The sequence below is a fragment of the Procambarus clarkii genome, chromosome 19, assembly GCF_040958095.1.
Source record: "Procambarus clarkii isolate CNS0578487 chromosome 19, FALCON_Pclarkii_2.0, whole genome shotgun sequence".
Classification (NCBI taxonomy): Eukaryota; Metazoa; Arthropoda; class Malacostraca; order Decapoda; family Cambaridae; genus Procambarus; species Procambarus clarkii.
In genome coordinates, this window is record NC_091168.1 from 25688600 (window position 1) to 25832778 (window position 144179).

The 144179-nt window shown below is 39.7% G+C and overlaps 8 protein-coding genes across 18 annotated transcripts in view; 4 read left to right on the plus strand and 4 right to left on the minus strand.

Moving 5' to 3' along the window:
* Positions 1-6290: 6290 nt before the first annotated feature.
* Positions 6291-21500, plus strand: LOC123757582 (uncharacterized). 3 transcript variants are annotated; one of them, XM_045741351.2, is made up of 5 exons: positions 6591-6718; positions 9744-9878; positions 14793-14900; positions 18179-18348; positions 19796-21500. In XM_045741351.2, the coding sequence occupies exons 2-5, from the start codon at positions 9822-9824 to the stop codon at positions 20580-20582; spliced, it is 1122 nt and encodes a 373-aa protein (XP_045597307.2). In that variant the 5' UTR covers positions 6591-6718; positions 9744-9821; the 3' UTR covers positions 20583-21500. The 3 variants fall into 3 exon arrangements, with proteins under 3 accessions (XP_045597306.2, XP_045597307.2, XP_045597308.2); XM_045741352.2 differs by having other exon boundaries at positions 9777-9878; XM_045741350.2 differs by lacking the exon at positions 9744-9878 and having other exon boundaries at positions 6291-6718.
* A 426-nt stretch (positions 21501-21926) lies between these two features.
* Positions 21927-35207, minus strand: Nubp2 (NUBP iron-sulfur cluster assembly factor 2). Of its 5 annotated transcripts, none has more exons than XM_045741354.2 (6): positions 35066-35207; positions 31051-31258; positions 27856-27968; positions 26270-26378; positions 25416-25569; positions 21927-22234 (listed from the first exon to the last, which is right to left on the minus strand). In XM_045741354.2, exons 1-6 carry the CDS (start codon positions 35079-35081, stop codon positions 22010-22012), a joined length of 825 nt encoding a protein of 274 aa, XP_045597310.1. In that variant the 5' UTR covers positions 35082-35207; the 3' UTR covers positions 21927-22009. The 5 variants fall into 5 exon arrangements, with proteins under 5 accessions (XP_045597310.1, XP_045597312.1, XP_045597313.1 ...); XM_045741356.2 differs by having other exon boundaries at positions 31051-31255; positions 35066-35203; XM_045741357.2 differs by lacking the exon at positions 35066-35207 and adding an exon at positions 34804-34903.
* An 8729-nt stretch (positions 35208-43936) lies between these two features.
* LOC123757584 (uncharacterized) lies at positions 43937-81074 on the minus strand. 3 transcript variants are annotated; one of them, XM_045741360.2, is made up of 14 exons: positions 80973-81074; positions 76716-76855; positions 75062-75219; positions 69879-70013; positions 68997-69167; positions 67365-67476; positions 66818-67050; positions 62908-63090; positions 55707-55875; positions 53487-53630; positions 53191-53294; positions 52648-52834; positions 44925-46948; positions 43937-44220 (listed from the first exon to the last, which is right to left on the minus strand). In XM_045741360.2, exons 2-14 carry the CDS (start codon positions 76843-76845, stop codon positions 44071-44073), a joined length of 3900 nt encoding a protein of 1299 aa, XP_045597316.2. In that variant the 5' UTR covers positions 76846-76855; positions 80973-81074; the 3' UTR covers positions 43937-44070. The 3 variants fall into 3 exon arrangements, with proteins under 3 accessions (XP_045597316.2, XP_045597317.2, XP_045597315.2); XM_045741361.2 differs by lacking the exon at positions 80973-81074 and adding an exon at positions 80763-80889 and having other exon boundaries at positions 46083-46948; XM_045741359.2 differs by lacking the exon at positions 80973-81074 and adding an exon at positions 80763-80884.
* Positions 81075-86490: 5416 nt separating this feature from the next.
* ATPsyndelta (ATP synthase, delta subunit) lies at positions 86491-90841 on the minus strand. Its single transcript, XM_045741362.2, has 4 exons — positions 90712-90841; positions 88414-88519; positions 87347-87539; positions 86491-87096 (listed from the first exon to the last, which is right to left on the minus strand). The coding sequence occupies exons 2-4, from the start codon at positions 88516-88518 to the stop codon at positions 86918-86920; spliced, it is 477 nt and encodes a 158-aa protein (XP_045597318.1). The 5' UTR covers position 88519; positions 90712-90841; the 3' UTR covers positions 86491-86917.
* A 2987-nt stretch (positions 90842-93828) lies between these two features.
* Prosbeta5 (Proteasome beta5 subunit) lies at positions 93829-104249 on the plus strand. The gene is made up of 6 exons (XM_045741363.2): positions 93829-94070; positions 96468-96618; positions 99171-99297; positions 101225-101339; positions 101726-101930; positions 103940-104249. Exons 1-6 carry the CDS (start codon positions 93939-93941, stop codon positions 104035-104037), a joined length of 828 nt encoding a protein of 275 aa, XP_045597319.1. The 5' UTR covers positions 93829-93938; the 3' UTR covers positions 104038-104249.
* A 3531-nt stretch (positions 104250-107780) lies between these two features.
* Positions 107781-123249, plus strand: LOC123757588 (borealin). Its single transcript, XM_045741365.2, has 7 exons — positions 107781-107905; positions 110529-110672; positions 113629-113762; positions 116957-117116; positions 118113-118213; positions 119868-120062; positions 122687-123249. Exons 2-7 carry the CDS (start codon positions 110534-110536, stop codon positions 122807-122809), a joined length of 852 nt encoding a protein of 283 aa, XP_045597321.2. The 5' UTR covers positions 107781-107905; positions 110529-110533; the 3' UTR covers positions 122810-123249.
* Positions 123250-125332: 2083 nt separating this feature from the next.
* Positions 125333-128072, minus strand: LOC123757589 (uncharacterized). 2 transcript variants are annotated; one of them, XM_045741366.2, is made up of 3 exons: positions 127966-128072; positions 126495-126665; positions 125333-126005 (listed from the first exon to the last, which is right to left on the minus strand). In XM_045741366.2, exons 2-3 carry the CDS (start codon positions 126658-126660, stop codon positions 125818-125820), a joined length of 354 nt encoding a protein of 117 aa, XP_045597322.1. In that variant the 5' UTR covers positions 126661-126665; positions 127966-128072; the 3' UTR covers positions 125333-125817. The 2 variants fall into 2 exon arrangements, with proteins under 2 accessions (XP_045597322.1, XP_045597323.1); XM_045741367.2 differs by having other exon boundaries at positions 127972-128059.
* A 4540-nt stretch (positions 128073-132612) lies between these two features.
* Positions 132613-144179, plus strand: part of LOC123757590 (trichoplein keratin filament-binding protein) — a 27050-nt gene continuing 15483 nt past the window's right edge. Inside the window, exons 1-6 of one of the 2 annotated variants that reach the window (XM_045741368.2) lie at positions 132613-132725; positions 134844-135084; positions 137015-137189; positions 137396-137515; positions 139036-139262; positions 142286-142414. In XM_045741368.2, coding sequence (XP_045597324.2) covers positions 134846-135084; positions 137015-137189; positions 137396-137515; positions 139036-139262; positions 142286-142414 — 890 coding nt within the window. In that variant the 5' untranslated portion in view covers positions 132613-132725; positions 134844-134845. Of the gene's footprint in view, positions 132726-133207; positions 133320-134843; positions 135085-137014; positions 137190-137395; positions 137516-139035; positions 139263-142285; positions 142415-144179 lie in introns of those variants that run through there. The other variant, XM_069327174.1, reaches the window with a different exon arrangement.

A 144179-nucleotide genomic window follows, 5' to 3' on the forward strand; every position in this document is an offset into this window, starting at 1 on the left:
CATGTAAATGTATAAAGTTCAAATATAAAGTAAGTAATTATATAAAGTTTATATTAAACACGGTTTATATTATAGGCTTATAACAAAGTTGATATTATTAAACTTAATATTGAACATGTAAATATATAAAGTTTCAAAATATATAATTTAAGGACTATATAACGTTTATATTAAAATATATAAAGTAAATATATAAAGTAAGAATTAACAGTAACAATTCCAAGTCCGAGGACTAGATTTAACTTAAAAGGTACACCCGTAGTAAGTATGAGACCTTAGCCTATAGTGACATGGAAACTAATTCTGCAGAAACCTAAAGGTTAACTGGTACTAGAATTAAGGCCGAGTGCAAATGTGTAGTAATTATATAACACTAGGATATAACAGGCAGGACACAAAGAATAACTAATAAGTGAGAGACCACATAACACGTAATGTACCCGGCCAAGAGGCCGTAAAAGACCTAATGGATAAGGAGAAGGGGGTGTGACTACAAGTAGGGCTTACTAGCACCTAGACTGGGCAAAGTATTAGCTGCGGACAGCGGGACACTTGGGGACCGGCGCTGCACCCCCCTTCCCACATGCAGTGGGGAGACAATCGGGACAACTGTGCAAAGCATGACGGGGGTACAAAAGCAGCCGCTTGCAAAGGGGGGGAGGGTGGGGTTTTGCGAGGGCAGCGGCGAGGGCAGGCGGAGTGAGGCAGAGCCCCATTGTGCGCCCGTATTTATACGGCCCCAAACTGCCCGCGCAACGCCGCGGGACGCGCTGCGCAATTGTTTCTTTCTCCCCCGCCAGAAAAATCCCCGCTTGCGATCAAGCAGTGACCATATTATAGACTTATAACAAAGTTGATATTATATTAAACTTAATATTGAACATGTAAATATATAAAGTTTCCAAATATAAATTAAGTAAATATATAACGTTTATATTAAAATATATAAAGTAAATATATAAAGTAAGAATTAACAGTAACAATTCCAAGTCCGAGGACTAGATTTAACTTAAAAGGTACACCCGTAGTAAGTATGAGACCTTAGCCTATAGTGACATGGAAACTAATTCTGCAGAAACCTAAAGGTTAACTGGTACTAGAATTAAGGCCGAGTGCAAATGTGTAGTAATTATATAACACTAGGATATAACAGGCAGGACACAAAGAATAACTAATAAGTGAGAGACCACATAACACGTAATGTACCCGGCCAAGAGGCCGTAAAAGACCTAATGGATAAGGAGAAGGGGGGTGACTACAAGTAGGGCTTACTAGCACCTAGACTGGGCAAAGTATTAGCTGCGGACAGCGGGACACTTGGGGACCGGCGCTGCACCCCCCTTCCCACATGCAGTGGGGAGACAATCGGGACAACTGTGCAAAGCATGACGGGGGTACAAAAGCAGCCGCTTGCAAAGGGGGGGAGGGTGGGGTTTTGCGAGGGCAGCGGCGAGGGCAGGCGGAGTGAGGCAGAGCCCCATTGTGCGCCCGTATTTATACGGCCCCAAACTGCCCGCGCAACGCCGCGGGACGCACTGCGCAATTGTTTCTTTCTCCCCCGCCAGAAAAATCCCCGCTTGCGATCAAGCAGTGACCATAGATGAAGAGTTACAAACATAATGTTTGATTTATAGATAGAGCTAGTACATACAAGACCTAAAGCCACTAATATGCATAGCGTTTCGGGCAAGGTGTGGGGAGGGGATAAAAGACACTTAAACTAAAACTTAATATTAAATGAGATTAAAGTATAAATTGTATTGAAAAAAAGGAATAAAAAAAGGGGGGGGGGACATAGCAGAAATCAGCAATTGTACAAGTTGGTCAACAAACAGCATTGTTTAAAATAGCAAGACATGGGTTGACATTTAAGGGGTAAGGTAGGTTACATGGTGCTTAGTTTTACTCTTAAACTGCTTGAGAGAAGTACAGCCTTTGACATGATTGGGGAGGTTATTCCACATTCTGGGTCCCTTGATTTGTAGAGCATTTCTAGTTTGGTTAAGTCGCACTCTTGGAATATCAAATAGGTATTTGTTTCTGGTGACTTGCCCATGGGTTCTGTTACAACCTTCTAGGAAGCTTTTAAGGTCACGATTGACATTGCAGTTCAGAGTTCTAAATATATATAGAGTACACATGAGAGGATGTGCACTGACTTAATATCTAACATATTCAAAGATTTGAGTAAGGGTACCGAGTGCTGTCTGGGGCCAGAGATTCAGATTCAGATTCAGATGTTTATTCAGGTAAGGTATATACATACAAGTGATGTTAAATTAATGGATTGATATATAGATAGAGCTAGTACATACAATGCCTAAAGCCACTATTACGCAATGCGTTTCGGGCAAGAAAAACATTAATATCTAGAACTTAATACTAATTGAGCATAAAGAATAAAAGATGTTGAGAACAAATACAAATAAAGATAAAAAAAAGGGGGAACATGACTGAAAAAGCAGCACAAGTACAATAGGTTGACAAACAGTGTTGATTAAAAAAAAGAAAAAAAAAAAATAACAGACATGGGTTGACAATAGAGGAGTGAGGTAGATTACAGGGAATTTATTAGGTAGTGTTTAGTTTTTATCTTAAACTGGTTGAGAGAGGTACAGTCTTTAACATGGTTGGGAAGGTCATTCCACATTCTGGGCCCCTTGATTTGCAGAGCATTTCTAGTTTGATTAAGACGTACTCTAGGAATATCAAAACTGTATTTATTTCTGGTGTGGTGCTCATGGGTTCTGTTACAACCTTCTATGAAGCTTTTAAGATCAGGATTGGCATTATAGTTTAGCGTTTTATATATGTATAATACACATGAGAGAATGTGCAGTGACTTAATATCTAACATATTAAGAGATTTGAGTAGGGGTACCGAGTGATGTCTGGGGCCAGAGTTGGATATTGTTCTAATAGCGGCTTTGTGTTGGGTTAGATATTTTAGAGTTAGATATTGTTCTAGTAGCAGCTTTATGTTGAATACTTAGAGGACGTAAATGATTTTGAGTAATAGAACCCCAAGCACAAATACCATAATTGAGATAAGGATATATGAGAGAGTAATAGAGCGTCACCAGGGCAGGGCGAGGTACATAATATCTGATCTTAGAAAGAATGCCGACAGTTTTAGAAACTTTTTTGCTATATTTAGAATGTGTCCCTGGAAATTCAGCTTGTTATCGATGAGAACACCAAGGAATTTGCCATCTACTTTGCTACTGATCTGGATATTGTTTATTCTTAGATTAATTTTATTTGAGGATTTATTACCAAATAAAATATAGAAAGTTTTGTCAAAATTAAATGTGAGTTTATTAGCAGTTAGCCAAAGATAGACCTTATTAAGTTCAGCATTCAATGTGGCATTTAGGGCAAGAGGGTCAGGACTGGGAAAAATGAAGGTTGTGTCATCAGCAAATAAGATTGGTTTGAGGTGTTGAGAGGCATTTGGAAGGCCATTAATGTAGATAAGAAAGAGGAGAGGGCCAAGTATGCTGTCCTGTGGACCACCAATGTTGATGGGTAGGGTGGGAAAAATAGAATTATTCACAGAAACATACTGGAGCCTGTCAGTAAGGTAAGACTGAAGGTATTGGAGGGAGAGTGAGTTCTGATGCCGTAATGATGTAATTTAAGGAAAAGGTTTTTGGTGGTTGACAGTGTCAAAAGATTTACGTAGGTTAACAAATAAACCAACAGGGAATACATTTTTACCATGAGCTGCATCTATCAAGTGAATCATACTAATAAGTGCATCGTTAGTGCTTTTTTGGGTCTGAAGCCATATTGGCAAGAGCTAAGTATATTGTGTTTGGCTAGATAAGAGTAAAGCTGCTTGTAGATTAGTTTTTCAAAAAATAAAGTCTGATCCATTAGCCTCCACTAACAGTTTAGTTTAGTTCATTTATTATGCACCCCATACCCCATCTTGTGGGCGGTAGTGGAAAGAGTTACAGAGGCACATAATGGGCTCAGGGACTGAACCCCACAATTCATTTAGCTAAGCAAGTTACAATCTTGATGAGCTAGTTACAAAATTCAATATAAGTCGTCACATCAACAATGGGTTCGAGATCCACCTCAAGTACAGGTTCTAAATTAAGCAACTGACATATGTGGAGAGCTTGCTAACTGTAGGTAGTAACTGAGTGATTGTAACCTATCCACCGCTGCCCACTGGATGGGGGGCGGTGTGCAGGACAAACATAAATTTTGACATTAGCTCTCCTCCACTAACAAAATCAGGATACAGCACAAGAATATCTTCCAATATTCCTGAGTGTAAGAAGTAATTACAGAGCTCAAAGTACCTCATACCATTTGGTCTGAAGTCACTTATCAACATTGTAACTTGCTTTGCTAGATGAATTGTGGGGTTCAGTGCCTTTTTTTTTATTATTATCAAGCTTAGATACACACGGCAATGTGCTGCTACCCTATTTTATATGAAAGATTACACGTGTAGATAAAAAACTAGCAATAAGTTCATCTAATATTCCCATCTCACAAGATGGTTAGTTATACATGGAATCAGGGAAGAAAATACCTGCCTCAATACAAAACAACAAATAAACTTTGACTAAACAACAACTTCACGGTTTTCACAAGAGCTATAAGCACTGAATCAAGAAAATCTTACATTACAATTACTCGTACCAGTTTCTACGAGACTCCTCTCAAACAATGTCTTTTCTTTTTTAAAACAAGCTTAGGTACACACAGCAATGTGCTGCTACCCTATTCTGTATGAAGGACTACACAGTGTAGATTAAAAAACTAGCTACAAGCTCATCCAACATCCACACCTCACAGGACGGCCAGTCATACATGGAATCGGGAGAGAACAAGAAATGTAAGGCTGTTCTATTAGCATCCACTAGCAAAATCTGGGTACATCACAAGAATATCTTCCAATATTCCTGAGTGTATGAAGTAATTACAGAGCTCAAAGTACCTCATACCATTTTGTATGAAGTCACTGATAACAGGGCAACCACAGATATAGTGTTGTTGTCCTGTTATCAGTGACTTCAGACCAAATGTTATGAGGTATTTTGAGCTCTGAGCCAATTATGTGCCTCTGAACAAATACCTATTTGATATTCGAAGAGTGTGACTTAACCAAAGGACAAATTCTCTGCAAATCAAGGGACCCAGAATATGGCATGACCTTCTTAATCACATCAAAGACTGTCCTTCTCTCAACCAGTTTAAGAGAAAAACCAAGTACTACTTAATAAACTCCGTGTAATCTACCTTACCCCCTAAATATCAACCTATATCTTGCTATTTTTAAACAATATTGATTATTGACCATCTTGTATAACTGCTGATATCCGCCATGGAGAGCCAAGTTGATAAGATATCAACTTGAAGAAAATTGTAGTCTGTTGATTTAGATAAAATTACTTCTGTTGTTCTTTTTCAATTTCTGCTGTTCCGTCCATCATGTAATTATTATCATTCTTTTTTCCCTTTTTCAATTCAATTTATGCATTGATCTCAATTAGTTTTAAGTATTAGTCTGTTTTTCCCACATCTTGCCCGAAATTAACGCTGTGCGTATCAATTAATAGCTTTAGGCATAGTGTTGAACTTATAGCTATTTTTTTTTTATCTACACTGTAATCTTTCATATATAATAGGGTAGCAGCACATTGCTGTGTATACCTAAGTTTGTTAATAAAAAAAATATTTTTAGTTTTTATTTATTAATCGGTTTTTAAGATTGACGTCTAAATGTCTATAGTCCCATTCGATTTCCCAGTTTAGGTTTTACGTTACTCTCGAAAATACCTGTTCAACCAGGGCATTACTGATTGGTAAACTTTATATTTTCAATGCAAACTCAGCGAGGTCAGTCAGCCAGGGGCCAGATTCACGAAGCAATTGTGGGGTTCAGTCCCTGAGCCCATTATGTGCCTCTGTAACCCTTTCCACTATGTGCCTCTACCGCCCACCGGATGGGTATGGGGTGCATAATAAATGAACTAAACTAAAACTAAAGTTACGCAAGTACTTAGGAACGTTTTTTGTTCTTACCATCTTCGTAGCATTGAGTTTCTTAACATTAATACCCCAACTTGCCTTTAAATTAGCCTAAAAAGTCGCAAGTAGCGAAATAACAAACAAAATGTCCGAAACGCTTTGCGTAATAGTGGCTTTAGGCATTGTATGTACTAGCCCTAACTATAAATCCAGCACTCTTTGTAAAATCTCTTTTATGTATGCACCTTACCTAAATAAACATTTTGATTTGAAAAAGGTGAGAGTAGCCCAATTCGCAACTTGTAGCCCAATCTGGTAACACTGTCTTGGAGCCTCAGTAGCACCTTGCACCTCTTGTTGTAACATCGCTCGTCGAGCCATGGAACACTACCCTCATATCAGGAAACCCATCAAGGAAAACATCGATATTACTGTGAACCTACGAACAAGTCTTACAGTTTCTTTATGCATGAAAATTGTGGAAGACATGTTGAAGTATATACTTTACCAGCGACGCCAAATTCCTGTTCATTTTGATGTGTTAGCTCGGGAAGCTGCCAGTGCTTCTCACCGGGACCCCAACCGGGACCCCCACTGGGACCCCCACCAGGACCCCAACCGGGACCCCAACCGGGACCCCCACCAGGACCCCCACCAGGACCCCCACACACAGCTCACTAATAAAAATTATGATCCTGGAAATCAAGGCGGCTGGATTAACCAGGTTTGTTAATTTAATTTTGTCTGACAGGCATCCTGTCTATATATCTATATCTATCTATATCTATATCTATATATCTATCTATATCTATATCTATTTATCTATATATATCTATATATATATATATATATATTAGGCAAATCGGGCCTTGTATAATAGGCCAAGTTTTCCTGAATTTATATATTTTTGTCATTTTTTCTTATGAAATGATAAAGTTATCCATTTCATTATGTATGAGTTAATTTGTTCTAATTTGCATTAAAATTAACGTAGATATAAAACCGAACCCAACCTACCCTACCTAACTTAACCTACCTTAACCTAACCGAAACTAACATAACTAAGTCAGTAATTTATGTTTATAAAATAATATAATAATAATATTTCAAATAAACCAATTGGAAATTTTTTTTGCAAATAAAGAAAATCACGGCCTATTAGGCAAATCGGGACCTGCATAGTAGGCCGAGAAGTGCGTTCTGGCTACTAGGTACGACATTATATATATATATATATATATATATATATATATATATATATATATATATATATATATATATATATATAATATACAGGTATATAATCAATAATATATTCACGTTATGCATATAATTAAATAATTCATTGTGTTGGGGTTATAGGCATCCAGTGCATATGTACACTGTAATAAAATATATACACTATACTATATTAAGTTATTAGATTAGGCTTATATCACCCCCCCCCCCCCAAGGGTCAAATTACCGACCCTCCCCAGGATGCAACCCCCTCAACAAGGGGCCACATCCTAACTAACACCTGGGTACCTATTTACTCCACTTACTAGGTGAACAGGTGCATTAGGTAATGTGAAACGTGCCCCAACCATTTTTGTCCTGCCCGGAATATGAACCCAGGATTCCTGATTGTGAGTCGAGAATGAACCCAACTGTACTACAGAGTATATACAGTATACCACAGTATGTTGTCGAGAGGTATAAAACTTGATGACGCTAATGACATCAATGGATACTGAACATCTGCAAACCATTATCATGGGTCGTGGTTTTCTCTCCTCTCCCAGAAAATGAAGTTATATTTAAATGATAATTTTTTTTAGGGAAAAGTACATACATACAAAATGAGTTACAAGCAGAATGTTGGATTTCTTGATAAGAGCAAGTATATTCTATGCCTAAAGCCTATATGCACAGCATTTTGGGCATAGCAGTGGATGAAACATTTATATAACTCGACCTAATCTAATCCAACTCAACACAGCCTAACCTAACCTTTATACTGATAAATCCTATATACTGTATTGGTTTTACAATTGGAAAACAAGCATTGTTGAAATGCCAGTTTACCATTTGACCAGGACAAGTCATCTTTTAACAATTCTGACCAAGTTCCAGTTTACAACATATACTGTATTGGGATTTGTTTAATTATATCCCTTGCCCTGCTCACCTATTTTCGGCAAAAACGTCTTGGTGCAATTGTTAAGGACATATTTTTGTTATTTTTATAAATGTTCAGGTAAAGTTAATGTCAAAGTGTTTCCAAAGTCAACTATTTCCGTTTCAAAACACACAGAGTAATGAAAACATTAAAAATCATTAAAATATAGCCTAATTAAAAAACAAAAAGCACAACTCTCAGAGCGCCTAAAGGCACTATGCGCAGAGCAGTGGATATAAAGGCTATATGTTAATTTAAAGTTTTGCCTTACCATTACTAGTTTAAATTGGCTGACTTTTCTTGCTTAGCAAGTCATATTGTACCATTTCCAGGAGTCACTATGCATCAGGACAATTTTCCTTGCTTAGTTTTCATAGATCTAAATAATTAAATTAAATTTAACTAACCGAGCTATTAAAAGTTCATGTACAATGAATTCTGTAGTGCAGTCAGATCACAACCTAAAGGTTCTGTGTTCGATTCTTATACAGGGCAGAAATATTTGGGCTCAGTTTACTTCCACTTGATTTCTCTGTTCATTTAGCAGTAATCAGGGAAGTACCTTACCTTACGATTACCTTGTGTTGGTTCCAAGGATGAAAGTCTCCCGCAACCCAGTCTCACATTGGGCCTCCTGGTTAAATAATACAAACGTATTTTTATAAGGTATATTTTCTAATCGTCAAAACTGTTTCCAGTACAGTAGCCCCCTCCATTTACAAATTTAATCTGTTCCAAGAGATGCTTTGTACACCGAAAATTTGATAACCAAAACAAATTTTCCCATAAGCAATAATGTAAATTGAATTAATATGTTCTATACACCCAAAAATATTAACTTAAAAATATTTTTTATACAAGATACTGCTCATAGGTACCTTACCTTCATTGCGAACTCTTGTTGGCTTATGGAAGATGGTGAGGAAGGGGGGGTGGAGCAGAGGTGTTAGTGTTTGGAAGAGGAGTCCCCTTCATTATAACATCAGGCACTGATGACGTTTCTCGGGTACACACACTCCCACGTTTTGCAAGCATGCCACTAGGACCTGGTTGTGGCTCACTGCTTGTTTGTGTTACTAAGAATCAGTCTATAGACACTTGTTTTTCCCTATGTTTTAGCACTTGTCTGTAGTGAGACATTACATTGTCATTAAAAAGGTTAACACAACGGCCTGCTACAGCTTTATCTGGGCGAATCTTTTCAGCAAAACTTCAGTTCTTCTGATACTGCACACATTTTCTTAATGAGGAAGGGACATCCTCTACTCACAACTATTTTATTAGGTTGAACTTTACCACTGACTTTCTTGTGACCTATGGTGTGATATGTAATATAAACTTTCATGTTCAGATACCAAAAAAACAGAAAAACAATAAAATTCTTCAAAGAATTCAAGTGCAGTCATCACTAGGCGGGATACATTGGTATACTGAGTGTGCTGATAAACATATTTTTATATTTCTGGAAAAGTTGGAGTGGCCAATGATAAGTGAAGGCCTGGAAAAAATAAGTTGATTGAGTTTGCTGGATGGGTAATTCCATTCTGGCAAAATCATATCATTTGTTGGTTAATTATTTCAATTGTAGGTGGGACCAATTGTGACCTCACAATTATTACAGTTGAGGTGTGACGTGGCCAGGTAGGAGAGTGCAAAGAGTGTGAAGATGGACTACCAAGATACAGCGTTGACATTTCCTCCATTCACAATTAAGCTTACTAAGGTCAGCTTAATTGCCGATATTTTTTCCATAGCATTTTGTGGTCATATAGTTCACATTAGTACAAGCTTAGACATTGACCTAAATAACATTTGACAAGGTGACTAAATTCACCCATGAAAATATTTATTTTGACCTTCAGATCTCTAATAGCATGATAAAAATTGACAAGTAGGCCCCTTGGGGATATAATATGCCTCAAATACTTTTCAGAATACTTTACTGGAATTTCTTGGCCTGGTATATAATTTTAGTTTGGGATCTGGAATAAACAAGTCCTGTGAGTTGGATTGAATGTTAGGTTGTATTGAATTGTATTGAGGAAGGATTGAATGTTATTCATACCGTATTCTACACGGTATGTTTCATTAATTTATAGCATTTGTTTTCATAGCGTCTATGGTCAGTGCAAGTAGAACAAGATTATTGGTATATTATTGTGTGAATATTTCCTATGTTGCAACTAATTGTTCCAATACTGTACAGTACTTATTCAGGTGACCTGCTGTACTGTAATTGTAAACCCCTCAGTGAGAATATTGAGGTGGTCATTTAGTCGGTGCTCCCTGCGGGTTCTTAGAGTAGTGATTATTTTTTCTTAACCTGTCATGAAGGTTTTATGTACTGTTACTGTACAGTACATGTACTATAGTTTTTATTCTGTAATAAACTAAATTTTCTGGGGGGAGCCCCTACGGCTCCCTGGAGCTATCCAGGCTGATATGGATATCCTTAACTTTGGCATAAGTCGATGTGGGTGTTCTAGACCTACCGGGGATCACGAGCCAGAACCTGGGCCCCCCTTTAGAGAGGCATGAGGAGCAATGGCCTATAGAAATGCACATGTGATTTTGGAGCATTCTATATCTGCCATCGACTGGGACAAGCACTCAGAAAGGTAAGCGCCCCAAAACAAACCCCAATTCTGGTTAAAAGCGATAAAAATAGATAAACAAGTGGACAGAGCTCCCCAAGGGAACACGAGCAAACAAGCATGACGTCACACGAGCCGTGCTGCATGTCTGCACAGCTCCCCCCCCCCCCTTCCCAGGAGGGGGAAGAGGTAGCCCCAGATCTTCGTGTCGGCGATCCACCCTTTAGTTCTTTGGCTGATGGGATACAGCTTGGTCGTTGTGGCTCCAGCTCCGGACTCTTGTTGTGCTGTTCTCTGTTTCAGCATTGCTCTTATGGTGGTGTGCGAGTTGGGAGTAATATTCACAGGTACTCGGGCTGCGTGTGCTTAGGGTCACCTTCCCTGAGTGTCCTGTAAGTACCACCCTAGGGGCTTGGGGTTCCCTTCCACAAGTCACCTTGGGTCTACCTCTAGGTCTTTTGCTGCTTGACGATTGACTGCCCCTAGTGTTTTGGGGGGTTCCTCCCTAGTTTTCCTTGGGGTAAGTGATAGTTTTTGCACTAGTAGGGGCATGGGGTACTGCGTAGCTGGTTTCACCTATAACAGCGGCCGGCTCTGTTCCCTTTGGGTACGATGTCCTCTTCTGAGGTTTTTCTTTTCTTTTTATTTTTGCCTGGTGGGGGGGGGGGGTCTGCCTTGGTGTTATCTTAATCTTGAGTTATCTTGAGATGATTTCGGGGCTTTTTAGTGTCCTCGCGGCCCGGTCCTCGACCAGGCCTCCACCCCCAGGAAGCAGCCCGTGACAGCTGACTAACTCCCAGGTACCTATTTACTGCTAGGTAACAGGGGCATTCAGGGTGAAAGAAACTTTGCCCATTTGTTTCTGCCTCGTGCGGGAATCGAACCCGCGCCACAGAATGTACCTCCCCCTTTATACTAGGATTGTTGTTTTTTGTGATACCCCCCTGCTTCGCTCTCGTGAGTGGACATGTCCCAGGAGTTCAGCATTAGCAGTGTTGATTGGTAGCTTGGGCACCAGTTAGCAGTACACTGCCTGGGATAATCCTTAGCAGACCCAGTCTAGGAGGCCCTGGAAAACCCAGCGGGGGCGCTCGGGTCCAATGGATGTGGTCCCTAAGTATCCTCTCGCTTTTTTGAATTTGAGGGTTGCTCTGTCCCCTACACCTAAATCTCTAAAACTGCCCGAAACGCCTTGCGTAATAGTGGCTTTAGGCATTGTATGTACTAGCTCTATCTATAAATCCATCAATCTTTGTAAAATCTCTTGTATGTATGTACCTTACCTAAATAAACATTTATTTATTTATTTTATTTGTCTCGGGGCAACGCTCATTGTTTTTGCCTCCGTCATGCTGCCTGTTGGGTCGGTGACACATTCGACCCAGAGTCCTGCAAGCTTTGTTGCTTGTTTGTGACTCGGTTCACCCAATCTGATGATGACATTTCAGGTGTAGGCGGCTCACGTGCTGCTCGATTGCAGTGCGCTAGGTTGGTTGCTTCCTCGGATGCCTCGAGGCTGCCCCGTTTTGTTTATAGGGATTTTGTTTTCTTGTGTGGCAGGGGCTTGGGAGGACAACTTGCCCCGGGGCCTGACGTGGAGGTTCCCAGGGTTGGGGAGGGGCAGGCTTGGGGTCCTTGGGCTCCGTTTGATCCCACCTGGGCGGGGCTTTTGGTTACAAGGAGTGAGGTTTTCCTTTTCCCCCTCTGAGTACAAGTTAGTTTGGGTGTTGGCCCCTCCCCAGGTTCGGTTCTGGGTCCCTTTGGGTCCATTGGTTCCGTCCTTCCTGTGGGTGATTTTACCACTTTCTCACCTTTCATTTCTAGGAGATGTATTCTTCTACATCATGTCGTAATCATGTTCTCATCATCTCGGGATCCTGCATGACCATTGGTCGCGGATACCACTAGGCCCACGTGAGCCTCTGTGCTTTTGTGCTTGCTTCTCAAGGGTCTCGAAGGTTTGGCAAGATCTTTGTTTCTTCCAATATTGTTGGAACGTCTTGTCGTCTGCCGGTGAGGTTTACATCCAGTCCTTTCTAGGACTCGTTGGTCTTCTTCCATACTACTTATCGTTTTTCGATGTTATATCGCATTATTTTATCATTATATCTTATCTCCGTACTCTGTCTCGACATTCCTAACATTCATTTAATACACCTTGTAGGCACCCTCCCCGAGGGTTGAGTGTTGCAGCTCGGTTCTCAGGCGCATGTGCCAATGGTGTTTGTTTGAGTTTATGTGCGTCCTTTCTCACGGGTTCTACGCTGCTCTTGCTCATCATCATCTCATTCACCTGCCCGAAATGCTGCGCGTACTAGTGGCTTTACAAGAATGTAATTACTATGCTATGTATCCTCACAATCCCAATGTACCTTCTTGTATATATATATATAAATAAATAAATAAATCTTTCTAGTCATAGCCCCCCTGGATACTGGGTAAGTTCTGGATTTTATATATGGGGAGAACACTTAGTTTTTTCTCTGCTTTTACTGGTGTGGGGTGGCTCAGAGTGGCACCACATCCACCTTTACTCTGCACTTCTTTGGCTCATCTTCTTTGGTTCACGCGTCTCTGAACATGATCCACTAACGTTGCTGCTGGAATGTTACATGGCTCAGCTGTGTTGTGACACCATAGTGTCTACGCTTTACAGGTGAGAGTAATGGTCTGGTGACACTGTCAGCCAGGCGCTGGTTCTCGGTTTTTGGACGAGTGTTGGGCATTTTTTGTATCGTGTTGATTGGCCACTTTGCGTGCATCTGTACGTGGCCTTCCTATGTGCTTATATCAATGCCCCTCAGCCCAAGGCTAAGGCCTGATTGTGGGGAAGGGTTCCATGGAACATCAGATGGACACTCATTCCTTGACTCGGTCGTTGCTTCTGGTCACTCCTTCCTTGCCCGTCGTCAGTGCCTGGCTGTACTCTAATATATACATTGGGGTGTGTCTGCATATTTACTTGATCATGTACATTCCGTTTTCGTTGCATTTCCTACCTCTATACTACGCATTGTTGTGTCTTAGTATGTGCTTATTGACTATACTAGTGTTGGTGCTAGGTTGGACTGTGTACATGGTCAGTTCCATGCGATTGGACTGTTCCGTTGTAGAACTGGAGCTGGTTGCACTGCTCCTTCGGGTTGCGGTGTCGCTGTTTTTCGCTTCGCGTCTCGCATGTTGGCGCGTGGTGCTCGCTTCCTCGTTGGCCTCTTCCTGGGCCCCTGGCTCTTTGGTTTTTGTCACCATTTCGTCTTTGCTGTTTGCAAAGTCTACAGTTCCGCTCTTTCGGCAAGCGGCGGCTTCTCGTTGTCATTCGTTATTAGCCTTGTTGGTCCTTTCGGGGTCCTAGGGGGAGGGGGGTGTTCCTCTGGATGGGGCGCATCTGCTCGCCCGGGTTGGTTCTTTCCTGCTCGCCGGGTTCCTGGTTCCCTGGCGGACATTCCTTCTGGTTCCTTGCCATCCTTGGTTTCGGTCACTGCTTGCTCGGTTTCCGAACCCAGGGGTTTTCCCTCAGCTCCACCTCTTCTAATGATCGGTCCAGTCCAAATCGAGGCTGGTTCAGTCTTCTCCTCGAGTCTTCCAGTCTGGTAATTTTGACTAGAGTCTCTCACCATCTTTGGTGATCAGGTGGCTTCGTTGATGGTGTCCTACCTGCTTCGTCTCGGTGCCCGTATAGTTTTGCTGGCGGTCTTCCTTTTCTTTTTGTCTTTTTCTTTTAGGTATTCTGTGGTTTTTGTTGACATGGTCTTGTCCTTCTCTCAGGAAGGGGGGGGGGGTTGGTTTGGGACTGTCAGCTTGACGCATTCTGTCACCGTGTCTCGTGCGGCGCTGGTGGAACCGCTACGGTTTGCTTTTGGTTTATTTATTTTTTTCCTGTATAATAATAATATTGGTAATTTATAACATTGGAGGAGGGGTATAATACGGTACTGTATATTGTATGTAGAAATGCATAATGGCTAAAGTTCTTGTCATTATCTTCCACAAAAGATTTGTATTGCTTAAATTTTTTTGTTTATTATAATTTTTTAATCTTTCAGGTTTACAGTAGGAAAAAGGAAGTTGCAAGACAAACACTTGAAAGGAAGAGAGAGCGGTGGTTAGTAAAGGTCAATAACTTCGTTGCAAATTTCAAGAGAGTAATGCAGGTACAGTATGTCAGTCTCTTACATTTATAATTGTTTAATAAAACTTTAAGTGATCAGCTAAATTAATTTGTCAATATTAGGAATTCATATCTTTTAACCTTATGTATAATGTTTTCAACTACAGAAAAGAAGCATAGAAAGTCACACAAACAGTGGAGGAGGAGATGAAGTCCTTTTAACACTTTAATGTTCCGGTGTCAAAACGCTTTCCCAACCATAAACGTTTCTGGCATACAGGTCCCACTCAGCGACACCTGAAATGTTTTTTTTTCTTTCTCTCTCATTATTTGTTGGGTTATAACATTGTTGGAGGTTATAATATGGTACTGTATATTATATGTAGCATTGCAGTACAAAATGCATTTTATTAATAGAATATGCAGGACACTGTTGAATATGTGAATGTTTATGAATATTTCAACATTCCTCATACATTTTTCAGTATGCCATTTTATTTTCCATCATAAATAAAAAAAAATGGAAATGTGTGTACTGTACATGTTCGGTCTACACCACTGTAAGATGGAAAACAAGCATAACGTTCATACTTTTCCAGCAGGTTCCATTTGCAAAGCATAGTGATAATACTTGCAAGCAGATTGTCAGGGTACTATTAATTGCTGCAGTGACTGCAGCTGCATGCAACAGCACCGCTTTAAATGGTGGTCACTATACTGTATATTGAGTATCGCATGACACAATCTCCTAACGATCATACAGGTGCCTCCCGTCACTGGGTCATAGCTTTGCTCCAATGTGTGGATGTATTCTAGAGCTAAAGATATTTGGGGTCTTTCACTGAATTAATATTCATTGCTAAAGACTATGGGTCATGGATACCTGGATCCTTTGCCCAGTTATTTTGGTAGTAATGAAGAAATACAATAACGGTACAGTAATTATGAAAGGGTTGACAAAATCTGATGCCTAGAAGCATTTTGCAAGACACTTCTTAAATTTTCAAAGACAATTTTACATACTCCTGTTTAATGTTCTTTTCACATATAAAAATATATTTATAGTTTATTTATATTTATATAAATATATATATATATATACACTGTATACTGTGTATATATATTTTTTTTATACAGTATTTTGTTTTATATTTTGGGGGGCAGGGGATATTTTTTCTTGACTTCATTTCAACACATATTGACCTACAACTTTGACATATTCAAGTACGAATTCCAAACAATATTTATTAAAACATACAATTAACTTAACGAATTAGAACTACCTCTATTCATTGTCGAGAACCTCGACTTCAATTATCTCTGAAACTAGAGTTTCAACTTTGAGTGGCTTCTAAAATTCCAGTTTCTGACCGATTCTCACCATTTTGACATTGTGTGCTCTGCTATCTATTCTACAATCCCTTCAGAAAGGAATTTTCATAAACCCTATATGTTTGGAGTTATAATTTATTTTTGTCTAAATTTGCTGTATATTTCAAATGCCATATTAACAATTTTTTTACAGTAAACTATGCTGAAAACCTATATTCTAAGTGGATGAAAATGAAAATCATATGTTGTTCTGAGAGCATAACAACCAACATGAACAATTGGTGATAGTTTATATTTTTTAATCTAATTTGAAAATCTGAAGTGTTCAATATTCAATTTTTAAATTATTTTTTTATTTTCTTGTTTTTCAAGTTACGTTATGATCATTTAGACAAAATTGGAGCATTTGCCTAGTTGATTATGCACAAAAAATTGGAAAGTGTTTGTGCAAGTTTAAAAAACTTTAGTTATGTCAAATCGCATGTGTATATTTTGCTCGGTTTAAGGGGTAATGAAATCGTGTTCAGATAGGGGTTTTTGTAACTTGGCCGGAGTTACGGTTCTCGCATCTTAACAGATCAAAAGCTGCCCTCAGAATGCCGGTACAAGGGCTGGAAGCTGGCTGGAAGCTGGCTGGCGGCTTCCCTCGACACACTTTTTCCCTTGTTCTTCAAAATTAGTCAATCGCACGACAGCATCTTGGAGGCCCACTGGTGCCTCCCCCAATAGCTCTTGTTCCTTAGTCATGTGACTCCAGTGACGTCACAGCCTACCAACTATGTTTACACAAACGGAGGAACCATTAGGCTTTCCTGGCCCAAAGTCCCCCCCCCCCCTCGCTCCTGGCTCTGTTTCCAAGTAACTTAAGGTTAAAACTATACTAATGGCTGTAATTCCTTTCAAAGAAAGGCTACGGCAGCCTCCGTAGTCTAACTGAACAACCAAGGGTGCCTGCTCCTCATAGACACCCAACAAAACAAGTCCGCTCCCATATTAAGAAAGCTTAGAGTGAGTGCACTCAGCTCGGCACACTCTTGTGCACTCCTAGTGTCAAGTAAAATGTTGGCGTGCACTCTTCTATCAAACTTCTGTAAGCTAGCTGGAAATCCATTTTCTCACACTGTACTGTATAATTTCTACACAGTACTGTAATTTTTTAAATTTTATACTCTTCCAAACACCTGACATTAACTTGGATAAGAGCACTTTTATCTCACTCAAACGTAACTGTTACTTATCTTGTGTATACAAATTTTCCTTCACTGTTTTATTTTATCAAGTTATACCGATGATAAACATTGACAATATAACTTTGTGTTCAGGGAGCCAATAAATATGTTTGAGATTGATGACTAATAAGTGCATCTTCTAACCTGATCCATACAGTCACTATGTATTAAACTACTGTAAATATTTTTTCACATTGCAAGCTGTTTTTTTCTTGGTCATATAGTGTGCAATATGTTTTGTCTATATCCAGAAAATTTCTCTTTAGCTGGCCTATTATTGCATTCTTCATTAAGCAGTTCATATTTGCAGCATCCATCTAGCTGTGCTGGCTAGTGCTTCAACATACTGTTGCATTTATATTTATATTGAAACCATTGTGTGTCTACTGTATGCAGATGATGAGTCACAATAATGTGGCTGAAAAATGTTCATCAAACCACACTCTTAGAAATTGAAGAAACTATGTTTTGGTCTGTCCTGGACCATTATCAAGTCGATTGATAATGGTCCAGAATGGACTGAAACGTTGTCATCTCTTCAATTTCTAGTGTCTGCTGTAATTACTTCCCTCAAAATATTCCATTATTTTATTCTTGGAAACCTACACTATATATTTTACCCCACTTTTAGTTTCCTAATCTCCATCTTATTGTCTCATTCCTGTGTCTTCTTATATCATCCTAACTTTGTACTATAATCTTACTTTTTTGCAAAGGTTATGTAAAAAAACATGTTTACTCTAAATAAGTTTTCTTGCAGGTATTACGCACAGAGTTTGAAGGCGGTGATGTACTGGCAGTCAATTTAATATTGGGCAGTTCAGTGATGTCCAGCCGAGAGGTATTCTCTATTGTTTTTCCTCCTGACTATGCCTCGGCTGAAGAAATTAAGATTTCAAATGGAAGACATACAATTGTAGAGATGCTCAGGTAAGAATGTGCCAGCATAATTTGCTTTTACTGTTAACTAATCTTGTATGTAGATGGCATTATGCCTTTAAGTGCTGTATATCAAATCTGTATCTAGTCTGTCAGACCAGACTCGGTAAAGGTAATGTAAAACATTATCTACAAATAAATTCTGCTCTTTGTGTACATCATTTTCAACATTGTGCTTTCTTCAACTAAGTATGAGAAAGTATGGTATTGGCCACTTTTTTCTTTTAATGTAACTATATTGATGAATAATTGATTAAGAAGTATATTTATAACTGTTACATTAGTTATGCTAAAAGATGCCACAGACAAGGGTATTTAGGAAACAAATATGGAACAAAATACTCGTGTGCTCACTTGAGGGATGGTAAAAAGCACCAATGCATTTAATCTGTAGTGGAAAAATAGTGAAGGAAAATGAGAGCATGATTGATGTTGGTATTGATGATGTATGAAGTACAATACAGGTACTGCATTTGATCCTGGGGTCATTTAACATTGGGATTAATTAGGACCAGAAGTCAGCTATAGCTGGTTTTCTAAAGTTTTTTTTTTTATTATTAATTTTTTTGACAAACCTATGTTCTTTCATTTGTGCTAAATGATAAAAAAATTATGTAAAAATAAAATGGACAATTGCAATCCTAATATATTTAATTTTTGTTGCCTCTTGTATTTCAAGCTCAAACCCAGATTATTGTAGCTTTTCTTCTCAAAAGAATTAGGCATCTGTATAAACAAGCAACTATAACTACTATTTTTTTTTTTTTGTATCCGGTAATTGCACATTTATCCTGATCTTAGTGGAGTCGGTCATTGTATATAGCAATAGGGTGGCACGGTGAATGATGTGCACATCACTCGGTTAACCTTCATTGGATCTGGACAAGAACTGTTGGGTGGCTGCACAGATTTTGTCCCCCAACAATGGTATACCATAATATGGAATACCATATAACAAGTGTTGAGATACTGTTGGATTGCAAAGAACATCTTTGTTGTATTATTCTGAATATGACAAGTGCATTAAAATACAGTTCAGTTGGTAAATATAATAAATTAAGAAGATGAGTAGGGCCCACAATTGCAGCGAAAGTTATAGAATGGGAGGGAACTTTGGAAATATTTCTATTTGTGATGTAGAGGCTTGTATTGTAAGGAATGATCTACATATATTACGGTTAAAATTTAACAAAATTGAAGAGGGGGGAACGAGTTATTGTCACTATTAGTTGAGAAAAATGAATGTACAGTACAACAAATAGTTTTAATCTGATTAGGTTGTGGGTTTGATTGTCAAGTACAGTATTTTAATTAAGGAATGTGAGGGCCAGATGAGATTGCATAATTATTTAATATTGTAAAGAAGACTTAACTTTAATTCATTTCAATTGTTAATAATACAATTTTATTTTTTATAATGTCAGTAAATATTTTTCAGAGCTCTAGTAGGAAATGAAGATCTTGTGAAGCTTGTAAATCGTCCTCTTAGTGTCCAGAAAGTATGGGTGATGGTTCAGAAGAGTCACTCGCCTAATCAAACCACATTGTCACCACTAGACTCGAGCTCCTGTGATCTTGTGCTTCATCTTGGGTACTCTCCAAACTTGCGAGCCAAGGTTGTACAGATTAAAGTATGTCATCCACCTGCAGTAATACCAATGGACCTCACCCCATGTGTGGGAACAGGGATTACAGAGCATACTAGTACTTCTTTAAAAAAAAATGGAACTAAAAGAGCTTTAGCCTTCGGTATACCTGGTGTGTCTAAACGTTATTCTGCTAATGATATCAGCAGCTATAATAGATCATCTATGGAGGATGAATCGTCTGTACTCTGTGAAGCAAATATACTAAAGATAACTCGTCATAAAGAAATAGCAAATTTGAGAACATTAAACCGTATGAAAGCAAATGACCTTATTGATAAAAACCTTGGTAATCAAAGAACTGCTTGTTTGAAACTTGTTTTAGAAACGCCTATGAAACCTGTCTTAGACACTCCTATAAACAAACTTTTGAGGATAGAATCTATTATAGAAACTCCAACAATCCCTTCTTTAAATTTGGAAGGCCATCCAACTCCCAGTAAAACTTTGACAACCCAGTTGGGAAAATGTACACTTGCAGACAGGTGCATGGATGCTGCTGTGTGTACTACTGATGGGCCACTCTGGTACCAAATTGATCAAGTAATTTGTGGGTTCAAAGATGTGTGTTTTTTATAGATGTATTTTGTAATAGTGATTAACAATGTAACTCTTACAGATATATTTTATCATATTTAGTATTTTTTAGTACAAGCAGTTTCACCTGTTATAGAAAGGAAGACCTGTACAGTTTAGATTTATTGTATTTGCAATTGAAGCTGTGATGATAAGTTGTATATTTTTATAAAAATAAGTGTGAATGAATGTGCTGTGAATACTTTGTTAGTTGTTTGTTGTTACATGCTATAATTACTTTTTATAGATAAATTATACAGGCAAATACCCTCATTAAATGATAGCTTATTAATAATGTTTGCTAGTTTCTCTACCATGAATTATGGTGTTGGTTACCGACAAGTTGTGCGATGTAGGCGTTTGCCATGATGTATTAAAGTAGTATGGGGTATATCAGTTTTAAATTGTATATATGACAGTACTCAACATTGTACTTTTTAATAATTCAAGATTAAAATATTGTTTGTGATTAAACTGAAGATAATGAATCTAGCCTAGTGCCAGTATTTACTATTAATAGCTGTTAATCATAAAAATAATTAAGTATAAAAATGCACTTGATCAAAATTATAATATATAGCAGGTAGATCACAATCAATTTACTTTTTGTGTTGGCATCTTGATTAATATTTAGCATCTTTTGAATATACAGTGACTTATTAAAGTCAATGCTACAGCCTTCCCAGCTTGGTGCCTTCTTTTGATAACTAGTTGCTTTTTGTGTTCATTAATATAAACATTAAGTGTCTTACCGACATTGATTTTTTCCAAACTTTGCACATTTTTTAACAGGATAAATAACTTGGCTAATAATGGTACATGTATATAAACAAGCTTTATCCAGACCACTCAGTTTAAGGCTGTCCAATACTTTTTGCTGTATTTGACATTGAGACACACTTAAAAGATGTGGTTAAATTTCCACAAGTTTCATTGGAACCGCAGATTTGTCAACGTTACTTTCACTATTAGTATAGTAATCTTTTTCTCATCTGGGCTGATATCTTGCCACTCCATAAAAGTGAGAAATATAGTAACAAATATGTTAGTGTTGTAAAAAGGCATTACACTTGGACTTCTCTCCAAGGAGTGCCGGACCAACCGGGATGTGGTGGGTATGTAGGCCTGCGGGCCGCTCCAAGCAACAGCCTAGTGGACCAAACTCTCACAAGTCAAGCCGGACTTGGGGAGTAGAACAATTCCCAGAACCCCATCAAGCAGGTTCTGTATGATGAACTTCAACTTGCAGCCTTGGCAAAACCCTATTACAGTAAAGAACTAATAATCAAACAGGATAATAATGGTTCATGTGGATTTTTTTACTGGTTTAAATTACAAACAATATAATTAAGTTTTGACCATTTATATTCATAATAAGGTTCATTAAAAATCTAATTATTTGATTGACTAATACTGCAAGTTATGATGAGTCAATTTTCAACCTCCATGTCTTCCAGTTCTTTACCAATGAGTGTATGAATAATTTTGTGATAGACCTGACTGACTGGAGAGCTGGCAAATTTATCAAGGTAACTCAATCCTTCCTCAGTACAGTGGGCAAGATTTGGGTCAATGGGCACTCGACCCAGAAAGGGAACTTTGGCCCTGACAGCCAACTGTTCACCACCTCCTGTAGCTAGGATGTTGCTGCACTCCTGAAATTCAAAGTTCCATATTAAATGTAAATATGCAACTGCTTATCTTCATGCAAATGTGTGTATACTGTATGGGTACAGTGAAATTTCCTTAAAAACTTTTCATTAAATTTAAAACCCCAAAAATGTAAGTTTTTCTTTTTATGTAGGCTCTAGTTATACTCTATCATTATTTTATTTAGTATACTAAAGATAAAATGATAGATTATAACTAAAGATAATAATAAGGGTAAGTAAATCTTCCAAGTAGCTTTATAAAATCAGGATCAAATGTGTTGGGCAGATCAGCCACTTCCTGGAATGGACTATTACCCTAAGGAATATATTTTTTAGCAGTGTTAAATTAATGAACTGGAGAAACACACACAAGCTGGTGCAGAGCAAGTATTGCAAGAATGTACTTCATGGGATGTGCAATCTAAGTTCTTGAGTAAGAACTAAAGAGTTACTGTTACTGGCCAGAGACCCAAGTCAAGCTGATCCTGTGACTTAAAAACATTTTAATTAGAGAAGTGGTAGCTTTCCAAGATTGGAGAGCAGTATTCCAGGCAAGGACAAATACAGTACTGTATTTCTTTTGTACCTGTAGAACTTCACATATGGTTATACAGCATATTTCATACATATATGGGGAACATGTCTGAACATAACGGAAATGTTTCTTCATTGTGGTTATTTTAGGGCTCAGTACTGGTAGGTGGCAGGCTAGGACTCTGCGTGACCCAGGTGGCCATCAGTTTACAACTGGTTGATACCTGGTTGATGGGGTTCTGGGAGTTCTTCTACTCCCCAAGCCCGGCCCGAGGCCAGGCTTGACTTGTGAGAGTTTGGTCCACTAGGCTGTTGCTTGGAGTGGCCCGCAGGCCCACATACCCACCACAGCCCAGTTGGTCCGGCACTCCTTGGCGGAAACTGTCTAGTTTCCTCTTGAAGATGTCCACGGTTGTTCCGGCAATATTTCTTATGCTTGCTGGGAGGGTGTTGAACAACCGTGGACCTCTGATGTTTATACAGTGTTCTCTGATTGTGCCTATGGCACCCCTGCTCTTCACTGGTTCTATTCTGCATTTTTCTTCCATATCGTTCACTCCAGTACGTTGTTATTTTACTGTGTAGATCTGGTACTTGGCCCTCCAGTATCTTCCAGGTGTATATTATTTGATACCTCTCTCGTCTTCTTTCTAGTGAGTACATTTGGAGGGCTTTGAGACGATCCCAATAATTTAGGTGCTTTATCGCGTCTATGCGTGCCGTATATGTTCTCTGTATTCCCTGGGGTGCTGTATTTGGTACAACGTATAGGGTTCTTTGCTTTCGACAATGATCACTTGCCTTGTTGTCCTTACAACCACAGGACCAAGGCAAGACTGGTGCAAAGGCATACATCCTGATGGCAGGGCAAAATACTAGTGAAAAGGTATGTTGCCTAATAGGCAAAATTACCACCAGGCAAACCAGGCTTGAGAAGCAAAACCCTAGAAACTATTTACAGGTAAAATGAGATGCTCCCAAGAGCATATACAACTTATTAGATAAATAGGTCTCATTGGCAATATCTTAGCTTATGCTTCAAGAAACCTTTATTGAATAATTTGGACAGCTTGCCAAACAAACATTTGTGGCAAATATATTTATCAATGAACATTAAGGGAATATAATGTAACTCGTTTTCATGGAGGTGAGGAAGGAAGTTGGGGGGGGAGAGAAGAGGTCTAGTTCACTGTTCTTTGGTAAATGCTTCCCTTCCATGAGAGAAGCATGAGATCTATCCACATGGGCAACCCATGATGGTGTTGCCCTGTGGATAGATCAGAGTATCCAGTCTGGGCCATGAAGGGGGTCTCAGCACTGGCACAACCAAATGTTTGGATCAATTTCTGCCCCTGTTGAAAAGGGAAAGCTCCACTAGAGCTGAGGCACCATGTTTGTATTAGCTCACACCTAATGCACTTTGCTGGGATGCTCTAGGACGCAGGTTCGAATCCTCGTCACGGCCCTTGTGGATTTGTTCATTTGATGCATCACGCAATTGTGATTTCTGTGAGTAATGAAGTGAGGGAGAACAGCCTTTTGACATAGCTCGAGTGCATTGGGGGAGTTGTGTAAAACCCTGGTTTGTGCCTCGGAGAGGCTGCAGGATCCAGTAAGTTCAGTAGAACTTCGGTTTCAACTCCTTTTGACCATGTCGTAGCTCAGTCAATTAAGGCAGCATCTGGGATGCTCTCGGACGCAGGTTCGAATCCTCGTCACGGCCCTTGTGGATTTGTTCATTAGAGGTGTTACTGTTTGGAAGGGGAGTCCCTTCCATTATAACATCAGGCAGTGAAAATTTGTCTGGAGTGCACTCTCTGGCACGTTTTGCCTGCATACCACTAGGTCCTGGTTGTGGCTCGCTGCTTGATTTTCTTACTTTTCTCACAAGGAAACATTCCATTGAAGATTGTTTTTCCCCTTCTTCGCAACACTTGTTGGTAGTGAGGCATCACATTGTCGTTAAAAAGATCAATGCAACGGCCTACTACAGCTCTTATCTGGGCGATTCTTTTCAGCAAAACTTTGCAGTCCTTCCCATACTGCACACATTTTCTTAATTACTGAGGAAGGGACATTCTCTACTGCCTCCTCTTCCTCCCCTGAAGATTTGTTGTACTGCATAGCTAGTTCAACAACACGAATACCATTTTCATGCTTGCGAATGATGTTTTTCCTCTATGGTCATTCTCACATGTGATTTCTTGCCTTGAACCTTACCACTGACTTTCTTGGGACCCATGGCGAGATATATAACAACAACTTTTATGCTCAAATGGTCAAAAATCCGACAAAAAACTGTAGATTCTTGTGAAGAATTCAGGTGGGATAGTCACTGGGCGTGAGGCACTGGTAAACTGACGCGCAATCGCCGTGCCACCACGCGCTAGGTCAGCCGTACGCGTATCAACAAACTAGGATCCCGATGCAAAGTTTGTATCCCAATTGAAATTTTCCAAACAAATCGGGCTCGTAATCTCGAAAAGTTTGTAAACAGGGACTTCGTAACTCGAGGTACCACTGTACCTCATGTTAATTGAATTTTTAAAATGTAAACATCTAGTCTTTCAGGTTCACAAACAGGCATTTGCATATAATACTATATACACTAATCTGCCAGATATAATACAAGAAAGTATAACATACTTACAGAGCAGGTAGGACAAACAAAGCCAGACATATTCTCAATGATGCCAAGTATGTTGATTCCTGTTCGTCTACAGAATGTCAATTCTCTTGCTACATCATCAACTGCTACCATCTGTGGTGTTGTAACTAAGACAGCTCCAAGTACAGATGCACTTCTGCAACAACATAAAACAGATTTATCAGTATACAGTATATTGAATGTGCGTATTAATAGAACAACCACTTGAACTGCAAATATATTTAAAAAATGTCCATAATAATTATACTGAATATGCACAATAATACAATTCAGTTTTTAATTATCAAAAAATATATATTCTCTGCATCATAAGATTCCAGTGTTGAATATAATTATAATAATTCATTGTGTTAGAGGACTGGCAGCCAGTGTGTATTCATGTACATTAGGCTTGTATCAAGGTCACTGATAACTAAGTATTAAGCACACCAGACACAATTCTTTATGTTATTTCTCATTGCTAACAATTTTCCTTGTCCACTTTGAGTAAATGATCACCAGCATGTTAGGCAAGTAAATAATAATTTGCTGAAATATCAAATTTCTTTTCTATACTGCAACACACCCACCAAAAGAAAGGTGATTATGCTCAGAATGCGTATCTAAGGAAATATGCATTCAAGGATAATGAGCTGAAAAAACAAACAAGTACAGTACAGGGAAACCAAAGAGCAGGCAGGGGAAGAGATGAGTGTATGGTGGGTTATATAAGAAGAATACATCAAAGTGTTAAACATTGTAAGACAACAATCAATTATACTGGATTTAATATAATTCTGAAAACTGGTACAAGACTTTCCTCTTATTTTATTAATTTATTATGGCAGGGTTCTTACCTTATATTTTCCATGACAGAAATATGCTCATCAGAAGTGCCAGGAGGAGTGTCAATGATCAAGTAGTCAACGTCCCACAAAATGCTTGTTAGTAACTGCTTAACCATGGCTACGAAAGTCAAAGCAAACATCATAAACAAAACAACTGATGCACATAATGTTTACCCTATACTTTGTAATCATAAGTAGATGCTCTACATCACTACGCATCAGACTAGTGAAAGGCATCAGCCCACAGAACAGGCTAAATTTTGAAAATAACATACCCAGTCATTCACTATATCTTATATGTTCAATCCCCGACAATCTAAGTGGTTGGACACCATTCCTTCCACCTGTCCCATCCAAAATCCTTATCCTGATCCTTTCCAAGTGCTATACAGTATAGTCACAATTGCTTGGCACTTTCTCCTGATAATTGCCTACCTATACCTTGTACATGAAACATCATCGTGGAAATTAAAGATAAACCCTGCAAGTAATTTGAGAAGTAAAGTTTGTCCAGAATTAAGTACCTCAGCTCATTTGAAAAGAAATGAGAGGTAATATAATAATACAGTATACTATAATATACTAATATGAAATTAGTATATTTCAGATCTTAAATAGAAATGTATGATTAGATAAATGTACTCTATTCATTTATTAATTGTACAGTATTTTTATATTTTTGGAACTTAAGCATTATATCCAGAATGTCAGGTATTCATTAACTCCTGGACTCGACCCCTCTGAATACATACAGTCTGACTGGTATTCTAAAGGAAACGGAAAACACAAACCAGATAAGATAACCCTGAAACAACATCTGGGCAAAGTAAACAGGTAAGGAAAAGCAAGCTGGGTAGTGTGAATATAATTTTAAAGCTACCCCCCAATTTATATAGAAGAGGAGACTGGTCCTTATAGGTGTAACTGCATTGTAGGTGGTACCAGGCATGTAAGTGAGGCAGGCAGGCAGACTGAAACCTTGGGTTACCTGATCTCCTACCTAGTCCCTATGCTTCCATCACCTCGGGTTACCTGATCCACTGCCCAGTCCCTATGCTTCCATCACCTCTTTGAGCATACCAGATTCTGGTCCTTGTGTTCTGTAGGACTGGTATCATTCTGGATGTCTCTGTGATACCAGAGCCAGTGCACCGGCAATGTACTGAGGGGTGAGCTCCAAAACATCGTATACAGTACAACCTTTGGTTTAGAAACAACCTTATGTTCAATAAACAAAACAGAAAAAACAAACATGTCAGAGAATGTACTGTAATTAGTATTTAACTACTGCACTATTAATCATGTCTGGCACATCTGAAGAAGCCAAAACTTTAGATGAGAATATTTAAAAGACATCCATTGCTAAACATACCTCAGGGTAGATATGATGACTCACTCATACGTTCTATTCTCTGAGCACACTCATTCTCCTCAACCATTTACTCATCTTTTACATGCCCCATTTGACGGCCAAAACAGTATATGGAATTCTTGAGCTTGAAATGTCTAATGTGATATTAAGTTGAAGCTGCCAAACATGGTTGCAAAGTTCATAAAAAAGCACTAGGTAATAAAGAAAACATTCTTATTTTTACCATTCTTCTTTGGACCCCTCCAGATGACAGCATCATTCTTGGATTCCAGAAAGAATGCAATAGATATAACACTTAATCTCTTTTCTTCATCAACAAAAACTGGAACCCATTTCCTGCAATACAGAGAAACAAAATTACTATTATTGTACTGTAAACAGTGTTTTACAAAACATGCATATCAACCACATAGTATGCATAATAAAGTGACTTCTAAACTCCAACACTAATCTTTTAGTTTATGTCATCAGTTTTACTGAAGCTAAATTCATGATGCCACATGACAACAGTATCAGGTGCAAAAATCAAACATTAAATCTAATGAAATGCCATTTTCAAATGGCCCTCTTAGTAGCTCCCCTTAGCTATAAGTACTGGAGCTGCCAAAACCTTAGGGAATTGTTCCAGGCCTCTGAGACCCATTGGGCCTACAAGGGAGCCATGACCAGAATCTGACTATCTCTATGAGGTGAGGGAGGAACTTGAGAGATCGACCCAAAACCGAGAAAAATGCAGAAAGAAAAAGCACATCAAAAGAAACAACTGCTTGAAGGCTTGCTTTGTAATAATGTATTCTGAAAGGCTGCATCTAGGACAAGTCCACAGGCAAATATTAGTGCAACTAAACTGATCTGCCACTTCTACTTTTTTAAATTTCAGAGTGGCCTTCTTTTCTATAACATACCATTTCTCTCATGTGAAAATCAAGGAATTTAAGATCATAGTATTTCCTATTGTCAATTGAAAGTTTACATAGTTCAAGGTGGAGAAATCTGCAATTTGATCCAAAATTACATACAGTACTGCCTTCTTTAGTATATTCCAGGATTTGGGGATGTGAAGCTGCATGTTGTACCTATGGTTTCATATCTGCATATTCTCTTACTTATATTTGACTTTTTTAATTTGTGGCATTTTTGATGATGTCTACTTCAGTGCTTTTTTTTCCCTAGGGATATATCTGCACGGGCCCTAAGCCTCTGGCTGGCCCACTAAGTGTTGCTTGTTTCTGTTTTACTTGGGCGGAGTATGAGCATTTATGACTCGTATGGTCGCTTCAGTAAGATTTTGCCATATGTGTTTAACAACTTCTGCTCTGTTGAATCTAAGTTGAAATCTTAATGGGTTTGTAACTGTGCACTGTGTCAGATAATGTTCCAGTGGTCTCTCGGGCATTTCTCCAACTTCAGTGCTGGTATTTGCAACCTGATCTTTGGTGCCATTTGTGCTTTCCCTGCTCCCATTGTAGCTCTCATTATTAATATTGTAATATAGCTTCTCAACATTAATGTTATTATTTACCTCAACACTCTAGCTTCCTCTACTATCATCGTCACTCTAGAAGCTGCTAGCTCCTGCAGTTTGTTTTGTATTAGGCGTTATTTGATCCCAGTCTGCATACATGCATGCATGGTAATTACATGTGCAACCACCACTATATTGCTCACCAGGTCACCTAGGGTCATCACCCACTGACCATCCATTCACAAGTGAAATGAACAGAAACCCTCCTCATGGAAATGGAATAAGATAGACATAGGAAGCTACATGTACTTAGCAGCCCACCAGAAATAATGGAAATTTCATTATATTTGTAGCAACTGCATAAGAATGCTGTAGCAGCTACAGTACTTCCACATCCACAGGAATAACAGGAACTATAAGTGACCTCCACACATTTCCCAGGATCAAGCAGTTTCCCATCAACCAATGAGCAGCATTTATCCAAACCCAGGACAGGGGATATAAGACCACCTGACCAGAGCATCAAAATCATTCTCACGCTGGAGCAGCCAGTAGCAACATCACCTCTTATCAGCCTCGGTTCCTGCCACATCACCAGACAGACTCGCCACGATCTGCCTCAACCTAGCCGTCTCCCCAAATGAACTTGGCTACACATCATCCATGACCAGTCTTGGTTCCCACTGCCCCACCACATGTCTTCACCGTGATCTGCCTCAATCTAGCCATCCAACCGAACAGACTTGGCCACACCCCTTGGAACACGAACAAGGGGACACAGGTGGAAACTTAGTACCCAGATGAGCCACAGAGACGTTAGAAAGAATTTTTTCAGTGTCAGGGTAGTTAACAAATGGAATGCATTAAGTAGTGTTGTGGTGGAGGCAGACTCCATACACAGTTTCAAATGTAGATATGATAGAGCCCAATAGGCTCAGGAATCTGTACACCAGTTGATTGACAGTTGAGAGGCGGGACCAAAGAGCCAGCGCTCAACCCCCGCAAACACAACTAGGTGAGTACAACTAGGTGAGTACACCACCAGCCATGACTAGCCTTGGTTCCCGCTGTCTCATCATACAGCCACCAACCGTGACCAGACTCTGCCATGATCTGCACTCTATAGTCTCACCATATGGCTCACCCTGTCACAATTCTGTTGTACCACAACCACCACTACTGTAACCATTATAATATACAGTACATATATCTATTTACCATATTGTGTTTACTGTTCCTTCTCTCAGGGTACCTAAAAGAGTTTAGACAACTTCATTATGTTGTCAGATAATCTACCTGTTGACTACCTGTTGAAGATTCCGGGGGTTAATGTCCCTGCAGCACGGTCTCTAACTAGGTGTCCTGGTTGCTGGTCTGCTTGCAGCTTGACGTATGAGTCACAGCCTGGTTGATCAGGTATCCTTTGAAGGTGCTTGTAGAGTTCACTTTTAAACACTGCGAGAGGTCAGCCTGTTATGTTCTGAATATGTGGGATATTCAGTACATAGTACAGTACATATTCAACACTTGATTTCTGGGAGGTGATTTGTTAACTATATTTTGTCATGCACAACACAAACAAGGAGCAATGGTTTCAAGCTCAACAAGCCACAATGTAGGGCTGAAAACAGGAGATGCTTTTTTCACCCACAGGATTATAAACCCATGGTACTGCATATCCACCAAAGCCGTAAATGGCAAAACTGTTGAATTTTAAAATCCAGCTTGTAAAAATTATCAGGACAAACGAGGGGACTTTTGACAGGCTTCCTGTTCTCGTCGAGGCCACTAGAGTGGTGGAGTGGTATGTAGAGTGGTGGTAGCCCTCAAATAAATTCAAGTAAATTCAAATAGTACTTTTAAATAGCTGAGCAGACTAACCACTTCTAGTACTTGACTAAGAATACAACATAAAATAACAGTACAGCATAGTTCTGTAGCCATACTACTTACCCTTCAGGGGTAGTGAGAACATCCATACCCTCAATTCCCATCATGCGTGGAATTGAGGGACCACAAAGGTCAATGTCTAACACACCAACACGGTGACCAGCTGCTCGGAGACTAAGTGCAAGCTGTACAGTTGCAGTGCTTTTGCCTACACCACCTTTTCCAGACAACACTAGCATGGTGTGACCCACTCCTGCCAGAATAGGTTCTGCTGAAAAAGACAATGTTCCAAAATCATGTTAGGCTAATTATTGTACCCTACATGGATAATGTTATCTTTTTCTGTCTCATTTTACGCAGTAGCAATCTAGGTTTTTCCTATTTATTTGACCACATGAATCTACATATTTGTATTGAAAATTATATTTGATTTATATGTTACTGCAAAGACAAATTTGCCTACTCAATCTTGGAGAAGGAAAAATATATCATAAATTGAGCTCTGCAAAAAAAATTCTTAAATGACTGGAGATCAAATATATCTAGGGAGATAGACGAAAAAAGTCGCTGATTTATGGACATTAGATGTAAGTTATTGTTATTCAAGTCAGATTTTAAAAATTGTAATACTGTATTACTTTCACGAAAATATCACTTTCGCGCTATCTGAACGCGCCGGCGCGTCCGGTTCCGTCTAACGTAAACGCATAGTGGACATAAAGTTATGTCAACTTTTAAAATATTTGTATAAAATTCAATTTTTATCCGATTTACTTTGGGTTTGTTTTAAACTGCGCGCTATGAGGCTCTCTTTCTCACCACTAGGCTGCATGGTACAATAAGTTCATGAAAGGTGTGGATAACTTCGATCAAATGGTATTTTGTCCCAAACGGGTTGCAGGTGGGTGACTTTAGCCGTTTATACTGGTAATGCTTCCCCCATATCATGTATTATATGCATATGTCTGTTTAGGGAATTTTATTCCGATCAATATACAACCAAAAATAACTGTGTGCAACAAGTATAAACTTGACAAACATAACAAAAGTAAAAACATTTCGTGTGTGTTTGACGCTCACTGATATGTTCCAGCGTTGTTTTATATTTGGCGCTATTCTAACTTATGCTTTGTTGATATTTTTTACCTATGGGCACATAGAACATTCTATTGCGAACACATTGACACAAAAATGAATGACGTACATAGAAAATTAATGTCATGAGAGTGAAATAAGTATAAACTTTCAAAGCGCCGTGCGTCGTCCCGTCACCGATACCGGGTAACAATTTCACCACTTCCCACACTCTTGCGGGCGGGCCGCAATCATTATTCTACGCTTATATTCATATCACCGTGTTGGGAATTTCATTGCGAGTCCATTGATACCAAAATTAACGCTGTAGAACAAGTGTGGAGGTGATTACAATCCCAAGAGTAAAAACATTTTGTTGCTGATGGGCGCTCACGGCGAGTCATCTTCGTAGTTATTTATTTGGTGCTGGTATCCCTATACGTTTCGTGACTTTTTTTACTGATGTTCTTCTAGAGAATTTTATTGCGAACACGTTGGTACCAAAATGAAATACGTAGCATGAGAACTAAGGTCAGAAAAGTAAAAAGAGTATACACATTTTTGTTTTTACGCTTAAGCGATAAAAACGCAGCGCGCACATTCGGTTGGCTGAGTGACCTTTGCGGAGAGCGCGAAAGTGATATTAATTTCATGAAACCAAAATATGTAGGTGTCCAGATTTTAAGGGACTGCTCCCAGTGACTGGACACCATGGTGCTGGTACTGAAGCAGCAAGATATACAGGTACTGTATTACTCATTTGTAAGGATATCTCTACAACATAATATATGTTGGTCTATATTGTACTCACCTTCATTTTAATACTAGTTTACTAGACAACACTCTTATAACAATATCCCTCACTCCCAGATGTTCGGGTCTCCTAGAGGTACAGACAATGGTACAGTAATATGTACCCAAATGCTCAGTTACTCACTTCCTTGGAACCACATAATGTTAAGATCAGATATTATTGGACATAGAATCAGTGTCAGTAATCATTAGTGGTTTTCCATATTCTTTGATGAAAATTGTAGTTTCTACACTCCTACACTTTGATGGTGTTGAGGGGGGAACTGGGAGGCTGTCTGGCCCATTTTGCAAGAACTTGCATATAGGGCATAAAAATACATTTCAAAACTATCAAACCAACAACACTACTATATAGCTGACTGAAGAAGAAAAGGACCTAGACTCAGAATCCACTAGTTATTGAAAGTTGTGCAACAAGTGGGAGTTGCAGTACGAAAAGCCAACCAAGCCTTAAGAATAGTCAAATGAACCTTTGACTTCAAGGAAAAGAAAGTAATTATTCAACTGTACAAATCTCTGTTGCACCCCAATATGGACTACTGTATCCAAGTATGAAGACATCATCTTCAGAAGGATATATCTGCCTTGGAAAAGGTACAATGCAGAGTGCCATAATTAATCCCAAAACTAAATCTACTATCATACCAAGAACGGTTGAAGGCCACCGGACTCGCAACACTGCAAACCAGACATGACAGATCTCATAGAAACTTTTAAAATAATGAAAAAATTTGAGGATATTAATCCAGAACAACAACTTCAAGCTCAACAAGCCACAATATAGGACAAAAAATAGATTATTTTTTACCCATAGGGTTATAAACCCTTGAAACTGCCCACCCATTTAAGCCATAAATGCCAAGACAATACTGTAGTTCAAAATTCAGTTGGAAAAATTTTTCAGGAAAATTGGGGGTATCTTTAACAAACCACTGGCTTCTTGTCCCCATTGTGGACATTAGATAGATAATGGCCATCAGGTAAATTCAGGTTAATAATAATAATAATAATAAAATTTATTCAGGTAAAAGTACATACAAAATGAGTTACAAACAGAATGTTGGATTTCTTGATAGAACTAGTATATGCAATGCTTAAAGCCACTAATATGCACAGCATTTCAGGCAAGAAGTGGAAAAACTTAAAAACTAAAACTTAAAAATAATTATCAAAAGCATGAATTGACCTAAGATAAGAAAAAAATAACAACAATAATTACAAGTTGAATGGAACAGCAGAAATTGCAACAGAACAGCACCAGTAATTTTAGCTAAATAAACTGATGGACTACAATTTTCTTTAAGTTCATTCATGGCAGATATCATCAGTTTTACAAGTTAGTCATTAATCCTTAAAGTTTGAGAATAGCAAGACATAGGTTGACAATTAGGAGGTAAGGTAGGATACATAGAGTTGATAAGGTGGTACTTAGTTTTTTCTTAAACTGGTTGAGAAAGGCAGTCTTTGATGTGATTGGATTGTTATACCCTTCTAGATCATTTAATTTTTGTGCAATTCTGAGTATCTTCCTTGTGTTAAAGATTTGCAATAGCTATGCCTACTGGAATTGCCTCAGGCTTACCTACCCCCCCTATCTTTAGGCAGTGGCTTTAGGCATTGTATGTACTAGCTCTATCTATAAAGCCAACAAACATTGTAAAATCTCTTTATGTATGTACCTTTACCTAAATAAAAATTATTATTATTATTATTATTATCTTGGAATATCCTCCACTTTGCCTATCAAATTTTCCATTTCCTCGGTGTTTTGCTAATCAGTCTTACCCTCTAATTTTGCAAGGTTTCTTATAATGAGATTGTTTTTCAGAGTTTCTCTCTCCAATCCTTTTGAATCTCTCTCCAGAGCCTCTGAACCAGTTCTCTCAACCCTGCCTACATTACCAGTGTTTTCCTTGAATATCTGCTTACCATCCGGATCCTCTTATAAGCATACCCTGTACAAACGAGTGGTCAACATGAGGATTGCACTCAAATATGAAGTAGATGAAGCTATCTCTAACCACAACTTCAAGGACAGATGCAACAAATAACTCTTTTTAATTAAAAGTCACTGTCATTGGTAAGAGTGAGGTCACACCGATGATGTAATGGTGTGGTTTTGTGAGACAACCTCTAGCTTTATCTTAAGATACACTCCCCGATTTCTCTATATGTTGTAGGATAAACATACCTGCAGCTGCTGTCATTGTGGTGGGGGCGAGTGTGGGAAACCACCTAAAGCATCAATAAACACACACACACAGGCTGCCTAGTGTTATTGTTGTTGGGTTAGGGGCAGCTACAGCACAGGGCCGCATGTACCCCGCTCAGCCTGGTTACGTCACATTGAACACTAAGACGATTATCCAACGGATTATTTTATTTTATTTTATTTATATATATACAAGAGTTTTTACATTCTTGTAACGCCCCTAGCATGCATATTGTTTCGGGCAGATCTTTAATCCTAATTTTACCCCGGGATACCCACCAAATCGTTTATCAAGGTACTCATTCTCCTTATCATGGAAAGCTAAACTCTTAGACTTGCCAACAAAAAACTTTCTATGCCAACATGTCAAGGGGCCCACAAGAATGAGGGGGAACGATGAACCAGCCAGACTTGATCTAGTATTCACCCTGAACGAGTCAGAAATATGGGAAGTCAAATTAGAACTCCCCCATAAGCATTAGTGTTATAATTTATATATATATATATATATATATATATATATATATATATATATATATATAGATATATATATATATATATATATATATATATATATATATATATATATATATATATATATATATATATATATATATATATATATATATATATATATATGCGAACAAGCCTGAATGGTCCCCAGGACAATATGCAACTGAAAACTAGTTATATATATATATATATATATATATATATATATATATATATATATATATATATATATATATATAAAATGTGTGTGTACTCACCTAACTGTGCTTGCAGGGGTTGAGCTCTGGCTCTTTGGTCCCGCCTCTCAACTGTCAATCAACAGGTGTACAGGTTCTTGAGCCTATTGGGCTCTATCATATCTACACTTGAAACTGTGTATGGAGTCAGCCTCCACCACATTGCTTCCTAATGCATTCCATTTGTCAACCACTCTGACACTAAAAAAGTTCTTTCTAATATCTCTGTGGCTCATTTGGGCACTCAGTTTCCACCTGTGTCCCCTAGTGCGTGTGCCCCTTGTATTAAACATCCTGTCTTTATCTACCCTGTCGATTCCCTTGAGAATCTTGAATGTGGTGATCATGTCCCCCCTAACTCTTCTGTCTTCCAATGAAGTGAGGTTTAATTCCCGTAGTCTCTCCTCGTAGCTCATACCTCTCAGCTCGGGTACTAGTCTGGTGGCAAACCTTTGAACCTTTTCCAGTTTAGTCTTATGCTTGACTAGATATGGACTCCATGCTGGAGCCGCATACTCCAGGATTGGTCTGACATATGTGGTATATAATGTTACACAAGTTTCTAAAGGCCGTTCTTATGTTAGCCAACCTGGCATATGCCGCTGATGTTATCCTCTTGATATGAGCTTCAGGGGACAGGTCTGGCGTGATGTCAACCCCCTCTCTCTCTCTGTATTCACCTAGTTGTGTTTGCAGGGGTTGAGCTCTGCTCAACCCCCGCGCGTGTGTGTGTGTGTGTGTTATTGAATTTGACCGAAAGGGTAAGATTAATAATTCTAACACAAATCTTCTCAATATTTCTTATATACTTCTTCATTGTCGAAGGTAATTGATAAATTAACTTACCAAAATTCATTCTTTATTCCTGGCCTGAACATGTTTCGTAATGCTTATTACATTTTCAAAGACTTAGTTTACACATATTGTTGTTGTTTTAGATTGAGCTACTCAGAACGAAGTGTCCATGTAGCACGGGCTATGGTGAGCCCGTAAGTTTTCACATAAAATACATTCATACGTAAAAATTTCTTGTATGTATGTACCTTACCTAAATAAACATTTATTTATTTTATTTTACTTATACTCGTTTTGGGTGAGGTGATATGGCACAAAAGTTTTGGGTGAGGTGACAAATCTACAATAGAACACGAAACAATGGGCATGAGAACATTATTATGGAAGTAACTGCAGAAGGCCTATTGACCCATACATCCTCTTGCTGCTTCCATGTTGGTTCAGGGTCTAGAAGTGGGTAGAATATAGGTTTGCATTAATTGGCTGTTGATTGCTGGTGTTGACTTTTTGATGTGTAGTGCCTCGCTGATGTCGAATCTCCTGCTATCGCTGTATTTATCGATGATTTTTGTATTGCTTGTTAAGATTTCTCTGGTGATGGTCTGGTTGTGAGAAGAGATTATATGTTCCTTGATGGAGTCCTGTTGTTTGTGCATAGTTAATTGCCCAAAAAGAGACGTTGTTGTCTTGCCTATATACCGAGTTCTTTGGGGCTTACAGTCCCCAAGCGGGCATGTGAAGGCATAGACGATGTTGGTTTCTTTCAGGGTGTTCTGTTTGGTGTCTGGGGAGTTTTTCATGAGTAGATTGGCCGTTTTTTTGGTTTTATAATAAATTATCAGTTGTATTTTCTGATTTTTGTCTGTAGGGATGACATTCCTATCAACAATATCTTTCAGGACCCTTTCCTCCGTTTTATGAGCCGTCGAAAAGAAGTTCCTGTAAAACAGTCTAATAGGGGGGGTACAAGTGTTGTGTTGGTTGACTCTTCAGAGGTTGCATGGCGTTTCACCTTTCTTTTTATGATGTCTTCAACGAAACCTTTTGAGAAGCCATTGTTGACTAGGACCTGCTTTACCCTACAGAGTTCCTCATCGACTTCTTTCCATCCTGAGCTGTGGCTGAGAGCATGGTCGACGTAAGCATTGACAACACTCCTCTTGTACCTGTCTGGGCAGTCACTATTGGCATTGAGGCACATTCCTATGTTTGTTTCCTTAGTGTAGACTGCAGTGTGAAAGCCTCCGCTCCTTTCCATGGCTGTTACATCCAGAAAGGGCAGCTTTCCATTATTCTCCATCTCGTAAGTGAAACTCAACACAGAATTCCGCTCAAATGCCTCCTTCAGCTGCTGCAGACATCTGGCATCAGGTACCTGTGTAAAAATGTTGTCAACATACCTGCAGTATATGGCGGGTCTCAAGTCCATGTCAACTAAGACCCTCTGCTCGATGGTGCCCATGTAGAAGTTCGCAAACAGGACACCTAGGGAAGAACCCATGGCGACCCCATCTACTTTATTATACATGTGCCCATCTAGGGTCAAGAAGAGTGCCTCTTTAGTGCAGGCTTGGAGTAGTTTCCTCAGTATTTTTTCTGGCATGTCAAGATGATTGTAAGCCGGGTCACGATACACTCTGTCTGCTATCATCCCGATTGTTTCATCCACAGGTACGTTGGGTAAATTAACTGTGAACAAAAGGTAATATAACTGATGAAGTTAATGATGACCACAAACAGGATAACTGGGTTAACAGTATTTTACAACCGCTTGTAACAATCCTAATTAATGTAATGACTGGTAACAACTGAGTGCTGCGGATGTGGGGGTCCAGCGTAGCCCCCCAACCCCCAGCTAGCAGCCCGGCCCCTAGGGTGGGAGCATGAGGGTACTGGTGCTAGGAGAGGAGAGGAGAGGAGTGCACCATACCACCTCCCCTCAGTCGTGAATCACCCACACTGTTGAACTTGCCACAGTTGTGTCATCCGCCTGACCCAACAGAACGGCGAGGGTAACAATGGGGTGAAAGCCCATAGATCCAAGTGCAGGTAAGGCTCACTGGAATTCCCTACATGTAGCCAGGCGGGTATCCTTACAGACGAACATGGGTCCCCGGACAGAACCAGCGCTGCACACTTTGATCAGAGGTCCCGGTCTGGGCAGTTGGTTCGCTTGGGTGACACACCCTTTGATAGGGTGTAGAGCACACTGGGTAGAGGGCTCGCATCATGTGATGCCTGTGGTGGGCCCGAACTGTGCAGTACCTGGAGCTGGATCTGTTCTATTATCTGCTGGTGGTTGAGCAAAAATTTATCAGAATTTTAGAAGTTCCTTGACCAATGTTTGGTTATTTCCAGGTTAATTTTCTGTTAATAATGTTATTGTTTGCTATTCTCCATTTTTAAAACTGGGTAGAATTAAGTGTCTGTCCAAGAAAGATAATATCTGGTAGAGTACTGGGTTTACTACATTATCAAGGATATTCTCTATCTTATGTATCTGCTCTGTTAATTCCTCAGCTGTTGCATCTGGTGGTGTGTATATATTAGAATAATAATTAGATTTATTTGTTTTATTTGATCCCAAATACTTCTACCACCTCATTTGTTAAGTTTAAAACTCTATGCATACAAGTTCCTCTTTAACATACAGAGAAACACTTCTGCATTTGACATATTTACTCGATCACATCTATAGAAAATTTTGGATCCAGATTTCACTATCCAAGTAATTTCTTGTAAGGTCTATGTGAATGCTTCAAATACTGTAATGAATTTGACTCTATTGGACCATTTATGAACCTAACTTCATTCCTCAATTTCAACTTTAGGCCTTATATGTTTGCAAATACAGTATAAAAGGTTTTCCATATTATGTGACACTTCTGTTAGGTTTTGAGAGTTCTTTTTCCTCCCCCATAATTATCCAGGGTTGTTGACTGGATAAAGATGGGGAGAAGTACTACTGCCAAAATTGGATAAATCATTTTGCAATGATTTGTTCAATTTTGGTATTAATACAGGAGTGTTGTGAAGTGAAATTTTCACAAATACTGAGGAGTTTCATAGTTTCTGTAGAACTAGAAAGAGAAATTGCATTTCGTCCTTATGGACAATGGCTGTATACCGATTTTCATTGAGAAGGGGGAAGTACGGGGAAATTACGGGGATTACGAATCCCCGTAATCCTGGACCGTCCCCGCGGTCCAGGATTGGGCCGCGGGGACGTTGAGTCCTGAAATCATCGCAAGGTAAGGTCTATCTCTTAACACATTATGCAGAACATGGAAGAATTCTGTACTGTGGCTAAATGAAAATACATTAGTCAATGTCAACAATTCATTTACCAGAAACTTTCTGGAAAGGTAGTATATTCATGCAACAAAAATACCGTACAGAATACAGTGCTAAATTTCAAATAAAAGCTTAAAAATTAATAACATATAATTATATATAAAAGTAAACATTAACAAATTAGAAATAATTTTGGATATATTAAATAATGACAAGCTTTATTGGAATTTCAAGCAGTAGTTTGCATGTTACAATATTTCCAAAAGCACTATTACATTGTAGGTTTTCCTACAGAAAAAACTTGATCAATGTATCTCTAGTGCACTTAGTTACATTGCTTGTTAAAACACTTTAGCATTCTGATGACGTTACAATGCATCATCTGTACAGTACTTTGACAGTAAATGTTCCGATGACTAAAGCATGTTATGCATCTCAAAATTCTCAAATCTATTTTCTTGTCTTAAAAAAATAAAAAAGATTAATACAAAAAATTATAAGCAAAAATAGCTTATCTGGGAACTAACAAAAGCATCAGGGACCTTTCAGAGGTCATCTCGGCCAACCACCCACCACTCAAGATGATAAGTGCTCTACTTGTGAATATTTTCACTGCTTTGCACAGTGAAAATTATAAAAGTTTTGATGTTTTCATTTTATAGCAACATAGACCGATTATATGCACATATTTCCATATTTTTTATTTTGATTTGTGTTGAAAAATAAATAAGGAATGTTGAAACATATACGAGGAATGTTAAAATTTTCATGAACATTTGTATATTTGGCACCATCACACACAATCTAATATCAACACACATTTTACCTCCATCTATATTCAAGCATATTCATTTGTGAACCTTTTGACACCAAAATTATAGTTATAACCCAAGACCTAATTGACCGGGACCTTGAGATGCCCAAAATGTTTATGGTACAGTACATGCTGGTGGGTCGGAACGTCAAACTGCTGATACTGTACAGTACAGTATTGATATTTTTGTGTCTATATTTTTTACCAATGCATGCAGCATATTATTTAAAAATTAATAAATTGTGATCAAGAAGAGCTGCAATGGTAAATTATTGCACAATATTACAAATGTATTGAACGCTGATTCCATTTTTTTATGTACTGTATTTTTTATACAACACAATCATTATATTGGTAAGGAAGTCTACCAACTGTGATAAATTACATGCGTTGTCCATAGGCTTTTGCCCTATAAGTAAAGTGTAATGGTTAAAAATATGCAATTAATACTAAGTAATAACAAGTCAAAATAATAATAGTAAAACAAAGTGATTGACACTAATAAAGATGATGATTATTATACTAATTGTGATAATACTATTTTGCCTAAATTTACCTGTCACAATTTCTAGTATGTTTATATAACAGTGACTATGGGGAAATGAGGTCTAATTCTTGATGCCTCTCATAATAGCCTTTTTTTTTTTTTTGTATCTGGAGCATTATTTAACTTTCCTGACATTCAAATTCTTTGTCATATCTGTCCTTGAAATTGTAGATGGCAGTGGCTTTCATAACTTCCACTTACAACATTCCTCTTATTGACCATCCACAAAGTATGAAAATTTTATTTTTTTTGTTTCATTGAATCATTTACATTTCTCACTTCCAAAGTTCTATGTATGCTAATTTAAAAAGGCATTTTTTGTACACCTTGTCTATTTTGAATTTTGTACGAAGTGATCGTATTCGCTCTGCTTCTTCTCTCCTTTAAGGCTGTGACATGGACTTCCCGTACTATGTCCTCATAGTTTAGTCCTCTTAATTCAGACAATAGCCGTATTGAAAACCGCAACACTTTTTTTAAGTTTAGGTTCACACTTTATAATGTGCAGATTTGATGTTGGTACTGTAGTGTGTACTCTAAAGTATGGTCTGGGGTAGTGGTTTGAATTGGTGGCAGGGAGTAATAGGAGGGTTACAGAGAAAGAGATCTTTACCCTACCAGTATAATACTGGTGGGGAAAAAAAAAAAAAAAAAAAAAAAAAAAAAAAAAAGATGTCAAAGGTGTATAAACAGTGAAACTATTTGCAACTGGTCACAATGCAACTAGAATAATATAAATCCATTCTAGGTGGTTAATTTGATTTCCATTATCAGGGTATAGGAAGCCTCTTACAGTAGTAATTTTTTAGAACTGAATTATAATTGTCTTATCTTTGGATTGAAAGGCAAGTTGGATCAATTCTTAGTAATGGTTGTTTTTTTAAGAATGCTTTCTAGATTGACTGACTTACACAAAGTTTCCTTCCATTCTCTTAAGAAAGATAGTACTGTATTTTCAATATGGTAGTTTTGACATGAAATGATGTTACCCAGATGTAGAATCTTCTGTATTCTATTGTGAATAGCATTTGAAAAAAGTGTCAATTTGGTTCATCTTGAACCATTATTAAGTAAATAGTCATCCCTTTTTCATGTCTTTTAATGTGTGGGTTAAGTCTATGTCTGAATTGAGTTTGCCCATCTATTGACCATTTTGTGAAGTTTATGAAGATACTAGTAATTTGGTATGGAAGTAATGCTCTGATTGATTCATATTTTTTTATAAATCTTAAATAAATTTGATGATGTGGTTTGAAATCATTCTCTCAATGTTGTTAATCTTAATTACAAAAAGGGTACCCCAGAATTTATAAACTTGAAAGCTACGATCTTTGGAGTCAAAAACAAATTTAAAAAATATAAGTTTCCATGGAAGATTTATTAATTATAAATACATGTTGTAATTGACAAGATTGTGTGTTGTAAGGTGCTTGGCTAATGATTTTTTCTCTTTTAAGGCACTTTAAGTGCCTTTCTTTTAAGGCACTTACATGTATGTATATGAGGTTAGGCATGATGCAAGTTTTCTGCTGCACCTTTCCTAATGATTGGGGAAAATATTTGCTGATTTCCAAGCCAGAGGCACCCCCTTCCTTGGTCTAGGGATTTCCTGAATAGCAATCTTTATGGTATACACAATTCGTCAATACATGTTTATAATTTTGGATTTAAGTTATAGTAGTAATAATAATAGTAATAATTATAATAATAATCATGATGACAATTATGATGATAATATGACAATGGAAATGGATACTGAATGATGATGATGATAAATAACAATAAGAGAAGAATTCTACTAGCTAACTTTATTGGGAGCACCTGTGGTACATCCCAGTCAGGTTTCAAGTAATTCTACCCAGTGTGGTTTCAAAAAAAAATTACTTGACAACACAAAAATGAACCATAACACTAATCTCAATATAATGTGCAACAAGCTAAATGACTTACTTTATGCAAAAATGTTTTAGTGAACCAAATTCTTTAAAACACATTTCAATTTATACTGCTGAATCTTTCTACTATGTAGCTTTTATATCTAAATAATACAACTTTACATACTGTTTATAAAGAGAAAACAGCCTCAGAAACATATCAGGTACACTAAGAAAACATTGAATACTAGGAGTGACCCATTTCTGGATTTTGTCGCGATATATTTACCTGCATTACAAAAGAGCTCGCAAGGTATTTACCGGTACAGCGACAGTCATCTTAAAACACAAATTAGCACCATGATTGGCTCCTACTAAGCAGCATTTGACACCTGTAGTAGTGCATAATCAATTGATTGTGTTGCTAGATGCTCTTACCAAATTAGGTAAAAGTGTTTTCTGTATAAACAGAGTTACTTTCGTAGACTAAAATAAGACTGGAGTTACAATGACTAAACTACATTTAAATACTCTATTAATATTAATAACTAAACCACAGAATGTGGAAAATGCATCAAACAATGGCAAAGTAGCAAATGATATTATAAAGTACAGCAGTAAAACTTCATGATAATTTAACAACTACCCTGTAACTTGGTTATTACATATTTATACAGCAATGTGTTGTGCATCTAAATATAGAGGTAGCAATAAGAGGTAGTCATTGTCAGGCATTAGTAACATTGACAACATTTTTCTGACAAAAGTATTATCAATCTAGCCTTTCAGAGATGGTGATGTCAACAAAATTTATCACAACCCTATTATACTTGTTTAAACATTTTATACATATTAAATAAAAAAAAGTATGAGATCATACCAATAAATAATACTATAAGATCACAGCAATATTATGCCAACTGATGAAGTCCAATACGCTTAAGGAAGCTCTTTGCCCATGTTGGATTCAGCTTGACAGGTCCACCATATTCCTCCAGCAAACTAGGTTCATACTGCATCAAGACTTGTTTAGCTGTTGCGATGGCCAAAAATGAGGAAACCTGTGAATACAAATTTTAGTTATACAATAAGCTTTTTGAGCAGGATCATTTAGCTGCTTCCTAATTTAAGCTCCAATGCCTAACCAATATGTTCAAATAATGTCATCAGTTAGGCAAGATAACATATTAGCACTGGCACTACAGGGAACTATTTAAGTGGTCCTTTTAGGGTCATTACAGGTGTTAGGAAGTCACTGGAGAACATTAAATCCAGGTCAGAATGACTGACAAGAGGTATGTTCACAAAAATCTAAAGCCTTTCTGAAACCTGCCTTTGCATCACAGGTGACTGCCAAACGAGGTCTGCCACAAACTTCCAGTTGGCCTGTCTAGCCATCTATGCCGACCACCAGCAGGTATTAACACTATTCACACCTATGGTTCCTTGACTGAGCCACCCCCACTTCTGATGACTTATGATGATAAAGATGACAAGGGAAATGGATACTGAATGACGATAATAGGTAACAATGAGTGAAGGATTCCACTTGCTAACTTTCACTCTTCTCAAGTTCTCTAAACCCTCCCCAAGTTTTATTTTATATACTGTACTATTAAATTCTTTAATTAAAACAACAATGAGAATAGACTTATTGCCAATATGGATATAGCAGATCCTGTCTAGATTCTTGATTTTGTATTTTATAAACAAGTAGAAACTATGCATATACAGAAACATAAAAATACTGAAAATGTGAACATACCTTTTCTCCATCTTTGACTAATTCTCTTATGCAGTCTTGAACAATCTCATCATATTTTCCTAATCGCATAGGCCTTCCTCTTTGAGCAAATCCAATTGATACTACTTCCTTTTTTCCCCTTACACGCTTAATCAAGTATTTGTCCTTTAAGCCTCGAACAGTGCTCTCGGGTATCTCAAACCCTAATTGCTCCTTGAAGTGCTGAACTGCTGCCAGATTACCATGTTCTGCTGCATACTTTCCAATTTCAGCACGAAGTTCCGGACTGTATGAAGCATAATTACCTCGTTTACTCAAACCAGTGTTTCCTTTTATTCGAATTCTAGTCCGGTTTTTATGTCTCTTTTTCCTTGGTGTGGGTGGATCACTATATTCATCTTCATCTTCAATGCCTAGAATACTACTGTCCTGTTGATTTGATGGGCCAGGTTGTTCTCCCATGTGACCGAGACCTTGCTGGGGTGCAGACCCATCTGTGCCAGGACCATGTAGACTATCATCTCCTTGGCCTCCTAAATTAACCCCAGTAGTCTGCTCATGGGTTTCCTTCATGAGACTAAGAGGTTCATTGTTCAGGTTAGCTTGTGCATGTAAAGTACCACCTTCAAAATTAAGAGAGCCAGTTAGAGGTTGATGGAATGAAGCAATGAGCTGGTGGTGAGCTGGGTGCTGTGCTCCACTGGCAACAGTATGAGGAACAGTGGTTGCTTGAGTCAGGTGAGCTTGACTTACAGGAACACCTACACTGTGATGACTCAACTGTGACATGTGTGTTGCTTGTGCCCCACTCATAGTGAGTGGCAGTGGAGAATGTGCCATACTGGTAGCTGCTACACTTGTATGAGTCATGGCAAGGGGTGCTATTTGTCCATGTGTGGTTGTTACCCCTGCCCCACCACCCTGAGTAAACCCAATATATCCTTGCTGAAACCCTGTTGGGGTTTGATGCGTAAAGCTTTGGTTCATTATTACTGAAGATGCAGGAGGTGCTCCAGGCTGCTGGTATGAGAGAGGGGCAGCCATCCCTTGATTTATGACGCCACCTTGATGGAATGCTAAAGAGTTGTGATTCATAGGAAGAACAGTATTTGCCTGCGGTCCCGGTGCCATATTTAAATGATATGGATGTTGATATACAAAATTATTTGCTGTACTTACATTTACAGTACCAGAAACGGCTGGAGCATTTAGTACTGAGAGAGAAGAGTGAAGCACATCTATCGTTTGAGGAGCTGTTGCCTGGTGATCAGTCAAGACAGTGCCACTACCCACAACAGTTGTATTTTCAGCTGCACCACCACTTCCTGTAGCACCACTAACATTCCCTCGGTCCACAAACTGCTTTTTAAATTTGCGCACAGTAGATTCCTTAACAGGAAATTGAAGTTTTTCAGAGTAATGCTGAATAGCAGCAGTTATACCACATTGAGTTGCATATCGACCAATCTCATCTTTCATTTGCAATGAAAAAGAGCGCTTTTGTCTTGCAGATGTGCTGGGTAAATTTACACTACGTTTTCCAGTTGACCCTACTTGAAGTTCCCCTCCAACGTCACCTATTTCTGGAAACTTTTTTAGATAATTCTTTTTAAATTTTCTTATTAATCCTTTCCTAACTTCATGGCCTAATTTTTCAGAGAAGTGCCTTGAAGCACCATCAATACCATACTGAAATGCAAACTTTCCAATTTCTTCCTTAACTTCTGGAGTGTAACTTTTATAGGTTTTAATAAAGTTTCTAATAGTACTTTCACTAACTGTACCACCAAGTCTATGTGACCAATAAACTGTAGCCTCATGATTACCATGGGCAAGGGCATACTGTGCAATTTCATCTCGCAATTCTGGTGTATACTTTATGTACTTTCCACGCTTACTTCGTTCTTCTTTTGTAGCATTAAGTAGAGCCTTTACTGCCACGACTGTATTGTGAGTTAGCTGTTGGCGACATTCATCATTTGGAACACACTCTTTTTGCTGGTCTGACCAATCAGATGAGGCAAGGGTGAGAAGTCGTTCAGGACCTGAGGAAAAAGTTAATTAAGTATATAAAGCGAATTTTTGGGGAGACACACATATATACTACAAGTTTTAATGACTTCTTAAATTAAGAAATCACTTCAGAGTTCATAATTCCAATAAAACTATGCAGTGGCTTGTCAATTATTTTTCTTGATGTAATCTAGTAGTATTACAGCCTTTGAAACAATACTTTACAATAAAGCACTGAATGTAATGAAAAGTCTCTTTTTGGGTTGGGTTACACCTCGGACAGCTGTGAAAAGGCGATGACCTCAGTGATAAGCTTGGCAAGTCGGGGAAAACACCACCTCCTTGTAGCAGAGGAACTTGTGGGGTTCAAAGATGAGCTTGCTACTGAGATCAACAACAGAGGAGGGAAACACTTAGATTACCCTAAATGCCACCAGATGGTGCCCTGAGCTACCTGTAGGTTAGGGTTAGCCAGTCTTCCCACAGTTAAGTCACACCTCAGGTAACCAGAACTCGAGGGTGGGTGTTACCCAGCAATGAACATTTCATTATACTCAACACTTTATTTCTAGATTGACACCGCTTGGTAGCTCCCATCTCCTTGCTCAGGTACTCCAAATGAAACAACCAAGCTATGAAGTGAACCACAGCTGAAAAACAGGATCTCAGATACTGGGAGGTGACCTCAGACATGAGACAACTATCCAATGGATGCACACATGCAGTAGGGGCACTGCACATCAGGTAAGTACTGAGCTCCCAGAATCCTGGCAGATCTCCATAAGGTCCGAGTCCAATTATTGGCCACAGACACGGAAGAAACAAAGACTGTAAGAATGGCATAATTCTAAAGATCATAAGCCCAAGGTCAGAGACTAGGCTGACACCACCACCATACAAATCAACTGGACAAGATGAATCCTAGAGCACAGAAGCATGGAATATGGATTCAAGAAGGTGGCCCAAGTTGGAGAACAATGAGTATCCTTCAGTAACAATGCAAAGCATAAACAGGATTGAGGGCGAGATGAGCATCAAGCTGAATAAACTTTGCCCCAGTGAGAAAAGGACCATCATGAAAATCAGAGGATTAATTTTTGTATGTAAAAATATGCCATTTTCTGATGGGTCCTTGGTAGCTCCCACACAACTATCCAATGGACAAGTGCTGAGAAGTGTTAGGAAGATCGGACACCACGAGCATAGCTCTCATCCTGTAACTACACTTAGGTAATTACAACTAGTGCTCTGATGAAGCCAAGTCTTGAGAAGTGCACCCAGTTTCTGTGACTCACACTGACATACCAGGAGCCAAAACCAAAGTCTGGCTCTCTCTATGAGGCAAGGGGACCCTGGGGATGAGAAATCAACCAAAAACTGAGAACAACTACCAGAAAGACAGGTGATACAAAACAAACTACTGTCTGAAGAAATAAATTCTGAGACAAGCAAGGCAAATGATCATTGCCACAGATGAACAATTCTTAACCTGATGAGCCCAACTGCCATCAGATGGTAGCCCAGCTCAACTAACCAACAATCTTACTCATGAGCCACTAAACACCCCACTAGGAGGAGGGAATCAGAGCAGAAACAAGAAGCAACAGGAAGTCCCACCAAAAACAGAGCATTACATTACATTCAATGTTTAATTTCTGGGAAGCAGAGAGGACTCACTGTAATAATCTGAGACAAGGGCAGGAGAGCAGGGCCTGGGACAGGGGGGCATCAGCCTCATGCCAAATACCCAAGTATCAAATAGGCAAGGTGAGGGAACATCCACTAAGTAGTAAAAATCACAGACAAAGCAGTGAAACGCCCCACCATGAACAGGCAGAAGACGGATACACCAAAATGCCATTCTAACAGCCGCCAACCCCCAAGCATGTAGCCTGCTCTCTCTGACTTGTGTTGTAACAGCTAAAAACAAACCCCCAGCCAAGGTTAGATGTATCCATGAACAGCTTGAGCAATGGAAGGGCACCACAGCACTTAACCCCAAAAAAGTGCAAAGAGGAAAAGGGTGAATCAATAGCCTTCACAGTTAGGTGGTAATGCACCGCAAGGTCCCAATCATGGCAAAAGGATGTCCATCGGAGAATATGGCACAGCATCTTCAGCCAGACATGGTGGAAGTTCACGCTTCTAAAGAGGTGCTTTAGGTTCCAACAGGAAAGCCAGAACCTCTTCAACACCAACCAGTGACAGAACCATATCCCCAACAGGACCGACCGCAGCAGAGAGAGGGAGGCTTTCGTGGCATCCTGGACCAGGCCCAACAAAGTCAAAACTTACAAAGGCATCAGTCAGGACTTCTAGTAATTTAGCAGAAAGCATAAGTGGGAGGGAAAGAACCAGACTCCTGGGCAGCAAACAAGCTGACCAACTAGGGCTCAAACAATCTAGCTGTCAAGGTAAACCAGTACTTAAATCCTCAGCGGATGAAGATGTCTAGTCAGTCTGGTGACAGATTCTAGGAACCAGAGTCAAACCAAATGGCAAAGTTCAAAAGTTGTATGATAGGTGCCCCACTCTGAACACCAGTTAATTCCTGAGCTTTAAGTGGATGACATTCCAACAGGCATCCAAGAGATCCAGGAAAATAAGCCAAGACCTGCTTAAAATCACCTTTCTAACCTGGAGCATGGTGGTCATCCGGAATGTTGAACAAGAAATATACCAATTAGGAACAGAGTGAGTCAGAATGAAGTGAGGTTACATTGTATGCTTGGGAAGAGGGAAAAACATGACTCTCCCCCCAAAGACAGGGTCATTGCAGGCACACTCTTGTGTAACAAATTTATGTTCTGGAGTAGAGAATGTAGAGAATACAGGAGAAGATGGCCAAGTAGGTTTCTAAAACACTGGAGGGGAAAAGGAACAAACCTACTGATGGCATTGACACACAACCCGAGTTGCCATGGCATCCCAAGATTAAGTGTGCTGAACAGCCCTCAGACGTCCCACATACATGCCATCACCAGGGCATGCCACAAACAAATTGGCAGGAAGAATGCCATGACCTGTTACACCAAAAGGATAAAAACTAGCGTTGAATGTAGTGAAACGCCATTTTCTGGGTAAGACCCGGATGCTCCCCAGAGCTATCCAGGCTGATATGCTAATGTCAGACTTTGGCATCATTCATGTGTATGGAGTTCTGTGGGCCTACCGGGGACCACGAGCCAGAACCTGGCCCCTCACAGAGGCACGAGGAGCAATGGCCTATAGAAACCTCCGTGTAGTTGGAAGCATTCTATGTCTGCCATCGACTGGGTTAGGCACCCAGAAAGGTAGGCATCCCAAAACAAACCACCTATTCTGGTGAAAATTGTTATAAAAAAAACGAACTAGTGGATAGAACTCCCCAAACAGAAATGAGCAAACGAGTATGACGTCACAAGTCGCCGCGCCGCTGTCTACACAACTTTCCCCCCTCACTGGGAGAGGGAAGGGGGAGCCCCAGACCCTCGCGCCGGCCATCCACACCCCAGTTCTGAGGCTGGATATCAAAAACACGCAAAAAAATGCTGATCGGAGGGAAGGAGGGCTGCTGGGGAGCCTTCGGGTCTCACCCAGAAAATGGCGTTTCATTACATTCAACGCTGGTTTTCTGGGGGTAGCCCCGTTGGCTCCCCAGAGCTACCTACCCAAAGACGAAAACAAGAGGGACCTAACCTGGGAGGTGGAAATCGTGTACTCCCTAATGCGAAGCGGAAACAAAAGAATGCAACTGCCAACCCAAGGCCACACAGGCCAGACAAGGCCCAGGAACATCAACGAAGGAATGCACAGCCAACCTACAAACGACGTGAGCACGGGAAGAGACAGCAGGCTAGCAGGATCGAACCACCCCATGGACGACCCAGAGAACCGCACCTTGGAACAGGGAAGAAGGGAAACCGGAACAACCTAAAGCTAGCTGTTGCACGCAAAAAAAGAAAAACGCCGCAACCGAACACAACACATGATGCACCCCTGGCCAGACCAACCAAGCATCAACAAACAAATCCACAAGGGCCGTGACAAGGATTCGAACCTGCGTCCGAGAGCATCCCAAACGCTGCCTTAATCGAACTGAGCTACGACATGTTAAAAGGAGTTGAAACCGAAGTTCTACTGAACTTACTGGATCCTGCAGCCTCTCCGAGGCACAAACCAGGATTTTACACAACTCCCCCCATGCACTCGAGCTATGTCAATAGGCTGTTTTCCCTCTTCGCCCTTACTTCATTACACACAGAAATCATAATTGCGTGATGCATCAAATGAACAAATCCACAAGGGCCGTGACGAGGATTCGAACCTGCGTCCGAGAGCATCCCAGATGCTGCCTTAATCGACTGAGCTACGACATGGTAAAAGGAGCTGAAACCGAAGTTCTACTGAACTTACTGGATCCTGCAGCGTCTCCGAGGCACAAACCAGGGTTGTGCACAACTCCCCGCATGCACTCAAGCTATGCCACTAGGCCGTTCTCCCTCTTCGCCCTTACTTCATTACACACAGAAATCCCAATTGCGTGATGCATCAAATGAACAAATCCACAAATATTATGTTCTTCAAACAATAAGGTTTGAATTTCACTGACAGAGCATTATCTTTCAACACCGTGTCAGACAGGTGTTTGGGAGCCAGAGGCGCGTGCGCCACCCATGGTTGCTCACTCAGTACTAACCCAGCCAGCAGCCCTAGGGCATTCTGGGAATTTTTTCCAAGATCGCTGCCTCTCACTGGAGGTCCTAAGAGTCCATTTCGTACACAACCAACCTCACACACATTTAGAATGGGTATGGAAAAATCAAAAAAAGTTTTCTTGGTTGGCGCAGTTTCCCGCCGACCAAGAATACTTGGTTGGTGCAGTTAAGTGGTTAAGGACCTGCCCGAAATGCTGCGCGTACTAGTGGCTTTACAAGAATGTAAATGCCATGCTATGTCTCTTCACAAACCCAATGCACCTTCTTGTATATAAATAAATAAATAAATAAATAAATAAATAAATAAGTTCCTGTTTTGTGAAATTTGAAATAGAAAGTTTGCTATAATTCAGAAATAAAATTAAACATTTTCTTATGCATGAATTATATTGAACTTGTCCATTATTACAGGTGCAAATAATCATAGGGAAGTATTTCATACATATGTATACAAAGTCTTCTGATGCAGCATGCCAGTCAACTTCTAACCGATGTTGTCAGTCAGCCAGGCATTTAGCCAGCTCATCAGTCAGCCAGCCAGTCATGCACTAATTAACTAGTCAGTCTGTTACTCAGTCAATCATCCACTTAGCTAGCCAACCAGTCACCCAACCAACCAGTTAACTAGTCGGTCAACCAGCAAACAAAGATTATGTGAATAACTGGCAGATTAATATGATCAGATAACAGATCTGTTAACATGTTTTCTCTTGTCATTGACTCACTGATTAGCTTCATAACCTGGACACCCTCTAGAATATTACAGATTTTACTTATATTAAAAATATTTTACAGTTATGTAAATTTGTTATAAAAATACAGAACACACACATAAATTACTGCCTATATTTTACAAAACAGCATTTGCATGCAAAGTGAAAAAAGTGGTCCAAGGGATTATTAATAGATCAAAGGAAATACCTAGAGGAATGAAATGGGTATGGTCCATAATGGTTCGTTCCACCAAGTTTGCTTGGCACAGCAATTTTGTATGAAAAATTAAAAGATGAGTAAGCAATAAAGATCCACATCACCTCTGCCAAAAGGTCTCCTTCTCTTGCGTGATAAAAGCTTTCGGGGCTGAGGTTTCTTTTCTTGAAGAATTGGCCTTAGTGGTTCTTCTCCATCCATTGTGCCACGTTTTCGAGCCTCCTCAGTGTGCTTACGTTGATGAATACGAAAACTTATCTTACTAGTAAAAGTTTCATGGCAGTGACGACACTGGAAGATTAAAATGTAAAACATAAGAACATTAATTTCATACTTGAAAAATACAATACATGTAATATGATAATAATACAAGTTCTTCGATAAGATTCAGCTGGTATATTAAATGTTGGGATGGAAGGTGGTGAAGGTAGTTCTGGGAAGTTGGGAATGACTGGGATCTGACTGGAATGACTGGAATCTGGGAAGAAGGCATAGGGAAAGATATGAGAACAGGGGGATATTAGGGAAGAGAGAGAGAAAGGAGTGAGGAAGGGCAGAGAGAGAGGGTCCCAGGCACAGTCAGATACCCCTCCTAGTTACACCATCAAATTTGTAACTCTGAGATAACTAGCTTTACTTTAAATTACCTGCAGAGTAGAGCTTTGGAGCCTTCTTCTCTTAGATGGCACTTCTAGTGCTTTCTCCTCTTCAAGGATGTTGATGTTCTCTTTTTCTTCCTCACTCACATACCCTGTAAGTAAATATTTTATACTCATCTGTTGTTTGAAGCAGGAAAAGCATGTTAGTTACTGTATGTAAAAAATACTTATCAGTAATATCTTACATATAATGCTCATTAACCATTACTTAAGTTAGGGAAATGTAATAATACTGTAATTGTCAATGCAGCAACCAGATTGCAGCATCACAATCAAAGCAATACCTGTGGGATTACGAGCAAACATGATACTGAAGGGGGTAACTCCACCAACGAATGCTGCTGAGGTACGAAACTGGAAGAGGTAGCGGTTAACTTCTTGGTCCCATGTTGTTGCATTTTCAGTGCAAAAATGATCTAACATTTCACCTAAGTATTGAACATGTATGTTAGTCATTTCGAGGGTTATTACATGAATGTTTACAAATAAAATTAAGTATTCTACTAACCTATTTTCACAAATAAGTTAGTAAATACTTTGAGATAATTATTATATATTGTACATCATTATCAGTAACATAATATTATCAAATTTGATACAATTTTTATAGATGTGTTGAATGTAATAAAACACACTTTTCCTGTGTAACCTAAACAGTTCCTGTAGTTTGAGTGCTGGTGAAGTCAAACCTTGAGAAGTGCACCAGGCCTCCGTAACCCACAATGACCTGGGATCCATAACCAGAATGAGATAAAGCCAACAAGAACCCACGAGAAAGATAGGCAAACAAAGCAAATGATCGTTCCTTCCAGCAAACACTAACCTTGATCAACCTGATCCCTACCAGATGATGGCCCAGGTCACAAAAGAGTCCAAGCCAGTCACCCACATCCATCATGAGCCACCATTAATGAACCCCCACACAAGAAGCACTCAGGCCCTTTGACCAAAGAGCCAGAGCTCAACCCATGCAAGCACAACCAGGTGAGTACACACTTCATAGGGATGAAGAAACCAGGGCAGAAATCAGAAGCTACCAATAACCCACCAAAAAAGGTTGTTGCATTACATTTAATGCATGATTTCTGAGAAACCCTCAGTAGATTCCCATTGCTTACTCCCATTGGTACTTTGGCACTTGTGTATGCCTTTTCTGAAAAGAAACATGAGATTTGTCGCAATCGAAAACGTGAAGAGAGCGTACCCGTGGCAGACAATAGCAGGAAAGTAGGGCCCAGGGCAGAGGAACAACCAGCTGCATGCCAAACACCCAAGCATCAAATAGGTTCAGCAAAGCCACAAAACATCCACTAAGTAGTGAGAAGCCAACAGCCCCGAGCCCGGAAAAAAAAGGTAGAAGAGAACCAACCATCAGAAAAGTTGGGCACAGTTAGCCATGTACCCAGGAACAACAGATGGCCTGCAAGAGGTTGGCACACCAACAAATAATCAGACAAGACCACAGCCAGATTGGAATGCAAGAACCAGCATTGAATGTAATGAAACGCCATTTTCTGGGTGAGACCCAGAGGCTTCCTGGAGCTATCCAGGCTGATCTGGATTCGACTTTGGCATCAGTCAATGTGAATGGAGTTCACATTGGGCCCTACCGGGGACCACGAGCCAGAACCTGGCCCTCTCAGAGAGGCACGAGACCAGCATTGAATGTAATGAAACGCCATTTTCTGGGTGAGACCCAGAGGCTTCCTGGAGCTATCCAGGCTGATCTGGATTCGACTTTGGCATCAGTCAATGTGAATGGAGTTCACATTGGGCCCTACCGGGGACCACGAGCCAGAACCTGGCCCTCTCAGAGAGGCACGAGGAGCAATGGCTTATAGAAACCCCCGTGTGGTTGGAAGCATTCTGTCTGCCATCGACCGAGTCAGGCACCCAAAAAGGTAAGCACCCCAGAACAAACCCCTATTCTGGTTAAGAAATTGCTAGTGAAAGCCGAACTAGTGGACAGAACTCCCCAAATGAAAACGAGTAAACAAGCATGACATCGCCACGTCGTTTGTCTGCGCAGCTCCCCCCTCCCCGGGAGGGGGAAGGGGGTTCGCAAACCCTCACACCGGCTATTCACACCCCAGTTCTGAGGCTGGATGTCAAAAACACACAAAAAACCGCTGACCAGAGGGAGGGTTGCCAGGAAGCCTCTGGGTCTCACCCAGAAAATGGCGTTTCATTTCATTCAACGTTGGTTTTCTGGGGGAGCCCCTTTGGCTCCCAGAAGCTACTTACCCAAAGATAACACATTACTGGGTGCAGTGCATATCAATGAAGTGGTTTAGCAGAGTGTAGAAAATTATGCTTTACAACTTATGGAATTAAATTGGGGGATGTGTGAGCAGAATGAGGGTACTGCTCTGTGTCTCATCAATACCATTTCTCATGGAAAAGTAGTACAGGTATATAGAAGATTAATGAGAACCCTGTAACACAATCTAATGTGTTAATATAATTTAAATTTTGTATATATATGTTTCTTTTCTTTTTTTTACCTGCCCAACAACATTCCCGTGATTCTTCTTGTAGTGTGAAGAGAAAGCTCTGCTGGGCATCCTCAGAATCAAATGGTACTAAACTTCGGAGAACATCCTGAGTGCTATCAAATTTTTCTTTGTAACATGCCTGCATCTGTTCAAACATTTCAGAACTCATCCCAACAACCTGGAAACATAAAATAATCAAATTTAAAAAATATTAAATACTCTTAATCTTCATGCAAACTGGTCTACCTGTAATGAAAGTGGTAAGTCCTTTTTGTGTAGGTAAGTCCTTTTTGTGTAGGTAAGTCACCGAGTGATTTGTGTAATAATTACTGAGATTAATAGTACTGTACATCAAGTGTCTGCATTCCAACTCAATATGCTCAGAGCATAAATGATCCTTCAATGATGTGTGCGAGAGGACTCCAAAATGTCATGTGTGTTGCCATCTGGTGGACTAATCAGTATTACACTTTGTATAGTACAAGGTAGAGATCAGGATGTGAAACACATGTTTTGCAGAATACCTTATTTTCCAACTCCAAGTAAGACCACAGACCAGAGTTGCAAAGCTTAACTATAATAAGTAATTAATCTGATGTCTCTGTTGTGGTGGTTATTACCACACCCATTATGAAATCTGCATAGCCAGTGATGAGAATAATGCCTAACCTGTGATTTACCATGCAAGTTTTCTGATTTACTGCATAGTGTACACTACTATTGTGATCATTACATGCACTATTTATTTCCGAGTTCTCTGTGGTCCTTAATAATTTGAGATGCATGCTATGCCGGAATAAGCGTGCCAATAGGTGGGGTAGCCCACTGTGTGTTGAACAACTGTTCCCACATCACTGTTTAACAAAAATTTTTGTAATTTGTTTATGTTCTCTCTACAGTATTTACTGTGGAACCTTGTTTTACGAATGCCCCACTTTACGAATTTTTTGGTTTATGAGCTTTGCCTCGCTTGGTAAGTTTGTTGATAAACGTATGGGTCTACAGAGTGCGTGGTTCCTTGTGGCAAGGGTGTGGCGCACTTCAGTTTACCAGTGCCTCCCCGCCTAGTGACGATCGCTCTTTAATTCTTTGTAAAAAAAAATAATTTTTTGTTTTTTGGTTTCTAAACATAAAAGTAATTACTGTATAATATATCTCATCATGGGTCCCAAGAAAGTCAAGTTGTAAAGTTCAACTTAACAAAACAAATGTGAGGATGACGATATGACGATAGAGGAAAAAACAAGAGATCATTCATAGTGAGACAATGTGATGTATCTCTACAGACAAGTGTTAAAACATAGGGAAACATAAATGTCAATAGACATACTCTTTCTTAGTAAGACAAATGTTCGCCTGAACATTTCGGGCGTTGTGGCTCACCACAACAATGATGAGCCACAACCAGGTCCTAGTGGTATGCCTGCAAAACATAAGAGAGAGAGAGTACCCCAGAAATGTCATCACTACCTGATATTATAATGGAAGGGGACTCCCCTTTCAAACATAACACCTCTCTTTCTCCTCCATCCCTCTTCACAGTCTTTCATATGCCAACGAGAGTAATCAATAAAGGTTAAGATATAACTTGTACATAGTGTAGTACAAAATATTTGTAGTACTGTATTATGTATGAAATGTATTTTTAAGTTAATATTTTTGGGAGTGTGGAATGGATTATTTCAATTTACATTACTATATTTCTTATGGTAAAATTTGTTTCAGTTTAAGAATTTTCAGTTTACGAACTGTCTCTGGGAACAGATTACATTTGTAAATGGAGGTACCACTGTATATTAAATTTTAAATATACCAGTATATAGAAAAGTATGTTATGCTTTCCATAACCACCCATTGCAATATTTCCTTTGAAGTTACACTCTCACTACTGTGGCCTACACTTACAAATAAAAAGGTAATATCAAATAAAAGCCAACACTGTAGCCACAACTTCCTTGACATTTAAAGTGGAGAAAACAATACGCTCATTTACACGAAGTTAAGGCAGAGTAGTTAACTTTTTTCCTGCAGGTTATGATGCTATCACTAGCTATAAACAGATGAGTCTATGCTCAGGGGTTCTGCATAATGCTTCCACTAGGTGCCATTGTAAAATCAAAATGCTTGAACAATATAATGTGAAAGAAGGCAACTACAAATGAATGCTGACAGAAATACAGTTATAGTAGTGGAAAGGAGTTGAAACTGTATTTGTGTGAAATTACTGAGAATGGAGACATCCTAATTGTTGATCAGTTTAAATATCTGGGATGACAAGAAAGAAATTTGTGCAAGTGGAGTTGAGAAAAGAGTGAGTCAGGAAAGAAAGGTACATAGCTGCTTCAACAAAAACTCTGGTCAGGAAGAAAAAAATAGAAAGAGATTCAGCCAGAGGGCTATATGATGGAGTAGCACAGTAGTGCATACTCAAATGTACACATGTGCAATGCTGGTATAAAATATTATGACAGCAAAAAGTAATACACAATCTGTCAAATATTAGTGATGTTAGGAGGATAAATTACAAGGATTGAAAAACCAGCGTTGAATGTAATAAAAAGCCATTTTATGGGTGAGACCCGGAGGCTTCCCGGAGCTATCCAGGCTGATATGCTAATGTCAGAATTTGGCATCAGTCATGTGCATGGAGTTCTGTGGGCATACCGGGGACCACAAGCCAGAACCTGGCGCCCTCAGAAGAGGCATGAGGAGCAATGGCCTATAGAACCCCCCATGTGGTTGGAAGAATTCTATGTCTGCCATCGACCGGGTCAGACACCCAGAAAGGTAAGCGCCCCAAAACAAACCTCTATTCTGGTGAAAATTGCTACAAAGAGCTGAACAAATGGATAGAACTCCCCAAAAAGAAACGAGCAAACAAGCATGATGTCATACGTCGCTGCGTCGCTGTTTGCGCAGCTTCCCCCCTCCCTGGGAGGGGGAAGGGAAAGGGGCAGCCCCAGTCCCCGCACTGGCCAACCACCCTTCATTTCTGAGGCTGAACATCAAAACATGTGAAAAACTGCCGACCAGGGGGAGGGAGGGATGTCAAGAGAGACTCCAGGTCTCATCCTGAAAATGGCATTTTATTACATTCAACGCTGGTTTTCTGGGGAAAGCCCCTTTGGCTCCCTGGAGCTAACTACCCAGAGAGGAAAAAATAAAGAGACTTACCCGGGAGGCGGTCACTGCTCACTCCTCAACCCGAAGTCGAGACAACTGGCTGCAACCGCCGACCCAAAGCGACACAGGCCTGATTAGGCCCAGGAATGTTCATGAGGTAGCGCGCAGCCAGGACCCTGTTCGACCGCCAAAAACCCAGTGCCCGAATGTTAGCCCAGGACATGTTGCCAAAGAAAACAGCAAGCGCAGCGAACTTATGAACGTCATGGGCACAGGGATAGACCGCAGGCTGGCTAGCCTTAATAACCTTGCGGGCGACCTGGGAGACACGCACCCGTGAACAGGGAAGAAGGGAAGCCAGATCAACCCAAAGCGCATCCCCGGACACAGAAGCCGTGGCGCACAAATAACAATGAAGGCCCGCAACCAGACACAAAGGATGATGTACCCCCGGCCAGACCAACCAAGCATCAACAACCCAAGGACCCCTCCAGAAAGCAGCTGTCTCATTCTTCGCCAGAAAAGAAGGAGACGACTACAGACGAACAAACCGATCACCACGACCCAAAGAACAGAAACCCCTACGCCGGAGGAGAGCATGAAGTTCCCCGACCCGACCCCCTAGAGGCCAATGCCAACAGGAAAAGAGCCTTCGAGAAACAATCCTGAACCGAAGGGGCCCACATCAAACCGAGGAGAAGAGAGAAAAGAGAGCACTTTGTCCAAAGACCAAGACGGCTCAGACGGCGAACGTCTGGCAGAGTCAACGGAAGGGGTGGGCGTCGACCGCCCATTCCGTGGACAGGGGAATGAAACGAAACAGGCCATCTGCCAAGACGTTGGACACTCCTGGCACGTGAACTGCCAGGAGAGCCAAACCCTGAGAACTCAGCAGACGAGTCACCTGAAGCAACAAGCCCCAAAGAGCCAAGGACCGCATCGACAAGCCCCAAAGAGCCAAGGACCGCATCGAACCCCCCTCGGTTCAGGCAATGAACCACCGGGGAGCAGTCTGAATTGAGTCGGATTGTCGAACCGCGGGCGACCGGAACCCCCCGAAGAGCAAACCACACCGCAGCAAACTCCCACACCGTACTGTGGGCCCGACGGAAGGACGGACCCCACCGTCCCTGGTCGGCCTGGTAAGCACTGGTCACAAAGCCCCAGCCGAGAGATGACGCGTCCGTGAACACATCAAGCGAGGGCTCGAGTAGGCGCCAAGGCACTGAACCCCAAAAAACCCGAAGAGGAAGCCGGCGACGCAGCAGCTGGCACAAAGCCCCCGGGGGCCAAACCCAGTGATCGAGAGAGAGGCGGATGTAACGTCCCCAAAGGAACATGAACAGCCGACAATGCCAAACCCGACCCGGCGGGTAGACTATCGTCGCAAAGTTCAGGCTCCCGCACAGACCCTCAAGCAACCGCTGGGTGACCGGAGAGCCCTCCAGAAACAGGCGCATGCGGGATCGCAGCCGAAGGAGAGACAAAGGAAGAAGAGACAAGGAAGTATTCCGAGAGTCGCACCCAAGACCCAGCCAGGTCCAAATCTGGGAGGGAACCAGATGTGACTTCCTCCAGTTCATCAAAAACCCGAACCCAGCGAGCTGGGAAAGAACAGAATCCCTTGCTAGCAGACAAGAAGACTGGCTGGGAGCCCAAACAAGCCAGTCGTCGAGGTAGGCCAACACCTGAACACCTAAAAGACGCAGACAGGCCACGACGACCTGGGTAAAGCTTGTGAACACGCGAGATGCCAGGTTCAACCCGAACGAGAGACAATGAAAGCGATAACCCTGACATCCCACAACAAAACCATGCCAGTCCCTGAACCCTGGATGAATCGGAACGTGCCAATAAGTGTCCCGGAGGCCCAGGGACACCATCATCGTTTCAACCACGGCCAAGCGAACCCACTCCTAGATGACCCTACAGAGCGCAGGAGAAGAGGCCTGCCCCGCCAGTGCCAAACCCACCGAAGGAGGAGGAGCCACCCAACGCCACTGCAGGCCGAAGGAAACGACCCGAAATTCCCACAAATCGTGGAACCAGGCGTGAGCAAACAGCGCAAGTTTCCCCCCCGCCCATCGCCCCATCAATGGGGCGAACCGTGAAAGGGCCGGCGCCCCTTATGAGACCCGAAACCTCACACAGAGCGAACACTGTGCCAATCAGACGAAGGCGGGTCCGAAGGTAGGGCCAGACCCAAAACTGGCACCAGTGGCCTACCCCGATAAGAGGAACCTCAAGCCCTGGCCCGATCCCTCCAAGAAGGGCTCCCCCCCACATGGGACCCCCGGAGAACCAACAAGTCAGACAAAGTCAAAATGGGGCAGCCACAGGGCATCCGGGTGAGCAACCAACCTAGAGCGTTGCAACAACCTAAATCGCACATGCAACGCCTGCGCTGCCTGTACCCACATAAGATTTTCACTGGAATGGGTAAACTGAGTCACCAGCAAGCAACAAAACTCGCAGGACTCTAGGTCGAAAGTGTCACTGACCCAACAGGCAGCGTGATGGAGGCAAAAACAGTGAGAGACACCCCAGAGACAAGGGGACCGAGCAGCTCTCAAACTGGCACGAAGCGAGGAGGGACTTAGGGGTCACATCCATCGGACCTGCGTGCCCCCTTGGGGTTTCCCAGGGTCCTGAGACGGAATTCTCGCTCAGGAAATCCCAGGCCGGGTACTGCTAACTGGTGCCATTTTCACCAGAATAGGGGTTTGTTATGGGAAGCTTACCTTTCTGGGTGCCTGACCCAGACGATGGCAGACGTAGAATGCTTCCAACCACATAGGGGTTTCTATAGACCATTGCTCCTCGTGCCTCTTCTGAGGTGGCCAGGTTCTGGTTCATGGTCCCCGGTAGGCCCACAGAGCCCCATACACATGACTGATGCCAAAGTCTGACATTAGCATATCAGCCTGGATAGCTCCAGGGAGCCGAAGTGGCTCCCCCCAGAAAATCATTGAAAGATAGGGGTATAAAATCAGTAAATCTTAAAGCTGAGGAAAGTGTAGGAGAATGACAATTTTCTCCTCTCACAATAATGATCAAAACTACAGTGTGTCAGTCATTCTCAATAATAGAACCACTGGCACAGCTAAAGTTGTAGACTTAATACAAAAACAGTGTCATTGAACTCCCAAGGTTTTGCCAATATAAAAGGTCAATATTTCCTCCCATCTCCTGTGACTTGCTCTATTTTATATATATATATATATATATATATATATATATATATATATATATATATAAATGAAAAATATATATATATATATATGTATATATATACATGTCGTACCTAGTAGCCAGAATGCACTTCTCGGCCTACTATGCAAGGCCCGATTTGCCTAATTAGCCAAGTTTTCCTGAATTAAAGTATTTTCTTTAATTTTTTTCTTATGAAATGATAAAGCTACCCATTTCATTATGTATGAGGTTAATTTTTTTTATTGGAGTTAAAATTAACGTAGATATATGACCGAACCTAACCAACCCTACCTAACCTAACCTAACCTATCTTTAAAGGTTAGGTTAGGTTAGGTAGCCGAAAAAGTTAAGTTAAGTTAGGTTAGGTTAGGTTAGGTTAGGTTAGGTTAGGTTAGGTAGGTTAGGTAGGTTAGGTAGTTGAAAAACAATTAATTCATGAAAACTTGGCTTATTAGGCAAATTGGGCCTTGCATAGTAGGCTGAGAAGTGCGTTCTGGCTATTAAGTACGACATACATACATACATACATATATATATATATATATATATATATATATATATATATATATATATATATATATATATATATATATATTATATATATATATATATATATATATATATATATATATATATATATATATATATTATATATATATATATATATATATATATATATATATATATATATATATATATATATTATATATATATATATATATATATATATATATATATTATATATATATAATCTTTATTTATTTTCATATACAGGTATTTCCTCATTGCTATATTTATTACAGACCATTTGAAACTGAATACAAAGCATGCAAGTTACCATATACAGTACAGAGAGTCTGAAAATCACACTTACATGACACTGTGCAAAGCCAAACTGGCAGAAGGCATCAAAGATGAAATTTGCACAGCAGATTTCCACCCCTGCCTCAGGACTGGCCTGAGCAATGATCCACCTGGAGAAAGGGTCAACAATCGTCACCAGTACTTCATTGCCATAAACTGTTCTGTTGTATGGGCCGTAGATTTTTACTTGCACCTGTTGTATGCAAAAAAATGCTAGGGTATAAAAACAGAATAGTAGAATAGACATAATAAATTATCTTACATGTATGGTCAACATACTTCAGCCACGTTATTGTGACTCATCGCCTGCATCTTACATGTAACTTGCATACCCGAACTGCCTTTAAAAATGGTGCAAATATTAGGCTTACAATACATTTCATATATCTATCAATTTAATTCATATTTTTGATGCTTTATTCCTCTGATAATTCCCTAGTCTTAAGGATGGCCACATGCTGAATCCTCCCAAGTTACTGAAAATATTGTACTGCACCCTCAACTCGTACACATTTCTACTTGCCACACTTCTTTTGTTTATTGCTAGAAGGTTCAAGTCATGGACCTCGAGTGTCTCATGATGCACACCCCCAACCCTCACCTTGAGAACACGTACCAAGAATAGGGAAATGCTGCCAGAGACCTCAACCTCAGTCCATAATGCTACAGAATGTTCCCTTGAAGAGATGGCTTGGCAACACTGCAGCTAAAGCTAGTGAGAAAATTCCATCTATCCTGGCTTTCCAGAAGACCCAAGACTAATGCACTACCTTGGAAGAAGCCCCTCAAAAAAAAAAAAGACTCCAGAGAAGGAAGCAGGGTTCTGAACCCCCTTAAGGAAGACTTGGGCAATGATAACAGCAACCAAGAAAGAAAACCCAAATCTCATGCAAGTGTACACTAAACAAGGATACACACAAAGACACCACACACACACATGGAAGTATAAGAACAAGGAACTCGAGTAAAGGCCCATATGCTAGACAAAGTCAAGAGGATGACAATTTATTACTACAAGAACTCAGGCATAAGGTGTGACAAAGAGTAGGGGTGATGTTCCGAGACTGATCGTGGCCAGTTCTGCCATCTATTAATAAGACAACAACATATCTTGGAGTGTATTGTTCCTTTAAAATTTAAATGGAAAAGTACCTGCCACCCATCAGTAACCACTCAAACTGCTGTGATCCAGCCCTAAGTAATCCTGATTATCAGTCAATAACTAACTGTAGGTTTTTTATAAATCTTTTCTGTCAACACATAGAAACACATAAAACACATACAAATAACTTACTAAAATCTACTGCATGTGGTATTTTGGATTTTTATTTGAATATCTGTACATCATAAAACATATTCTCCTGTACTGTACTATGAATATGACCAGCATGATACTACTCTTAAAAATCTCCATAACTTTTCTGTGGAGAGCTCCTCCGGCTCCCCAGAGTTATACCGAGTTGATATGCATATAATATGCCTTGTTCAAGTTGTATGCGCCGATTCTGAAGGAGGCTGTGTGTCTGTTCTTTGCTTCCCGCCTTGCATGCCGGCAGGCTGTGCTCGCTTATTCTATGGAATCTGCGTGGGCCTTGGCTCTTAGATTTTCATCTACTTTTTGTCCATTGCTGTTTGCGGATTCTGTGGTTATGCAGTATCTGCAAGCAGCTTCTAAACTGTCGGACTTGTTGGTTCTCCGGTTGCCCCGGGTGGTTCATTGCCCGAACTGAGGGGTTTTGACACAGTTCTTGGCTCTTTGGGGCTGGTTGCTTCGAGTGACTTGTGTGGCGAGTTCTCGGGTTTGGCTCTCCTGGTGATTCATATCCGGGGAGTGTCCAACATCCTGGCAGACAGCCTGTTCCAGTTCTTTCCCCTGTCCATGAAATGGACGTTCGACGCCGACACGTTCTATTGTCTCTGCCAGACATAAGGGCGCCTGGAGGTTAAGCTCTTCGAGTCAGCGTGGTCGAGACATCTCTCGGTATATGTGGCATCCTTCCCTGACTGAGAGGCCGTCGGGGTCAATGTTTTTTGGCAGGACTGGTCGAGGTGGGGGTTGCCTGTATCTCTTCCCGCAAGTTCAGCTGTTGCTTTGGGTTTTGGCTTGTTTGGAGACTTACCAGGGGAAGAGTAGTCCTGTTGGCTCCTCGGTGGCTGGCCCAGCCTTGGTTTCTGGAGCTTCTGACAAAGTCCCCGGGTGTCCGAACCTGGGGACTTTTCTGCGGCTCCACCTCTTTCAGCAGATTGGTCCAGCTCGGTATATGACTGGTTTGATCTTCTCTGTTCTTCGCGTCTGGTCTTTCTGAAGCGGGTTTATCACCGTTTGTATGGTGAGCAGGTGACTTCTTTGATGGTGACCCACCTGCGAGATTTGTCTCGGCAGTAGTATGAAGTCTCCTGGCGGTCCTTTCGTTACTTTTTGCCTCTTCGTAGATTGTCTTCGGTTTCGGATCGAGTTGTCTTTTCATTTCTCTCTCTTGGTTGTTTCAGGACCGTCATTTTATGTTAATACTGTTGCCTTGTATGGTGCAGCGCTGGAGAAGCTGCTCCTACTTGTGTTTGAGGTGGATGTTACTTCAGCCCCGTTTCGCAAGCTGTCTCGTGCCTTGTTTCACCTCCGGCCTGCTCATGCACCATCTGAGCCATCTTGGTCATTGGAGATGACCAAGCTCTCCGACCTCTGGGGGTTTGGGTCGGGGAGCTTCATGCTCTCCTCCAGTACAGGGTTTTTTTCTCATTCGGATCTGGTGATAGGTTTGTTCGGTTGCAACCGTCCCCTCCTTTCCTGACAAAGAACGAGACGGTGGCTTTCTGGAGGGGTCCTTGTGTGGTTGATGCTTGATTGGTTTGGCTAGGGGTGCATCATGTGTTATGTCCGGTTCCGGCTCCTCGCCGGTATTTGAATGCCACGGCCTCTGTGACCGGGGATGCGGTCAGGTTGACCCGGTTTTTCTTCTTCCCTGTTCCAAAGTATGGGTCTCCCAGGTCGTCTGCAGGGTTATTCGGTCCAGCCAGCCTGCAGTCTATCCTAGTGCCCCATGGTGTTTGCAAATTTGTTGCTTAAGCTGCCATTTTTGGTAATATGTCTTGGGCTGACATTCGGGCGCAGAGATTTTGGAGGTCGAACAGGGTCCTGGCCTCCTGTTACCTCGTTAATGTTCCTGGCCCTAGTTGGACATGTGACATTTTGAGTCACAGGTTGCAGCCAGTTGTCTGAACTTCGAGTTGAGATGCGAGTAGCAGTTGCCTCCCAGGTAATTCCCTCTATATTTTTTCTGTGGTTAGGTAGCTCTGGGAAACCGGAGGGGCTCTCCACAGAAAACCTGCATTGAATGTGATGAAATGCCATTTTCCGGGCGTGTCACAGAGGCTCCCTGGCAAACCTCCCTCCATCCCTCCCTCCGGTCGGCGGTTTTCTCATTTTGATATTCAGTCTCTGAACTGAGGTTGGGTAGCTGGCAAAAGGGGGTCTTGGGCTCACTTCTTCCCCCCCTCCCAGGGTGGGAAACTGTGCAGACAGCAATGCGGCAGCAGTTGTGATGTCATGCTTGTTTGCTTGTTTTCAGAGTGTGGCGTTCTGTTTGACAGTTCTTTTTTCAGTAACAATTTTAATCAGGTGGAGTCTGTTTTGGGACGCCTACCTTTCTGGGTGCCTAACCTGGTAGATAGTAAACTAGATGGCAGAATGCTTCCAACCACATGAGGGAAGGGGGTCCTATAGACTATTGCTCCTCGTGCCTCTCTGAGGGGGCCAGGTTCTGGCTCGTGGCCCCCGGAAGGCTAGAACTCCAATCGAATTGATTGATGCCACGGTCTAATACAGTATATGCATATCAGCCCAATATAGCTCTGGGGAGCCTCTGGCACTCACCCAGAAAATGGTGTTTCATTACATTCAATGATGCTGTTTTTTTGGTTACCTTTTTCCAAACTCGAATAATTCGGTCAGTTGGTAAAGTGGTGATCTTTTGGATATCATCATCCCCTACATCATCTCCAGTTTCTGCCTGTATTAGGTCACGGAAACTTGAAACTGCAACTTCAGTACATTTTTCACAGCGTCTGCAGTAGTTTCCGACATCGACATACATGGTGCGCCAATAAAACTTACTAAATATACTGCTGTACATCTTTTTCACTCCAAAATGTACACCTGAGTCAAAAGTAAACAAAATATATTAGCACTACTTTGTAATAAAATAACCAATAAAAATTCTAAAAGCTTCCTTAATTAATCAATCTACTACATTGCACAATGTTAGAACAAATATTCAGTATCTACCCAAGACTAGAAGTGTATTATTTTATACTTTTTCATGCATTAACAGAATAATGTACACCAGTACAGGTGGCTCTCATTTTTTTAAATTTGAATACAGTACTGTATTTGAATACATTATGTAAATTCACAACGTAACTAAAAACAAAGAAGACTGATCAAATTGCAGTTATACATGTGCCGTCTACCTGACATGTGGTCAATGTGCTCAGATTCTATGATCCGCCTCTGGTCTTCAGAACTAGTTATAACCTCTTTAGGCATCTTGTGACCATAAGATAGTCTCCCATCTTCATTTATCTGAAAATAGAATTTAATTTACTTTCCAAAACAGAGAAAGTGAGTTTACAGGTACTGTACAATATAAAGGAATTAGATTAAGTGCAGTACCTATGCTACCAATAATATATATTTGAATCTTATCCATAAATTTGTTCAGGTTATCTGAATACAATGGAGTCCTAATTATTTGAAACCACCTTATCTGAAAGTCTAAATTAGACTAACAAAAGGGTATTCTATCTAGATAATATTTCCAAATAGCCAAAGACTATTTTGTGAATGTGAATTTTGGGGATAACGGGTCGAGACAATTTTTGTGAAAATTATTTGAATGTGTTTTAAATATTTTGGGTTGAATACCACAATATAGAAATCATTAATCGTTACAGTACCAAGGAAAAAAGGGGGAAGGGGGGAGCCCCAGACTCTCTATGCTGAAGATCCAACCACTCTAGTTCGGAGGCTAGGTATCAAATACGCGAAAACTGTCGAGGACACCACAAGGTGTCCTTTACTGTCCCCGGGGCTGGGGGGGGCTGGGGGGGGCTGGGGGGGGGCTGGGGGGGGCTGGGTTAACGAGCAGTAGAGCGCCGTGGTATGACATTTGGTTGTTTGCTTGTTTCCTTGTGAATTGAAGGAGTTCTGCTTCTCTGCTTAATTTTCGGTTGCAATATTCTTACCATGTGGGGTCTGTTTTGTTATGCCTACCTTTCTGGGTGCCTAACCCCAGTCGATGGCAGATAAGGAAAAACCCCAACCATGGGGGGGGGGGTTCCAGGGCCATTGCTCCCTGTGCCTCTCTGAGGGGGGCCCAGGTTCTGGCTCGTGGTTGTTCTGGCTGAACTACATCGACTAAAGCTTTGGTCTAATGTATCGCATATTAGCCAGATAGCTCCAGGGAGCCAAAGGGGCTCCCCACAGAAAAACTCATCTTGATTAAAAAGCAAGCCACCAGGTGGCAGTTCAGGTCACCTGTGGGTCCTACAAAACATGTGTAGGACCCACACTCATGTGCCACTCTATAATGCTCCCTAACCCCATGGGGAAAAATAATATAAGGCAGGTGTTGGAAATGGGTCTGCCCAGCACACTTACTATTATTCCTTTCTCTTCCTTGAGATTTTTATTTCCCTATAAGCAGAGTACTGTCTTTATATCATTCAAATATGTAATTTGGTTCCAGGCAGTGACCAGGTGTAGGTAGGTGTGCATGCTGCCCTCTGGTGACAGTCAGCAATAGTGACCAGGTAGGCAAGTTGGCAGTTTGCAAAAGTGTTAATTAACAGTCCATGTAATGCCAAATTTTAGTTAAAAAGCCACTGAGTGTGTGAGTGAACTCTGTTTGGTCACTCTTTTGCTTGAGAAAAAAACAAAATATACATTAACTGAAAAATATCAAACGGCTGAAAAGTCTGGATAAACTGAAGGGATCCAGTCCTAATTACTTCAAATAATCAGGAATCCACTGTACATGAACTATAGGCAAATTTCAAGTCATGGGTGTCATGAAAGTGTTCAGGTAAAAATTAATAACTAACCAAGTAATTTGTAGCTCGCTTCTTGATGACTTTCTTGTAAATATCTGTGGTGCCCTCCGGGAAGGTACCAGAACTAAGGTAATGGTAGACCTCATTATAAAACATCCCATCAGGGTCGTCAGGGTGCAGAAATGGAGCAAGAGGTAAGGGCACCATGGGCATTACTTTTTCCTGTGATGGAAGCATCAGCAAATGTTGAACAGATTAAATAAAATTGCTCTGGATATGTTTACATTCTAGACAAATAAATAAATAATGGTAAACTATAATGATTTAATAATTGATTCTAAAAACTGCATATATACTTCTTCAAAATGTACTTTGAGAGTGTGAGATGCCAAGAAGAGCAAAGGGCCAAGACAAACAGTGTGTAATCAAGTGAAGCCAATTTATTAAGAACATAAGAATAAAGGTAACTGCAGTATGCCATTTGGCCCATTCTACTTCTACCCAACCAAACGCATTCATATATATATATATGTCTAACCTACACTTAAAACAATCCTGCAATACCATGTCCATTATATTACAAGGTAATCTGTTCATTAAATCAAGAACCCCAAAATATAGAACCCATTACATAATCAATGTTATTAATGTATTTTGTAGTTATGTTGAACTCAAATTCTGTGACATTGTACCTATTAATACTTTTACCATTATTAGTTAGATTAAGAATCTGCCTGAAATGCTATGCATATTAGTGGCCTTCAAGACTGTAATGCTAAAAAACCAGTGTTATGTAGTCTCACAACCCAATGTACCTTCTTGTATATAAATAAATTAATAGATAAACATGATAAATGCAATTCAATTTTGAAATAAATATGATTTGTCACCATACTGTACTGTTATTCAGTACTGATACTCAGTACAACTTACTTCCATCTGTAAATTGACTACAACTCCATGATGCATTCCATCTGGATCCTCTGCCATGACTGTAACACCTTGTTCAGCACCACTCATGTCACTTGCCAGGTGACTGTACTTGGTTTCTTCCATCATGTGTTCAACCTATTGACAAACAAACATTAAAATTACAAAAAAATTGCCATCAGAATCTAAAAAACCCAGCATTGAATGTAATGAAACACCATTTTCTGAGTGAGACCTGGAGGCTCCCCAGAGCTATACCAGACTGATGTGTATACATTAGACCGTGGCAGCCTACCAGTGACAATACTACCTCCTACCTAAGGTCAAACAGAAGCTATGAAAACCCCCAGCTGACCCCAAGGGTGAGCAGTCACCGAGCAGCAAAAGATCCCAACGGGGGTAGTCCCCGAACGACTTGTGGAAGATAACTCCAAGTCACAAGGGCAGTACTTACAGGGCACCTAGAGAAAGTGGCCCTAGATGCATGCAGCCCCGGTGCTCCGTGAATTACTCCTGGCTCACACACCATCGAAGAGCAGAACAACACCACAAAGGCACAGCACTGCACAGAGACTAAGAGCCAGAGTCGAACGACTGCCACTCAACACATCAGCCTCAGAACTGGGATTGGATGGCCGGTACGGGGTTTGGTGTTTCCCCTTCTCCCTCCCGGGAAGGAGGAAGCTGCACAGACAGCGGCGCAGCAGCAGTTGTAACGTCATGTTTGTTTGCTTATTTTCAGATTGGGAGGTTCTGCTTGATAGTTCAGCTTTCGGTAGCAATTTTAACCAGGTGGAGTTTGTTTTGGGACGCCTACCTTTTTAGGTGCCTAACCTGGTCGATGGGAGACATGAAATGCTTCCAAAAACTTGGGGGTTTCCACAGGCCATTGCTCCTCATGCCTCTCTGAGGGGGCCAGGTTTTGGCTTGTGGTTCCCAGTAGGCAAGCACTCCATCGACTGATGCCACGGTCTAATACATACATATCAACCCGGTAAGCTCCAAGGAGCCATAGGGGTTCCCCACAGAAAGCATCCCAAAACAGGAAAATGCATGGAAATTTTTTTTAATTATTATGATAACAATATCAACAATCATTGGGTGGACAGGGGGGTGGAACAAGGGGGTGGAACAGGAGGGGGGGGGGGGGGGGGGTGGAACAGGGAGGTGGGGGGGGGGGAAATCAGGAAGCTACCTTGGCCCCACTAGAAAGAGGCATTTCATTACATCCAACTCTTGTTTTTTATTCCATACTGTATTTTGCTTAGCATATCTATTTGTGCCACACACCTTCATGTGCCCTGGCTAGCAGTTTACTTTGACTATTGTATCCAGAGTTATCTTCAACAGTGGCTGGCTGGCACGGCCACTGCCCTTCCAGGGTTATCTTCTCTGCAGGGGTTCTAGTTGCTTCCTCTACAAGCTGCCTCCTTTCAAGATATCTATGCTATTTGATAGTGTATGAGCTTTTTGCCCCTCTGTGAGGCCTGTTAATGTGGAGTGCTAGTTTCTATCAGTTTGCATCTCACCTGCTCTTGTTGCTATCTTTACTATTGCTTTGGCAGAGGGTGCACATGGGTTATGTAAGTGCTTTATCCCATGCAACATATGCCTCCCTTTGCTGAGGGGTTATAAGGACACAGGTTGGTGTCTTTATTGCCAAAATGCTCAATGCACCCAGCCTACCTGCTGGTTTGTTGAAAGATAGATGGCTAGTTCTCTCCTTGGAATCCTTCTTAGTCTGTGTGTTTGGAGAGCGGGAATTGATCGACTATGCTTGGTTGCCTACTTCTTTGTTCACATTTTCCTGCATTCAGGAGGAATTGCATGGGAAGACTACTAGATGACCAGGGCCATCTGATGGCAGCCAAGCATATTAGGGTTAGGGATATTCACACTCAGAAAACTATTGTTTGCCTTATTTTCCTCACTGTCTATTTATTTATTTATTTCAAGTATTGTAGTAGCTTATTTATTTTCTCTTACCTTTCAAGTGGGTGTTTTTCTGTTTTTGGTAAATCTCTGATCCCCCAAGCTCCTCTCATCTTGTAGAAAGACCCAGATTCTAGTTCTGGTTCTTCATGCATCAGTGCGAGTCTTTGATTCCTTATACAGTCCTCAAGCTTATTAGTACCAGAGTATAAGCACTATGTAGCTCCTGAGAGCCTACCAGAAGTAAGTACTTTATTACATTTAATACTTGATTTCTACCCTTGGGGGTGCCTGGGCTGTGTGACCTACGGCTCCTGTTTACCCAAGTGTAATTATGTACATATATAGTTTTCTCCAGGTGATTTACCTGATCAACCAGGCTGTGACTCATACGTCAGGCTGCGAGCAGCCGCGTCCAACAGCCTGGTTGATCAGTCCAGCAACCAGGAGGCTGGTCGACGACCGGGCTGCGGGGACACTAAGCCCCGGAAGCACCTCAAGGTAACCTCAAGGTAAGGTAAGGTGTTGTACCTATTTAGTTTTAATTATTTTTGTACAATATTTTTACTATTACACTCGTCAATGATACAGGTCTTTAACTGAGGAGGTCTTAACTGCTGCCACTTTTGTAGACTGGAATTATGTTAGCTTTTTTCCACACAGCTGCTAGGACTCCTGTACACAGGGATGCCTGAAAAATCAGTTGAAGTGGAATGCTGAGCTCAAGTGCATATTCTCTCAAAACCCATGGTGAAACTCCATCTGGGCCAACTGCTTTGTTCTTACTTAGCTCCTTGAGCATTTTTATCACTTTATCTCTAGACACCTCTATGTGCTTCATGTTGTTCTCTGGAATTCTTATTGTGTCTGGTTCTCTGAAGATTTCATTATGAACACACACTTTGGAACTTTCCATTTATTTTTTCACACATTTCATTTTCCATGATTCTGTTTCCAATTTTCAACCTCTGAATATTATCCTTTACCTACAATTTGTTGTCGATGTATCTATAGAATAAGCCTGGTTCTGTTTTACATTTGCCCACTATCCCTTTCTCAAAATTTCTTTCTGCCTCTCTCCTGGTGTGTGCCCTTGGCTGTGTTCTAACTTTGAACTCCCAGGCTGTGCACTCTGAGCTTCCAGGCAGTACTGTGTGTTATCTTGAGGTTATCTTGAGATGATTACGGGGCTTTTTTTTTAGTGTCCCAGCGGTTTGATCCTCGACCAGGCCTCCACTCCCAGGAAGCAGCCCGTGACAGCTGACTAACACCCAGGTACCTATTTTACTGCTGGGTAACAGGGGCATAGGGTGAAAGAAACTCTGCCCATTATTTCTCGCTGGCGCCTGGGATCGAACCCAGGACCACACGATCACAAATCCAGCGTGCTGTCCGCTCGGCTGACTAGCTCCCTGTTCAAGAGTTCCTGGGCTTCTGGTCAGTGTTCCTGGGTACCCAGGCAGTGTTTCCAGAGCTAATATGATATGTGCCCTGGACCGTTTATCCTGGGCCCTGTGTCATGGCCTCAAGCTGTTTGCTCTGGTTTCTTGAACTGTGAGCCTTTCATGTCAGGGCCATTTGCCCTGGGATCTGGAGGTTTCTGCACTGATTTCCTCAGCTATTTGCTCTGGAACTTCCCAGGACTTGTGCTCCAGGATCTTTGGTGATGTGTTTTGTGATCTTAAGGCTCTGCCCCAGCTCCCAGGGGGCCAGATTCATGAAGCAGTTACACAAGCACTTACAAACCTATACATCTTTCCTCAATCTTTGGCGGCTTTGTTTACAATTATCAAACAGTTAATGAGCTCTGACGCACCAGGAGGCTGTTTGTAACAATAACAACATTTGATTGGGAAGTTTTCATGCTTATAAACTGTTTAATAAATGTAACCAAAGCCGTCAAAGATTGAGGAAAGATGTACACGTTCGTAAGTACTTGCATAACTGCTTCATGAATCTGGCTCCAGGTCATTGAGATGCATTGACTCCAGGTCATTGAGATGTACATTGAGATGTTTCCTCTATGCTATGTCATTGTGTTCTAGGCTGTGCTCACCAGGCTTTTCTGGTATTGTGCCTTTGGCCTTGCCTCAGTCCTTTGTGCAGGGCTTCCTTTTGTCAACAGGAATTCCAGGATGAGCGAGTGCTGATCTGTATTTACCAAGTTTTCTTTCCTCAGGTGTTCCTGGGTTTCTATTTATCCTTCATGGGGTTTTATGGTTTTCTGTTAAATGTTTGGCACCTTTGCCGTGAGCTTCATTCTATGCTTCCTAGGTCAGATACTGGTATGCTGGTTGGGTCAATGGGGACATTGCTGACTTGAAGCCCTGTTTGTCTTTTCATCAAAATGATGTTCGTGTCTTCTTACCCTCTGGCTGCTTTCACAGAGAACTAGGCCATTTTTTCTTTTCTGCCTTTCTCAAGGCTCAGCATTTTGACAGTCTATATGGTAGTTGGGAATGTGTTATTGTTGATTTACCCCGAGTCCTCACTGTGATTGTGTGGCACTTGGAATGTATGCCTCATCACTGCTGCTCCTTCTTCCCAAGCTATTCCAGAAAATTAAAAAAATTAAATTATGCAAATGGAGAGGCGAGTACAAATCTATTCATGCAGTGGGGGGGTTAATGAAAATAACATGCTACAAACGTCTCAGTCTTAAGACAAAAAAGAAGGATTGGAGGTTATTTTAAAAACTGAATTCACTTTCTCATATGAAATGAATCTCCTTCCATGATCAGAAAAATCCAGTGTTGAATATAATGAAATAGCTCTTTCTGGTGGACCCTTCAGTAGCTTCCTGATGATGCCAATCAAGTCTTGAGTCACACACCAGAATCTGACTAATCACAAACACTTACTGCAGACTAAGTCCAGAATCTAACCCCCTTTCTAAAGAAGAAACAAGAGCAGGGGATTAGAGATCACCACCTAACCGAGGAAAAAACACACTAGTAAAAACAAGCAACTGCATTAAAAACAATTATAATCCTGACTCTAACAATATAAATGGCAAAGGCAGCACTGGCGACGGACGGGCAAAGACAGCATGGTAGCTAAATGTATTTCCTAAGGCTTGGCAAGACTAGTACTATAACTTGTGGAGCTACCAAAGAAAAGACCTAAAAGTACATTTCACTATATTCAACACTTCCTTTTTTGTTAAGGCTGTCCCTAATTATCAGTAACACAATCAAATTTGTGCCACCTGTGAATAAAAGATTATCAGGCAGTTTGAGCACCATAAAACTTACCACAGCAACATCATTGCGAACTTGGTCAAGTTCAGCAGCAGCTGCAAGGGCTGAGAGAGGGTCTTTATCATGGGGGTGCCCTGCCTCCTCATGCCCAACAAGGCCACCTCCATTAGCCACCTCATTAAGGGCTGTTGCCAGAGCATCATTTGGCTGACCTGAAAATATATTTTGCAATAGTCAAGATCAAAATTGACAATTTCAAAATTTCCTTCCTAAATGTATCAAAAATGTGAATATTATCTAATTTTTTCTTCTAATATTCTTACCAAATTTAAGTAAATCATGTTATTGAGTAATCTACTGTGTTACACACAAATTTAGCATTTGACTATTTTTATGCATAATAAATAAATGTAAAAGAGTAAAGGCTACATCCTAGATTTTTCAGTCACAAAAGAATTAAAACTTTTACTTGAAGACTACACTGTCCAACATGGATAAAAACACTATAAAATGTATTATCCACACTTTTGGGTAGAAAGGGAAGGATTGTGACACTAGTTCTCCATATATGTCAGTTGTTTAATTTAGAAACTGTACTTGTGGTCAGTCTCAAACCCATTGTTGATGTGACGATGAGCATTGAATTTTGTAACTAGCTCATCAAGATTGTAACTTGCTTAGCTAAATGAATTGTGGGGTTCAGTCCCTGAGCCCATTATGTGCCTCTTGTAACCCTTTCCATTACTGCTCACAAGATGGTATGGGGAGCATAATAAATGAACTAAACTAACTACACTTTATCTCTGCACACCTCATGCAATCCAAACGCTTTAATATGAGTAGTTGTTCTCTAAATACATCCAGAATCCCTAGCTCCACTGCATGTGTTCTAATAGTTCAATTAATACAATATTTTTTTTTTTTTGAGATATATACAAGAGTTGTTACATTCTTGTACAGCCACTAGTACGCGTAGCGTTTCAGGCAGGTCCCTGGATTACGATCCCCACCGCGAAGAATCGTTTTTACAACCAAGTACTCATTTTACTGTTGAGTTAAACAGAGGCTACAGTTAAGGATTTGTGCCCAGTAAATCCTTCCCGGCCAGGATACGAATCCATGACAAAGTGCTCGCGGAACGCCAGGCGAGTGTCTTACCACTGCACCACGGAGACTAAATGACCATTTTCTTTACCACACAGAACCTTCAGTCCTATCATAAGACTGATTTCAAAGATTATATTTCAAATACTGTATTAGATATAACTAGTTCACTCTGCATTATTAAGAACTTACGTAGTTTTTGTATAACTGAGAACAGCTATACAAAAGTCTTATAAGTCTAAGAACTTCATTTTGCATATTTCCAATCCATGAATACATTTGCTATGATTTATGAATAAGGCTGGTGAATGATAGTCAGAGTACATTGTATTGTACATAGCACAATACTATGCTAAGTATATAATTTTTCTATTTATTTATTTAATGTCTTCCTTGGTAATGACTAAACAATTCCACTTGCCTTCTTCACTACGTATACAGTATAGATTTGTTCAGATGTAGGTAAAATATCAAGTTCATCTCTCATAAATATGTGAATTCTAGTAAATTCCAAAATCTTCAGGAGATATATTTATTAGTGTAAAAACACACAATGGCTTTAAAGGTACAAACTATCACATCACCAAAACAAGTTAGAAATTACCTTGAGGTATACACGTTAGGTCTGGGACGATGATGTGCACCACATTGCTCAGTTCCTGGGTCTGATACGTGGCGGTGGTCCAAGCCCCTGCGGCAGAGAGACCTTCCTCCCCACCCTCCTCCCCATTCATCTCTCTGGCACTTTGTCATAAAATGAAATAAATTACATACAAATTAATGCAACTAAGTTTGCATTTGCCTGCACAGTATTTAATTAACAAGTGTAATATGCAATAATAATTAACTTAAAAAAATAGTGCAATGATATACATATCTAGTCACTAAAACAGTATAAAATGCTGTAGATATAATGTATACAATATAAAGCAGGCTTTATATATATTAAGTGAGAATTGTCTTTAGCAAAGAAAATTCAAATGTACTATGTACTGTATTAGAACTTTTAGCATAAATAAATGTTGAAGTATCAGCAATGGATAAAACAAAAAAATCTGGGCAAAATTATGGATTAGTTACTAAATACACAATGTTTAAATTTATTTCAAATTACATGACTTGCACTTAAAACTGCTTCTTTAGATCACATCACAAATTTTTAATTGGAATAAGTCCAGTACTGTATGTGTGACGACTACCAAACGATAATTAATTCTATACTCCCTGAACACTTTCACTGCAATGTTGCTTTGGTCAAGTAGTGAAAAAAAAGTTGCTCACAGCAATATGCAACTTCTGAAAATTGAATTGAAAAATTAAACACCCTCATTTTCCTTTTATTTTTACTGTCTATGAGACTTATTTACTTTCTATTGCACTTATTTACAATGCTGACCAGTACATTGTATATACATTTTCTTCTGTATTCCATAGATAAGAAAGATTCTTGAACACTCAAACTGGTTGACTGACAGTTGAGAGGCAACTCAACCTCCACAAGCACAACGAGGAGAGTACGAGGCGAGTACAACGTTGTGCTTGTGGGGGGGGGGGTTGAGTTGCCTCTTTAGAATCTCTAGGTGAGAAATCTCAAGAAACTAGGTGAGTAAAGGTGGCTGCAGACCTTGTAATATGACAAATCACAATGCTAGCCAGCATACAGTACAGTACTGTACAGCATATACATTTTCATCTGTGATTCATCACATAGTGATCATTTTCACTACTTACTGTATAGTGTAATGGGTTACCGACTGATCAACTACAGAATGTGATTAATGCTTTTACAAAGGCAAATTATAATTCTAACTAGCAAATATACTTATTTTCATCTTTCCTACAGTGAAACGACTAACAAGCTGATATAGTACATAGTGAGTAATACTTAACCACAAATGTAATTTGAGTGTTTTTGTAAGTCGAAATTATAATGACATTATTTATTTATTTATATGCAAATACCTGTAGATACAATGGGTTGTACCATCCAGTGCAAGTGGTTGGGCTAACTTCCGACCCCATAGAATCAGAAAGTCAAATCAGTTGTATTTGATACAGTACCAGCAATAACAATTCAATAATTATTGTTTTTATTACCCATATATAACATATACACTGACAGGTTCAGTGGTTGAATGTATGGTGATGAAATTACAGTAGGTACTTATTGTTCTTTTACTTTTCATTGCAATTAATATTTTATTCATGCAAGAGGACATACTTATGATATATGAACAGTTCTTTTGTTTGCATGGCATGTTTGCATAGATTTATGACTAGGAATACTGTATCAGATACAGTATTTATTTCTGGTGTGATGCTGTTGGGCTCTAATACATCCATCTAGGAAGCTTCAAAACAGGACTACAATTGAGAAATAAGGCTTTAAAGTGTAAATAGCACAAGAGAATATATGGAATGAGTGTATGAATCCCATGTTCAGAGGTTTAAACACAGGGGCTGTGTGTTTTCTATAGACAGAATTTGTTGTAGTTCTAATAAATGATTTTGCTGGGTTATGAAGGGCTTGAGGGAGATACTATTTGACATAGATTAGTGTCAAATTAGTATTGGTAGATTAGTGAATATTATAGTGCAAAAAGAGCCGAGTGAGAGTGAAGGGCATAGTATTGTATACAATTTTTGTTAAAGTACAGTTTATCAAGAGTTTTTAAGAGAATTTTAGACTATGTGCTTTATGTGAGCACTGATGTTAAGTCTTTTGTCCACGTATAAGTCTAGAAACTTTCCTTTCACTTTTACTATCGATGCTTGTTTGGTCTATCTGAAGGTGTATACGGTTCAATGAGTTGTTCCGAATAAAATGTAGACGGTCTTTTCTGTTTAATGTGAGTTGGTGGATACCCATGAGTGAGAAACCCAACTTTTTATTTATACAATTATTTAGTGTATATGGGCTGGGGGTTACAAAAAATGAAGGTAGTATCACTAGCAAATACAGTACAGTAGTATTGATTTTGAAGCATTATGAGGAACTTAGCAAGTCTCTGATGTATATATATGGAAGATATAGGAAAGGTCCTAAAATTCTGCCTTTTGGCATGCCTAAAATAAGCCATTACTTCCTAGAAAGAACCTAAAATCCCTGGAATTTTCAAATATACTCTTGAAACCACTTTCTATATTATAGAAATAGAAAGATAAGACTAAAATCCTTGCAATGACCCCTGAAAGAACCCTGGGATACACCCAAAATCCCCAGAATAAACTAAAAACTCTAATGAGCCTGTATAAACCCTAGGATAAGCATAAACCCCATGATAAACCCTGGATAATATTTTAACCCTCTGGGATAACCTTATAAACCCCTGAAACCAGAAGACCCTTGGAATAAGACTAGCTTATGACCCATGACCTGAAATTTGCAACCACTACAATGTTCCTTATAACCCCTGGAATGACCCTAACCCAACAGAAATTAGTCCTATAAACCCCCTGAAATGTGCCACAAGAGCTAAATGCCTTAAACCTCTGGAACAAGTCTTGTAACCCCCAGAGTAGGTCTTAAAACTGCTGGAATGATGCTTATAACCCTAGGAATGATATGACAGTCTCCTGGAGTGAGGTTAGGAGTGCCTGGAATGATATGACAGTCTCCTGGAGTGAGGTTAGGAGTGCCTGGAATGATATGACAAGTCTCCTGGAGTGAGGTTAGGAGTGCCTGGAATGATATGACAAGTCTCCTGGAGTAAGGTTAGGAGTGCCTGGAATGATATAACAAGTCTCCTGGAGTGAGGTTAGGAGTGCCTGAAATGATATAGCCTCCTGAAGTGAGTTTAGGAGTGCCTGGAGGTAGGTTAGGGGTGCCTGGAGGTAGGTTAGGATGCCTAGAGGTAGGTTAGGATGCCTGGAGGTAGGTTAGGATGCCTGGAGGTAGGGTAGGATGCCTGGAGGTAGGGTAGGATGCCTGGAGGTAGGGTAGGATGCCTGGAGGTAGGGTAGGATGCCTGGAGGTAGGGTAGGATGCCTGGAGGTAGGGTAGGATGGCTGGAGGTAGGGTAGGATGCCTGGAGACAGGTTAGGAGTGCCTGAAGGCAAGTTAGGATGCCTGGAGACAGGTTAGGAGTGCCTGGAGGCAGGTTAGGAAGCCTGGAGGTAAGTTAGGAGTGCCTGGAGGCAGATTAGGATGCCTGGAGGTAAGTTAGGAGTGCCTGGAGGCAGGTTAGGAGTGCCTGGAGGCAGCATGGGGTCCCGCGAGTGAGGGGGTAGCGGAGAGCGCCTCAACAGGTCCGCCGCCGCCACGGTTCTGGAGCCGTAATAACCCTCCACGAACCTGTACTCACATTAGCGAATTTCACGACATTGGTTGTACTATGTTAATTATATGTGTCATGCCCGTTACTCGTGTCTCCTGTTGTGTAGCGGCCCGCAGCACCGCTCGGTCACCCTAGGGTAAGGCCAGGGGTCAAACAAATATGCAGAAGAAGGAAATTGTTAAAAGCGAAAATAATTTCCTTGTGCCGAAGTTCAATATTCGCGACCGGGACAAAGCACAAAGTCTCCATTTCACGAGAATATTTTGTTCGCTTTCCCTCGCAATTTTTCCGTTAATGATGCCAATTGTAAGCGTGTTCATGCGCCATTTTTACACAAGCACTGTTATAAACTACAGAAAGAAGCAATACATTACCTGTGAGCTTTATAATACATTAACATGACCACCGCTTTAGAAAATCACGGGCAAAGCTTTGGCTGTCCCGTCGCCATCTTGAGCCAAAATAAGATCCCTTCAATCCACCACCTTTTTCGTCAAATTTCTACGAATATAAGATATACCAATGAACAAAACATACGTAAATCATTTCACTATTTGCAGTTATTAGAACAGGATGGGTCTTACCTTTTACGGTAAATAGCGTCAATGAGAAAAACGTAAAACCTTTCTCGTCTTTTGGCGAGAACAAATGTTCACCCGACGCCACTGAGGACAGACACCTGTGACGTCACTCCCCACCACTGATCCCTTGGCCGTGGCTTCGTTTTGACACAAATTATTCCAGTACCGTTATAGCTTACATTATTTCACATAGTATTATAAATGTGAAGTACGATCTACCTCCAGAAAACTTGAATTTCATTAACAGAAGTATAGAAGCTTCTTTCATGCATGATTATTGAAGCCGAAGTCAAAATATTCGTGTGTGTGTTGATGGGGTGTGGTTGTCCCACCTGTGTTATATTTTTTCTCAATAATAAACAATACTCAAGATTTACAAACACTGTTTATCAGCAATATCCTTATAACATTTGACAATTATTTCATGAGTATATGATCTAGACTATTGAATGTTAATGGTAAGACTTATTGACATAATTTAAAATATGTATATGAAGTTTCGTAGTACTGTTGACTTACTTCTCAACCCAAAATCTGAGGAGCCCGGGTTCGAATCCCGGCCGGGACAAAAATAGATGGACACTTTTCCTTTAACCTGATGAACCTGATCACCTAGCAGTAAATAGGTAACCCTTGGTGGAGGTTGCATAGACTTTAAGGAGGACCTCAATACAAGCCTAAAGTAAGTGAATGAGTTTAGATAGTGAGTGATGAGTGTGTATACATATATATATGCTTATATTTTAGTTCATAATAGGTGAACTAAAATAATAAAATAAAATAATGAAATTGAGGTTGGAGCTAGCATCCTTCAGCTATATAGTAACGTCTAGCTTATCACCCAAGTATCAACCTATGGCTGTGATAAGCGGCTCCTATCCATCTATAGGAGGTCCAGAAAGTGTGGCTCCTGATACTTGAGTCAAGCTCAACAAGCCACAATGTAGGACTGAAATCAGGTGATGCTTTTTCACCCTCAAGGATATAAACCCATGGAACCGCCTACCTGCCGAAACCATAAATGCCAAAACTCTGCTGAACTTTAAAAGTCCAGCTTGAAAAAAAAATCACAAGGACAAATGGGGCAGCTTCCTGTCCTCATCGAGGCCATTAGGGTGTTAGTGGCCATCAGGTAAATTCAGGTATTTTGCTGCTTACCATTTCCAGTACTGTATCTACTCTCAATGAAATTCATAATGGAATCTGATGGTATCTTGGTTCTTACACTTTGTGACATCAATAAGCCCCTATACCATACAAGATGTAAAAAGAATATGTGCATCTTGGATATCTGTGCAGAATTGAAGCACCAGTTCTAAAGTCCACTAGAAGGGACATTCATAAAAGCTACTTTTATTCAATTCAGTTCAAAATCAAATGTTTATTCAGGTAAAAGTACATACATAAAAGAAGAGTTACAAACATAATGTTGGATTTATAGATAGAGCTAGTACGTACAATGCCTAAAGTCACTAATACGCACAGCATTTCGGGAAAAAGAGACATACTTAACCTATGGAGTGTCTCTGTATCTCAAGGGGTCCCATCCATCACCAACCCATAATCCTTATATGCTAACAGTCGTTGATTAGTGATCATGCTTCCCTTTAGCATTCCCATACCCTAACATGTGCACAGTGACTTTAATCAAATTCCTGGAAGTAGTACTGTATTTAGCCTTCATGGAATGCCAAGCTTTATCAACTCAGAGGTACCTCTTTATGTCCATGAAGCTCAAGGTATACCTTACTCAAAAGGGTATCACAAGAAGCAAAACAATACCCTACTATTCCAGAGAATGCACAATTGAACAGTATAATATTGAGGACTATTTGTCTAACCCTGAAGTCACACAATCTAGCAGAACATTGGGAATTGGTGCTTTCAGATGTACTACACTAAATTATAGGTCTGTTATCCACTCCAACTAATGCAACCCAACACCAGCATTTTTTTGGAATTTCATCGCTCAACTCATTGTAGGTCATTACCACCAAGGATTGTCCCCTGGTTGCAGTGCTACTTCAGAATTATTTTTGGTCTAACAAGAATGACTCAAGTTGACCAAATCAAGCTCATTCATGTAAACACAACTTTACTACCATTAGTTACCCAGATGGATGTCAATCCACAGTATCTGTCTGTGATTTGGCAGTGTCTAATAAGTCTGACAACTCCCAGAAAGCAACATGATGTTGAGTCATATGAATCGGCCCTCTCTATTCCATGACAATGGGGCGAGAAAGATGGATTCCCCTACTACACCCAATATTCAATGTTGTGAATTATCATGAGGTACCCAGTGATGTTCCACCTGCAGACACACTCAAAGTCTGCTCCAGTACCAAAGCCTCTTGATCATTATAGCTGGGATTAAGATCATGTAATGCAGTAAATAATCTCTTGAGAAGTACATATTGAAATACAATAATCTGCTGTTTGCATATTGTTTATGTACATTTTCAAGGCGAGAAGACCAATACTGTCCGACTGTGTTTTCAAGTAAGAATATATATTGTATTTCATATTAGAATAATTGTCATTTCCTTGGAATTGTTATATTTGGTTTTGTATTATTTCAGATATTATTGCAGTTTCCTACATTCTTTTGAAAGTGATAATGTTAAATACAGTACTATTAATCCAGGTAATAATGTATTTAAATTGTCACAGTTTTCCATTATTTGGTTGCTAATGTATTATGGCATGAGCAGTAGATTGCTAGGTCTCCTGGAGATAATTCTTTAGTGCCGACAGTAATTATTATAATGGGATTCGGGAATCCCAGTGGTAGAATTGGCAGTCATTCGGTAATCTAATTTGTGTTTGGCTACTGCAGTATTTCTGAGACATTTTGGGATTGCCTTGTATTATTATGCAGCTTGGAAGGTTGACAAACAATTTTGCACCCATTTACTGCTAGTGAAACTATCAATATCAGATGACATATGCTCTTTTAATTCAATGCAATCTGTTAGCACTATTCCCTCAAAAGTTTCACACATGCAACTGCTCAATTAGATGTGAGACTGTAGCAGGTTGATTATGCTTAGGTATTGGCACTGACTGCCGATCCATGAGGCAGGAACTGACCAACAATGTAACTCAAATTATACAATTCACCTTAGTACAGTACAGCAGCAAATATCATTTCAATATACCGTATATCATAGGTGATACTATTTATATTCAGAGCAGCAGCTCCATCCCCAGTGTGGCTACACCTAACCCATTAGTAGCATGTATATGGTACACGACATTCATCATACCTGTTTATCATTATGCTAATGCAAGTACTGTACAGTAATTATCAAAAGAAAGCATTAAGTTTGGAAAGTCATATAGCACTGTTTGTTATGGAATGTCATTCAGAATGACAATATGAGAGCAGAAAGACAAAGTGATGTCATAGTTATCAGATTCACTGTAGGTTTGTCGAGGGACATGATTCAAAGGAAGAATAGGAAAGTAAAATGTCCGATGCCAAGACTCAGAACATTCAATAAAAAGATGTGCAACTGTTAGCAGACAATGCAGTTTTGGCAGTAGGATGCAGGTCTTTGTTCCAAAATGTACTCAAGTTAATTTTATGTGGCCAATACATAACCTAGCCAGAAACATTTCCCACTTTGTTATGGTGGCAAGTAGAAAGACCATAGGGATAGATCACAAATATCAAATTATGCATTGTATTGTCATAACAGCTAACCAATCTAGCCCTCCAATGGGTATAGATTATGTTATGACAAGTTTAAAATCCGAGAATAAAATTTGCTATTGGGAAATGAGAATGGCACTAACATTCAATTTAGCAGTGACATCTTCAAGTCATTAGAGGCAACACCATTATGTCTAACCCAGCAAAACTAGATTGTCTTAAATCTGTTAAGAGAAATGGCCTCAGTACTGTTGGACCTCAGTACTGTACCAATACAACATTTAGTAATGGAAGGGAGCTCTCAGGACAAAGCACAAAGCCACTATGACAATACAGCACTTGGAAGGGATGGTGGCCAACCACTTAAGTCAGTTGGGGATTGAACGCCAACCTGCATGAACCTAGATCATCGCCCCATTCTGCCCAAGTGCTTAACAGGATGAGAAGGGCTGGACTCCAGAGTTAGTGAACTCTATGAATGTAACTTGAATCTACGAATAATCCAAATAAATTGCGTCCTTCATTTTCAAGTAAACACCATGAGTAAGTAGGTAAACGATGAAAATGTGAGTGGTGAATGGTAGAGTAAATGGGTTGTGCAAAAAATTTATTCATTCTTGGGACACTCCTGGTAAGAATTCAGCTAATTTGAATGTTCAGCCAATTCAAATGGGGGTGGGCAACACTTCTTTACCTCACCAAGGCAAAAAATTAAGTTATAATTTTCTGTTCCTGACATAGGTAAGCAATATTTTACAATATGTACTGTATATATTTTTAATGTAAACCAGAAGTCCACCTATTATTTTAGGTGTTCAGTTTGATGTAGCTAATAAATAAAATATTAATAAAATTTTTGCATTTGAGATTTGTAACCTGTACATAACCTTTCATAGTGTAACACTATTTTGTCTCGTGTTCATTTTTATTCCCCTTTCCTTTTGGTTAGCTTCTCAGTGCCAAGTATTGAAATATTGGAAATAAAGTCATTCAGTTTATTTTACATTTGAAGTTGTCAGTTTTCCAACTGAAATGCAAGGTAGCCAGCAATTTACCTAGTTTTGGATAATGTGATTTTGAAAACGATTATCCATAAATCTACTTGCATGTGTTGTGCTCTTGCACCACTGCCGCATTCAACACTTAGCTTGAGGTTTGGGGAGCCCCACACTAATTTTGGAGGGATAAACAAGCTGTATCAGTGAAAAAATACCTACCAGTGATTGAATGATAGACAAACAGAAGGAAACCTTAAAATAGCTACAGAAACAAAATTTGAATAAATAAATGTAGCACATAGCAATCATCAAGTGACCCAGAGTGGACCAGACGTGATAATAATCCAGGATAGACCGAAACATGGTGGTTTCTCCATTATCCAACACGTGGTTTGGTCATCGTACCTTCAAACCATGTTATTGTCACTAATCGTCTGCTGACCTGAGGCAATGTTGGGTAATTAAGCAAGGTCAGCTACCCTCTCCTCTATCCACTGAATGAAATCAATCCTGAAGTTAAAAATTATAAGATTAAGCAGTAATAGAAAACAAAATAGTTAATGATTAAAAGTTATAAAAGTGTTTAAACAGAACCAAGGCAAAGAAGAACAATAGTAGTGAAAAATAACAGAAATAAACCACACAGAACATTGCATTTAATGTTCTGTTTGGTTGGGGAGGGGGGGGGCCATGTAGTTGAACATCCTTGTATTCCCATCTATCATGACCAAAGAATGCAGGGATGTAGAGAAAATACTGGATAAAGGCTGTGAAAATATTAATGGCCGAGATTTGGTATTGACCCGAAGAGAAAATCCAACAGTAACAGATGGAGCAAAATGTGAGGGAAAGGAATACTAAAGGAGAAATCAGTGTGCAAGTATATTTAATACAGTACCACAGTATTTAGATGTACCAACAATGGCAGCTGGTAAACAGTCTGCTACACATGTTCCCAAAGCTGCATTATTCAACGCACACAATAAATTGGATTTAAACATAAAAGTAAAATTGTCAACACAAAATTTTACATTATTTATTTACATTATAAACTGTACAATACCTTATACTATAGAGCAATTAATTAGGTTCATGTTTTTCACAATGTGTATTTAAGATATTCTAAAATATCTTGGAATGAACTGAAATTGAGAAATATATGGTCATTACTTCTTCTAGTAAGGTAAATTGTACGAACTTTATGCTGTACTGTATCTGAAAATCATCACACATTACAAAATAACGCTTGCCCCAAAGTACAAAGTAGCTGTACTGTACATTTGTGTTGGTGTTTATCCAGATTCAGCAGCCTTAACCAATTCTTCTGCTACTTCCACCTTAATCAAAGCCTCAGCCTTAGCCTCTTCACTTGCAGCAGCATTTGCCTCAGTGTGAGCCTTGGAGAGAATATCTCGTGCTGCACCAAGATCAAGTTCCTCTAATCCAGCAGCCTCCTCTGCAAGAACCTGAACTGGAGACATTAACAATTAATAAATTAATTTGTAATAACTTCAGTGGTTTGCATATGGCATTTACAATATTATGTGTATAATAGATAAATAGAATTGTAAATCTACAATATAAAATAATGACAACTATCTTTTGTTGCACATATTCTCCAGCTTAAGCCCAAAGGGTAAATAAGACCTAAGGCCTTGTCCAACCTAAAAATAGTAAGCAGGAAAGAGAGGGTGAAAATCCCAAAATATAACACCACTAACCGGAGGAATCCTCATTGATTGTCACTATGCCAGAACTGACGAAGTATTTTTTGGCAGTTCCATCAGACTCATATACTGTAAGGACACCAGGTTTCAATACAGCTAGAGATGGAACATGTGAAGGCAAGATACCAAAACTGCCAGAAAATGATGGTACATCAACCTGCCTTACATTTGCTCCATTGTAAAAAACCTGAAAAAAAATAGAAATATGAGTATACGCTTTGCCATAAACTAAGACACTACCACCTACCTACATTAAGTGTGTCTGCATTATGCAAACTCAAGTACAGTATTGTAGAACTTCATGTTATACTCTATGGAACAAAATAAAGTATTGAATGTAATGAAAAACCAGCTGGTGGGCTCCAGTAGCCCCCTAGCCCATACCCCCCACCCCAGCCTCTGAGATCTATCTGTTACTTACTGGGAAAGGCCATCATAGTGATTTGTGATCATATGCCATAGTGGGGTTGGAGTTGGCCCCCCCATGTCCCTCTAAGTAGTACTGGTTTCTATTATGACAATTAATGGCTCGAATGAAGTCAATATTATCAACATTACATCAAAGTAACAATAGTAAAACTAATGTCATATTTGATCCTTTATTCCCAGTTATCCCTTTAAGTATCCGTTCATTCCTAGTTATCCCTGTAAGTATCCGTTCATTCCTAGTTATCCCTGTAAGTATCCGTTCATTCCTAGTTATTCCTTTTATTCCCCCTAGTTATAAATTTGTTGTGAACCAACTGATTATCAATTTATTACATTTATTGTGAATATCTTAAAACAAGTCATTTATTATGATTCATTTGTCTTTTACAATGTTTTAATATTTAGACTGCAGTGATAATAGACAAATAAGTACTTGCATCCCAACCCCCATTGCAATATGCAGAGTGACAATTTTGATGATAGCCGCACTTTGAGGCACCACAATTTTTAAGCCATTTAGCAAATTAGATTCCAAGACAATGACCAGAGAATAACCATTTTTTACCACTGCCATTAGAACATCAAATTAAAAAAAAAAATCTGAACATAAAGAGCTATAATACTGTACTTACTTGGCTTTGGGAGGCAAACGTAAAGGCCATTGGGGCATCAGAATATGCTCTAGTGCCTGAGCGAGACACATGACGAACCAAGGTGGAGGCAGCACGGGAGAACATTCTGATAATATAGGAAAAATATTTAAGATCAACATAATGGATTTCAGTAAAGTGGTAATTTCAGTAAAGTGGTAAAGTAAATTTCAGTAAAGTTATTTAAATTTTCAATTTAAAAATTGAATTATGCATGATTTGAATATAAAAATGTAAAAACAATTCTACTATTTGTGCCAATCAAAACACATTACAGTATTATACTTGGGGTGTAAAATAGAAAAACATGTCTCGCAGTAATAGAAATTATTCCAGGACTAGTTGATCCAGTTCAATTAAACAATGAACTTGTTTGATTTCCCAGATTTAATTTTTTTTTTATTTAAATTTCTTAAGGTATAAAACCTATGAAGAACTATCTACACATACCAGTACTGTACTGAATTTATGCTTATTTTTGGTCCATAAACACCTAGGCCACCCACTTCACTACGTCTTAAAATTTGAGTTGAATTACACACAGAAAACCCAGAATATCACTAAATGCATGGATCACTTTAAGCATGACCATCATCCCCAGCACTGGAATTTCTGGATCCTACCATACCATTTAACAGTCTCCGTGGTGTAGTGGTAAGACACTCGCCTGGCGTTCCGCGAGCGCTATGTCATGGGTTCGTATCCTGGCCGGGGAGGATTTACTGGGCGCAATTCCTTAACTGTAGCCTCTGTTTAACGCAACAGTAAAATGTGTACTTGGATGAAAAAACGATTCTTCGCGGCAGGGGATCGTATTCCAGGGACCTGCCCGAAACGCTACGCGTACTAGTGGCTGTACATGAATGTAACAACTCTTGTATATATCTCAAAAAAAAAAAAAAAAAAAAAAAAAAAAAAAAAATTTGACCCTAATCACTGTAGGTAGAGACCTAGGCTAAATCTGTAATGATGTTTACTTTAGAAAAAACTACTGTACCTAAAAAAATTACGTTTTACACTTTTACTCTTGCCACGAAAATAGAAGAAAATGACGTTCTTGGATTCTTTCCGAGGGCTAAGATTTTTAGCCAGCAGTTTCTAGAAGCAGTGCCAATACATAGCAATTACTTCCTAAGAAAAAAAAAATACTCTATACAGTATACTCCTATAATGAATGAAAACAGCCAGGAACAGAACAAACAATTTGAACAAACCACAATGCAGAATAAAAAAAAAAATAGATGTTTTCACCCATATGATAAACCCATGAAACTGCTTACAAGCTGAAGCCATAAATGAAATGACATTACTGCAGTTTAAAATACATATGGAAAAAAATCCCCAGAATTTGTGCTATGTTAGGTTGGTTTCGGTTAGTTTTGGTTGGGTTAGGCTGGGTTACGTTAGGTTTTGAAATCTGTTGGCAAATCATCTTGTGTACGACGTGACATGTATCCCCCAAGGAATTAGGTAACTTGTGGGTTGCATCCTAGGCAAGATCAGTTGCTGGCCTAAGGGGGGTGTACTTTACACCTGACACCTCTGTTCACCGAGCAGTAAATGCGTTACTGTGAGTTAGGAAACATGTGGACAGTATCCTGGGGAAAATCAGTAGTTGGCCGGGGAAGACCTCAATAAGCTTGACAAGCTTTCTGTTCTCGATGAAAACAATTTCTGGTAGTGGGAGAGGGAATAAAATTCCCAGTAGAGGGTTCCGGTAATACAGTCGGGTTCATTCTTGACACCCGCTCGAGAATTCCAGGTTTGAATCCTGGGCGGGACAAATGGTTTGGCATATTTCCTTTCACCTAATGCCTCTGTTTGCCTAGCAGCAAGTACGTACTCATCAGTCAGCAACCCCTCATTTGTCGTGTTGGGAGGGTGGTACCTCGATAAAAGCCAAAACATACATGAATACACTGGCTTTCAGTCCCCCAACACAGTGAATTGAATTAAATGGTTTCAACTTCGATATTAATACACTACAACCAACTCCACCTAAACTAGTGTACAAAAGGAAGTAACACTACTTTATCAGTACTGTATCAATCAGTTTATAAAATACGTCACAACCAAGCAGAACATTTCCAGACAATAATAAAAGGTGAAATACATCAACCGGCTCATCAGCTGATCAGCCCCAGCAGACGATCCTGCCCTTCATCACGGCAAAAATATCTATCTTGGTCCTAACAATACCTTTCCGCGTCCCTCATTCACCACCCTAAGCACTCATCACTTCCACGTTTCAGTACCAGGGAGACTTGAGTCCATCATTACCTGTCGCTCACAAAAATCAGCGAAGGAGAGAGCCAGAGACCTAGGTCGGGAGGTTCAGCGGGCGGGCTGGAGAGGGCAGCAGCAGCACAACAAACATGGCCACTACCACAATACTATCGCTATGCGCTACCAACATAATTCATAATTAATTCATTAAGTTGGTCCTTGGTAACTTGTCCTTTATATGTATTTATTTATTTATTTTGTGCTTTAATTAGTTCTAAAACTTGTCAAAACATCGAATTTACGAGAACTATGCCTTCCCAGTGTAAAAACAGAATTAAGAAAATGAATGCAAAGCTTGCAATTCAGCAGGGCCATACAATTAAGTTCTGTACTAATTACAGGAGGATACAAAAACAGTACAATGTGGCAACACAGACAAGGCAGCTAAAGCTGCAAGTGATAAGCCCGAAATTGGATATGAGTTGGATATGTTGGATAAGTTTGAGTTGGATATGGGCATATTTCAGGAAATTACAGAAGACAGAGAAGCAATTACTGACACTCAAAGGCCAGAAAGCATGAGTATAAAGAGCTATGACATGTTTAGAACCGACACAGCCCCTCTCCTGTGCCAGGTAAGTCCACTACGGGCTCACCATAGCCCATGCTACAGAACTTATTGGAACTTATGTTCCAAGTTGGAACTTATGTTCCAAGTTGTGGAACTTGGTATGTTCCCACACGTGGTATGTTTTTTTGTTCGTTCTCGTTCGTTCGTGTTCACGGAACCATAGGGGGTGGTTCCCACACGTGGTAAACCCCCAGAACGCCTCACATTACCAAGAACTATATGGAACTTATGTTCCAAGTAGCTGAATCTAAAACAACAACAACAGTAATAACCAGTCTACTTTCAAGTGTGGCTTAGAACAGACATTGCGAGATACTAATAAATAAATAAATAAATAAAAATGTTGTACCGACTCTCAGTGCACTCAACTCGCTATCACACCATTGCTTGCCAAAGTGTCACCTGCAAACTTCTGTATACTCGACAAAATATATATATATATTCTCTTAGTGTCTGTGTTTATTGTCACCTTACTTTACGTAACAATAGAACCGTTACAATACTACAAGAAACCAGACCAGACAAAACGCGTACAAAACGCGGCGTTCCTAAGGAGATCTGAAAACTCCATTGTTTACTGGATTTTCTTTTATTAACGAGCTTAGGTATACACAGCAATGTGCTTCTACCATGCATATTCTATATGAAAGATTACAAAGTGTAGATAAAAAAAAACTAGCTATCAGTTCATCTAATATCTCCATCTCACAGGATGGTTAGTCATTTTGGGGGATGTACTCACCAAGTTGTGCTTTCGGGAGTTGAGCTATGGCTTTGTGGTCCCGCCTCTCAACTGTCAATCAACTGGTGTACAGATTCCTGAGCCTACTCAGTGGCACTTGTTTGGGCACGCGCTACACACAAAACGCCTTCCCTCCTTCTCCCCAACTCTCCCTGTGCAAGCACACGATTCGCAAGGCCTGTTTCTAACTTTCCCGCGTCCTGCTTTTGGTATTCTCCCTTCCTATTAGGCTAGGCCCATGTCCTTGGGTGCTTTCACTCGCGTAATTACCATTTATGCTCAAAATGTGTTAGATCCTGGCTTTGACTTCAAGGAAAAGAAGGTCGTTAATCATCTGTATAAATCTCTGGTACGTCCACTTGAATTATTATATCCAAACATGGAGACCACTCATCTTTAGAAAGACAGCTACTTCGGAGAAAGTTCAACACCGGGCAACAAAAATCATTCCAGGACTAAGTCAACTATCATATCAGGAACGGTTGAGGGCCACGGGGCTAACAGCACTGCAAATCAGGCATGAGAAGGCTGGTATCAAAACTTTAAGAATATTGAAAATTTAGAGGATAATCATCCAGACAACTTCTCAAAAAGGTCAGATGTAGCACAAACAAGGTCGAGCAAAAGCCGCATGCTTAACTAGACACAATGTAGGACAGAAAACGGTATACTCTTTCACTATAGAGTTATATAATAAATTCTATAACAATTATATATTATAAATTCATGGAACCGCCTACTTGACGAAGCCGTAAATGCCAAAACCCTGCCGAATTAATTCTTTAATGAATTTTAAAATCCTCGATAAAATCAAGGTAAATGGGACCTTTGAAAAACATCCGACTTCCTGTCCTCGTCAAGACCACTATAGAGAGATAGTGGCTTTCGGGTAAACACGGGTGGTATAAATAAATGGAAATGCCTATTTTAGGTTAGAGGCCAGACAGGGGAGAGAGAATGTGAAAAAAAGGGGAGAGTTAGGAGATGAGAGGTAAGGGGTGGGGCAGAAGTAGTGAGAAAAGGGACAAGGGAAGAGGGGGATGTGGGGAGAGAAGGAAAGAAGAGAGGGCGGAATGCAAAAGGGGGAAGGGGAGACAATCCCGGGCACCGCCAGGTACCACAATTTAATAGAACCGCATACCCGCCGATGCCGTAAACATGACATTACTGCAGTACAAAATCCACCCTCGGTTAAATTCAAGTAAATAAATATTTGGAGAACGTTCAACACCGACCATTGGTGCTACATAGCCTTCCCGGTTTGGTGCCTTCTATTGATAATTACTTACTTACTCAACACCGGCCAACAAAAATACTTCCAGAACTAAGTCAACTCTCATACTGCCACAGAGCTAACAACACTGCACAGACACGATAGGTCTGATCCCATAGAAACGTTCAAAATACTGAACAATTTAGAGGACGTTGATCCAGACAACTTCTTCAAAAGGTCAGATGTAACACGAACAAGGAACAACGGTTTTAAGCTCGACAAGCCACAATGTAGGACTGAAAACCGATGTCTGTCACCCACAAGATTATAAACCCATGGAACTGCCTACCCGCCAAAGCCGTAAATGCAAAAACTCCGCTGAACTTTTAAAATCCTGCTTGAAAAAATCCTCTGAACAAATAGGGGAACCTTTGACAAGCCGTTGGCTTCCTGTCCTCGTCGAAGCAACTAGAGTGTTAATGGCCCTCAGGTAAATTCAGGTTTAATCATTACCGAAGTGATGGCGATAGCGGTGTTCGGCACTGATGGTGTTACAGTTTTGTACGGTGATGTTCTCACGAGTGACGAGGCTGGGTCTGGCGCTCGTGCTCCTGTGACAATCAAAAGTAAACAGTCATCGTAGTGTCGTGCCGGTGTTTACAGCTACACAAAAGCTACACTTTTGACGAGGAATAATGGCGTTGGAAGCATTACATGGCGTACGGAGGTACCATGGAAAGAGTGAAGCCCTGGAAGATGAGATGGGCATTCCTGAAATAGGGAACTTGACGAATCAGTATCAGCTGTGCACACCATCTCTACCAAAAGTGAGTGTGCTAAAAAGATATAAGAAAATGTAGATATGATAGATTCAGAGTAATGCTATCGCATTCTTCGACCATTGCAGGAGATTAATCATGCACAAAGGAATTCTAAATCCTGCATTTAGAAATTTATATTTGGTTAATTTGTAAAAAAAAGCCCCAAAAGTCTTTAAGCTATGTCATCGCTACTCCAACAAACCTGCCAAGCCTTAAAAGTCTAACCTGACTGATTCTAACCCATTTGAAACTAACTTAACTGAAACGAAATAAATTTTTGTTATACTATTAACATTATTATGGTTTAATCGAGTGTCTCACGGGATATTTTTGGATACGACTGGATTATTTAGCTACTGAGACAGTAACCTTAGTGATGAATATTTCATCCCTCATCATCTTTCGGCATAGTAAACTTAAATTTCTGTTCAGGGCAACAAAAGTGCTGGTGGAGTCTGTTAGTCACACGTAATTACTTAACCTCGTATTACGTGTAACTAAACCAATTCAACCTAAAATAGTGCATAAAGGTTATCTTGAGATGATTTCGGGGCTTTAGTGTCCCCGCGGCCCGGTCCTCGACCAGGCCTCCACCCCCAGGAAGCAGCCCGTGACAGCTGATTAACACCCAGGTACCTATTTTACTGCTAGGTAACAGGGGCATAGGGTGAAAAAACTCTGCCCATTGTTTCTCACCAGCGCCTGGGATCGAACCCGGGACCACAGGATCACAAGTCCAGCGTGCTGTCCGCTCGGCCGACCGGCTCCTGGTTTTTGAACACTGAAAATTTAATAGTTCTATATGTGTGTGGCACTATAAACACTTATGTCTACCTCTGTTCCTGTAAATGTTCAATTTAAATGTACTGTATTACTTAACTACAAATGTTGAAATGAAAAATAAAATTTAAAACTATTGTATAGTTTTGTAGAATCCTATAGATTTCAGACTAGTAGGAGACTGTAAGTAATGGTGCACCATACAACTTTGAGATATGATCATATGAATGAAACGTTACAAGTCACTTTGAGCAAATTGTTTGACTATGGATGATACAAAATTCTCAACCTAAACTAACCCCTGATATGTTAGTTCTAGACCATTTTGTAGACTTGAGTGGATATACAAATTAGTTAAATAAAAAGGTACAGTTTTAACATTTAGTACTTTCATCTTTCAAGTTAAATGCTCATATCCCAAGAGGGACCAGTGTGCTGTCAGGTTTAAATTGTAAATCATATGAATAATTAAAACTTACCCAGTACCTAACCAAGGAACTGGAAATAGTATTATTTTCCAGTGTTGGGGACAGGAAGCTTGAGGCATTTTGAGGTTCTCTTTTCCCCCCCTAGGCCAACAACTGGCCTTCCTCAGGATGCAGCATGCAACAATTGCCAAAATCTTGGATACCTATTTAATCTTTAGGTGAACAGCAGTGTCCAATTGAAAAGAAACTTGCCCAACCATTTGTCCTGCCTCGGGGATTGAACCTGGGTCACTAAATTGAGCCAAGGACATGGGACCCATGGTATGCTTCATAATTTGATAAATGCCCATGGGGACAGAGTTGCTAAGCTACTGTACTTAAATACAATATAATGTTTGAACCTAATGTAATTACTGTAGTTGTATTTTTGTCTTGTATACAAATACTGTAGCAGAGTACCCCATGGGCATGTAACCAAATAGCACAGCTACTAATGAATGTAATATGTGCATTCCGATACCAGCATTCAACGGTAGCACATTTCGGCTCAACCTGTCAGAATGTCGACGTACTATTCATCCCAATCCCTGTAATCAAGTTACTGTATATCAAATACAGTGTATATTTAGTAATCATACTTTTTTTTTTTTTTTTTTTTTTTTTTTTTGAGATATATACAAGAGTTGTTACATTCTTGTACAGCCACTAGTACGCATAGCGTTTCAGGCAGGTCCCTGGAATACGATCCCCTGCCGCGAAGAATCGTTTTTTCATCCAAGTACACATTTTACTGTTGCGTTAAACAGAGGCTACAGTTAAGGAATTGCGCCCAGTAAATCCTCCCCGGCCAGGATACGAACCCATGACATAGCGCTCGCGGAACGCCAGGCGAGTGTCTTACCACTACACCACGGAGACTGTAAACTATGTAGAACTGTAAAATGTAGAATGTGTAACTATGTAGAACTGTAGAACTAAACTATGTGGACTGTAAACCACGGAGACTATACTGTGTTTGTTGTCACCAAAAACTAATCTTACAAGTTCAAAATGGTGACTTTGATCAATGACTCTTGTCCCTAAGATGTATTATTGGTGAAAAAATTGTGATTGAAATTTCAGATCTGAATTTTGTAAATAATGTTATACAGTATAATGTTTCATGATAAATTAAGATATACTTTACATTTTGCAGTCTCAGTGCCAGGTTGGAGAGTTTCTAATAGATGAGACTGGTCGTAAAATCAAGCTCAACTATGCTCATGGTACCACTACTCTTGGTTTCAAGTTCGGTGGTGGGGTTGTCATGGCTGTTGACTCCAGAGCAACTTCTGGACAGTATATTGGTAAGTTTCTTTTCAGCTCGGCTTTTTCCTTACGTATATACAGTATACCAGTGAGGCCGGGCTACAGGAGTAATAGAACTCAAAATTGTTAACAGGAAAATGGGCATTCTTTGCGGTTGCAATACAGCGGGTTCCCCCCACCCACCACTGTGATGCAATCGTTCCTGCATCCCCTGCTAGCAGAAGTGTGGGGGAGTCTTGGTGTGGACTCATTTTTTCAAATTCCTTTCATAATAAGTAGAATTTGCCTTGGATATAATGCTTGTTGAACAGTAGATGAAAAGTTTTCAGTGAAAGTTTGGTCAGTGAAAGTAAGTTATGCATTATACTGTATTATTACTAAGTACATACAATATTTGAAACAGGTACTGTAGAGTAGATATTAATCTGGGAAAAGAATTTGAACAAATAAATATTAGTTCAATATTTTTTGAAACAATAAATATGTTAAAAGAATGCTAAGCCAGTACCGAATGGGATGCTGCTGATCAAAAATTGCTTGCTTGTACAGAGCATGAACAAGATGCCCTGTTGAAAAATATGTGAAGAAATATGCCACAGTAGATGAGCTCCTTCCACGAGTAATGCTGTTTACAATAGTCTTATCCTTGTTTGATACTTTATTGACTATTACAAATAAATATAATAAAAATAAAATTTACAAAAAAATATAGTATGCAGTATAAGTTAGGGAATTGTTGAATATTTTTGTTATTAATATTTTTGCAAAGCCATAAAAATAGTATACATAATGTTAAGAAAAACTATTAGAAGGTTAAATACCCTGCTTGTTCAATATTAAATCACCACTGTATAATAAATGTAAACTGTTATTAGCTAGATCATGAAGTATTATATGAAATTATTCAGCAGTGCATAGGCTCAAGTTGGTGGCACTTTCGATCTACCTTGCGAATACCATGCAGTTACCTTGCAGTGATTCTGGGAGTCAAGGTTCCTGTGGCCTGGTCTCTAACTAGACTTCCTTCTAGCATAGTGTTGCCAAATTATTTGATCCTTTTTATCATGCATGGGTATTTTATGTATTAAGAGAATCATTAAAAAAAACTTTTACTTTGCAGCCCTTATCTACATGTGATAGTGTACCAAATATAGTATTTGAAAACAATATTTATCAAATGGTAACAAGTGTCATCAATGAATTGTCATATCATCCAAATACTGTAATACATACTGTCAGAGCATCATCTGATGCAGAAGCCCATGTAGCATTCCTTAAGACCACATCCTATATAAGTAGAAAAGTGAAAATTCATGACAACAAATTTTCATGAATTTAAACAATAAGATAACCCACACTTGTGTGTTTGTAAAATTTATGTAAAGAATTTACACGTCTTTTGCACTCTCCTTAGTGCTTTGTCAAGGTCTGAGTATATGGTTAGGATGAGACTTGCATCTCAACGTCTAATGAGGCTGCTATCCTGGGTCCAATCCTCTTATCCTCCTTGATCTCCTGACCATGTCACCTCTATTTCCGACTGCTGATGTACCTGTGATAATGTCTTCCACAGAATTATGGTCATGTGTCTTTTCTGTTGTGACGGGTTGTGGTAACGCAGCTATACTGAACCAAGATGGTATGGCTCTCCCTCAAACAAATAAAAAAATGCTGCTATTGGCCTTGCACTATGTAAGTCGCAGGTGGAAACAAATGAAAATCATCAAATAAATAATTGAACAATTTACTGAAATATTAATGAACATAAATGCCCCTGAAAATACTTGGCTATCATGTAATGCAAAGGTGAACAAGTTAATATGACATTAATACAAAAATAAACTATAAGCAATGAATACAAATCATAAATATATACTGGTGCACTGAAGACAGCTACCATACCACCATGGCATCAGTCACACGATGTTGGCTGAAGGCGGACGACGGGTGAGAGACACGAAGGTGATCCTAGAGCACTAAGGAAGAGACTGACTTTCTAGGGAGGCGGTGCCCTTTATATAGTCTGGTGGTGATGACTCGTCCAGTGTCAATGCAAGGTGGACATCTGGTCAACTAGCAAACTGCTCATTGTGGCTGGCCGTGCCTGTGTGTTGAGCTGCACCACAGCCAGTTGAAGGCGGCTAACTGCTTATTTGTGGGGGCAAACTACCAGTTAGCAGAGGCGCCCAGCTATCTCTTGAGTCATACCAGGCCGTGCCAGGCCCTGGGTGGGGTGTATGGAGAGGTGTGGCAGGACTGATGATTCATCTGGGCTAATGTAGATGTAGACTTCCAGGGCAGAGGCAGTTCCACTACTATGCAGGGGATTCACGTGACACTAATCCTGCTACAGTATTCTCAGAACTAGAGTTGTTATTAATAGAGATGTTCATCTGGATGCTATTCCTTGTAACCCTCTCCATACCCCAAGGAATGGAATATTTTCCATTCCATTCGGCATGATCTTTTCTTTTAATTATTGGAAGTTGTTAAATTTTTGCTGAAAGACATTTTGTATTTACTGTGTCCACATAAGCTATGTATTAACCCAAATATGAATGTGCTAATTTTTAATATTGGATTTTTACAGGATCTGGTAATGTGAAGAAGATTATTGAAATCAACCCATATCTTCTGGGAACAATGGCAGGTGGTGCTGCTGACTGTACATATTGGGAACGTGTTCTTGCCAAACAATGTCGCATATATGAGCTCAGGTAAACAGTTGCATTAATTGAATAAAAGAGTTAACTGATAAGTAAGAAGAGAGATTAATAAGTGATCTTAGAGTAAGATATTGTAAGCAAATGAGTTTTGTCATGTGGGAAGCTACAAGTAATATTTGGTTAGGAATGTTTAGTTGGTGTTAAGTCTTGAATAAACTGGTAGGAGAGGAATGGTTTTGTGGGAGAAGGTGTTACAAGAACAGTTTGACAAAAAGAAGGGGAATTGTGTGAACAGAAGCTGAAGAGATGGAATATAATGAATAAAATTTATTAATGTTAAAATGTGAAACTGGTAAGACCTTAGAAGAAAAGTTTAATGTTTAAAAAATAGGTAACTATTTTACAGTATTTTAATCCGAAGCTAGAAAGTGTAGCAAGGAGATTGGGAAGAAAAAACTAGATAAACAGTACAATACATGGTAGAAAATACGGGTGGTTATGGATTTTTTTTTTAATATCTGCATGGTGTCATGATTACCATGCTAATAATATGTGCTATTATTAGCGTAGTAATGCTAATACATATGTGCTATTATTAGCACTCGTGCTAATACATTTAATTTGCAAGGTCAGTATCATTGGTATATTACATTATTCTTAGCTAATAAAAATATTCAATTTTTTTTTATTGTTGGCATACTATATTCTTTTTCAAAGGCTTAATTAAGTATTTTTTTATATATATAATCAAATTGGCTTCTTTCTATCCAGATTTAAAATAAGTATTTATTTTTCTGCATATCCCTTTAGTATTAACAGACAAATCATTATATACATACATTATTTATTTCATATTTAGATATTTTCCTCTTATTTAATTTGCAATTTTAATATTTTAATAAAATGTAAGCACTCGTTTAAAAAACTGAGTGGAATGAAACGGCCTATTCCGAGTGGCATCTCCACAGCTCCGCATTCCTTAGTGAGGTGGCAATCTCTCTCAACTCTACTAGTTAGTAGTGCTGGCACTTGATGGTTGCCCGGGTGGTTGGTTGATGTGTTCAATAATTTCAGAATGATTTTAGGTATTTTTTTTTTAATTGTAAAGAATTGTTTGCAAGAAATTTTCAGTGGTTTGACAGATTTGTGAAAGGTAAAGCAAACAGTTACCTTTAGGTGGATTAAGGTATGCTCTCCACTGAGCTCCACTGAGGATTATTTTTTGTCTATTGTAGACCTACTGTTAGTTGGTCTGCATCATACATTGGTGGCCTATAATGAGTGACACAAAGCATGGGCATTGATGACTTTAAAAGTAGCTCTGGGTATTTTCAGAAATTTAATTCATAGATGGTATTAAAGTGGTAGAAAGATTTGTTAAGAAACAGTGTTCATGCAAATACTTTATTATGTAACAAATACAAAATCTGACACAAAGGATTGTGTCCATACTCATGGAGCAAGCAAGTTTCCTACATCTGTCAAACGTAACACTGAAGTTAGTACATGTGTAAGCCCTAGGTGAGTTACTAATAAAAGAGGATCATGTAGGTGGTGGTGGTTTGTATGGGGTGGAATTTGACTGGACACTTTTAAAAACAAAATAGATTTGCCTTTACTGTAATAATTTTGTTATCCCTAACATGCAGGAGGGGGGGGTGGTAAATGTAATCTTTGAACCAACTCTGGAAAAGTGGTGCTCAAGGAAGATAGATGATGTGAAGTAATCTACATATGCTTTGAGAAATAAGATGTGCATGGGAAAATATACATAAATGAACCAATATAATTTATGTTTTGGTTGCAGTAGGAAGGTTGCAGGTTGCAATTGCAGTAGGAATATGATAAAGTAGTGACTGATGGCAGAAACCAGACAGATGGTGTACTGTACTATACTTGCAATTTCCTCCTGTAATTATGTCAGTCATGCTAATTATGATTTTTTCATTGCTGATAAAAAGATGATTTTGTGTTTAAGGAACCGGGAGCGGATCTCAGTAGCAGCAGCATCCAAGCTTTTGGCCAATATGGTGTATCAATACAAGGGATATGGGCTGTCCATGGGAGTCATGATCGCTGGTTGGGATAAGAAGGTAAGTCTTTTAGATTTTCTTGTGTTTTTGTTATATTTCTGCAGACAAATTACACTAGATAAGCTAAGCTGTTTTATAAATAAGAACTGTCTGGGCAAAATGGAAGTACAGTGGCACCTCGATTAACGAGCAGCTCTATCTATGAGCATTTCGAGTAACGAGCGAGCCACTCGCAGAACATTTGTCTCTACTAATGAGCTTATCCTCGATTAACGAGCGTTTCCGCTGGTTCTTGGACACCTTTTACGACAGTTTTGTTGTTGTTTCGCAAGACGAGTTTTCCACATGACTAGCTGGTGCCGGAATGAATTAAACTCGTTAATCGAGGTGCCACTGTAATTTAGTGTTAATAAAATAAATATTCTATACCGTATTAAATATTTCAGGGTCCAGGCCTGTACTATGTTGATAATGATGGAAACCGCATGCCAGGCAATGTCTTCAGTGTTGGCTCTGGCTCCATTTATGCTTATGGTGTATTGGACTCTGGTTATCGTTTTGATATGACCGATGCAGAGGCTCAGGAATTGGGTCGCCGGGCCATTTACCATGCCACTCATCGTGATGCATACTCTGGTGGTATTGTTCGAGGTAAGTCAGCAGATAACATATACAATACAGTACAGTATATCAAAATGTCAGGTGTACATTATTTTTATAAGAACTGCACATAAAATTATTATTTTTCAAGAGTGTATACATTCAAACAATGCATGAATAGTGGAGGATTCATGAATAACATGAATCCTCTGTTCTGAATCCTAGTGGCTTTTAGACTATAAAGTATAGTGCTTAAAGCCACTAGTATGAAGAATATTTTAGGCATAACATGAAAATAAGAAAACAATATACAAGCTGAAAGCGGTAATTCTTAAAACTGAAACATATAACACGGGTTTATGGAGAGAATTAGAATTAGAACATGATTAACAATTAATAAATGATATTTGGAAGCTGTAACCTTTTAAATTGAATAGACTGAACATATGATATACAATTTTTGTAATAAATTTGGATACAGCATTTACTAGTAGTAGTACAGGTTTAGTTATTAATGATTGCAATAACAGCAAACACAGGTTCACATGTAGGATGTGAAAGGATGAGTGAGGTTGGTTACATAGTTAATTTAGTAATTTTTAGTTTCTCTTTTAGACTGGTAGAGAGAACAACATTTATTATGCACATACATATAAAAATGAAACCACTACAATGCAAAGCATTTCAGGCAAAATTTTAAATAATTTAGATAAAATGTTATTTATAGGTAAATGGGGTAAACAATACTAAAAAAAGAAGCTAGTTATAGGTAAATGGGGTAAACAATAATAAAAGTAAGCTAACATATGTGAGAATGTTCATGAAGTATAAATGATATTGTATACAGTATAAGTAGTATAATGGGAAAATTACTGAATTGTTGAAAGATTTGAAAATATTTGACAAACATGAGACTTTAATCAACAGCATCTGCTTTAACAGTACATATAGTTACTAATTTGTAACAGTAGATGAGATTAAGAAAAATGTACTATACATGATGTATAGAAATGGCAACATTTAGTAACAGCATATATGAAGTAACTAATAAGTAATGTATACGATAACAGCAAATCACAGGTTGACATGGAAAAATGAGAAGAGATGAGGAAAATTGGTTACATGAAATTCGTAAAGTAGTTCTTTCTCTTTTAAAGTTGACGAGAGAAGTACAATTTTTAATCTTGTTAGGGAGATCATTCCAAAGTTTAGGAACCTTGATTTGCAGAGCATTTTTTCTTTGGATAATTTGTATTCTTGAGATTTTAAAAAGATTGTTTCTCTTGTGATGCCCATGGGTTCTGTTACAGCACTTCAAGGAGTGCTTCAGATCAGGATTAGCATTACAGTGCAGAGTTTTATAGATGTAGAACACACTTGCAAAAATGTCGAGTGACTTGATACTTAACATATTCAAGGATTTCAGTAAGGGAGCCGAGTGCTGTCCTAGACTGGGGTTTGTTATAACTCTGATTGCTAATTTATGTTGAGTAAGGCATTTAGTGGATTGATATAGATGTTGTATACATAGATATGCAAAGGCATTTGATAAATCTGACCTTTAGGTGCTATCCTTTAGAATGGGGTTCAAAGGCATAACAGGTGAAATAGGGCAACTAATATTAAACCAAATTAAATTTATTCTGAGTTAATTGAAAAGATCTGTATCCCAAGGCACAAATCTGGTACCAAAAGTTCTGGTATCCCATGGTGTCCTTGCCCACCACACACTCATCCTTATATCTGACATAGTTCATAAATGCAAATCAGCTTTATGTAATTCTTTGCTGTTGATGCCAAATTCAGCATAAAAATTGCCTTAGTAGGAGACAGTGAAAAACTGCATACAGACTTCTATATAGTCCAGAAAATTTACTGACCCAGCTTGGTCACAAAGGGTTCTGAGTGGTTGTACTGTAATTGCAGCATAATTCAAAGAAAGGCATCTATTTTGTAGTGTAGGGTCCAAAACTGGTGGTTATCAGCTGCACAAGCTGTTGCAGAAGTAATAGGGGAGACAATATGCAGTAAGTAATCTACGGTATTTATTATATTTTCAGTTTACCACATCAAGGAGGATGGTTGGACCAAAATCACAGAAGAGGACAGTAAGGACCTTCATTATAAATATGCCGAGGAAAAAACAAAGTCTCAATAAATATGTTTGGGACATATTTAAAGTTACTTGATAGCCAATGAATAATTTAAAGACAACATTATTTGATTTAATAGGCAGTCTGGAGTTCACATGGTCATTATTTTCTTTGCCAGAGATGATATACATTTATCTTAAATTTTTTTTGGTATTACTATATATGTACTGTACCTTTTTTGTTTAACAATTTTTAATAAAGATACAATGTTTGAAAATGTCTTTTTTATTAAACCAGTTTGGATTAAAATTCCAGTTTGGCAGCAAGAAGCTGTTTCTGGAAACTTCACTACTCAACAGCTTGGTCGATAGTTTCGGCCTCACACGTGTGGGGTCCATGGTTCGAGTCTCCTAGAGCCCAGGTGAATGGACTCTATTAAACCATGTTTAAATATTTTGTACTAGCCTAGTTGTCATGAGTTGGTGTGCTGTGCACTTAGGAACCATTGGCAAACCTTCATCAAGAAGAGCACATGCTGCTTGTCAATATATAAAGTGCAGGTTTAACCCTTGAAATGCTGATTAAACTACATGTACCTGTACTACAGTACTATAAATTAATCAATTTATATATTTGACATGCACTTTTTTGAGGTTTGTAACTACAATACAGACATCTGTTTCTGTTGGTTGTAAGACTTCATAAAAAACACTTAGTTTTGCTCTTACCATTATTTGTTTATAAACATAGTTTGAAATGTCTTGATTACAGTACAACACTTATATGGTAATCAAGTGTTAGTAGTCGGAGGGCTAAATAAGGGTAATTGGCTAAAATTTCTGGCAGATCATTTCCCAGAGATTTTAGGCAACTATTCCCAGTTTACTAACCGTAGGTGGTGCGTACAGATGATTGTAACCACTCCATCGCCACCCTTTGGATGGGTACATTATTGGCTTTTGAGAAAGTGTTGCACATATCAAGTACATATACATTGCACAAAATAAGGCCATTAGATCTAACTTGTATATCGCTGATAACTTTAATAATGTAAAGAAGCAATACAATTATATAACTCCTACAAATTGACTAATTAAATTAGCAATTATTGCAATGAACATAACAAATGTGGTACACTGCAGTATTCCAGGCAAAAGCAATCGGGTGCAAGACTTGTTAATTGATGAACCAAAGGAAGTGTTGAAACATCTGAAATCTATTTGTTGATGCATACAGCGGTGATAAAATCTAATGCAAAAACCTATTTCCTTTTATTGCATTACATGCAATGGCCAAGTCAATAGACCTAGCACTTCCATGGAGAATAAAGATGGAAAATTTATAACAAGATGGTGATATGAAATATGAAATCATCTTTGTTTGGGGTCATGGTGCCTGCAGTTAAGAGAATTCAGAGATCAAATGATAGGAAGCCAGGCAGAATTAAGAAAAAGGATTTTGAAGGGTTTAAAACAAAATCAAAAGATACTCAACTTTTACAAAGATTTGATAAGTGAATGGTCAAATATTTAGGAAATTATTAACCTAACCTAGAAAAATTGATAAGCAAAGTGGAGGATTTATGCGTTTCCCAAATAGGGAGGTTAGATAGGCCTGAGACAATATGCATAACCATTGCACATCTAGTGCAGAGAAGGAATATACACAGATGCACAAAACCTAAGATAACTGGATGGGTATGACAACATTTACATATCCCTAGAACTCAGTGAAATGGCACAAGAATGACATGGGGGCCTGAAAGAAACCAAGGGAGTCACAAAATGCAGATCAGAACAAAAACAAAGATAGGAGAGGGCAGGTGATGAAAATAGCAGAATACGACAAAGTCCAAGATAACCCTTCACATCATAAATGACAAACTCGGCATAAAACAAAGGGGAAACTTACAAAACAAAAGTGTGTTGAATGCAGAACCAATTTCTTAGCCCCAAGAAAGAATGTCATGAGTTTAAATTAATCTACACAAATGTTGGAAGCCAAGCAAATAAATTTTACACTGCATACACTGCATGAGGTTGAGAATCCTGACATCATTGGGATCACAGAAACACGGGGATGAAAATATATAATTTAATTCCATCTTCCAGGGTACCACCCACCTTTTAGAAAGGACAGAGCAACAAGAGCAGGTGATGTGATAGTATATATAAAGAGACTACTGTGACTGGCAATGAAGAATTAAACACGGGTTTCTAAGAAACTATATGGTGCAATATACTAAATTATAATAGTGTACTATAGTACAAACTGACAAGTGGGAATATGCTTCAGGTCAGGCACAGCAATAGCAGAGGAAGTTACAGGTCTACAAAAATGTGATAAGTGCAGCAGCTAAAGCTCAATTTCTTACATTGGGGGGAGGGGGATTTTAACTATAAGGCAATTGAATGGGTGAATTTAAATGTAAATGGATGGAGGGGCAATTTCTTGATCTAATTTTGGAGAGCATGTAACAGACTACCCAAGGTAACAGCATTCTACTGCTTGTGGTAACATGAGAAGAGTGCACGAGTGATTAACTCCTGGTAGTGGAGACGCTCACTCTTTCATGTGACCAATATAACCTGAGATGGATTACAATTCTAGAACCCCATATAAATTTTAAGCGTAATGACTTTTGACTACCTTCAAAGAGGCTATCAGAATGAGAGAGGAATTGCAAAAAAAATCACGGAAGGGAGAAATAGGAAATCAAGACATTTATTTATTTGTTTACAAGAAGGCACATTAGGCTAAAGTACATACTAGTACATTAGTGAATGAGTGGTACAAATTCTTGCAAAGCCACTAACATGCAGAGCGTTTCGGCCATTGTTGAAAATTTTCATCACTGAACTTGTTCAAAAATATTTGCCTGAGTTTACATAACGGCTGTAATGTAACTTGACCACGAGTCCACCTAGTGGACTCGCGGGGACATAAAGCCGGCGGCCTGTCGAAGGTCCCCATTTTTCCTGAGTATTTTTTACAACTAGATTTTGAACTGGAGTAATGGCGGCGGCAGGTAGGAGGTTCCATGGGTTTATAACCCTATGGGTAGAAAAGCATCTTCTTTCTGTTCTACAGTATAACTTGTTGAGCTTGAAGCTGGTAAATTGAAATTTTGAAGGAATTAGTCACAAAGAATGGTTGACTGACAGGTGTTTTGAGTCCTATGGAAGTCAGATCTATGTTGCGTGAATTGACGTGTGTTAGGAGTCATTTTTATTCCCAATAGCCCTAGAATCTGTTGACTAAGAATGCTGAGGGTGTGAAAATCTATTGTATCAATTCATTAAATGCCTGGTTAATATTAGTCCCTTAAATCGTATTCTCTTCGTCAGATATTCATGTTATGTTGCTATGATGGCTTTCTCTTAGGTAAATAATTCACTGTAAACTGACCCAGCTATTAATGTAATAAATAGATATTTATTAATAGAGTTTTTGAATGCGCCCGAAACGGTTTGCGTAATAGTGACTTTAGGCATTGTATGTACTAGCTCTATCTATAAAGCCATCAATGTTTTGTATCTCACCTTATACGTATGTACTTTACCTGAATAAACATTTGATTTGATTGAAATTGAAATTGAAATTGAAATAAATTTATTGACGTAAAATACGCACAAAGGGATGAGGTAGCTCAAGCTATTCTCATCCCGTTCAGTACATGGTGTTAATACATACATATAAACACATCACAAACAATAAACATATTACCAAACATTCTGAGAAATAAACATCTACATTTCCTATTTGATTTGATTTGATTTGATTTGATTTGATTTGAACATGTGTTAGGGAGGACACGCTTGGCGACCGTCACGTTCCTGCCCCCTCCTCGGCCCCTCCCACAGCCTCCAGCTGGCAAGTTCAAACTCCTCAGTTGTTATTGGTGTCCCGGGAGGCTGCCCTCAGTCATTACAGGTCAGTGGTATAGTAAGATGTGTGTTGCCACACCACCACCTCCTCCTCCCTCGAAGTTAATAATGCAGGAAACTGACGCCATAAAATGTTGCTTTGCGAAATATCGCTTTGCATAATAGTGGGTTTAGGCATTGTGTGTACTTGCTCTATCTATAAATCCATCAATGTTTTGTATCTCACCTTGTATGTATGTTCTATACCTGAATAAATATTTGATTTGGTTTGATTGTGTTGTCCAGGTTGCCGTCTTCGCGATGCTTGAGGGGACTTGAGTCATTATTTAACCTCTGTGAAGACTACCCCAAGCGGGTCTGTCTTCATCTACTTTCTTAAAAGAGATATTAAGAAATATCTAATATAATGTATCAAATTTCACTTACATTTCCTCATCATAAATAAACTGTTTGTCTGTTTTTGTCAATTTCAAATACTGTACTAAAGTGTGTACGTTTCATGGTTAACTATCACCTAAATATTGTATATCGCCGACAGATTTTTTTAACAATTCCTGTATGTTTTATTTGTGTAGTATTGTTTACCTCATTAAGCCTTTCAGTAATTCAGGACTGCCCAAAATGCTTTGCGTACTAGTGTCTATTAAACATGTATTTTATGTAACAAACTTTCAACCACTGTACTTATTTGTTCTCTATATTTTTGTAAATGTAAATTTTTGTTTAGCATGACATGATCACTCTTTTCCCAAGGGACGAAGGTACTGTATGTCAAATATCTTCTTTCCTGGTGAATACTAGATCAAGTACCGATGGTACATCCCCTTCTCTCAGTCTTGTGGCCTGCTTGACGTGTTGATACAAGAATGTCTCCAGAATGAAGTTTACAAATCTAAGCCTGTTATGCTGATGATAATGTTTATTTAAGGGAAAGTACATACATACAAAATGAATTACAAGTAGAATGTTGGCTTTCTAGATAGAGGAAGTACTGTATACAGTGCAGTATACTGTTTCTGAAGCCACTTATATACACAGCGTTTTGGGCTTGATGTGGAAAAATCAACTTAAAAACTAAGACTTAAAACTAATTTAGATCAAAAGCAGAAATTGAGCTAAAGTAGAAAAATAAAATACTGTTGAAAGGAACAGCAGAAATTACAACTGAACAGTATAGTAATTTTAACTATATAAGCAGAAGGAATAAAATTTAAATTTATACTGTACATGGCAAATATAATGTTTTAAAAGTATAGTCATTAATGTTCAATAATAGCAAAACATAGATTAACATTTAGGAGGTAAGGTAGGTTACATGGAGTCAATTAGGTAATGCTAGTACTGTACTTAATTTCTCACTTAAACTGGTTGAGAGAGGGACAGTCTTTGATGTGATTGGGAAGGTCATTCCACATTTTGGGTCCCTTGATTTGCTGAGCATTTGTACTTTGGTTAAGTCACACTCTTGGAATATAAAATATTTGTTTGTTTCTAGTGTGGTGCCCATGGGTTCTGTTACAACCTACTAGGAAGTGTTTTAAGGTCTGGATTAGCATTACAGTCCAGAGTTTTATATATATATATATATATATTACACTTGAGAGGATGTGCAGGGACAGTGTTAGGTTTGTGAGTTTCCCTTGGACCATCTACTGACCTTTCCCATTTGCCTAACTCCCAGGTACCTATTTACTGCTAGGTGAACAGAGGCATCAGGTTGAAAGGAACTTTCCCAGTTGTCTGTCCTGCCCAGAAATCAAATCCAGGATTTTCTGTTGAGCCAATTATGTATACCACTTCACTACAGGACCCTAAATCCTACAATAATCCATTCCAGGCTTTGTTAAAGATTGCCATATTGTTACAAATTAGCAGCCAAAAATAAAAAAAAAATGTGGATTTAGATGTAGTGTACTGGAAGAATTGCTTGTTAGGAGCCAGGTACTGTATGTGTTGAAGGAACAGTGAATGTTGTTGTGGGTGTGAGGGCATGGGGTCTTAAATTGTTTTGTGCTTTTTTTTTTTTTTTTTTTTTTTTTTTTTTTTTTTTTTTTTTCTCTCCCCCATTTCAAGAGGGAATAGTAAAGAAGTAGGGGAGTAGAAGTAGTAGTAGTTTCCTAAAATAGTAAAGGGGCTGCTCGTCACCCGAGGTTCCTCTGTATGAGCATTTATTTTTGCCCTAAAATTTCTGAAATGTGAATGGAATGCACAAATGGGTAAATGTACGTGCTAGAGGTAAATTTTGCTGAACTTGTTTGAAAAGTATCTTAGAGGGCAGATAGTCCTGTGATAGTACAAGAATTTACCATTTAATCACCAAAATTTTTACTTTCACAACCAATTGTACCATCTTTTACTGGATATATAGTGTACTGCATCTAAATAATGACTAAAGATTAGAAATATTTGTTTTGCCCTTGTATAGTAATGTTTAGATATAATAGCCATTTTTTGCTGTAAGAGATAAATTTTATTAAATTTAAACAAACTTGCCTCACTTCCATATGGTTCCATAAACACATGTAAATTTGTTGGATAAAGAAAGAGCAGAAGTATATTACAGTAAGTGTAGTTTGTTAGCTAATTAGTGCTGTACAGTATTGATAAATACTGCATTTTGTCAATTTGACAAAATTTTGTTTACAATCTAATTTAAAATTTGATCACAGGAAAAATGCCACGTAAGAAGCGTTCACGTATGCCCAGCCGCCCCAAACCGTTGGTACCAGACGACTCCTTAATTGAGGCAGACATGGAATCTGAACAACGCAAAGAGAAGCTTCGACTCCTCCTTGAAGACTTTGATAAGGAAGGTCAGTTTTATAAATGCTGCCCCCCCCCCCCCCCCCCCACCTTTGTTTTTTTAACCATGATAGAATAAATAAGAACAACATTGTTGGTGTTTAAATTTAATTCTGCAAGCTAAGGGCTGTTATCAGTCATCCAGCCTGTCATCCTAAGATTTCCCAACATCAAGAAACTGTTGTACCAAAGCACCCTTATCCTAACCTACCAGAGGACCCAAAACGGAAAATGGGACAGTATGTCAATTTTGTAAGCCGCTTGCATTTTCTAGTAGTGGGGCCTCCACTTACGATGGTAATCTGTTCCCAGAGACGTATCGTAAATTGAAACTAATTTTCCCATAAGAAATAATGGTAATTGAATTAATCCGTTCCATACTCCCCAAAAAATTAACCTCAAAGTAAATTTTATACCTAATTCACCCAAATCTTTAGTATTAAAGTATGTACAAGTTATTGCTGAACGAATCTTTTAGACATTTTTCTTTTTTCAAATTTTTTCATTTTTTTTATTGTTTCATTTTATTTTATTTGTTATAGAAAATGTATCAGCCTACCTGACATTCACTGAACGAACCTTTTAGACACTTTTTCCTTTTAAATTTTTTTCAATATTTGTCTGTAGTGATGCATTAATGTCATTGAAAAAGTTAAGGCAGCGGCCTGCTGCAGCTTGATTTGGGTGAGTCATTTCAGTACAAGTTTGCAGTTCTTCCCATGCTGCACACTTCTTCATAATAAATGAGGAAGGGGGGGACATCCTCTACATCAACAACCCTTATACCTGTACCATTTTCATGTTTATGAATGATCTCTTGTTTTTCGTCTGTGGTCATACTCACATGTGTTTTCTTAGGTTGAACCTTACCACTGACTTCCTTGGGACCCATGGCATGATATATAATAATTACAGTACTTTTATGCTCAAAAAACAAAAATCACCAAAATAATGGAATTTCTTACAAGCGTGATCGCCATTAAGCGGGCGGCTCTGGTAAACTGAGGCAGGTCTGCCCGCATAACCAGGAACCATGTGCTTGGTCGACCCAAATGTGTATCAACGAATATCATTGGTCGACGACACTATCGTAAATCAAATCATTTTTTTTATCAAATTTATATCGTAACTCAAAATTATCGCAAGTCAAAGTATCACTGTAAGACACTTTTCGGCCTTGGGTAAAGTATGTCAAAATGTGACGTTGTATTAGGAGGATGAGTTGCTTCATCAGCTCATTAGAATGTTGGCCTTAGGAAACTGATCTATTTAATCAGTGTTATTTTTCATTAAGTAGAGTATAAACTTTAAAGTTAATCATGTTAGGTATACAGTAGTATAAAGTATAAGCCAATTGTGCCAGAGTCTTCATGTGGTCTGACCTGGTCATGTGGTCCAGCTATATGCATGCATGGTCCATTGACTTGTTTTCATGAATATACTTCATGAAAACAAGTCTAAATATTCGTGTTCTTTCGATATGAATTGAGAAAACATTTTCGAAGTGAGACTGCCATGGAATGAATGATCACTGCTAGCTGGAGATAAACTGTCTTGCATAGTCCTCTACCTTGTTCAGAAGTTGGAGAAAGGAGGTTGGGGGGGGGGGGGAGATAGGCCAAGAGCTGTTCATAATCTAGATGCAGCCAAAAGTTTTGCTCTATGTATGGGTTTTATAGCAACTGCTATGATATATTTATTATGGAATTCTATGAATGGGCTGAACATTTCCAATTTCACAGCCAGAGTTGCCAAAAATATAGATGAACTAATCAGACAATGCAGAAGTGTATGAGGCTGTGAAGGAGAGAAAGTGAAGGGAAGAGAAATGGGTAGGAATTGAGCTTCAGGAAATACAAAAAGAAAAAAAGTGATTGGAAAAAGTTATTAGGAACAAACTAATCTCAAGTGATGTCCTCCCCTTCCCCAATGCTCAGTGTTTGAATTTTTCCTTTTCTAATTATAGTAATGTGAATGAACTCTCCAAGGCAATGAGCTGCCAAACTAACATAGACCTCATTTTTAGGGGGGTGAAGGAGGAAGTAGTGTCTGGTGGGGCACACAAGTGCACATTTGGAATAATCATACATTTGAATGTCAAACGGGAAGTCAGGCAGTATACTTGCCATTCCTAACCAAGCATTTCATGTTTGTATGCAGGCGATGAGTCACAATAACGTGGCTGAAGTATGATGACCAGACCACACACTAGAAATTGAAGAGACGACGACGTTTCGGTCCGTCCTGGACCATTCTCAAGTCGATTGTGCCAGAGTCTTCATGTGGTCTGACCTGGTCATGTGGTCCAGCTATATGCATGCATGGTCCATTGACTTGTTTTCATGAATATACTTCATGAAAACAAGTCTAAATATTCGTGTTCGATTCGTAAATATTCGGACAATCGACTTGAGAATGGTCCAGGACGGACCGAAACGTCGTCGTCTCTTCAATTTCTAGTGTGTGGTCTGGTCATCATGTTTGTATCCCTTGTATCTCTGAAGTTCACTTGTTCATTCACTCCTACTCCAAGATAAATTATTTTTGTGCATACCAAACCATTCTCATTAAACTTTTATTGTTTCACTTTGATGTTTTTGATGAACACACCTTCATCACTCTGTAGAGTCCCGGTAGCACTGTACAGTCATGTTTGTTCTCGACTCATAATCGAGAATTCCGGGTTTGAATCCCGGGCGGGACAGAAATAGTTGGGTGCATTTCCTATCTCCTAATGCTCTGTTCACCTAGCAACAAGTAGGTACCCAGGAGTTAGTCAGCTTGTTGTGGAGTTGCATCATGGGAGGGTCTGTAATTTGACCTCGGGGGAAGGGGGCCTTGATATAAGCCTAATGTGTGTAAACCATACGCTGGCTGCCTGTCCCCTGACACAATAAATTATAATCAATTAATTTTATCTAACGCTGCACCAGTAATTCATCAGAATGTTTGCTAAATACTTTGCAGTTCAAAAGCGTGTGGAAATGATGGAGATGGAGCTCCAGTCAATTCAGCAGGCCGTTCGTCATTTGTATAGGACTGATCTAATGCAGTATTCAGCAGCGACCCGAAACATGCTGTGGAAGGATTATGTAAAAGAGGTTAGTACTGTATTAATTTCTTCACTGCCAAAACATTTGCAGTCATCTAAGTACAAGGGGAAAATATAATTTTTTTCACTCAAGACATGATAGAAGCATATAGAAAAAGAACTGGTAAAATAATTGTCTGCATTTAGCCAAAGGACCCACCAGAAAGAGATGTTTAATTACATTCATTGTTGGATTTCTGGTAGAGCTGTCCTCAATGACTTCCCTTGCTAAATTCCCACAGAACAAACAAGAGGGAGACTTACTCTGGGGTAGAGGGGAGGTGAAGCCAGAAAGCCTAGAGAACTGGCAATGGTGTCAATGCATTATGGCACTCACTGTAGTACATGAACTAGGAATAGAGGTGCCAAAAACACAAAAATGAACCTGAACAGAGGACAATGACCTCTGAAGAACAGCAGGGTGGCCAAATAGGGCTACCCTGTGTGTCACTGGTGACAACTGTACGCCATAACAAAGGACTTGAGGACACTATCCTAGTCATCATCTGATGACTGAGACTGCCACATGAGCCCTGTGGGCTTCACACAGGAAGAGGCACACCTCTGCCACTGGCCAGAACCCAACCAGAGCAACCACACTTCAAACCTTGAATGACCCATCTGAAATCAGTGGGCTCTTCGTGCAATTGTCACGGCCATATTTTTGTTTTTGTAAATATTCAGGTAAAGTTAATGTCAATATTTCTAAACTCAACTATTTCCATTTCAAAACACAGAGTACTGAAAACATTGAAAAAAACATTAAAATATAGCCTAATTAAAAAAAATAGCACAACTCAGAGCGTCTAAAGGCGCTTGTGCAGTACTGCGGTTAAAGTGCTAGTAGGGTTGGTTTTGAAGGGCAGAGGACCTGGTCAAACATTACATGATTTTGAAACGTATTTTAGGCAATTGGACTCCAGTTACTTGTTTTCTGTGGCTGTTTTTTGTGAGTTGAACACTTTGCAGTTGTTTATGCTCCCCAACTTTGTGCCATCATCTGATTAGTTTGCCCTGACTTTGTTTCAGGGCTAAAGTATGTTGACCAGACCACACACTAGAAGTTGAAGGGACGACGACATTTCGGTCCGTCCTGGACCATTCTCAAGTCGATTCGACTTGAGAATGGTCCAGGATGGACCGAAACGTCGTCGTCCCTTCAACTTCTAGTGTGTGGTCTGGTCAACATACTTCAGCCACGTTATTGTGACTCATCGCCTGCTTTCAGGGCTACCTTTCTTGGCATTGGCTTGAATTCCCTGTTTTCTTACCAGAGTTATCCTCTGAGGGAATTGGGTGTTATATTCTATTTTCTCTAAGAGTTCTCCAGTGTCTGGTTGTATTCCTCTGCCTCAGGCCCTCTGTTTTTGTTTTCTTCAAAAGGTAAACCCTGGTTGCATTTCCAATTTCCAGCCTATTTCTGTTTCAGGAATGCTGATCTCGTGATGTGGCACTGTTGTGGGATAGCTTCGGGGAGCTACTAAAGGGTCTCTTCCAAGAACACAAGCCTTGAATGTAATGAAATGCTCTTTTCTGGTTGGGACCTTGGTAACTCCCAATCCCTGCCCTTCGTTCCTTTCTTTCCTGTTCGATGGAGTTTGCTGGGGAAGCTCTTGAGCAAGGGGGGTGAAACAGGATTAGTGTTTACATCATGGCAATTCTCATTTGCCCCATTTCACTTAGGGTAATTACTTTTGCTGTGCAGTTTTTGTGCTTATGCTTTCTGACAGTGTTAGTGACACAGACTATTTGGGATAGTGAGGCATGGATCGCTGCCATTATATCCACCAGCAGGTACAATGGTGGTAGGGACAAGGACAAGATTCCTTGTGCCTCACACCCCAGGTAATTTGTTCAAAAGTTGAAAGTAAAGTTAGAGAAGGGTGCCTTAAAAGTCCTGATTGAGAAAAATGGGGGGGGGGGGGGGTAGGGAAAAATATAGTAAGAGCTACATGGGGTTCTTGTATGGATCCTTGTGAAAACACTTGCTTTCTCTTCTTAATGCAAAGGATTTCCTACCCAGTGAAAGTGGGAAAATGGACAAATATCAAGGAAGAGCTTATTAATTAAAAGAACATTGGTAAGTACTGTGTTAGGTGCCTTATTTTTAATAATTTACAATATTATTTACATATTGATCCTTTTAATTTATCTTGCCTTCAGAGCTCACATGTTGAGATTTTGAGTTCATGACATAATTATACATATGGGGAATTTGAAGTTCTAGCAGGGATTCAGGAAGAGCTCTAAAACACCTGCAATGTGTGATTGTGAAGCATCAAGTTCAGTGCAGTCAGTAGTCAGTAATCTATTACAGGGGTACCTCGGTTTAAGAGTTCAATCCGTTCCTGGAGATGGCTCGTAACCCGTAGCTAATTTCCCCATAAGAAATAATGGGAAATGAATTAATCCGTTCCTGACTTCATCAGGCAGTGAGGACTTTCTCTGGTGTGCACTCTCTGGCACATTTTGCCTGCATACCACTAGGACCTGTTTGTGGCTCACTGCTTGTTTGTCTTGCTAAGAATCTGTCTAAAGACACTTGTTTTTCCCTACATTTTAACACTTGTCTGTAATAAGACATCACATTGTCATTTAAAAGGCCAATGCAATGGCCTGCTACAGTTTTATCTGGGTGAGTTTTTTCAACAAAATTTTGCATTTCTTCCCATACTTCACACATTTTCTTAATGAAGAAGGGACATTCTCTACTGCCTCTACTCAACTATTTTCTTAGGTTGAACCTTACCACTGGCTTTCTTGGGACCTATTGCGAGATATATAATAACAATTTTTATGTTCAAATGACCAAATATCCAACAAAACACTGTAAATCCTGGTGAAGAATTGAGGCGGGATAGTCACTGGGCGCAATGCACTCGTAAACTGAGTGGCGATTGCCGTGCCACCACGCGCTAGTCGGCCCGTACGCGTATCAACACCCTCGTATCCCGATGCAAATTTTCCGAGCAAATCCTGCTCGTAACCCGAAAAACTTGTAACCAGGGGCGCTCGTAAGCCGAGGTACTACTGTACAGTACTTGCATCAGAGTTGAATATTGATTCTGTAGGTTGTCAGTAAATTTTTGTCCTAGTATTGACAAATAGTACTGAAATTTGTATAATGCCATTCTTGTATGAGTTATGTCTTCATCCCATCAGAGTTATAAAATGTTCATAAGTTCAATGCATTTTTCTCTTCAGAATGGAGAAAAATCTTCAGCAATAAGGAAAAGTATTGCATTTGTGATCAGGAATGCAGAGTGCGCCCTAGAATCAGGTGCTAAGAAGCGGGGACGCCCACCCAAAACACCTGGCAATGTTGGTAATGATGTAGTCAATCATCCTGCAACTGTAACCAGGAGTAAGTCATTTCCCCTTTCTCAGAGATACGTTCCGGTGTATGAAGTATTGAGGTTATATAATAAGGTTTAAGCAAAGTCATATATTGTATGTGATTCCTAGTTTTGAAAAAGGTTGTTTATTGTATAGTTTTAATTAATTATCTTTGTTTAGGCATATTCAAAACCTCTCGAGAAATCTTTGGTTAAATTTGCCAGTCTTTGAACACACAGTTATTGACATTCTCTGTGGGTTAAAAGATAATACAGGTAATATTACCTTTTTTCTTGTGCATTATTATAAAATTAAAAACAATTTCTTGTGCATCAATAGCCTGCACAGTTAAGGGGTTAAATAACATTATCAAGCCACTATAAAAGTGTTGAAATTTTGTTATGAGATTCAAATTGTCATTAGTTATATATCACTAGTGACAAGTCTATTGCTTGGCAACATTGGGGAACTTTGTCAAGAGAGATCAGTTGAGGCTTTGGATTGGGCTAGTATGAACTCTTATTCCTTGGTATGGTACCCTGAAGCTGTTATTAAACAACCTGTATGCCTTACACCACTGCTTGTGTAAGTGATATGTTGCACTATTAATTTTTTGAGAGCATTTTTAAATAGCTACATTTCTTCAGAAAATTATGGTAGAATGACTTTATGGCTAAAGTTAGCCAAAAAGGATAAAAAACTTGTCAGTGTGTAGTGTAATAATTTTGGAATACTAACATTGCCAGCTCTTGTGCTACGCTGCCATTCTACTAACTACATATCGGGTTTATAGTTGAACCTGTTTCTGTTCACCTTGCAGCAGGGAATTAGTTTGTTTCAAATCTTTGTGGCGTACGTTAACATTTCATACCTTACATTTTGTAATTATTTATACTAATCTCCGTACATGTGTACACTATATTTCACCTTCATCTTTCATTTGGTATCTTGCATTTTTTAAGTGTTCATTATATTTTGGAGCGGATTGAGAGAGAGTATTAATAAGGTACATCTATGTTAACAGGTGTAAGGCGCTGTCGCCAGAAGGCAGTATTAGGACTAAGCCAAGCTGACAACTTGCTACCACCACCTTCCACTTCAAGGGTACAACGCTCAAAGAAATTGGTGAGGTTTGCAATATTTTAATTGTCAAAATGTTAGTTTTCCCACTTAATTTTTTTGTTAAATAATGCATTTATTCAACTTTACAGTACAAAGATAGCTAGAAACCACACTTCCAGGATAAGTATACAGTGTGAAAGATATGAAAGGGGTTAACTCTTGGGTGGTGATTATTTTTTTTTAGTTCAATAATTTTTTAAGCTCAAGCTAAGGCCAAGTTTAGTATTTATTTTTTTCATTGCACCTTTTGATGATGTATTTGTTCTCTATTTTGCATGTCCTTAGCTAATTAGCTCAGTCTCCATCACTACTAATACATCCATTAGCTTGTTTCTCATTTCCTCAGTTATTTTCTTGGGGGGAATTAAGGTTCCTCCTCTGTGAGGTTTCTCCCGAGTTGTTCCAGTGTCTGGGTAGTGTTTAGTTATGCCTTGTTTATTGGTGTGCCTTACTAGTTTTGGGAATTTTGCTTTGGTGACGAATAAGGATTCCTAGATTTAGTTTAAGAGGTACCACATGCCTTTCCTAATCTGCATATTCTGTGATTCGGTGTGTAGGATACAGCCTCATTACCCTTGCATCTGGTGCTTCTAAATGTTTATTAATGGCTAGTTGCACAGTTACCAACCCAATAAGATTTCAACTTTGATTCAACAAAACAGTTGTTGTTGTTTAACACATGGGGTAAAAATCTTACTGAAGCGACCATACGAGTCATAAATACTCATACTCTGCCTAAATGAAACAGAAACAAGCAACACTTAGTGGGCCATCCAGAGGCTTAGGCCCTGTGCAGGAATATCTATGTAAAAAAAAAAAAAAAAATCCCATTAGGTCTAAGCAAAATGTTCTACCCTTAAGTTTAACCCTTAAACTGCTCTGGGCTATATGGCCTTCAACACTCACAGGTGCCCCCCCCCCTCCCCCAATGTATACATAAAAGTGTTCATTTGTGTTCCCTGATCACGGGAAAAATAATAAAAAGATCGTAGGTGGCATATTTTGGCCGTAATAGGGCGGGAAAGTCTGGCAAAAAAACGGTGTTGATAGAGCACGCACCGGAGGTGGTCAGCTCTGCCCCGAGCTGTCAGGCGGGAGTTGCCACAAAAATGATATCTAATTATTTCAATGTCTGATTTATTTTTTCTTAGTTTTTTGCAGTAAAATTATTCAGTAGTGTGTAGTGTGATTTATTTATATAATATGTGTGAATCATCACTATACTCAAAATTATGGTGTACATGTTAGTGATTCAATTATGTTCATAAAACAATAAACAAATACTTTTACAGTTATTATACTATATACACAGGTTATATACAAGTTTCTGTATGTTTTGTTCACCATAACTGTACAATTAAGCTGGTATGGTGAGTTCAGACTCGCCACACACAGCTGATTCTCCCTCCCTCCCTCACTGGTTCAAGGCCAGATGCACTAATCCTCCTCCTCCAACTATACTGTTTGTGGTGTTATTACATTTATTTATTTATTTATATATATATATATATTATACAGTATATAATTTTTTTTCATTTTAATATATAAATTTATGTATTACAGTATCATAATTGATCATTATTCAGATATTTATTATGCTTAATTCTGTACCCATGATTCCATTAATATTATTTATTTGTTTTTCTAAATATTTTAGGTTGCAGCTACTCCAGTTGGCCAGAACATTCCTCAGTTTTCATCAATGCCAGTGGTGACTCCAAAGTTTGATATACGTAACCCATTCCCACCTGGGACAGTAATGAAAAGAGCCAAGCCTAATGATATTCTAATGAATTTTAATGGATCGCCAGTATACGTTTCACCCAGCGCCAACCAAAAGATAGAGATTAAGGTAAATTTTATTGTATCTCTCATATGGTATCACTAACTCCTATCCTGTTTTTAAGGCTTAGGCCAAGGACATATTAATTTTTTTTTTCTAACTGCCAGACAATCCTAATGAATCATTCCCAATTCTAAATGGTTTTATTCTTAGTACATTTGATCATGAGTACTTTTACATGCCTATTTGGACCAAGATCTTGCTCTGGCTTAGCTTATGGTAGATAGTTTTTCCATTCTTGTAGCTCGGCCCCAGGCTGGGCTAAAAGATAGTTGTACCTAGTGCATTTAAAAAGGTCTAATGCTATCATATTTGTTCTTGAAGTTGTGAATAAGTTTTTTTCACTAATACTACTACTAATAGTGCATTCCACTTGTTAACCACCTTGACTAATTTTTGTTTTTTCTCTTTTTTTTTTTCTTAATCTCATTTGTATTTCTAACTTGCACCCTTGCCCTCTTATCCTGTTTACCTCAGTAGGATTAGGCTGTACCTGGTCACCTTGTCTGTTCCTCTGTATTTTGTACTGTAGTGATCATATCTCCTAGTTCTCTACACAGTTGTTAGTTCCCTTAATGTGTCTTTGTAGTTGAAGCCTTTTGCTTTAGCACATCTTATGAAATAGGCACTTTTGTAATTATCTTGAACTTTATTCGATGTGAATTCCATGCATATGCATATACATGTACACTCAGCCATGTGCTATCCGAACTCCTCGGGACTGAATGGATAACATGTGTTCGGATAAGTGGTTAGTCGTCTAATTCAATTTTCAATTTCTTTATAATGCACCCCCTACCCATCCTGTGGGCTTTGGTGGAAAGGTTTACAGAGGCACATAATCGGTTCAAGAACTGAACCCCATAGTTCATGTAGCTAAGCAAGTGACAATTTGTTTAAGCTAGTTACACAGTTGTTAATGTTATATATATACATGTACATTATATACAGTGTATACATATACATATCGATAATCTTTTTATATCACAAGTGATTCAACAAGAGGTTCACAAGTCACTATACAAGGCACTTTACAACTATGGTGAGTCATACAGTTACTGGTCTTGCTCCACACCCACCCAACTGGGCGGCAGCTTTACAGTCGTGCATGCATTACTTTCAGTAAGCAAATTTTGGCTACTGCGCTAGGATTCCTGGCAGTACATCATTATGAATGAAGTACTTACACATTTCTTGGACTCCATTGATGGTGTTATCTCTGAATTCCACGATTTTTTAACATTCCTGTATATAATGGCGCTAAATATGTGAATAGTTCTGCTGACAGAGTTTGCATTTAGTCAAATCTACATCAGCAAATGTTGTAAATTCCCAGAGATACTTGTAGCTGAGTCTAAGCCTAGCAGTGGTAACATCTAGAAGTCTGCTAACTTTATTGGATGACCCATTGATGTGCGGTTCTTCCTGCATAATAGAATGACGATAGATGGAGTAACTGGTGTGAATTTCACTTTGCTTCAAATTTTTTAGATTTTGTTGATGTTCCTGGAATATTACTGCTCAAAGGCAATCCAAGATGGTAATCAATTCCCTCTTTATGATCCTGAAAAGCTAGGGGGAAAAATTGACTAGTATGTTGCAGAAATTTAAGTGTTTTGTTTGTACTCGCCAATGTATGTGCTGATCTGCTTGTTAACAATGCTCCAACTATAATCTTCAAGTTATTTAGATAGAAAAGGTGGTGGTGGTAGATGTTGATGGTGTTGGGTTGACTGAAGTGGAGATTTATGGTGATGAGGTAACCTCAGCAGACTGCCTTTTATCATGTACTCTAATGTACCTAATACCATGGCAGAGTTGAAAGCTTTTGAACCATTCATTAGTGTATGAACACTGCTCAAGTGGTGCTGTGTACAGTCATGGGCAAACTAGTTCTGTCTTTATTGTACATTTTTATTCATACTGCCTGCCTTACCAGTTATCTGAACAAACCCCAATTTAATAACAGGCATTTTCGGATAACATGCGTTCATAAAGCACGTGACTGTAGTATTAAGTGCAATCATTTCCTTTAGCTTTCTCCTTGTCTGTGATAGGTGGTGTGAAACATCTGTGGCTTGCATCTCGGCCTAGTATGCTTAACTAATGGTCACTTGCTGAACAAATACACTGCTCATTCTTGTCCAAATTGCAGTGTCATCTGTCACCTCATAGAAAGTCCTAATTTTCAGGATGGTTGTAAAATCTTACTTTTCCACTCTCTCTAGGTCACTTGTTTCTCAATGTAATCCATACTGAATCAAGTATCTTTGATGTTGCTCGCCTTGTGTCTTTTTCATCTCGTATTGGAATCCTTAGTTATATTGAGTATCTATTGAATATGCTACAACATAGATGGTGCTGAATCTTCCCCCCAAGCTTGGTGCTTTTTTTTGATAATTAATTTCAAAATGTCCAAGTAAGTAGGTGGCAACATCAAAATGCAACCACAAGTTTCTTTTCAACGACACACGTCCTCGTACATGCCCCCACACATGCCCCCACACGTTCTCACACACACGAACACATAACAGCATCTGATTGCCAGTGTTAATACATTAATTAATAGTATTCCTAATAAAGCTACTGTATTTCTTATTGATTTATTTTTAATTACAAATTTATTCTGCCAGGAATTACGGGAAATTCTTCAGGATGACAATGTAGGTGAGAATATCAAGCAGGAGATACTGCAGTTCCATGCGGATGTCAGTAAACTAATATCTGGAAAATGGATGGACAAAAACCAAACATAATGTTGGTTTCCATCAGACTTGAAACACTTTATAGGTTTACCATAATTAAGGAGTAAAGCATAAATTGCTGGATAGGTTACATTTCTGTATTATTGTATATAATTTTCTGTTTGAAACCTGTAACACATTTTGTTGTAGGCTGCAAACTGACACTACCTGTTGACCTTGCATTATATAATGATTGTTTGGATAAAATGCCCAGATAGTTTTTCAAAGAGAGGTAGCGATTATTTGCAGCACCTAATTTATTGATCCCCAGTGGGCACACTCTAAGAGTGGCATAATTTAGTTTTTAATTTCATTCATAATAGTTTTTATTTGATCTTTTTCAAATCTAAATTGTAGTATTCACTAAACATATGTGCCCAAGGTATCCTAATGGTGAAAAACAGCTTATGTGAAATTTTAAGGAATTTTTAATAAATTTTATATATTTTGTATTTTTGTGAATTTTTTAATGAATTTTATGAAAATCCTTAGTAGTGATTGTTAAACCCCCAAGGCTTATTGCAGTGGTCCCTGTAATGTCTTGTTAATTATTACAGACTTTAATATCAACTACAGTACTATACCCGGCCACCAATTCTGCTTTTAACTAAATGACTACTGTAAAATACCCACACATTAAATAACTGTTACATAATTGAAACAAGCTACATAGAAGTAATCCCCTCAGTTAATAGTGCCTTGGCGCAGTGAGGGGGCTCTTGTGCATCTTCTGTGGGTAGGGTTGGTGGGGAGATAACTCCTGCTCAACTCTCCTGCCTGCTGTGATGGTGCACCTGTTAAATGTTCCCGTATGTTGGCCCATGTATGGAGACCTGTGCATGCCATTGCGTCCATCTGGGAGTTTAGCCTACATAAGGGTTGTGACCCCTTGGAGGGGGGGGGGGGCAACATGCTGCTTTGGTTAGGGGACAGGGTAAACGAGAGGTTCAGGCAGCCCACCTAAACCAATTAGCTCATCATCTGGTTAGCCCTGCCTAGTTAGACATAGGTTCAAGTGTACATTGTAGTAGGGTTGGTACTCCTATTGGTCCCTGGGATGCCATTCGACTGTAGAATTTCTTTATTGAAGGTCAGCATTGTTCAAAATGGATAACTAGAACTGAACTCATAATGTATCGGATTTCTAATTTGTACCAAGAGAGAACAATGGCACTTTCCTGTACTGTGAGAGATTACCCCCTTTCCAATTTTAATCTCTCCCTTTCCACCCAAGAAGCAAATTAAAGACCAGCCGAAGTTTTGTCTCGAGGCAAAGCTCAATTCCTTAAGCAATATTGATGATCTGTCCACAGAGCATTTTCCTATCAAGCCATATACACATTGTTCCCTATACTGTCCCCATGGGTGCAGTTGTCCTGACAATGGGTGATGCTTATATTTTGAGTGAGGAGTGTATTAACAACTGGGCCTTTACCCTTCAGACTGAACTATTTGCCATGCTACTTGCACTGAAGTGTGTACAAGTCATATTGATACATTAATTGCAAGCGACTATCATCCTTAAATGTGATTAACTCTCTAAAACAAAACTGTAACATGCTCATGTCTGAAGCTAGACACAAATCCCGGGTCAATTTTAAGGGTCATGGTAGTACAGTCGGGTTCATTCTCGATGCACAATTGAGAATTCCGGGTTTGAATCCCGGGCGGGACAGAAATGGTTGGGCATGTTTAATTTCACCTAATGCCTCTGTTCACCTAGCAGTGAGTAGGTACTCTCGAGTTAGTCAGCTTGTTGTGGGGTTTCATAATGGGCGGGGTAATTCTGAACTAGTAATTTGGCCTTGAAGGGGTGGGAGGGTTGTTTCAACACAAGTCTACCGTGTATGGATACACTCTGGCTTCGTGTACCTCGACGCAGTGAATTTAATACCTAATATTATTAATGATGGTAACAATCCATTGCATGTGGATTTCATTTCATGTTGGCCTCTGAATGCATAATAAGAGCTGATGAGTTAATAAAAAAAAAGTCTCCCTCAAAGGGAGTTGATTATAACCTTGGGTTGCCTATAAGCAGTCTGAGAGAAATAATACACCAAGAACTTCAACAAAACTGTAAATCTGAGGTAAAGTGACTTCGGCACTAGTAATTCCTTGTATCATTATACTAGTAAGCTTTTAAAAAAAAATCATTTTGCCTTGTAATATACACCATTATTCACTGATCTTGGTGGGAGGGGAATTCCTGCTCCATAATTTGCCCATTCTCGCATAAAACAGACGATGCTCTTGGCTTCAAAAGGTTTCTCAAGCCACACCCCTTCTCAGGAGTAAAAGGGTAACTATACTATAGTATTTCACGCCGCTAAGCATCCCTCGCCAGCGACCACCCAAACATTAGACAATTCAAATTTTTATAAGACAATCGGACATAAATGGATGGATAGATTTATAAAAAGATGGAAGGCAAAGACCTGGGCAGCACTGGGTACCCCCTCCTAGTGTGTATACTGTATGGATGTAAGGTAAATAATTATATACACATTTGATGGGGGATAGGAATCTTGAATATTAAGATAAAAATGTTTATTATAAATAATAATCTTGTATGTACATGTATAACTGAGAGGAGGAACATTATTATTAAAATCATAACATAACTTGTGTGCTTTTACTAGCATACATTTTTTATGAAAGAATTAGTCACCTTTAATGAGTTCTTAATAGAGGCTTACTTAATGATTGCATTATTGGCAGCACTAACGTTTATACCGTGTGACATAACTGATATTATAATGCAATGAGCAAAGGTGAGCATTTGAGTAGTTACACTTAAAACAAAACTTATTAAAAGATGTCATTAATCTCTATACGTAATATATTCTTGACGTATAAAGCTGGTGATAAGTTGCATCTGATAGTTGTGGACTGGTGCTTCTTGACTAGACCTAGCTAGGCCTTGGGCTTCTGGCCTAGACCTAGTTAAGGTCTGCTCTGTAGTCTTTCTCTGAACAGACCTTGAAGCATACTTAAGCTCTAAAGATCTGCCCTAAGACCTAGACCTCAGAGCTACGACAAATGAGCTGGTTGTTGTCGGGAAGGAAGCAGCACTTCTCCCACAGATGGCAATCGGAGTCTTGCTTGCAGTTGAGGTGGTTAGGGTAGTTGAGCTGGTTCTTGTCACATAGCACCTCCCTCTCATCCTGCTGCAGGTGAACTCTAGGACACTTTCCAGCGTTCGTTCCTGGGGAAATGTTTCCCTCATTATCATAAGAAAATATGAGCTTAAAAGTATCTTAGTGTGAGAAGAGTGTCTTGTAAAAATTGGTTCAATTGTGCATACCAACTGGCACCTTACAAAATCTAAGTCTAGTAGCACTTTATTTCTTCTTGAGATTTTTAATCTCATTATGGTATAGTGGGTAGTGTCCCTGGGGAGTCCAGGGATGCGAGTTTAATCCCACCCAATACTAAAATTTTGTTTCAGATACATCATTGATACATATTAATACACTTGAGGCCCTGCTGGTTATCCAAGTCAGACAAATTTTACATTTATGTAGCTATATATGACTTGCAGGAAATATATATCCTGGTGTCAACAAGCTGTGTTATTTTGTACTGGATAACAGTATAAACTAATGTTCAAAGAGGAGTGCATGTAATCGGTTACATCCATACAAACAGAACCAAGACATCAATACCCACCACCAGCAAATATCACACAACTCACCCTTGTTGTCGCAGCAGAAGAATAATCCCGGCTTGTCCTCGGCCTGACAGCTGTTTGTGCAGCGAGGAATATCAACCTTTGGGTTCAAACTTAGGCATGGAGGTTTGGCTGCCATGACTGCACCAATCGCCATCACCACCATCACCACCACACATGCTCGTGCCATCCTCCCTGCCATAATCACCACAATTATATACAGTACTACAATAAGAATACGGAGATACAAATCATAGCATACTCAAGTACGGTTTGCCAAAATTTTTTAAACCATACCCTTAATGCCAACCGACCCTAACCTAACAATAATACAGTTTTGACACTCTGAAAACGAGCTTCATCCAACTATCGTAATAATAATAATAAAAATTTATGTCGGTGGGACAACCTGTGTATTTACATTAGGCTTACATAGAGGTCCACTGCCCACATCATGGGTATAGGGGTCCAACTGCCTACACCATGGGTATGGGGGTCCAACTGCCAACACCATGGGTATGGGGGTCCAACTGCCCACACCATGGGTATGGGGTCCAACTGCCAACACCATGGGTATGGGAGGTCCAACTGCCAACACCATGGGTATGGGGTCCAACTGTCAACACCATGGGTATGGGGTCCAACTGCCAATACCATGGGTATGGGGTCCAACTGCCAACACCATGGGTATGGGGGTCCAACTGCCCACACCATGGGTATGGGGTCCAACTGCCAACACCATGGGTATGGGGGTCCAACTGCTCTTACCATGGGTATGGGGTCTTAACCGCCAACAACAAGGGTATGGGGTCCAATTGCCAACACCATGGGTATGGGGTCCAACTGCTCTCACCATGGGTATGGGGTCTAACCGCCCACAACAAGGGTATGTGGACCACCGCTCGCAGCACGATATATGGGGCCCACCATCCACAGCATGGGCATATAGGACCAAAACCCACAACATGGGCATGAGGTACATCATCCGCAGTATGAGAATGGGGTCCACCTCCCACAGCATGAGTTTGACGTCCACCAATCACAGTGTGGATATGGATTCCAATGGTCACATCATGGGTATGGGGTCGATTGCTCTCAGCATGGGTATGGGGTTCATCATTCACAGCATGGGAATAGGATCCATCACCCACTGCATAGGTATGAGAATGGGGACCACCACCCATTGCATGGGTATGGTGTCCATGGCCCACAGCACGAGTTTGAGGTTCAATGCCCACAGCATGAGTATGGGTGTACACCGCCCACATCATGGGGGTGGCGTGCATTATCCACAACATGGATATGGTGTCCCTTGCCCACAACATGGGTACGGTTATTCACAATAAACTAATAATAGTTAAAAATGTACATAAAAAACACTTGAAACTGATTTATAATAACGAACAGTAAAACAAGGAATTGAACTCTTATATACACAAATATTTACAACTGTAAATAATTGCAATACTGTAATGAAATACGAAGCAATATTTACACAAACGCCGTCTAGACGTTGACAGGTATTCCAGGAGGGTGAGCGGTCAAGTGCAGGTTGGGACAGGCGTCCAGGGTTTATGTACCCACGGATGATTACCCGGGTTGTCGGAAAACTTTAAATATACAGGTACTTGAATTTACCTGTGGGAGACAGGAAGCCGGTGGCTTGTCAAAGGTCTTCCCCCTCCCTCTTTTTTTTCCCCAGAGGATTTCTAATTGTCATCTATGGCTTCGGTGTGTAGACAGTGCGATCCGTTTTTTTTATTACATCTCCCACAGGAGGGGTACCGGGCTTGCCGAGTCCGGATCTGTCTAACCCCTTTCCCTTTTATCCTAATCTCCCCTTCTCTCATCTCTCTTTCCCTGTCTCCCCCTCTCTCATCCCTCTTTCTCCTCTCCAAACTTCTCCAAGATTCCCCTTCTCCGTTGCTCTCCACCCTCCCACCTCTTTTTCCTCCCACACCCCCTTTTCCACCTCTCCGCCTAGTGTCTCCCTCTTTCTGTTGTTGTTGTTTTAGGTTCAGCTACTAGAAACAAAAAGTTGCAAGTAGCACGGGCTATGGTGAGCCCGTAGTGGACTTACCTGGCACAGAAGCGGGGCTGTATGTGGACCATACAGACCCACTCGCCCCTCTTCTTCAATATCTTCACACATCCCCCCTCCCGCCTTCTCTCTCTGCAGGAATTCCCCTCCATTTCTTTCAAAACGATATATCTGCTTCGGAAAAAGTTCAACACAGCTACAAAATTCATCCCAGAACTAAGTCAACTGATGCCTGATACGGCTGAGAACCACAGGACTAACAACATCAGGTAAAAGTTGCAAACCAGACATAACTGGGCTGTTCACGCAGAGATCTTTAAAATACTGAAAAGAGGATATTAATCCAGACCACTTCTTTAAAAGGTCAAATGTAACATACAAGGAACGACTTCAAACTCAGCAAACCAGAATGCAGGACAAAAATTGAATGTCCGTTTTCATCCTTAGAGTTAAAAACTCACGGAACCGCTAACCCGCCTAAGTAATAAATCCCAAAACATTTCTCCAGAATAAAATCCAGGAACAATGAGGGACCTTTGACAAGCAGCCGGCTTCATATCACCTTCCCGGCCGTTAAAGAAATGTTGCCCCTGACGCAAATTCAGGTAAATCAGAGAAGTACTTTCAATGGCCACATACCATCTTTGTGAAATACGATGCACTAGAGATATACGCAGACGTAGAGCCTACATTCTTGTATAACAGAAAACCTTAAGGAAAAAACATGTGTGGTAGAGTTCAACATCTACAAACAACATGTGAGCGGGACACATTGCTGCTGGAGGCATCGACACCACCACAGAAATCCCAATACCGGGGGATCTCCGCTTCCTGTAAACATCACTTGTTTACCTATCTGGTGGGTGAACCACCTGACAACACCTGAGCACCTGACAACCCGTCCTCAGACCGTTAAAATTTATGAATGCGTCTTAGGGGTCGACCACTGGTTGGAATGGACGGGTAGTGTGTAAACCGTTTTTCATCCATAAACAGAGGATTTGGAGGATGCCTGGAATCACTTTTAGCCTTCGTTTATGAGGACGAGTTGCACCAGGCAGGTTGAGACACGTGTCAGATGGGTGCGAGCAACACATGTGTTGTGGGTGGGTGAGGTACCATTTCAAAAAGCACAAAGGAAAGAGGTTGTAACGCGGCTTGTCCCAGAAATATAAGTGATAGAGTATAAAGAATAGTAAACGAGCTGGACCTAACGTTGATGGAAACGACGAGAGAGAGGAGACATGATAGAGATTTATAAAATACTTTAGGGAACTGAGTGGAAAAAGAGGAAATGTTCACAATCAATACCATTATAACAAGAGGACAAAGATGGATGCTTGATAAACAGAATAGTCATTGATATGTTAGAATTTTTATTTTAGTTTGAAGGTAGTGCAAAAATGGAATGAACTAAACGAGCAGGTTGTAGGAAAATGGATCGGTCGTCAATGCATTAGACAACCAGTGGCTGGAGAGGCGGGGTCTTACAGCTAAACAGTTCCATCCTGTAGGTACAAATTTTAAATGCATCACACACACACACACACACACACACACACACACACACACACACACACACACACACACACACACACACACAGAAGAGTAAGGGAAGACTTGATCACTACCTACAAAATTCTCAGAGGAATTGAGAGGGTAGATAAAGATAAACTGATTAACACGGGTGGGACGCGAACAAGGGGACACAGGTGAAAACTGAGTACCCAAATGAGCCACAGGGACGTCAGAAAGAACGTTTTCAATGTCAGAGTAGTTAACAGGTGGAATGCACTAGGAAGTGATGTGGTGGAGGCTGACTCCATACACAGTTTCAAATGTAGATATGATAGAGCCCAGTAGGCTCAGGAATGTGTACACCAGTTGATTGACAGTTGAGAGGCAGAACCAAAGAGCCAAAGCTCAACCCCCGCAAACACAACTAGGTGAGTACACACACACACACACACAGTTGTACTCACCTAGTTGTGCTTGCGGGGGTTGAGCTCTGGCTCTTTGGTCCCGCCTCTCAACCGTCAATCAACAGGTGTACAGGTTCCTGAGCTTATTGGGCTCTATCATATCTACACTTGAAAGTGTGTATGGAGTCAGCCTCCACCACATTACTTCCTAATGCATTCCATTTGTCAACCACTCTGACACTAAAAAAGTTCTTTCTAATATCTCTGTGGCTCATTTGGGCACTCAGTTTCCACCTGTGTCCCCTAGTGCGTGTGCCCCTTGTGTTAAATAGCCTGTCTTTATCAACCCTGTCGATAAAGTTGTGTGTGTGTGTGTTCACACACACACACAACTACATCAACCATCAACCCAGTTGTGTGTGTGTGATCACAAGTTCGTGATCTTGGAGTTGATATCACACCAAACCTGTCTCCTGAAGCCCACATAAAAAGAATAACGTCTGCGGCATATGCGAGGCTGGCTAACATCAGAACAGCGTTCAGGAACCTGTGTAAGGAATCATTCAGAATCTTGTGCACCACATATGTAAGACCAATCCTGGAGTATGCGGCCCCAGCATGGAGCCCGTACCTTGTCAAGCACAAGACGAAGCTGGAAAAAGTCCAAAGGTATGCTACTAGACTAGTCCCAGAACTAAGAGGCATGAGTTATGAGGAAAGGCTGCGGGAAATGCACCTTACGACACTGGAAGACAGAAGAGTAAGGGGGGACATGATCACAATCTACAAAATCCTCAGGGGAATCGACCGGGTAAACAAGGAAAAAACTATTTAACACTGGCGGGACGCGAACAAGGGGACACAGGTGGAAACTGAGTACCCACATGAGCCACAGGGACGTAAGAAGGAACTTTTTCAGTGTCAGAGTAGTTAACGGATGGAATGCATTAGGCAGTGTTGTGGTGGAGGCTGACTCCATACACAGTTTTAAATGTAGATACGATAGAGCTCATTAGGCTCAGGAACCTGTACACCAGTTGATTGATCTGTTGAGAGGCGGGACCAAAGAGCCAAAGCTCAACCTCCGCAACCACAAATAGATGAGTACAAATAGGTGAGTACACACACACACACACACACACACACACACACACACACACACACACACACACACACACACACACACACACACACACACACACACACACACACACACACGACATATCGGTGAGCATAAAAATACTTAAGAGATAAATTGTGGTGGGAGGTGGAGGTTGGAGTAAGATCAGGTTAGTGGCGTGTGGCCACACTAGGAAAATATCACATCATCTCCGGGTACCAGGGGGGGAACATGGCGGGAGAATAGGTGTCCGGGAACACTGGACTGCAGGAATGTTGACCCTCACAAAGCTGGTAGAGTTCTTATAATATATATATATATATATATATATATATATATATATATATATATATATATATATATATATATATATATATATATATATATATATATATATATATATATATATATATATATATATATATAACTGAAAACTCACACCCCAGAAGTGACTCGAACTCATACTACCAGGAGCACAATGCAACTGGTGTGTACAGGACACCTTATCCACTTTTCCATCACGACTGGACAAAAGCTGATGGTAGCCAAGGCTATTTGCCCATCAGCCCGCCGGCACTCTGATGATAATCTTAGGCATAGTATTTTATCAAATCACATCATTCTTTGGGGCATACGTGAGGAACATAAATGCGAACAAGCCTGAATGGTCCCCAGGACTATATACAACTGAAAATTTTTTTCAAATATTTTTGATAATATAGGTAGATTTGATATTGGTAGTTGTTTATAGTCTATAGGTACATAACTATGTAATAACTATAATAACTATAGTTACTAACTATAATAACTATAGTTATTTATTTATGTATTTATTTATTTATATATTTATTTATTTATATACAAGAAGGTACATTGAGTTTGTGAGGACATAACTGTAGCTACATAACTATGTAGTTATGTAGCTATCTATAGTTACATAAATATTTAATTTAATTTGTTTACATGCATATATTACAAAAAGTATTAAATGAAAGAGACTGAGATTAAATTATTGTCTATGTAAACCGTATTTAAACCTTCATTTGATGTGACAATTTACTCACGGGTAAAGTTGTTAGTAAACAATGTTATGTCGCCATGGTTACGGGCTCAGTCCAGTACAGTCGTTGCTCTTAAATCAACGCAATAGACGGGTAGAGGTGCGGCTGGAGGTATGAACACCGCTTGTGCAGTGATTCCTGGTTTATACAGGATATATATGTAAACCTTGAAGGGCATTTTGCTTCTTGGTGTACTGTATATACATAGAGTTTTCTTAATTCCAGAAGAATACAAGTCCGATCGTACACAAGACGATTCGCCAACGGATTTAAAACCATAATAACCTTAGCCCAACCGAGACACCATACAGCTTAATCTATAGCTAATTTACCAGAGGGCTTCTAACACTAGTGGCCTCGACGAGAACAGGAAGCCGGCGGCTTGTCAAAGGCCCCCCCATTTGCCCCGATGATCTTTTCCAGCTGTATTTTAAAAACCAGCAGAGTTTTGGCGTTTACGGCTTCGGCGGGTAGACTGTTCCACGGGTTTACAATCCTATGGGTGAAAAAAAATCTGTTTCCTGTCCTACATTGTGGTTTGTTGAGCTTGAACCCGTTGCTCTTCGTTCGTGTTACATCTGACCCTTTGAAAAAATTGTCCGGATCGACATCCTCCAAATTGTTCAGTATTTTAAAGGTTTCTATGAGAATAGCAGCTATGTCTTTCTGAAGATGAGGTCTCCATGCCAGGATGCAATAATCCAGGTGGGGGCGTACCAGAGACTTATACGTTTGAACAACTAAATACATCCTAGCCTAATAATATATACAGTTTTTAACAACCAGGAAACCAGCTTTGTCAAATTATCATGTGTATGAGTTGGCCATATCCCATCATGAACTATGTTTCAGACAAAAGTATACTTGCTGATTGGTCAGTAAGCCTAATATTGTCTGCCTCAATAACCCTTGAAAGGGGTAGGCAAGGTGTTCTAATGTTAGGCTTCAAATTTTGTTCAGTAAGCTAGAGTTCAAAGGATGTTCTTTGTGCTTATATTGTATTGGGTCGCTGTTAGTCGAACTGTCGATAGTCTGCCAGTTGGTCTACTGTGAGGGATGGGGGTGTTGAGTGCTCACCTTTCCCAGGTATAGCCAAGAGTAGCCAAGCATCTACCAAACAGTTGTTTATCTGCCCAAGACAAAATTGTTTTCCACAGACACACAATGAATTGGATAGAGGCTTACAGTATTTGTCAAGCACATTAACACTAGAGCACATGTATTCCTGTTCATAGTGGCTTACAAATCACGAACACTTACAGCAGCAACTCAGCAGTCAGAGGAAAGAGAAACTTCATGCAAACTGGTTGCATCAAAAGAAAGATGGCTTTGTGTTCTTGTGAGTAGTGATAATTTGGTGATATTTGATTCTGCGTGTAGTGATAGCTTGATGGTAGGGGGTCCTGTGAGTAGTGATGGCTTGATGGTAGGGGGTCCTGTGAGTAGTGATGGCTTGATGGTAGGATGTCCTGCGAGTAGTGATGGCTTGATGGTAGGGTGTCCTGTGAGTAGTGAAGGCTTGATGGTAGGTAGGGTTTCATGTGAATAGTTATGGCTGAATGTGTGTGTGGCGTGTTTTGCACAGGTAGTTTCAGAGTGCGGTGAGGTTGCCAAGACTTCATGTGGCAGCAGAGAGACCTGGGCTGCCATCTGGTGTTGGTTAGGAACATCAGGATTAAATTATTCACCTTCTGGCAATAATCATTGGCCTTTTTTTTTTTTTTTTTTTTTTTTTTGGGGGGGGGGGGCAGCTCTTTTTCATTTAAGTTTGTTTTCTTTCAGCAATGATTTCTGGTGTTTTTCCCCAGTTTTTCTAGTTTATATCTATTTCCCTGCACCCCTCATCTTGAAAGTGAGCCAGATTCTGGTCCTGGCTCCTTGTAGGCAGGAGAGGAGTTTCAGAGGTCTGGTGTGTTGCACTGAGGCTTGGTGGAACTAGTTAAACTCAGTGAGCTACTGTGGGCCCACCAGAAAATGGGGCTTCATTACCTGTACATTACTGTACATTACCTGTGCTTAATTTGTAATGTGCATTGTGTGATGGAAAAATATATAACTGAAAAAATGTTTTGTTAATTTTAATATACAAATGGGGTTCCAAGATTTGGTTTTCTAATAAGTCAGAGCTATTTCCATAATTTCTGTGTCAGATTAGGAAATTATACTAAAATCATTGATTACACTGAATTACAGTACAGTACTCTAAATGTTGATATTCTTGTTTGTCAGCCATGTCTCGACGTCGACCTCTAACAGCTGGGTCTGTCCGTTCAACTTCTGTTGTTGGAGCTCTTCGAGTTCGACCTTCCAGCCGTCCAGGATCTGCACGAGAATTGTTCGAGGCATATAATCAGCGGAGAAATGAAGAAGCATGGCGGCTGGAGGAATGGAAAAACACAGTCAATTTCTACAAAAAAAGGGAATGGCAAGCACAATTTTATAATATTATAGCTCAACCAAAGAAAAAAATGTAAGTACTTTAATAGACTTGTTGATTCTGTAACTGTTTGAAATGTTTACTCCTAAAATTGGAGAACACTAATGTGCTGTCCCTGAAAACTTTAATTTTATTAATCTGTTATCTGGACTAGCCTCTTTCCCTGGATCTTAGGTGCTGATATCTCAGAACCTCCCAGTTGTATCAGGCTCTTGAGATTTACACAGGGCTACTGGAAACTGTGCCAGAAGCTGGTTCTCTCAGAGGCTAGATGAATCACAGCCACTAGGTGGCAGCCCAAGTTACTTGTCTCAGAATGCGTCAACCTTCATACAAATGTACTTGGTATCAATTTTGTAATGCCTCGGCTGGGATCACTTTCACTGCTACACCAAGCTTAATAATGTTGACAGTTGTCTAGTGCAGGGTTGGGCTTTGCTATCGTATTGATATTTATGCATCACAATCATATCCATACCACCCACATTGTGTGTCCCTGGCTTTTATTTCACTATGAATTTTGGTTCAGTGTTTCCTTCCTGGTACAGGCTGGCATTTTTTTTTCAACAGTAGAGTTGGATTTTGGGTTCTTCCTGTATGAGTCGGTTCCTTTCAGGTGGCCTCATTTATGACAGTACAGTACTTGGGACTGTCACCAATGCGAGAGCTGTTCATGAGGAGCTGAAGTAGAAATAGGTACCTGGAAGTTACACAGCTGCTATGGGCTGCTTCCTGGGGGGGGGTGTAACATAAAGGAGGCCTGGTTGAGGACCGGGCCGTGGAGACGCTAAGCCCTGAAATCATCTCAAGATAACCTCAAGAAGTAACTGTTTGTGTTGCTTTTGGCATTGGACCTTGACTGGATTGTGCATATGTCATGTTAACAGTCTTATCTGTTGCTTCATACAAATGCCCATGATGCCTAATTGTCTGGGTTACAGGTTTAATTAGCCGATAATGCTTCTAATTTACCTGATACGTCTGCTTGTTTATTTAGTGGACTGGGCAGCCAGTTTCTGTGCATACTGGCTGCCCAGTCCAAGTTATGTATGTACTGTATCTTTTCTGTGATGGGAGCCCCCACCCAACTTAAACTCGAACTTTGCTGCTTGCAGTTTTCCAGGATGTGTATCAGTGTTATTCCTCCAACGATCATTCCTGTTGCCTCTGTCACACCCCCTGTTGAGTTTAGGGTTTCTTCCACCTGCTGGTGCATGTCTTTGTCATAGCTGGACTTGAGTTTTAGCAGAATCAGTTTATCAAACTGCACAGCTTTTTGGGGGGACTGCTAATAAAGATCGGGGAAGCTACTGAAAGAAATTGCCATAAATATAGTGTGTAATGAAATGCCATTTCTAGGCTGTTCTTGCTTAACATTCCTGCTCAGTCTCTTCTTTTTTCTCCATGACAAAAGGTTGGGCTTGGGCTCAAAAGTGAGATAGTATGCTCATCCAGACAGAGAGTGGACAGTTGATGTGCTTGTTAGGTAGTTATCAGTTTTATTTTGATGGTTTGGTGATTACCAAACCATTTCTCAGAGGAAGGCTGAGTGTTTTATGTCCTCTTTTTTATGTTTATGTGGACAGTTGATCTTGGATCTGGGTTTCTCCCTGATTCTATCCTGCCCAAAATGCTATGCGTGTTAGTGGCTTTGGAAGAATGTAACAACACCAATGTTATGTACTCTCACAAACCCAATGTACCTTCTTGTATATAAATAAATAAATATCCCATGTGAATAAATAAATTCCTGTGTGCTCACCACCCAGTAGAGGGGGGAACAAGGCTTTACAAACTCCCTTGTTTCTTGAAGGATTGAGTCACACAGGTATCTTATGTAACCAGTTTCATTGATATATGGTTGTGCTTTTTCTTGAGAATTACTGAGGGGCAGCCGAGAAAGAGACATTTTATTACATTCACAGCACCATTTATTGTTAATACTATACCGTACTACTTTTAGTTCAGATGAAGAGGAATGGAGACGGAAAGAAGAAAAGGAACGTAATTTGGATAGGAGAAGGATAAGACTAAAAAAATTACTCCAAGAAGATGAGAAAAAATATCAGGAAGAAAGAGAACAAAATTACAAAGAATCCAGAGGAAGGACAGTCCATCATCATTTTGTCTATCCTGAGGTCAGGCATTTTACATTGCTGGTTCTGTAAGTTTATCAGCTTGTATACAATGTTCTGTTAGTGACATGTGTATTGTTCTACTTCCAGGAAATTTGTAAGAAAGTAAAGTGAAGTGGATTTTACTACAGTGTAAACTGATCTTGAAAACGCAATTTGCAATGTCTTAACATGTACTGTACTGTTATTTATTTTTTCTCATTTAATAGGTCGAGATGCTAAAGAGTCGCTTGGATGATCTGAAGAAAAAGAACCAAGATGAGCGGAGGAAGATGTCAGAGAGCTTGTCATACGAGGTTTGGAGAAAAAATAGCCAACAAGCAAGGGAGGTAAGGGCATATGCAGTGCAGTGATTTTTCTGTTAGAAAAAGAATTACTGGATCTGGAGTCTCCCAATGTATAAGATTTTCCATTTCATTTTATTTTCATTTTTTTATTCTCTATAATTATTGTTTCTGTTAGTGCAAATAATAAAATACATTTTTAATATAAAAATGACTGGCTTTGATCTTGTGAAAAGCTTTTTTCTGATAAAGGAATTCTTCTGCTCCCTTAGGTATAGTGATTCACTGTGTATTGCAGAGTACTCTCTGTCAGTCAAACAGGAAGACTTTGCAAAAGTGCCACAGGAATTATTGCATCCTTGCAAAGTCATATAAAGGTGCTAGAGACTTATTGAAAACAGTATTAGTCTAACAAAGAAACTCGCATTCTAAATCCAAGCTCAAACTTTGCAGAGTCTCGGTGACACCACTCGTGTGCTTTCCATTGGCAGACTGACTCGCCTAACAATGTCCTAGCAAACATGCTTTCATCTGGTAGAGTAGTACTGTATTAACAAACCCTTGGAATAGTCACGTGTACCTTTGATGTTAAGGAAAAGAAGGTAGTGATTCAATTGCATAAATCTCTGGTGTGTCCCCATTTGGATTACTGTATCCAAGCATAAAGACTACATCTTCAGAAGGACATAGCTGCTCTGGAGAAAGTGCAACACCGGGCAACAAAAATCATTCCAGAGCCAAGTCAAGTCGCATATCGGGAACGGCTGAAGGCCACAGGGCTAACAACAATGCAAACCAGGCATGACAGGGCTGATCTTATTGAAATTTTTAAAATACATGTACTGAACAATTTGGAGGATGCTGATCTGGAAAATTTCTTCAAAAGGTCAGATGTAACACAAATAAAGAGAAACTATTTCAAGTTCAACAAGCCACAATGTAGGACCGAAAACAGGAGATGCTTTTTCACCCACAGGGTTATAAACCCGTGGAACTGCTTACCCACCAAAGCCATAAATGCCAAAACTGTTAATTTTTAAAGTACAACTGGAATAGATCATAAAGGCAAATTGGGGGGACCTTCGACAAGCCGTCGGCTTCCTGTCCTCGTCAAGGTCACTAGTTTTAGTGGCTTTCAGGTGAATTCAGGCAACACCCAAGCATTGGGGGCATGGGCAGGGGGTGAGTGTGTGAACGACAATATACCATTCTCAGAAATTGGAATTTCACACGCTTATAGCATGTCTTTTGTGCATGTGTATTCTGATGCTTCCTGTGATACAGTATAAATTTTAAAGTAGCCCATGAAACAATGCAATCAAATAATGCAGAGAACTTGCTTATGCTGCAGTCAAAGTCATATGTATACAGTTTTCCAGTGCCTGGGGGTAGCTGGGCCGAAGGCATTGACTTGCAAACATTTTTCTAGGCATATTTATTATCATGTTCTAAGTCTGCTTTTTGTTAAGCAAATTGCTATTTCCTAGTGCAGTTAAAGATTTACTTAAGACAGTGATGTGTTAGGCTTATTCTTTTTCTTGGTTTAACTCATTGTTTTATCTCAGATGGAATCGGACAGATTCAATCACTTTGTTCAAGAAGCTTGGGTCAATCAGAGACAGTGGAAGGAGGATGAAAAACAACGGAGGTTAGAAGAAGATCGCAAGAAAGAAATTGAAGCAGAAGCAATCCAGCAGCATCTGGAGGAAGAGGAGCAAAGAGCAGAAGAGGAGAAACTGAAGAAGCAGGCAGAGTGGAAACTTGAATTGGAAGCTCAAGTTGAACTAATTAAGTAAGCATTATGTTCCTCAGAGTTGAAACATTTCCAACTAAGAAGCCTCAACTAATTAGGTATCTCTTATCGGAATATCATATGATTTTGTCATGTTTGTTTTCTCTATTCTATGCTTCTGTATCCTATTTGGTTGCTCCCACAAGGCAAAATCTTTCTTACCTCTGGATAAACACAGCAATAGTCAGGCAGGTCAATATTTTACACTGGTCCAACTTGGCACCTTTCAAACTTTCCTTATTGAATCATGCAGGTGCTAGGGAGACAGGGTAATACTCATTCTAGCCCAAAACGTTGACAGAAACCTGCTTGCCATTAAGGCCCAAAGCCTGCTTCTGGCTCAAATGGGCAATAGAGAGCCAAGAAATTCGCTGACGAATTTCTAAGCTACAATAGCACCTCCAAAAACCAGATCATGTCATTTCAGAAATATTCCAGCTTTGCATGAAAGCCCGATTTCCAAATTTTTTTCATGTTTTGGCTATTAATCACCAAATTTTGTGGGAGATTTTATGTATAGCAAGTGATACTATACATGTTTATGCACATTTAGACAAATAATGTATAAATAATTTTGTGTGCCTATAAATTATAATTATGCATGAAGAAAAATGGTTAACTTGCCATTTGGGGAGGGCTTTCTCAGTAGTTTTCTGATTCAATAACCTAGAACTATCCAAGCTTTCGGAGACACACATGGTCTCTGAGGGTTCATGAGTGCCTACTAGGGACAAGGGCCAGAGTCTGGCTCCCTCTATTAGGCAAAGAAGGTCCAAGAGCTATGAGAAAAACCACCAGAAAGGAGCAGTGCTCCAAAACAAGCTGCTGCTTGGGAACATTTGTAATATTAATTCTAACAATGTAAACACTCAGAGAAAATATTATGGCAATGGATGGGCTCGAATGCTGCAATCTTTCACCACTAGATGGCAACCTCTGTAATCCGGGGCTCCAGCCAGCCCGCCCATTAACCCATTCACAAGAATGGTGTCCATCCAAGTGAGGGCACCTATCCCTGTAGGGCATTTTTGCATACTGACCTCAGATAAATAGTGTTGGCCATCCCTGGAAGACCCATATGGAATTGCTTATTACTATTTAAGATTTTTGTTTCACATTCATGTTCTTTACCATCTCTTGCATGTGCCCTGATTTGTAAGCTTGCTCTAGCTGTTGTAGCCAGGGTTATCTTCTTTGGTGGCGAGCTTGTGAGGTTATCATTACCCTGCTTGTTGATGCTGGAGGTTCTTTTGTCTTTGGGCGTGTGGCATTGTTGCACTCAAACTTCTGTTTTTACAGTTCTTCCCTTCCATCTTATCTGGGCGATGGTGGTGTTAAGGTCTATGTTTTAGCATGAAATCTACATAACATCTGATCTGGAGGAAATGGGCATACAGTATATTGAAATTTTTTGTTGTTGACATTGCTAATATGTTCAAATGTTTCTGGACATGTAGATGGGTGCCCTCTAGTGCTTGGCACCATATGAATTAGCCCATATAGGGTGTTTCTGCTTGCATGTTATAAGGCAGGATGTCACCTCTGTTTGGCTACCTGGATCAATTTTCTTCTCATGCTGGGCTTAGTTTGTGCCAAGTTTGCTTATTTTTTCCTTGGTGCCCTATTCGGGTTTGGATGGTGACAGTGGAGCCCACTGTCTCTTTCAAATTGTTGTCATTATGCTACTTTTAGCCTTCTAAGCTAAAGAAGTCCCCACTTCAGGATGTGGGGACTTCTTTGGTTGATGCTTGGTTGCTAGTCTCGGGCTAGGATGGGGTCATTTAACAGACTCGCAGAGGTTGTGGTATCTTCTCTGCATCTGGAGGGCGATCAGCTTGGTTTTGGGTTTTTGTCCTCTGCAGTGGGGAGGGCTTCTGATGACTTTCGGTTGTCAGTGGGGTTTCTCTTGTTGGACGTTGCCACTGTGTTAGTCAGGTGCCTCATTCTGTGTATCTTTGTGCTCTGCATAGGCATTTAGTGCATGTGGTTACATTGTGAGCTGGTTTCCTCTGCTGTTAGCCCAGTTTTGCCCTGCTACAGGTTATGGGTACTCATTTTCTTGCTTTGTATTTTGTGGTAGGCCTGGCTTAGGTGCCAGCCCCTGAGCTTGGGTCCCTTTTTTGGGGTTTTTGTGTTTGCTTATGGTTTGGGGCCTTAGTTCCAGGCTGTGTTGACCCACCACTCCCCTGGACAAGGCTTCCTTTTGTTGGATATTTATGATTTGCTATGTCTTGTACCATGTGACATCACCATTGGTTATTACTTGAGTGTCAGAATCCATTTATCAATCTTGTTGCCTTGGTCCTATGCATTGAGGCTCATATTTTTCAGCTGCTTTGTAGAGTTATCAAGCCTCAGGGACATTCTAGGCTCCATGATGTGTGAATATTCACATCATTGAAGACTCTTCTCGGCAATGTCTTTTGCCAATGTCAGCTTTTGAAAATTTTGTAAGTGGACACTTGCATTTACCTCCTGGTACTGTCCTTAGTGTATCTGCTTGTGGTGTGTCAGTGTCAGGATGTGCAGTTGGTGCTTCTCCAAGTGATTCTTTCCTTGTAGTTTCTGTCAACACTACTTTGCAGTCCAGGTAAGTTATGTCATGCTCTAATTTTTTATTTTAGATTCCAATGATGCTTGACTTATGGAGCAACTGAGTGAGAGTGCTTAGAAATCAGGTTTCAAGTGCATGTGAAGAACAATTATCTGAGTAGTATGACAAGATTATTTAGGCCTACAGGCCAAGCTTACATATGTAAGCAACAGTCTTACATATCAAGTTATCCCCAGAGAAACTTGGCTTGGAGAATAAAAGTGTAATTGCAGGTGTCACTGATGCTACCTAGTGGTTCATTTAGTAGTTAGCAAAGGCAGCCCTTGTTGATGCCAAGTAGTGCTTGGGATTACGTACTTGAGTTTCTTTTTTTTTTTATTTACTAGTTTGAGTATTCTCCAAGGTCTTCCTAATACCAGGGGCCAGCTTAAAGTGCATTTTCATGCATTTAAAGCCATATTTTTTTCAGGGAACGAGAGCGACGTGATCACACCTTAAGGGCTGAGGAGTTGACACTAGAACGAGAAAGATTACGACTTCATGAAATAAATCAGAGAAGGGAACGAATGAAGGAGTTAAGACAACGTAAAGAACTAGAGTAAGTACAGTAATGTAAATTATTCTCAACATAATTTGACAAGAAGAGGCTGACATCATTGATAAATAACTTAATGCATTGTTGGAGTTGAAGCTTTCTTTTAGCATTTGTTAAAATATAGCATTAGAAAGAAGATTTATATCATTATTATTACTACCCCCCATTTCACACTTTTATGGGGTGGTGAGGCTCATGCTTACCTACTGATGTTTACTTATCAGTGATTACAAGGTATTGAAAGCTTGCTCTTTATCTCCTAGCCTTTTGTATCTGATGTGGTTTTAAAAAATTTTTACATAAAAGTTTTTTTCTGTGGAGAGCCCCTTTTGGCTTCCTGGAGCTATCGGACTAATATACGAATCATTAGACAAAGGCATTAGTCTATGGAGTTCAGCCTACCGAGGACCACGAGTCAGAATCTGGCCCCCTCAGAGAGGTGCAGGGAGCATTGGCCCTGGAAAAAACCCCTGTGGTTGGGGGTTTTCCTTATCTGCCATCGACCGGGGTTAGGCACCCAGAAAGGTAGGCATAACAAAACAGACCCTACATGGTAAGAAAATTGCAACTGAAAACCAAACAGAGAGGCAGTTACAAGCAAAGGTCACTCCATTGTCGCGTCGTTCATACGTGCACCCGTTCTCCACATGCCAGCGACCCAGCCACTCCAGTTCGTCAGCTATTGCGAACCGGGGCAAACTTATCACCATTTGTATAGTGATCAAGTGGCTTCCTTGATGGTGTCCCACCTGAGAGGTTCATCTCGACGACAGTATGATGTTCCCTGTCATTCTTTCCGCCATTTTCTCTCTCTCCGTAGGTTGTCTTCTCTTTCTGATCAGGTTGTCTTGCCTTTCTGTCTTGGCTTTTTCAGGACCATCATTTCATGCTTAATACTGTCGCCACATATTGTGTAATTGCATGGAAAATATTAGTTACCCTGACTATGTAAAGACTTGTCACCATGGTAGAATCACCTGATGGCCACACTGGCAAACTGGGGCTGTATCCCCAATCAGCCAGTACACTGATACTTGGGAACCCTTCAGGTTCCCAAGTGTCAGAATTCATTGTTGTCTCTGTCATGCAAGTTTAATCTGCTGGAGAAGGAGGAGGCCCTTGGGGGCTTCGAGTTTACCTTAAGCTGGTTCATGGTAAATCTTTAATTCACAGTGGTAGTTGCTTCCTAACTTTGAGGGATTGATGCTGCACATAGATTTATTTTCTTGGCCTTCATTGCAGTTTAAGTTGGGATTCTGCCTCTACTTCCCCACTGGTGCATTTCTGGGTCCTGCTAGGTAACTCAGACTTGGCCTCACTCTACAGGTTTCTGTCATCTTGTCTGAATCCATGTGTTTCGTGGGCAACCTTCCTCTGGTTCCTGCTGCAGAACTAGAACCATGCTCTGGAAATGTACTCTTATTCTTTTGTGTATGGGTAGGCTTCCCCATTGTTTGAATTTTTTCTTTATTGTGTCATGAGGTCCTACGTTCTTCCTGACTTACAGAATTTTTTTTTTACTGTATTTGCTATGTGCAAGTGACACACCTAAAAGTAAGCCAGCACAGCCTAGGCAACACAGCTGTGAAGGCTGACCTTGGCACACTGAGAGAAGCACATGAACCACCAGTGTGCTCCACCAGCCAGTCTCTCCTGACCTGAGTTAAGACAGGAATGTCCCAAGACACCCGATTCACCCAGGGTGAGGGCCACTACAACCGAGGACCTCCTCTAAGGAAAGGATTGCTGAATGCTCCAGGAAAGATAA

Bases quoted from the DNA above. Each gene is read 5' to 3' on its own strand.
- LOC123757582 (XM_045741350.2), top strand. From the start codon at position 6,374: ATGGAACACTACCCTCATATCAGGAAACCCATCAAGGAAAACATCGAT. The intron at 6,719-14,792 runs GTTTGTTAATTT...TTAATCTTTCAG, and splicing joins AAGGCGGCTGGATTAACCAG to GTTTACAGTAGGAAAAAGGA. The intron at 14,901-18,178 runs GTACAGTATGTC...GTTTTCTTGCAG, and splicing joins ATTTCAAGAGAGTAATGCAG to GTATTACGCACAGAGTTTGA.
- Nubp2 (XM_045741354.2), bottom strand. The intron at 25,570-26,269 runs GTAAGAACCCTG...ATGTTGTTGCAG, and splicing joins TCTGTCATGGAAAATATAAG to AAGTGCATCTGTACTTGGAG. The intron at 22,235-25,415 runs GTAAGTATGTTA...TTTGAATTTCAG, and splicing joins TTGTTTGTCCTACCTGCTCT to GAGTGCAGCAACATCCTAGC.
- LOC123757584 (XM_045741359.2), bottom strand. From the start codon at position 80,788: ATGTTAATGTATTATAAAGCTCACAG. The intron at 46,949-52,647 runs GTGATGTGGATC...CTTTTTCCTCAG, and splicing joins AAGGAGACCTTTTGGCAGAG to GTCCTGAACGACTTCTCACC. The intron at 44,221-44,924 runs GTATGTTCACAT...TTGTATTCACAG, and splicing joins TAGTCAAAGATGGAGAAAAG to GTTTCCTCATTTTTGGCCAT.
- ATPsyndelta (XM_045741362.2), bottom strand. From the start codon at position 88,518: ATGTTCTCCCGTGCTGCCTCCACCTTGGTTCGTCATGTGTCTCGCTCA. The intron at 87,540-88,413 runs GTAAGTACAGTA...ATTTTTTTTCAG, and splicing joins CGTTTGCCTCCCAAAGCCAA to GTTTTTTACAATGGAGCAAA. The intron at 87,097-87,346 runs GTTAGTGGTGTT...TAATGTCTCCAG, and splicing joins AATCAATGAGGATTCCTCCG to TTCAGGTTCTTGCAGAGGAG.
- Prosbeta5 (XM_045741363.2), top strand. From the start codon at position 93,939: ATGGCGTTGGAAGCATTACATGGCGTACGGAGGTACCATGGAAAGAGT. The intron at 94,071-96,467 runs GTGAGTGTGCTA...TACATTTTGCAG, and splicing joins GCACACCATCTCTACCAAAA to TCTCAGTGCCAGGTTGGAGA. The intron at 99,298-101,224 runs GTAAACAGTTGC...TTTGTGTTTAAG, and splicing joins TGTCGCATATATGAGCTCAG to GAACCGGGAGCGGATCTCAG.
- LOC123757588 (XM_045741365.2), top strand. From the start codon at position 110,534: ATGCCACGTAAGAAGCGTTCACGTATGCCCAGCCGCCCCAAACCGTTG. The intron at 113,763-116,956 runs GTTAGTACTGTA...TTTTCTCTTCAG, and splicing joins GGAAGGATTATGTAAAAGAG to AATGGAGAAAAATCTTCAGC. The intron at 117,117-118,112 runs GTAAGTCATTTC...CTATGTTAACAG, and splicing joins TCCTGCAACTGTAACCAGGA to GTGTAAGGCGCTGTCGCCAG.
- LOC123757589 (XM_045741366.2), bottom strand. From the start codon at position 126,660: ATGGCACGAGCATGTGTGGTGGTGATGGTGGTGATGGCGATTGGTGCA. The intron at 126,006-126,494 runs GTGAGTTGTGTG...ACATTTCCCCAG, and splicing joins CTTCTGCTGCGACAACAAGG to GAACGAACGCTGGAAAGTGT.